Source organism: Hordeum vulgare, chromosome 3H, assembly GCF_904849725.1.
Source record: "Hordeum vulgare subsp. vulgare chromosome 3H, MorexV3_pseudomolecules_assembly, whole genome shotgun sequence".
Taxonomy (NCBI): domain Eukaryota; kingdom Viridiplantae; phylum Streptophyta; class Magnoliopsida; order Poales; family Poaceae; genus Hordeum; species Hordeum vulgare.
The window spans coordinates 613,903,137-614,047,315 of record NC_058520.1 but is presented as its reverse complement, the minus strand read 5'-3'; the positions used below and the strand labels follow the sequence as shown (position 1 = coordinate 614,047,315).

The 144,179-nt window shown below is 40.5% G+C and overlaps 6 protein-coding genes, 1 long non-coding RNA gene and 2 pseudogenes across 12 annotated transcripts; all 9 read right to left on the bottom strand.

The window, feature by feature from the left end:
• Nucleotides 1–70,487: 70,487 nt before the first annotated feature.
• On the bottom strand, nt 70,488–71,248 carry LOC123441151 (pathogenesis-related protein PRB1-3-like). Its single transcript, XM_045117655.1, has one exon. It carries the CDS (start codon nt 71,212–71,214, stop codon nt 70,714–70,716), a length of 501 nt encoding a protein of 166 aa, XP_044973590.1. The 5' UTR covers nt 71,215–71,248; the 3' UTR covers nt 70,488–70,713.
• Nucleotides 71,249–83,932: 12,684 nt separating this feature from the next.
• On the bottom strand, nt 83,933–84,522 carry LOC123441150 (pathogenesis-related protein PRB1-3-like). The gene has a single exon (XM_045117654.1). It carries the CDS (start codon nt 84,520–84,522, stop codon nt 84,022–84,024), a length of 501 nt encoding a protein of 166 aa, XP_044973589.1. The 3' UTR covers nt 83,933–84,021.
• An 8,995-nt stretch (nt 84,523–93,517) lies between these two features.
• LOC123441148 lies at nt 93,518–95,938 on the bottom strand. Of its 6 annotated transcripts, none has more exons than XR_006630418.1 (4): nt 95,736–95,938; nt 95,254–95,314; nt 94,692–94,810; nt 93,518–93,689 (listed from the first exon to the last, which is right to left on the bottom strand). It is a non-coding gene; the product is annotated as an uncharacterized LOC123441148 (long non-coding RNA). The 6 variants fall into 6 exon arrangements; XR_006630419.1 differs by having other exon boundaries at nt 95,768–95,938; XR_006630416.1 differs by having other exon boundaries at nt 94,692–95,314.
• A 10,007-nt stretch (nt 95,939–105,945) lies between these two features.
• LOC123441147 lies at nt 105,946–106,953 on the bottom strand (annotated as a pseudogene).
• Nucleotides 106,954–109,347: 2,394 nt separating this feature from the next.
• LOC123441146 (pathogenesis-related protein PRB1-3-like) lies at nt 109,348–110,175 on the bottom strand. The gene has a single exon (XM_045117653.1). It carries the CDS (start codon nt 110,103–110,105, stop codon nt 109,605–109,607), a length of 501 nt encoding a protein of 166 aa, XP_044973588.1. The 5' UTR covers nt 110,106–110,175; the 3' UTR covers nt 109,348–109,604.
• A 2,922-nt stretch (nt 110,176–113,097) lies between these two features.
• On the bottom strand, nt 113,098–113,925 carry LOC123441145 (pathogenesis-related protein PRB1-3-like). The gene has a single exon (XM_045117652.1). It carries the CDS (start codon nt 113,853–113,855, stop codon nt 113,355–113,357), a length of 501 nt encoding a protein of 166 aa, XP_044973587.1. The 5' UTR covers nt 113,856–113,925; the 3' UTR covers nt 113,098–113,354.
• An 8,714-nt stretch (nt 113,926–122,639) lies between these two features.
• On the bottom strand, nt 122,640–124,451 carry LOC123441144 (the record flags this gene model as incomplete). The annotated part of the gene is made up of 2 exons (XM_045117651.1): nt 123,432–124,451; nt 122,640–123,035 (listed from the first exon to the last, which is right to left on the bottom strand). Coding segments are annotated over exons 1-2 (1,416 nt in total), but the record flags the coding sequence as incomplete, so codon positions are not given.
• Nucleotides 124,452–127,465: 3,014 nt separating this feature from the next.
• On the bottom strand, nt 127,466–128,293 carry LOC123441143 (pathogenesis-related protein PRB1-3-like). The gene has a single exon (XM_045117650.1). The coding sequence runs from the start codon at nt 128,221–128,223 to the stop codon at nt 127,723–127,725; it is 501 nt and encodes a 166-aa protein (XP_044973585.1). The 5' UTR covers nt 128,224–128,293; the 3' UTR covers nt 127,466–127,722.
• Nucleotides 128,294–131,215: 2,922 nt separating this feature from the next.
• Nucleotides 131,216–132,040, bottom strand: LOC123441142 (annotated as a pseudogene).
• Nucleotides 132,041–144,179: the final 12,139 nt, after the last annotated feature.

Here is a 144,179-nt window from a genome sequence, read left to right as displayed (position 1 = left end):
AATGAAATCCCTTTGTAAGAGATGAGTTCTCGTTCGAAACCCTGCTACTTCGATAGAGATTGTCCGTTTTGTACACGAACTGCATCCAGTTTTTTTCGTAGCCCTCTCAACTTCTTAACACATGCTATGCGGGCGAAATGATGATAGCATGCCAACTTTCAACATTTTCAGAGTTCATTTGTAGTGCTTTTCAATTTCAGGGTCAACTAGCTAAAAAAAATAAGTGAATGCACGAAATATACCAATTGAAGTCACAAATTGTTGAAAATTTGTAATGTGCCTTTGAATGGTGCATTTTGAACACACAAAAAGTATGGAGTTCAAATAAGTTCAAAAAAATGAAATCCCTTTGTAAGAGATGAGTTCTCGTTCGAAACCCTGCTACTTCGAGAGAGATTGTCAGTTTTGTACACGAACTGCATCCAGTTTTTGTCGTAGCCCTCTCAACTTTCTAACACATGCTATGTGGGTGAAATTATGATAGCATGCCAACTTTCAACATTTTCAGAGTTCATTTCTAGTGCTTTTCAACTTCAGGGTCAACTAGCTCAAAAAAAAGTAAATGCACTAAGAATACAAAATGAAGTCAGAAATTGTTGAAATTTTGTGATGTGCCTTTGAATGGTGCATTTTGAACACACAAAAAGTATGGAGTTCAAATAAGTTCAAAAAAATGAAATCCCTTTGTAAGAGATGAGTTCTCGTTCGAAACCCTGCTACTTCGAGAGAGATTGTCAGTTCTGTACACGAACTGCATCCAGTTTTTTTCGTAGCCCTCTCAACTTCTTAACACATGCTATGCGGGTGAAATGATGATAGCATGCCAACTTTCAACATTTTCAGAGTTCATTTGTAGTGCTTTTCAATTTCAGGGTCAACTAGCTAAAAAAAATAAGTGAATGCACGAAATATACCAATTGAAGTCACAAATTGTTGAAAATTTGTAATGTGCCTTTGAATGGTGCATTTTGAACACACAAAAAGTATGGAGTTCAAATAAGTTCAAAAAAATGAAATCCCTTTGTAAGAGATGAGTTCTCGTTCGAAACCCTGCTACTTCGAGAGAGATTGTCAGTTTTGTACACGAACTGCATCCAGTTTTTGTCGTAGCCCTCTCAACTTTCTAACACATGCTATGTGGGTGAAATTATGATAGCATGCCAACTTTCAACATTTTCAGAGTTCATTTGTAGTGCTTTTCAATTTCAGGGTCAACTAGCTCAAAAAAATAAGTAAATGCATGAAATATACCAATTGAAGTCAGAAATTGTTGAAATTTTGTGATGTGCCTTTGAATGGTGCATTTTCAACACACAAAAAGTTTGGAGTTCAAATAAGTTCAAAAAAATGAAATCCCTTTGTAAGAGATGAGCTCTCCTTCGAAACCCTCCTACTTCGAGAGAGATTGTGAGTTTTGTACACGAACTGCATCCAGTTTTTGTCGTAGCCCTCTCAACTTTTTAACACATGCTATGTGGGTGAAATTCTGATAGCATGCCAACTTTCAACATTTTCAGAGTTCATTTGTAGTGCTTTTCAATTTCAGGGTCAACTAGCTCAAAAAAATAAGTAAATGCACGAAATATACCAATTGAAGTCAGAAATTGTTGAAATTTTCTGATGTGCCTTTCAATGGTGCATTTTGAACACACAAAAATTATGGAGTTCAAATAAGTTCAAAAAAATGAAATCCCTTTGTAAGAGATGAGTTCTCGTTCGAAACCCTGCTACTTCGATAGAGATTGTCCGTTTTGTACACGAACTGCATCCAGTTTTTTTCGTAGCCCTCTCAACTTCTTAACACATGCTATGCGGGTGAAATGATGATAGCATGCCAACTTTCAACATTTTCAGAGTTCATTTGTAGTGCTTTTCAATTTCAGGGTCAACTAGCTAAAAAAAATAAGTGAATGCACGAAATATACCAATTGAAGTCACAAATTGTTGAAAATTTGTAATGTGCCTTTGAATGGTGCATTTTGAACACACAAAAAGTATGGAGTTCAAATAAGTTCAAAAAAATGAAATCCCTTTGTAAGAGATGAGTTCTCGTTCGAAACCCTGCTACTTCGAGAGAGATTGTCAGTTTTGTACACGAACTGCATCCAGTTTTTGTCGTAGCCCTCTCAACTTTCTAACACATGCTATGTGGGTGAAATGATGATAGCATGCCAACTTTCAACATTTTCAGAGTTCATTTCTAGTGCTTTTCAACTTCAGGGTCAACTAGCTCAAAAAAAAAAGTAAATGCACTAAGAATACCAAATGAAGTCAGAAATTGTTGAAATTTTGTGATGTGCCTTTGAATGGTGCATTTTGAACACACAAAAAGTATGGAGTTCAAATAAGTTCAAAAAAATGAAATCCCTTTGTAAGAGATGAGTTCTCGTTCGAAACCCTGCTACTTCGAGAGAGATTGTCAGTTCTGTACACGAACTGCATCCAGTTTTTGTAGTAGCCCTCTCAACTTTTTAACACATGCTATGTGGGTGAAATGATGATAGCATGCCAACTTTCAACATTTTCAGAGTTCATTTGTAGTGCTTTTCAATTTCAGGGTCAACTAGCTCAAAAAAATAAGTAAATGCACGAAATATACCAATTGAAGTCAGAAATTGTTGAAAATTTGTGATGTGCCTTTGAATGGTGCATTTTGAACACACAAAAAGTATGGAGTTCAAATAAGTTAAGAAAAATGAAATCCCTTTGTAAGAGATGAATTCTCGTTCGAAACCCTGCTACTTCGAGAGAGATTGTCAGTTTTGTACACGAACTGCATCCAGTTTTTGTCGTAGCCCTCTCAACTTTTTAACACATGCTATGTGGGTGAAATGATGATAGCATGCCAGCTTACAACATTTTCAGAGTTCATTTGTAGTGCTTTTCAATTTCAGGGTCAACTAGCTCAAAAAAATAAGTAAATGCATGAAATATACCAATTGAAGTCAGAAATTGTTTAAATTTTGTGATGTGCCTTTGAATAGTGCATTTTCAACACACAAAAAGTATGGAGTTCAAATAAGTTCAAAAAAATGAAATCCCTTTGTAAGAGATGAGCTCTCCTTCGAAACCCTCCTACTTCGAGAGAGATTGTCAGTTTTGTACACGAACTGCATCCAGTTTTTGTCGTAGCCCTCTCAACTTTTTAACAAATGCTATGTGGGTGAAATGCTGATAGCATGCCAACTTTCAACATTTTCAGAGTTCATTTGTAGTGCTTTTCAATTTCGGGGTCCACTAGCTCAAAAAAATAAGTAAATGCACGAAATATACCAATTGAAGTCAGAAATTGTTGAAAATTGTGATGTGCCTTTGAATGGTGCATTTTGAACACACAAAAAGTATGGAGTTCAAATAAGTTCAAAAAAATGAAATCCCTTTGTAAGAGATGAATTCTCGTTCGAAACCCTGCTACTTCGAGAGAGATTGTCAGTTTTGTACACGAACTGCATCCAGTTTTTGTCGTAGCCCTCTCAACTTTTTAACACATGCTATGTGGGTGAAATGATGATAGCATGCCAACTTTCAACATTTTCAGAGTTCATTTGTAGTGCTTTTCAATTTCAGGGTCAACTAGCTCAAAAAAATAAGTAAATGCACGAAATATACCAATTGAAGTCAGAAATTGTTGAAATTTTGTGATGTGCCTCTGAATGGTGCATTTTTCACACACAAAAAGTATGGAGTTCAAATAGGTTCTAAAAAATGAAATCCCTTTGTAAGAGATGAGTTCTCGTTCGAAACCCTGCTACTTCGATAGAGATTGTCCGTTTTGTACACGAACTGCATCCAGTTTTTTTCGTAGCCCTCTCAACTTCTTAACACATGCTATGCGGGCGAAATGATGATAGCATGCCAACTTTCAACATTTTCAGAGTTCATTTGTAGTGCTTTTCAATTTCAGGGTCAACTAGCTAAAAAAAATAAGTGAATGCACGAAATATACCAATTGAAGTCACAAATTGTTGAAAATTTGTAATGTGCCTTTGAATGGTGCATTTTGAACACACAAAAAGTATGGAGTTCAAATAAGTTCAAAAAAATGAAATCCCTTTGTAAGAGATGAGTTCTCGTTCGAAACCCTGCTACTTCGAGAGAGATTGTCAGTTTTGTACACGAACTGCATCCAGTTTTTGTCGTAGCCCTCTCAACTTTCTAACACATGCTATGTGGGTGAAATTATGATAGCATGCCAACTTTCAACATTTTCAGAGTTCATTTCTAGTGCTTTTCAACTTCAGGGTCAACTAGCTCAAAAAAAAGTAAATGCACTAAGAATACAAAATGAAGTCAGAAATTGTTGAAATTTTGTGATGTGCCTTTGAATGGTGCATTTTGAACACACAAAAAGTATGGAGTTCAAATAAGTTCAAAAAAATGAAATCCCTTTGTAAGAGATGAGTTCTCGTTCGAAACCCTGCTACTTCGAGAGAGATTGTCAGTTCTGTACACGAACTGCATCCAGTTTTTGTAGTAGCCCTCTCAACTTTTTAACACATGCTATGTGGGTGAAATGATGATAGCATGCCAACTTTCAACATTTTCAGAGTTCATTTGTAGTGCTTTTCAATTTCAGGGTCAACTAGCTCAAAAAAATAAGTAAATGCACGAAATATACCAATTGAAGTTAGAAATTGTTGAAAATTTGTGATGTGCCTTTGAATGGTGCATTTTGAACACACAAAAAGTATGGAGTTCAAATAAGTTAAGAAAAATGAAATCCCTTTGTAAGAGATGAATTCTCGTTCGAAACCCTGCTACTTCGAGAGAGATTGTCAGTTTTGTACACGAACTGCATCCAGTTTTTGTCGTAGCCCTCTCAACTTTTTAACACATGCTATGTGGGTGAAATGATGATAGCATGCCAACTTACAACATTTTCAGAGTTCATTTGTAGTGCTTTTCAATTTCAGGGTCAACTAGCTCAAAAAAATAAGTAAATGCATGAAATATACCAATTGAAGTCAGAAATTGTTGAAAATTTGTGATGTGCCTTTCAATGGTGCATTTTGAACACACAAAAAGTATGGAGTTCAAATAAGTTCAAAAAAATGAAATCCCTTTGTAAGAGATGAGCTCTCCTTCGAAACCCTCCTACTTCGAGAGAGATTGTCTGTTTTGTACACGAACTGCATCCAGTTTTTTTCGTAGCCCTCTCAGCTTCTTAACACATGCTATGCGGTTGAAATGATGATAGCGTGCCAACTTACAACATTTTCAGAGTTCATTTGTAGTGCTTTTCAATTTCAGGGTCAACTAGCTCAAAAAAATAAGTAAATGCACGAAATATACCAATTGAAGTCACAAATTGTTGAAAATTTGTGATGTGCCTTTGAATGGTGCATTTTGAACATACAAAAAGTATGGAGTTCAAATAAGTTCAAAAAAATGAAATCCCTTTGTAAGAGATGAGCTCTCCTTCGAAACCCTCCTACTTCGAGAGAGATTGTCAGTTTTGTACACGAACTGCATCCAGTTTTTGTCGTAGCCCTCTCAACTTTTTAACACATGCTATGTGGGTGAAATGATGATAGCATGCCAACTTTCAACGTTTTCAGAGTTCATTTGTAGTGCTTTTCAATTTCAGGGTCAACAAGCTCAAAAAAATAAGTGAATGCACGAAATATACCAATTGAAGTCACAAATTGTTTAAAATTTGTGATGTGCCTTTGAATGGTGCATTTTGAACACACAAAAAGTATGGAGTTCAAATAAGTTAAGAAAAATGAAATCCCTTTGTAAGAGATGAGTTCTCGTTCGAAACCCTGCTACTTCGAGAGAGATTGTCAGTTTTGTACACGAACTGCATCCAGTTTTTGTCGTAGCCCTCTCAACTTTTTAACACATGCTATGTGGGTGAAATGATGATAGCATGCCAACTTACAACATTTTAAGAGTTCATTTGTAGTGCTTTTCAATTTCAGGGTCAACTAGCTCAAAAAAATAAGTAAATGCATGAAATATACCAATTGAAGTCAGAAATTGTTTAAATTTTGTGATGTGCCTTTGAATGGTGCATTTTCAACACACAAAAAGTATGGAGTTCAAATAAGTTCAAAAAAATGAAATCCCTTTGTAAGAGATGAGCTCTCCTTCGAAACCCTCCTACTTCGAGAGAGATTGTCAGTTTTGTACACGAACTGCATCCAGTTTTTGTCGTAGCCCTCTCAACTTTTTAACACATGCTATGTGGGTGAAATGCTGATAGCATGCCAACTTTCAACATTTTCAGAGTTCATTTGTAGTGCTTTTCAATTTCAGGGTCAACTAGCTAAAAAAAATAAGTGAATGCACGAAATATACCAATTGAAGTCACAAATTGTTGAAAATTTGTAATGTGCCTTTGAATGGTGCATTTTGAACACACAAAAAGTATGGAGTTCAAATAAGTTCAAAAAAATGAAATCCCTTTGTAAGAGATGAGTTCTCGTTCGAAACCCTGCTACTTCGAGAGAGATTGTCAGTTTTGTACACGAACTGCATCCAGTTTTTGTCGTAGCCCTCTCAACTTTCTAACACATGCTATGTGGGTGAAATGATGATAGCATGCCAACTTTCAACATTTTCAGAGTTCATTTCTAGTGCTTTTCAACTTCAGGGTCAACTAGCTCAAAAAAAAAGTAAATGCACGAAATATACCAATTGAAGTCAGAAATTGTTGAAATTTTGTGATGTGCCTCATAATGGTGCATTTTGCACACACAAAAAGTATGGAGTTCAAATAAGTTCTAAAAAATGAAATCCCTTTGTAAGAGATGAGTTCTCGTTCGAAACCCTCCAACTTCGATAGAGATTGTCCGTTTTGTACACGAACTGCATCCAGTTTTTTTCGTAGCCCTCTCAGCTTCTTAACACATGCTATGCGGTTGAAATAATGATAGCATGCCAACTTTCAACATTTTCAGAGTTCATTTGTAGTGCTTTTCAATTTCAGGGTCAACTAGCTAAAAAAAATAAGTGAATGCACGAAATATACCAATTGAAGTCACAAATTGTTGAAAATTTGTGATGTGCCTTTCAATGGTGCATTTTGAACACACAAAAAGTATGGAGTTCTAATAAGTTCAAAAAAATGAAATCCCTTTGTAAGAGATGAGTTCTCGTTCGAAACCCTGCTACTTCGATAGAGATTGTCTGTTTTGTACACGGACTGCATCCAGTTTTTTTCGTAGCCCTCTCAGCTTCTTAACACATGCTATGCGGTTGAAATGATGATAGCGTGCCAACTTTCAACATTTTCAGAGTTCATTTGTAGTGCTTTTCAATTTCAGGGTCAACTAGCTAAAAAAAATAAGTGAATGCACGAAATATACCAATTGAAGTCACAAATTGTTGAAAATTTGTGATGTGCCTTTGAATGGTGCATTTTGAACATACAAAAAGTATGGAGTTCAAATAAGTTCAAAAAAATGAAATCCCTTTGTAAGAGATGAGCTCTCCTTCGAAACCCTCCTACTTCGAGAGAGATTGTCAGTTTTGTACACGAACTGCATCCAGTTTTTGTCGTAGCCCTCTCAACTTTTTAACACATTCTATGTGGGTGAAATGATGATAGCATGCCAACTTTCAACATTTTCAGAGTTCATTTGTAGTGCTTTTCAATTTCAGGGTCAACAAGCTCAAAAAAATAAGTAAATGCACGAAATATACCAATTGAAGTCAGAAATTGTTGAAATTTTCTGATGTGCCTTTCAATGGTGCATTTTGAACACACAAAAATTATGGAGTTCAAATAAGTTCAAAAAAATGAAATCCCTTTGTAAGAGATGAGTTCTCGTTCGAAACCCTGCTACTTCGATAGAGATTGTCCGTTTTGTACACGAACTGCATCCAGTTTTTTTCGTAGCCCTCTCAACTTCTTAACACATGCTATGCGGGTGAAATGATGATAGCATGCCAACTTTCAACATTTTCAGAGTTCATTTGTAGTGCTTTTCAATTTCAGGGTCAACTAGCTAAAAAAAATAAGTGAATGCACGAAATATACCAATTGAAGTCACAAATTGTTGAAAATTTGTAATGTGCCTTTGAATGGTGCATTTTGAACACACAAAAAGTATGGAGTTCAAATAAGTTCAAAAAAATGAAATCCCTTTGTAAGAGATGAGTTCTCGTTCGAAACCCTGCTACTTCGAGAGAGATTGTCAGTTTTGTACACGAACTGCATCCAGTTTTTGTCGTAGCCCTCTCAACTTTCTAACACATGCTATGTGGGTGAAATGATGATAGCATGCCAACTTTCAACATTTTCAGAGTTCATTTCTAGTGCTTTTCAACTTCAGGGTCAACTAGCTCAAAAAAAAAAAGTAAATGCACTAAGAATACCAAATGAAGTCAGAAATTGTTGAAATTTTGTGATGTGCCTTTGAATGGTGCATTTTGAACACACAAAAAGTATGGAGTTCAAATAAGTTCAAAAAAATGAAATCCCTTTGTAAGAGATGAGTTCTCGTTCGAAACCCTGCTACTTCGAGAGAGATTGTTAGTTCTGTACACGAACTGCATCCAGTTTTTGTAGTAGCCCTCTCAACTTTTTAACACATGCTATGTGGGTGAAATGATGATAGCATGCCAACTTTCAACATTTTCAGAGTTCATTTGTAGTGCTTTTCAATTTCAGGGTCAACTAGCTCAAAAAAATAAGTAAATGCACGAAATATACCAATTGAAGTCAGAAATTGTTGAAAATTTGTGATGTGCCTTTGAATGGTGCATTTTGAACACACAAAAAGTATGGAGTTCAAATAAGTTAAGAAAAATGAAATCCCTTTGTAAGAGATGAATTCTCGTTCGAAACCCTGCTACTTCGAGAGAGATTGTCAGTTTTGTACACGAACTGCATCCAGTTTTTGTCGTAGCCCTCTCAACTTTTTAACACATGCTATGTGGGTGAAATGATGATAGCATGCCAGCTTACAACATTTTCAGAGTTCATTTGTAGTGCTTTTCAATTTCAGGGTCAACTAGCTCAAAAAAATAAGTAAATGCATGAAATATACCAATTGAAGTCAGAAATTGTTTAAATTTTGTGATGTGCCTTTGAATAGTGCATTTTCAACACACAAAAAGTATGGAGTTCAAATAAGTTCAAAAAAATGAAATCCCTTTGTAAGAGATGAGCTCTCCTTCGAAACCCTCCTACTTCGAGAGAGATTGTCAGTTTTGTACACGAACTGCATCCAGTTTTTGTCGTAGCCCTCTCAACTTTTTAACAAATGCTATGTGGGTGAAATGCTGATAGCATGCCAACTTTCAACATTTTCAGAGTTCATTTGTAGTGCTTTTCAATTTCGGGGTCCACTAGCTCAAAAAAATAAGTAAATGCACGAAATATACCAATTGAAGTCAGAAATTGTTGAAAATTGTGATGTGCCTTTGAATGGTGCATTTTGAACACACAAAAAGTATGGAGTTCAAATAAGTTCAAAAAAATGAAATCCCTTTGTAAGAGATGAATTCTCGTTCGAAACCCTGCTACTTCGAGAGAGATTGTCAGTTTTGTACACGAACTGCATCCAGTTTTTGTCGTAGCCCTCTCAACTTTTTAACACATGCTATGTGGGTGAAATGATGATAGCATGCCAACTTTCAACATTTTCAGAGTTCATTTGTAGTGCTTTTCAATTTCAGGGTCAACTAGCTCAAAAAAATAAGTAAATGCACGAAATATACCAATTGAAGTCAGAAATTGTTGAAATTTTGTGATGTGCCTCTGAATGGTGCATTTTTCACACACAAAAAGTATGGAGTTCAAATAGGTTCTAAAAAATGAAATCCCTTTGTAAGAGATGAGTTCTCGTTCGAAACCCTGCTACTTCGATAGAGATTGTCCGTTTTGTACACGAACTGCATCCAGTTTTTTTCGTAGCCCTCTCAACTTCTTAACACATGCTATGCGGGTGAAATGATGATAGCATGCCAACTTTCAACATTTTCAGAGTTCATTTGTAGTGCTTTTCAATTTCAGGGTCAACTAGCTAAAAAAAATAAGTGAATGCACGAAATATACCAATTGAAGTCACAAATTGTTGAAAATTTGTAATGTGCCTTTGAATGGTGCATTTTGAACACACAAAAAGTATGGAGTTCAAATAAGTTCAAAAAAATGAAATCCCTTTGTAAGAGATGAGTTCTCGTTCGAAACCCTGCTACTTCGAGAGAGATTGTCAGTTTTGTACACGAACTTCATCCAGTTTTTGTCGTAGCCCTCTCAACTTTCTAACACATGCTATGTGGGTGAAATTATGATAGCATGCCAACTTTCAACATTTTCAGAGTTCATTTGTAGTGCTTTTCAATTTCAGGGTCAACTAGCTCAAAAAAATAAGTAAATGCATGAAATATACCAATTGAAGTCAGAAATTGTTGAAATTTTGTGATGTGCCTTTGAATGGTGCATTTTCAACACACAAAAAGTTTGGAGTTCAAATAAGTTCAAAAAAATGAAATCCCTTTGTAAGAGATGAGCTCTCCTTCAAAACCCTCCTACTTCGAGAGAGATTGTGAGTTTTGTACACGAACTGCATCCAGTTTTTGTCGTAGCCCTCTCAACTTTTTAACACATGCTATGTGGGTGAAATTCTGATAGCATGCCAACTTTCAACATTTTCAGAGTTCATTTGTAGTGCTTTTCAATTTCAGGGTCAACTAGCTCAAAAAATAAGTAAATGCACGAAATATACCAATTGAAGTCAGAAATTGTTGAAATTTTGTGATGTGCCTTTGAATGGTGCATTTTGAACACACAAAAAGTATGGAGTTCAAATAAGTTAAGAAAAATGAAATCCCTTTGTAAGAGATGAATTCTCGTTCGAAACCCTGCTACTTCGAGAGAGATTGTCAGTTTTGTACACAAACTGCATCCAGTTTTTGTCGTAGCCCTCTCAACTTTTTAACACATGCTATGTGGGTGAAATGATGATAGCATGCCAACTTACAACATTTTCAGAGTTCATTTGTAGTGCTTTTCAATTTCAGGGTCAACTAGCTCAAAAAAATAAGTAAATGCATGAAATATACCAATTGAAGTCAGAAATTGTTTAAATTTTGTGATGTGCCTTTGAATGGTGCATTTTCAACACACAAAAAGTATGGAGTTCAAATAAGTTCAAAAAAATGAAATCCCTTTGTAAGAGATGAGCTCTCCTTCGAAACCCTCCTACTTCGAGAGAGATTGTCAGTTTTGTACACGAACTGCATCCAGTTTTTGTCGTAGCCCTCTCAACTTTTTAACACATGCTATGTGGGTGAAATGCTGATAGCATGCCAACTTTCAACATTTTCAGAGTTCATTTGTAGTGCTTTTCAATTTTAGGGTCCACTAGCTCAAAAAAATAAGTAAATGCACGAAATATACCAATTGAAGTCAGAAATTGTTGAAATTTTGTGATGTGCCTTTGAATGGTGCATTTTGAACACACAAAAAGTATGGAGTTCAAATAAGTTCAAAAAAATGAAATCCCTTTGTAAGAGATGAATTCTCGTTCGAAACCCTGCTACTTAGAGAGAGATTGTCAGTTTTGTACACGAACTGCATCCAGTTTTTGTCGTAGCCCTCTCAACTTTTTAACACATGCTACGTGGGTGAAATGATGATAGCATGCCAACTTTCAACATTTTCAGAGTTCATTTGTAGTGCTTTTCAATTTCAGGGTCAACTAGCTCAAAAAAATAAGTAAATGCACGAAATATACCAATTGAAGTCAGAAATTGTTGAAATTTTGTGATGTGCCTCTGAATGGTGCATTTTGCACACACAAAAAGTATGGAGTTCAAATAAGTTCTAAAAAATGAAATCCCTTTGTAAGAGATGAGTTCTCGTTCGAAACCCTGCTACTTCGTTAGAGATTGTCCGTTTTGTACACGAACTGCATCCAGTTTTTTTCGTAGCCCTCTCAACTTCTTAACACATGCTATGCGGGTGAAATGACGATAGCATGCCAACTTTCAACATTTTCAGAGTTCATTTGTAGTGCTTTTCAATTTCAGGGTCAACTAGCTAAAAAAAATAAGTGAATGCACGAAATATACCAATTGAAGTCACAAATTGTTGAAATTTTGTGATGTGCCTTTGAATGGTGCATTTTGAACACACAAAAAGTATGGAGTTCAAATAAGTTTAAAAAAATGAAATCCCTTTGTAAGAGATGAGTTCTCGTTCGAAACCCTGCTACTTCGAGAGAGATTGTCAGTTTTGTACACGAACTGCATCCAGTTTTTGTCGTAGCCCTCTCAACTTTCTAACACATGCTATGTGGGTGAAATGATGATAGCATGCCAACTTTCAACATTTTCAGAGTTCATTTGTAGTGCTTTTCAATTTCAGGGTCAACTAGCTCAAAAAAATAAGTAAATGCACGAAATATACCAATTGAAGTCAGAAATTGTTGAAAATTTGTGATGTGCCTTTGAATGGTGCATTTTGAACACACAAAAAGTATGGAGTTCAAATAAGTTAAGAAAAATGAAATCCCTTTGTAAGAGATGAATTCTCGTTCGAAACCCTTCTACTTCGAGAGAGATTGTCAGTTTTGTACACGAACTGCATCCAGTTTTTGTCGTAGCCCTCTCAACTTTTTAAAACATGCTATGAGGGTGAAATGATGATAGCATGCCAACTTACAACATTTTCAGAGTTCATTTGTAGTGCTTTTCAATTTCAGGGTCAACTAGCTCAAAAAAATAAGTAAATGCACGAAATATACCAATTGAAGTCAGAAATTGTTGAAAATTTGTGATGTGCCTTTGAATGGTGCATTTTGAACACACAAAAAGTATGGAGTTCAAATAAGTTAAGAAAAATGAAATCCCTTTGTAAGAGATGAATTCTCGTTCGAAACCCTGCTACTTCGAGAGAGATTGTCAGTTTTGTACACGAACTGCATCCAGTTTTTGTCGTAGCCCTCTCAACTTTTTAAAACATGCTATGTCGGTGAAATGATGATAGCATGCCAACTTATAACATTTTCAGAGTTCATTTGTAGTGCTTTTCAATTTCAGGGTCAACTAGCTCAAAAAAATAAGTAAATGCATGAAATATACCAATTGAAGTCAGAAATTGTTGAAATTTTGTGATGTGCCTTTGAATGGTGCATTTTCAACACACAAAAAGTATGGAGTTCAAATAAGTTCAAAAAAATGAAATCCCTTTGTAAGAGATGAGCTCTCCTTCGAAACCCTCCTACTTCGAGAGAGATTGTCAGTTTTGTACACGAACTGCATCCAGTTTTTGTCGTAGCCCTCTCAACTTTTTAACACATGCTATGTGGGTGAAATTCTGATAGCATGCCAACTTTCAACATTTTCAGAGTTCATTTGTAGTGCTTTTCAATTTCAGGGTCAACTAGCTCAAAAAAATAAGTAAAATCACGAAATATACCAATTGAAGTCAGAAATTGTTGAAATTTTGTGATGTGCCTTTGAATGGTGCATTTTGAACACACAAAAAGTATGGAGTTCAAATAAGTTAAGAAAAATGAAATCCCTTTGTAAGAGATGAATTCTCGTTCGAAACCCTGCTACTTCGAGAGAGATTGTCAGTTTTGTACACGAACTGCATCCAGTTTTTGTCGTAGCCCTCTCAACTTTTTAACACATGCTATGTGGGTGAAATGATGATAGCATGCCAACTTACAACATTTTCAGAGTTCATTTGTAGTGCTTTTCAATTTCAGGGTCAACTAGCTCAAAAAAATAAGTAAATGCATGAAATATACCAATTGAAGTCAGAAATTGTTTAAATTTTGTGATGTGCCTTTGAATGGTGCATTTTCAACACACAAAAAGTATGGAGTTCAAATAAGTTCAAAAAAATGAAATCCCTTTGTAAGAGATGAGCTCTCCTTCGAAACCCTCCTACTTCGAGAGAGATTGTCAGTTTTGTACACGAACTGCATCCAGTTTTTGTCGTAGCCCTCTCAACTTTTTAACACATGCTATGTGGGTGAAATGCTGATAGCATGCCAACTTACAACATTTTCAGAGTTCATTTGTAGTGCTTTTCAATTTCAGGGTCCACTAGCTCAAAAAAATAAGTAAATGCACGAAATATACCAATTGAAGTCAGAAATTGTTGAAATTTTGTGATGTGCCTTTGAATGGTGCATTTTGAACACACAAAAAGTATGGAGTTCAAATAAGTTCAAAAAAATGAAATCCCTTTGTAAGAGATGAATTCTCGTTCGAAACCCTCCTACTTCGAGAGAGATTGTCAGTTTTGTACACGAGCTGCATCCAGTTTTTGTCGTAGCCCTCTCTACTTTTTAACACATGCTACGTGGGTGAAATGATGATAGCATGCCAACTTTCAACATTTTCAGAGTTCATTTGTAGTGCTTTTCAATTTCAGGGTCAACTAGCTCAAAAAAATAAGTAAATGCACGAAATATACCAATTGAATTGAGAAATTGTTGAAATTTTGTGATGTGCCTATGAATGGTGCATTTTGCACACACAAAAAGTATGGAGTTCAAATAAGTTCTAAAAAATGAAATCCCTTTGTAAGAGATGAGTTCTCGTTCGAAACCCTGCTACTTCGAGAGAGATTGTCCGTTTTGTACACGAACTGCATCCAGTTTTTTTCGTAGCCCTCTCAACTTCTTAACACATGCTATGCGGGTGAAATGATGATAGCATGCCAACTTTCAACATTTTCAGAGTTCATTTCTAGTGCTTTTCAATTTCAGGGTCAACTAGCTAAAAAAAATAAGTGAATGCACGAAATATACCAATTGAAGTCACAAATTGTTGAAATTTTGTGATGTGCCTTTGAATGGTGCATTTTGAACACACAAAAAGTATGGAGTTCAAATAAGTTCAAAAAAATGAAATCCCTTTGTAAGAGATGAGTTCTCGTTCGAAACCCTGCTACTTCGAGAAAGATTGTCAGTTCTGTACACGAACTGCATCCAGTTTTTGTAGTAGCCCTCTCAACTTTTTAACACATGCTATGTCGGTGAAATGATGATAGCATGCCAACTTTCAACATTTTCAGAGTTCATTTGTAGTGCTTTTCAATTTGAGGGTCAACTAGCTCAAAAAAATAAGTAAATGCACGAAATATACCAATTGAAGTCAGAAATTGTTGAAAATTTGTGATGTGCCTTTGAATGGTGCATTTTGAACACACAAAAAGTATGGAGTTCAAATAAGTTAAGAAAAATGAAATCCCTTTGTAAGAGATGAATTCTCGTTCGAAACCCTGCTACTTCGAGAGAGATTGTCAGTTTTGTACACGAACTGCATCCAGTTTTTGTCGTAGCCCTCTCAACTTTTTAAAACATGCTATGTGGGTGAAATGATGATAGCATGCCAACTTACAACATTTTCAGAGTTCATTTGTAGTGCTTTTCAATTTCAGGGTCAACTAGCTCAAAAAAATAAGTAAATGCATGAAATATACCAATTGAAGTCAGAAATTGTTGAAATTTTGTGATGTGCCTTTGAATGGTGCATTTTCAACACACAAAAAGTATGGAGTTCAAATAAGTTCAAAAAAATGAAATCCCTTTGTAAGAGATGAGCTCTCCTTCGAAACCCTCCTACTTCGAGAGAGATTGTGAGTTTTGTACACGAACTGCATCCAGTTTTTGTCGTAGCCCTCTCAACTTTTTAACACATGCTATGTGGGTGAAATTCTGATAGCATGCCAACTTTCAACATTTTCAGAGTTCATTTGTAGTGGTTTTCAATTTCAGGGTCAACTAGCTCAAAAAAATAAGTAAATGCACGAAATATACCAATTGAAGTCAGAAATTGTTGAAATTTTGTGATGTGCCTTTGAATGGTGCATTTTGAACACACAAAAAGTATGGAGTTCAAATAAGTTAAGAAAAATGAAATCCCTTTGTAAGAGATGAATTCTCGTTCGAAACCCTGCTACTTCGAGAGAGATTGTCAGTTTTGTACACGAACTGCATCCAGTTTTTGTCGTAGCCCTCTCAACTTTTTAAAACATGCTATGTGGGTGAAATGATGATAGCATGCCAACTTACAACATTTTCAGAGTTCATTTGTAGTGCTTTTCAATTTCAGGGTCAACTAGCTCAAAAAAATAAGTAAATGCATGAAATATACCAATTGAAGTCAGAAATTGTTGAAATTTTGTGATGTGCCTTTGAATGGTGCATTTTCAACACACAAAAAGTATGGAGTTCAAATAAGTTCAAAAAAATGAAATCCCTTTGTAAGAGATGAGCTCTCCTTCGAAACCCTCCTACTTCGAGAGAGATTGTGAGTTTTGTACACGAACTGCATCCAGTTTTTGTCGTAGCCCTCTGAACTTTTTAACACATGCTATGTGGGTGAAATTCTGATAGCATGCCAACTTTCAACATTTTCAGAGTTCATTTGTAGTGCTTTTCAATTTCAGGGTCAACTAGCTCAAAAAAATAAGTAAATGCACGAAATATACCAATTGAAGTCAGAAATTGTTGAAATTTTGTGATGTGCCTTTGAATGGTGCATTTTGAACACACAAAAAGTATGGAGTTCAAATAAGTTAAGAAAAATGAAATCCCTTTGTAAGAGATGAATTCTCGTTCGAAACCCTGCTACTTCGAGAGAGATTGTCAGTTTTGTACACGAACTGCATCCAGTTTTTGTCGTAGCCCTCTCAACTTTTTAACACATGCTATGTGGGTGAAATGATGATAGCATGCCAACTTACAACATTTTCAGAGTTCATTTGTAGTGCTTTTCAATTTCAGGGTCAACTAGCTCAAAAAAATAAGTAAATGCATGAAATATACCAATTGAAGTCAGAAATTGTTTAAATTTTGTGATGTGCCTTTGAATGGTGCATTTTCAACACACAAAAAGTATGGAGTTCAAATAAGTTCAAAAAAATGAAATCCCTTTGTAAGAGATGAGCTCTCCTTCGAAACCCTCCTACTTCGAGAGAGATTGTCAGTTTTGTACACGAACTGCATCCAGTTTTTGTCGTAGCCCTCTCAACTTTTTAACACATGCTATGTGGGTGAAATGCTGATAGCATGCCAACTTACAACATTTTCAGAGTTCATTTGTAGTGCTTTTCAATTTCAGGGTCCACTAGCTCAAAAAAATAAGTAAATGCACGAAATATACCAATTGAAGTCAGAAATTGTTGAAATTTTGTGATGTGCCTTTGAATGGTGCATTTTGAACACACAAAAAGTATGGAGTTCAAATAAGTTCAAAAAAATGAAATCCCTTTGTAAGAGATGAATTCTCGTTCGAAACCCTCCTACTTCGAGAGAGATTGTCAGTTTTGTACACGAACTGCATCCAGTTTTTGTCGTAGCCCTCTCTACTTTTTAACACATGCTACGTGGGTGAAATGATGATAGCATGCCAACTTTCAACATTTTCAGAGTTCATTTGTAGTGCTTTTCAATTTCAGGGTCAACTAGCTCAAAAAAATAAGTAAATGCACGAAATATACCAATTGAATTGAGAAATTGTTGAAATTTTGTGATGTGCCTATGAATGGTGCATTTTGCACACACAAAAAGTATGGAGTTCAAATAAGTTCTAAAAAATGAAATCCCTTTGTAAGAGATGAGTTCTCGTTCGAAACCCTGCTACTTCGAGAGAGATTGTCCGTTTTGTACACGAACTGCATCCAGTTTTTTTCGTAGCCCTCTCAACTTCTTAACACATGCTATGCGGGTGAAATGATGATAGCATGCCAACTTTCAACATTTTCAGAGTTCATTTCTAGTGCTTTTCAATTTCAGGGTCAACTAGCTAAAAAAAATAAGTGAATGCACGAAATATACCAATTGAAGTCACAAATTGTTGAAATTTTGTGATGTGCCTTTGAATGGTGCATTTTGAACACACAAAAAGTATGGAGTTCAAATAAGTTCAAAAAAATGAAATCCCTTTGTAAGAGATGAGTTCTCGTTCGAAACCCTGCTACTTCGAGAGAAATTGTCAGTTCTGTACACGAACTGCATCCAGTTTTTGTAGTAGCCCTCTCAACTTTTTAACACATGCTATGTCGGTGAAATGATGATAGCATGCCAACTTTCAACATTTTCAGAGTTCATTTGTAGTGCTTTTCAATTTCAGGGTCAACTAGCTCAAAAAAATAAGTAAATGCACGAAATATACCAATTGAAGTCAGAAATTGTTGAAAATTTGTGATGTGCCTTTGAATGGTGCATTTTGAACACACAAAAAGTATGGAGTTCAAATAAGTTAAGAAAAATGAAATCCCTTTGTAAGAGATGAATTCTCGTTCGAAACCCTGCTACTTCGAGAGAGATTGTCAGTTTTGTACACGAACTGCATCCAGTTTTTGTCGTAGCCCTCTCAACTTTTTAAAACATGCTATGTGGGTGAAATGATGATAGCATGCCAACTTACAACATTTTCAGAGTTCATTTGTAGTGCTTTTCAATTTCAGGGTCAACTAGCTCAAAAAAATAAGTAAATGCATGAAATATACCAATTGAAGTCAGAAATTGTTGAAATTTTGTGATGTGCCTTTGAATGGTGCATTTTCAACACACAAAAAGTATGGAGTTCAAATAAGTTCAAAAAAATGAAATCCCTTTGTAAGAGATGAGCTCTCCTTCGAAACCCTCCTACTTCGAGAGAGATTGTCAGTTTTGTACACGAACTGCATCCAGTTTTTGTCGTAGCCCTCTCAACTTTTTAACACATGCTATGTGGGTGAAATTCTGATAGCATGCCAACTTTCAACATTTTCAGAGTTCATTTGTAGTGCTTTTCAATTTCAGGGTCAACTAGCTCAAAAAAATAAGTAAATGCACGAAATATACCAATTGAAGTCAGAAATTGTTGAAATTTTGTGATGTGCCTTTGAATGGTGCATTTTGAACACACAAAAAGTATGGAGTTCAAATAAGTTAAGAAAAATGAAATCCCTTTGTAAGAGATGAATTCTCGTTCGAAACCCTGCTACTTCGAGAGAGATTGTCAGTTTTGTACACGAACTGCATCCAGTTTTTGTCGTAGCCCTCTCAACTTTTTAACACATGCTATGTGGGTGAAATGATGATAGCATGCCAACTTTCAACATTTTCAGAGTTCATTTGTAGTGCTTTTCAATTTCAGGGTCAACTAGCTCAAAAAAATAAGTAAATGCACGAAATATACCAATTGAAGTCAGAAATTGTTGAAATTTTGTGATGTGCCTTTGAATGGTGCATTTTCAACACACAAAAAGTATGGAGTTCAAATAAGTTCAAAAAAATGAAATCCCTTTGTAAGAGATGAGCTCTCCTTCGAAACCCTCCTACTTCGAGAGAGATTGTCAGTTTTGTACACGAACTGCATCCAGTTTTTGTCGTAGCCCTCTCAACTTTTTAAAACATGCTATGAGGGTGAAATGATGATAGCATGCCAACTTACAACATTTTCAGAGTTCATTTGTAGCGCTTTTCAATTTCAGGGTCAACTAGCTCAAAAAAATAAGTAAATGCACGAAATATACCAATTGAAGTCAGAAATTGTTGAAAATTTGTGATGTGCCTTTGAATGGTGCATTTTGAACACACAAAAAGTATGGAGTTCAAATAAGTTCAAAAAAATGAAATCCCTTTGTAACAGATGAGCTCTCCTTCGAAACCCTCCTACTTCGAGAGAGATTGTCAGTTTTGTACACGAACTGCATCCAGTTTTTGTCGTAGCCCTCTCAACTTTTTAAAACATGCTATGTGGGTGAAATGCTGATAGCATGCCAACTTTCAACATTTTTAGAGTTCATTTGTAGTGCTTTTCAATTTCAGGGTCCACTAGCTCAAAAAAATAAGTAAATGCACGAAATATACCAATTGAAGTCAGAAATTGTTGAAATTTTGTGATGTGCCTTTGAATGGTGCATTTTGAACACACAAAAAGTATGGAGTTCAAATAAGTTCAAAAAAATGAAAACCCTTTGTAAGAGATGAATTCTCGTTCGAAACCCTCCTACTTCGAGAGAGATTGTCAGTTTTGTACACGAACTGCATCCAGTTTTTGTCGTAGCCCTCTCAACTTTTTAACACATGCTACGTGGGTGAAATGATGATAGCATGCCAACTTTCAACATTTTCAGAGTTCATTTGTAGTGCTTTTCAATTTCAGGGTCAACTAGCTCAAAAAAATAAGTGAATGCACGAAATATACCAATTGAAGTCAGAAATTGTTGAAATTTTGTGATGTGCCTCTGAATGGTGCATTTTGCACACACAAAAAGTATGGAGTTCAAATAAGTTCTAAAAAATGAAATCCCTTTGTAAGAGATGAGTTCTCGTTCGAAACCCTGCTACTTCGTTAGAGATTGTCCGTTTTGTACACGAACTGCATCCAGTTTTTGTCGTAGCCCTCTCAACTTCTTAACACATGCTATGCGGGTGAAATGATGATAGCATGCCAACTTACAACATTTTCAGAGTTCATTTGTAGTGCTTTTCAATTTCAGGGTCAACTAGCTAAAAAAAATAAGTGAATGCACGAAATATACCAATTGAAGTCACAAATTGTTGAAATTTTGTGATGTGCCTTTGAATGGTGCATTTTGAACACACAAAAAGTATGGAGTTCAAATAAGTTCAAAAAAATGAAATCCCTTTGTAAGAGATGAGTTCTCGTTCGAAACCCTGCTACTTCGAGAGAGATTGTCAGTTTTGTACACGAACTGCATCCAGTTTTTGTCGTAGCCCTCTCAACTTTCTAACACATGCTATGTGGGTGAAATGATGATAGCATGCCAACTTTCAACATTTTCAGAGTTCATTTGTAGTGCTTTTCAATTTCAGGGTCAACTAGCTCAAAAAAATAAGTAAATGCACGAAATATACCAATTGAACTCAGAAATTGTTGAAATTTTGTGATGTGCCTTTGAATGGTGCATTTTGAACACACAAAAAGTATGGAGTTCAAATAAGTTAAGAAAAATGAAATCCCTTTGTAAGAGATGAATTCTCGTTCGAAACCCTGCTACTTCGAGAGAGATTGTCAGTTTTGTACACGAACTGCATCCAGTTTTTGTCGTAGCCCTCTCAACTTTTTAACACATGCTATGTGGGTGAAATGATGATAGCATGCCAACTTACAACATTTTCAGAGTTCATTTGTAGTGCTTTTCAATTTCAGGGTCAACTAGCTCAAAAAAATAAGTAAATGCATGAAATATACCAATTGAAGTCAGAAATTGTTGAAATTTTGTGATGTGCCTTTGAATGGTGCATTTTCAACACAAAAAAAGTATGGAGTTCAAATAAGTTCAAAAAAATGAAATCCCTTTGTAAGAGATGAGCTCTCCTTCGAAACCCTCCTACTTCGAGAGAGATTGTCAGTTTTGTACACGAACTGCATCCAGTTTTTGTCGTAGCCCTCTCAACTTTTTAACACATGCTATGTGGGTGAAATGCTGATAGCATGCCAACTTTCAACATTTTCAGAGTTCATTTGTAGTGCTTTTCAATTTCAGGGTCCACTAGCTCAAAAAAATAAGTAAATGCACGAAATATACCAATTGAAGTCAGAAATTGTTGAAATTTTGTGATGTGCCTTTGAATGGTGCATTTTGAACACACAAAAAGTATGGAGTTCAAATAAGTTCAAAAAAATGAAAACCCTTTGTAAGAGATGAGTTCTCGTTCGAAACCCTGCTACTTCGATAGAGATTGTCCGTTTTGTACATGAACTGCATCCAGTTTTTTTCGTAGCCCTCTCAGCTTCTTAACACATGCTATGCGGTTGAAATGATGATAGCATGCCAACTTTCAACATTTTCAGAGTTCATTTGTAGTGCTTTTCAATTTCAGGGTCAACTAGCTAAAAAAAATAAGTGAATGCACGAAATATACCAATTGAAGTCACAAATTGTTGAAAATTTGTGATGTGCCTTTGAATGGTGCATTTTGAACACACAAAAAGTATGGAGTTCAAATAAGTTCTAAAAAATGAAATCCCTTTCTAAGAGATGAGTTCTCGTTCGAAACCCTGCTACTTCGATAGAGATTGTCCGTTTTGTACACGAACCGCATCCAGTTTTTTTCGTAGCCCTCTCAGCTTCTTAACACATGCTATGCGGTTGAAACGATGATAGCATGCCAACTTTCAACATTTTCAGAGTTCATTTGTAGTGCTTTTCAATTTCAGGGTCAACTAGCTAAAAAAAATAAGTGAATGCACGAAATATACCAATTGAAGTCACAAATTGTTGAAAATTTGTGATGTGCCTTTGAATGGTGCATTTTGAACACACAAAAAGTATGGAGTTCAAATAAGTTCAAAAAAATGAAATCCCTTTGTAAGAGATGAATTCTCGTTCGAAACCCTGCTACTTCGAGAGAGATTGTCAGTTTTGTACACGAACTGCATCCAGTTTTTTTATTAGCCCTCTCAGCTTCTTAACACATGCTATGCGGTTGAAATGATGATAGCATGCCAACTTTCAACATTTTCAGAGTTCATTTGTAGTGCTTTTCAATTTCAGGGTCAACTAGCTAAAAAAAATAAGTGAATGCACGAAATATACCAACTGAAGTCAGAAATTGTTGAAATTTTGTGATGTGCCTTTGAATGGTGCATTTTGAACACACAAAAAGTATGGAGTTCAAATAAGTATAAAAAAATGAAATCCCTTTGTAAGAGATGAGCTCTCCTTCGAAACCCTCCTACTTCGAGAGAGATTGTCAGTTTTGTACACGAACTGCATCCAGTTTTTGTCGTAGCCTTCTCAACTTTTTAACACATGCTATGTGGGTGAAATGATGATAGCATGCCAACTTACAACATTTTCAGAGTTCATTTGTAGTGCTTTTCAATTTCAGGGTCAACTAGCTCAAAAAAATAAGTAAATGCATGAAATATACCAATTGAAGTCAGAAATTGTTGAAATTTTGTGATGTGCCTTTGAATGGTGCATTTTCAACACACAAAAAGTATGGAGTTCAAATAAGTTCAAAAAAATGAAATCCCTTTGTAAGAGATGAGCTCTCCTTCGAAACCCTCCTACTTCGAGAGAGATTGTCAGTTTTGTACACGAACTGCATCCAGTTTTTGTCGTAGCCCTCTCAACTTTTTAACACATGCTATGTGGGTCAAATTCTGATAGCATGCCAACTTTCAACATTTTCAGAGTTCATTTGTAGTGCTTTTCAATTTCAGGGTTAACTAGCTCAAAAAAATAAGTAAATGCATGACATATACCAATTGAAGTCAGAAATTGTTGAAATTTTGTGATGTGCCTTTGAATGGTGCATTTTGAACACACAAAAAGTATGGAGTTCAAATAAGTTCAAAAAAATGAAATCCCTTTGTAAGAGATGAGTTCTCGTTCGAAACCCTCCTACTTCGAGAGAGATTGTCAGTTTTGTACACGAACTGCATCCAGTTTTTGTCGTAGCCCTCTCAACTTTTTAACACATGCTATGTGGGTGAAATTCTGATAGCATGCCAACTTTCAACATTTTCAGAGTTCATTTGTAGTGCTTTTCAATTTCAGGGTCAACTAGCTCAAAAAAATAAGTAAATGCACGAAATATACCAATTGAAGTCAGAAATTGTTGAAATTTTGTGATGTGCCTTTGAATGGTGCATTTTGAACACACAAAAAGTATGGAGTTCCAATAAGTTCTAAAATATGAAATCCCTTTGTAAGAGATGAGTTCTCGTTCGAAACCCTGCTACTTCGAGAGAGATTGTCCGTTTTGTACATGAACTGCATCCAGTTTTTGTCGTAGCCCTCTCAGCTTCTTAACACATGCTATGCGGTTGAAATGATGATAGCATGCCAACTTTCAACATTTTCAGAGTTCATTTGTAGTGCTTTTCAATTTCAGGGTCAACTAGCTCAAAAAAATAAGTAAATGCACGAAATATACCAATTGAAGTCAGACATTGTCGAAATTTTGTGATGTGCCTCTGAATGGTGCATTTTGCACACACAAAAACTATGGAGTTCAAATAAGTTCTAAAAAATGAAATCCCTTTGTAAGAGATGAGTTCTCGTTCGAAACCCTGCTACTTCGATAGAGATTGTCCGTTTTGTACACGAACTGCATCCAGTTTTTGTCGTAGCCCTCTCAGCTTCTTAACACATGCTATGCGGTTGAAACGATGATAGCATGTCAACTTTCAACATTTTCAGAGTTCATTTGTAGTGCTTTTCAATTTCAGGGTCAACTAGCTAAAAAAAATAAGTGAATGCACGAAATATACCAATTGAAGTCACAAATTGTTGAAAATTTGTGATGTGCCTTTGAATGGTGCATTTTGAACACACAAAAATTATGGAGTTCAAATAAGTTCAAAAAAATGAAATCCCTTTGTAAGAGATGAGTTCTCGTTCGAAACCCTGCTACTTCGATAGAGATTGTCCGTTTTGTACACGAACTGCATCCAGTTTTTTTCGTAGCCCTCTCAACTTCTTAACACATGCTATGCGGGTGAAATGATGATAGCATGCCAACTTTCAACATTTTCAGAGTTCATTTGTAGTGCTTTTCAATTTCAGGGTCAACTAGCTCAAAAAAATAAGTGAATGCACGAAATATACCAATTGAAGTCAGAAATTGTTGAAATTTTGTGATGTGCCTCTGAATGGTGCATTTTGCACACACAAAAAGTATGGAGTTCAAATAAGTTCTAAAAAATGAAATCCCTTTGTAAGAGATGAGTTCTCGTTCGAAACCCTGCTACTTCGTTAGAGATTGTCCGTTTTGTACACGAACTGCATCCAGTTTTTGTCGTAGCCCTCTCAACTTCTTAACACATGCTATGCGGGTGAAATGATGATAGCATGCCAACTTACAACATTTTCAGAGTTCATTTGTAGTGCTTTTCAATTTCAGGGTCAACTAGCTAAAAAAAATAAGTGAATGCACGAAATATACCAATTGAAGTCACAAATTGTTGAAATTTTGTGATGTGCCTTTGAATGGTGCATTTTGAACACACAAAAAGTATGGAGTTCAAATAAGTTCAAAAAAATGAAATCCCTTTGTAAGAGATGAGTTCTCGTTCGAAACCCTGCTACTTCGAGAGAGATTGTCAGTTTTGTACACGAACTGCATCCAGTTTTTGTCGTAGCCCTCTCAACTTTCTAACACATGCTATGTGGGTGAAATGATGATAGCATGCCAACTTTCAACATTTTCAGAGTTCATTTGTAGTGCTTTTCAATTTCAGGGTCAACTAGCTCAAAAAAATAAGTAAATGCACGAAATATACCAATTGAACTCAGAAATTGTTGAAATTTTGTGATGTGCCTTTGAATGGTGCATTTTGAACACACAAAAAGTATGGAGTTCAAATAAGTTAAGAAAAATGAAATCCCTTTGTAAGAGATGAATTCTCGTTCGAAACCCTGCTACTTCGAGAGAGATTGTCAGTTTTGTACACGAACTGCATCCAGTTTTTGTCGTAGCCCTCTCAACTTTTTAACACATGCTATGTGGGTGAAATGATGATAGCATGCCAACTTACAACATTTTCAGAGTTCATTTGTAGTGCTTTTCAATTTCAGGGTCAACTAGCTCAAAAAAATAAGTAAATGCATGAAATATACCAATTGAAGTCAGAAATTGTTGAAATTTTGTGATGTGCCTTTGAATGGTGCATTTTCAACACAAAAAAAGTATGGAGTTCAAATAAGTTCAAAAAAATGAAATCCCTTTGTAAGAGATGAGCTCTCCTTCGAAACCCTCCTACTTCGAGAGAGATTGTCAGTTTTGTACACGAACTGCATCCAGTTTTTGTCGTAGCCCTCTCAACTTTTTAACACATGCTATGTGGGTGAAATGCTGATAGCATGCCAACTTTCAACATTTTCAGAGTTCATTTGTAGTGCTTTTCAATTTCAGGGTCCACTAGCTCAAAAAAATAAGTAAATGCACGAAATATACCAATTGAAGTCAGAAATTGTTGAAATTTTGTGATGTGCCTTTGAATGGTGCATTTTGAACACACAAAAAGTATGGAGTTCAAATAAGTTCAAAAAAATGAAAACCCTTTGTAAGAGATGAGTTCTCGTTCGAAACCCTCCTACTTCGATAGAGATTGTCCGTTTTGTACATGAACTGCATCCAGTTTTTTTCGTAGCCCTCTCAGCTTCTTAACACATGCTATGCGGTTGAAATGATGATAGCATGCCAACTTTCAACATTTTCAGAGTTCATTTGTAGTGCTTTTAAATTTCAGGGTCAACTAGCTAAAAAAAATAAGTGAATGCACGAAATATACCAATTGAAGTCACAAATTGTTGAAAATTTGTGATGTGCCTTTGAATGGTGCATTTTGAACACACAAAAAGTATGGAGTTCAAATAAGTTCTAAAAAATGAAATCCCTTTCTAAGAGATGAGTTCTCGTTCGAAACCCTGCTACTTCGATAGAGATTGTCCGTTTTGTACACGAACCGCATCCAGTTTTTTTCGTAGCCCTCTCAGCTTCTTAACACATGCTATGCGGTTGAAACGATGATAGCATGCCAACTTTCAACATTTTCAGAGTTCATTTGTAGTGCTTTTCAATTTCAGGGTCAACTAGCTAAAAAAAATAAGTGAATGCACGAAATATACCAATTGAAGTCACAAATTGTTGAAAATTTGTGATGTGCCTTTGAATGGTGCATTTTGAACACACAAAAAGTATGGAGTTCAAATAAGTTCAAAAAAATGAAATCCCTTTGTAAGAGATGAATTCTCGTTCGAAACCCTGCTACTTCGAGAGAGATTGTCAGTTTTGTACACGAACTGCATCCAGTTTTTTTATTAGCCCTCTCAGCTTCTTAACACATGCTATGCGGTTGAAATGATGATAGCATGCCAACTTTCAACATTTTCAGAGTTCATTTGTAGTGCTTTTCAATTTCAGGGTCAACTAGCTAAAAAAAATAAGTGAATGCACGAAATATACCAACTGAAGTCAGAAATTGTTGAAATTTTGTGATGTGCCTTTGAATGGTGCATTTTGAACACACAAAAAGTATGGAGTTCAAATAAGTATAAAAAAATGAAATCCCTTTGTAAGAGATGAGCTCTCCTTCGAAACCCTCCTACTTCGAGAGAGATTGTCAGTTTTGTACACGAACTGCATCCAGTTTTTGTCGTAGCCTTCTCAACTTTTTAACACATGCTATGTGGGTGAAATGATGATAGCATGCCAACTTACAACATTTTCAGAGTTCATTTGTAGTGCTTTTCAATTTCAGGGTCAACTAGCTCAAAAAAATAAGTAAATGCATGAAATATACCAATTGAAGTCAGAAATTGTTGAAATTTTGTGATGTGCCTTTGAATGGTGCATTTTCAACACACAAAAAGTATGGAGTTCAAATAAGTTCAAAAAAATGAAATCCCTTTGTAAGAGATGAGCTCTCCTTCGAAACCCTCCTACTTCGAGAGAGATTGTCAGTTTTGTACACGAACTGCATCCAGTTTTTGTCGTAGCCCTCTCAACTTTTTAACACATGCTATGTGGGTCAAATTCTGATAGCATGCCAACTTTCAACATTTTCAGAGTTCATTTGTAGTGCTTTTCAATTTCAGGGTTAACTAGCTCAAAAAAATAAGTAAATGCATGACATATACCAATTGAAGTCAGAAATTGTTGAAATTTTGTGATGTGCCTTTGAATGGTGCATTTTGAACACACAAAAAGTATGGAGTTCAAATAAGTTCAAAAAAATGAAATCCCTTTGTAAGAGATGAGTTCTCGTTCGAAACCCTCCTACTTCGAGAGAGATTGTCAGTTTTGTACACGAACTGCATCCAGTTTTTGTCGTAGCCCTCTCAACTTTTTAACACATGCTATGTGGGTGAAATTCTGATAGCATGCCAACTTTCAACATTTTCAGAGTTCATTTGTAGTGCTTTTCAATTTCAGGGTCAACTAGCTCAAAAAAATAAGTAAATGCACGAAATATACCAATTGAAGTCAGAAATTGTTGAAATTTTGTGATGTGCCTTTGAATGGTGCATTTTGAACACACAAAAAGTATGGAGTTCCAATAAGTTCTAAAATATGAAATCCCTTTGTAAGAGATGAGTTCTCGTTCGAAACCCTGCTACTTCGAGAGAGATTGTCCGTTTTGTACATGAACTGCATCCAGTTTTTGTCGTAGCCCTCTCAGCTTCTTAACACATGCTATGCGGTTGAAATGATGATAGCATGCCAACTTTCAACATTTTCAGAGTTCATTTGTAGTGCTTTTCAATTTCAGGGTCAACTAGCTCAAAAAAATAAGTAAATGCACGAAATATACCAATTGAAGTCAGACATTGTCGAAATTTTGTGATGTGCCTCTGAATGGTGCATTTTGCACACACAAAAACTATGGAGTTCAAATAAGTTCTAAAAAATGAAATCCCTTTGTAAGAGATGAGTTCTCGTTCGAAACCCTGCTACTTCGATAGAGATTGTCCGTTTTGTACACGAACTGCATCCAGTTTTTGTCGTAGCCCTCTCAGCTTCTTAACACATGCTATGCGGTTGAAACGATGATAGCATGTCAACTTTCAACATTTTCAGAGTTCATTTGTAGTGCTTTTCAATTTCAGGGTCAACTAGCTAAAAAAAATAAGTGAATGCACGAAATATACCAATTGAAGTCACAAATTGTTGAAAATTTGTGATGTGCCTTTGAATGGTGCATTTTGAACACACAAAAATTATGGAGTTCAAATAAGTTCAAAAAAATGAAATCCCTTTGTAAGAGATGAGTTCTCGTTCGAAACCCTGCTACTTCGAGAGAGATTGTCAGTTTTGTACACGAACTGCATCCAGTTTTTTTCTTAGCCCTCTCAGCTTCTTAACACATGCTATGCGGTTGAAATGATGATAGCATGCCAACTTTCAACATTTTCAGAGTTCATTTGTAGTGCTTTTCAATTTGAGGGTCAACTAGCTAAAAAAAATAAGTGAATGCACGAAATATACCAATTGAAGTCACAAATTGTTGAAAATTTGTGATGTGCCTTTGAATGGTGCATTTTGAACACACAAAAAGTATGGAGTTCAAATAAGTATAAAAAAATGAAATCCCTTTGTAAGAGATGAGCTCTCCTTCGAAACCCTCCTACTTCGAGAGAGATTGTCAGTTTTGTACACGAACTGCATCCAGTTTTTGTCGTAGCCTTCTCAACTTTTTAACACATGCTATGTGGGTGAAATGATGATAGCATGCCAACTTTCAACATTTTCAGAGTTCATTTGTAGTGCTTTTCAATTTCAGGGTCAACTAGCTCAAAAAAATAAGTAAATGCATGAAATATACCAATTGAAGTCAGAAATTGTTGAAATTTTGTGATGTGACTTTGAATGGTGCATTTTCAACACACAAAAAGTATGGAGTTCAAATAAGTTCAAAAAAATGAAATCCCTTTGTAAGAGATGAGCTCTCCTTCGAAACCCTCCTACTTCGAGAGAGATTGTCAGTTTTGTACACGAACTGCATCCAGTTTTTGTCGTAGCCCTCTCAACTTTTTAACACATGCTATGTGGGTCAAATTCTGATAGCATGCCAACTTTCAACATTTTCAGAGTTCATTTGTAGTGCTTTTCAATTTCAGGGTCAACTAGCTCAAAAAAATAAGTAAATGCATGAAATATACCAATTGAAGTCAGAAATTGTTGAAATTTTGTGATGTGCCTTTGAATGGTGCATTTTCAACACACAAAAAGTATGGAGTTCAAATAAGTTCTAAAAAATGAAATCCCTTTCTAAGAGATGAGCTCTCCTTCGAAACCCTGCTACTTCGAGAGAGATTGTCAGTTTTGTACACGAACTGCATCCAGTTTTTGTCGTAGCCCTCTCAACTTTTTAACACATGCTATGTGGGTGAAATTCTGATAGCATGCCAACTTTCAACATTTTCAGAGTTCATTTGTAGTGCTTTTCAATTTCAGGGTCAACTAGCTCAAAAAAATAAGTAAATGCACGAAATATACCAATTGAAGTCAGAAATTGTTGAAATTTTGTGATGTGCCTTTGAATGGTGCATTTTGAACACACAAAAAGTATGGAGTTCCAATAAGTTCAAAAAAATGAAATCCCTTTGTAAGAGATGAGTTCTCGTTCGAAACCCTGCTACTTCGAGAGAGATTGTCAGTTTTGTACACGAACTGCATCCAGTTTTTGTCGTAGCCCTCTCAACTTTTTAACACATGCTATGTGGGTGAAATGATGATAGCATGCCAACTTTCAACATTTTCAGAGTTCATTTGTAGTGCTTTTCAATTTCAGGGTCAACTAGCTCAAAAAAATAAGTAAATGCACGAAATATACCAATTGAAGTCAGACATTGTCGAAATTTTGTGATGTGCCTCTGAATGGTGCATTTTGCACACACAAAAACTATGGAGTTCAAATAAGTTCTAAAAAATGAAATCCCTTTGTAAGAGATGAGTTCTCGTTCGAAACCCTGCTACTTCGAGAGAGATTGTCAGTTTTGTACACGAACTGCATCCAGTTTTTGTCGTAGCCCTCTCAACTTTTTAACACATGCTATGTGGGTGAAATGATGATAGCATGCCAACTTTCAACATTTTCAGAGTTCATTTGTAGTGCTTTTCAATTTGAGGGTCAACTAGCTAAAAAAAATAAGTGAATGCACGAAATATACCAATTGAAGTCACAAATTGTTGAAAATTTGTGATGTGCCTTTGAATGGTGCATTTTGAACACACAAAAAGTATGGAGTTCAAATAAGTTCAAAAAAATGAAATCCCTTTCTAAGAGATGAGTTCTCGTTCGAAACCCTGCTACTTCGAGAGAGATTGTCAGTTTTGTACACGAACTGCATCCAGTTTTTTTCGTAGCCCTCTCAGCTTCTTAACACATGCTATGCGGTTGAAACGATGATAGCATGCCAACTTTCAACATTTTCAGAGTTCATTTGTAGTGCTTTTCAATTTCAGGGTCAACTAGCTAAAAAAAATAAGTGAATGCACGAAATATACCAATTGAAGTCACAAATTGTTGAAAATTTGTGATGTGCCTTTGAATGGTGCATTTTGAACACACAAAAAGTATGGAGTTCAAATAAGTATAAAAAAATGAAATCCCTTTGTAAGAGATGAGCTCTCCTTCGAAACCCTCCTACTTCGAGAGAGATTGTCAGTTTTGTACACGAACTGCATCCAGTTTTTGTCGTAGCCTTCTCAACTTTTTAACACATGCTATGTGGGTCAAATTCTGATAGCATGCCAACTTTCAACATTTTCAGAGTTCATTTGTAGTGCTTTTCAATTTCAGGGTCAACTAGCTCAAAAAAATAAGTAAATGCATGAAATATACCAATTGAAGTCAGAAATTGTTGAAATTTTGTGATGTGCCTTTGAATGGTGCATTTTCAACACACAAAAAGTATGGAGTTCAAATAAGTTCAAAAAAATGAAATCCCTTTCTAAGAGATGAGCTCTCCTTCGAAACCCTCCTACTTCGAGAGAGATTGTCAGTTTTGTACACGAACTGCATCCAGTTTTTGTCGTAGCCCTCTCAACTTTTTAACACATGCTATGTGGGTCAAATTCTGATAGCATGCCAACTTTCAACATTTTCAGAGTTCATTTGTAGTGCTTTTCAATTTCAGGGTCAACTAGCTCAAAAAAATAAGTAAATGCACGAAATATACCAATTGAAGTCAGACATTGTCGAAATTTTGTGATGTGCCTCTGAATGGTGCATTTTGCACACACAAAAACCATGGAGTTCAAATAAGTTCAAAAAAATGAAATCCCTTTGTAAGAGATGAGTTCTCGTTCGAAACCCTGCTACTTCGATAGAGATTGTCCGTTTTGTACACGAGCTGCATCCAGTTTTTTTCGTAGCCCTCTCAGCTTCTTAACACATGCTATGGGGTTCAAATGATGATAGCATGCCAACTTTCAACATTTTCAGAGTTCATTTGTAGTGCTTTTCAAATTTCAGGGTCAACTAGCTAAAAAAAATAAGTGAATGCACGAAATATACCAATTGAAGTCACAAATTGTTGAAAATTTGTGATGTGCCTTTGAATGGTGCATTTTGAACACACAAAAAGTATGGAGTTCAAATAAGTTCAAAAAAATGAAATCCCTTTGTAAGAGATGAGTTCTCGTTCGAAACCCTGCTACTTCGATAGAGATTGTCCGTTTTGTACACGAACTGCATCCAGTTTTTTTCGTAGCCCTCTCAGCTTCTTAACACATGCTATGCGGTTGAAATGATGATAGCATGCCAACTTTCAACATTTTCAGAGTTCATTTGTAGTGCTTTTCAATTTCAGGGTTAACTAGCTAAAAAAAATAAGTGAATGCACGAAATATACCAATTGAAGTCACAAATTGTTGAAAATTTGTGATGTGCCTTTGAATGGTGCATTTTGAACACACAAAAAGTATGGAGTTCAAATAAGTTCTAAAAAATGAAATCCCTTTGTAAGAGATGAGTTCTCGTTCGAAACCCTGCTACTTCGATAGAGATTGTCCGTTTTGTACACGAACTGCATCCAGTTTTTTTCATAGCCCTCTCAGCTTCTTAACACATGCTATGCGGTTGAAATGATGATAGCATGCCAACTTTCAACATTTTCAGAGTTCATTTGTAGTGCTTTTCAATTTCAGGGTCAACTAGCTAAAAAAAATAAGTGAATGCACGAAATATACCAATTGAAGTCACAAATTGTTGAAAATTTGTGATGTGCCTTTGAATGGTGCATTTTGAACACACAAAAAGTATGGAGTTCAAATAAGTTCAAAAAAATGAAATCCCTTTCTAAGAGATGAGTTCTCGTTCGAAACCCTGCTACTTCGATAGAGATTGTCCGTTTTGTACACGAACTGCATCCAGTTTTTTTCGTAGCCCTCTCAGCTTCTTAACACATGCTATGCGGTTGAAACGATGATAGCATGCCAACTTTCAACATTTTCAGAGTTCATTTGTAGTGCTTTTCAATTTCAGGGTCAACTAGCTAAAAAAAATAAGTGAATGCACGAAATATACCAATTGAAGTCACAAATTGTTGAAAATTTGTGATGTGCCTTTGAATGGTGCATTTTGAACACACAAAAAGTATGGAGTTCAAATAAGTATAAAAAAATGAAATCCCTTTGTAAGAGATGAGCTCTCCTTCGAAACCCTCCTACTTCGAGAGAGATTGTCAGTTTTGTACACGAACTGCATCCAGTTTTTGTCGTAGCCTTCTCAACTTTTTAACACATGCTATGTGGGTGAAATAATGATAGCATGCCAACTTTCAACATTTTCAGAGTTCATTTGTAGTGCTTTTCAATTTCAGGGTCAACTAGCTCAAAAAAATAAGTAAATGCATGAAATATACCAATTGAAGTCAGAAATTGTTGAAATTTTGTGATGTGCCTTTGAATGGTGCATTTTCAACACACAAAAAGTATGGAGTTCAAATAAGTTCAAAAAAATGAAATCCCTTTGTAAGAGATGAGCTCTCCTTCGAAACCCTCCTACTTCGAGAGAGATTGTCAGTTTTGTACACGAACTGCATCCAGTTTTTGTCGTAGCCCTCTCAACTTTTTAACACATGCTATGTGGGTCAAATTCTGATAGCATGCCAACTTTCAACATTTTCAGAGTTCATTTGTAGTGCTTTTCAATTTCAGGGTCAACTAGCTCAAAAAAATAAGTAAATGCATGAAATATACCAATTGAAGTCAGAAATTGTTGAAATTTTGTGATGTGCCTTTGAATGGTGCATTTTCAACACACAAAAAGTATGGAGTTCAAATAAGTTCTAAAAAATGAAATCCCTTTCTAAGAGATGAGCTCTCCTTCGAAACCCTGCTACTTCGAGAGAGATTGTCAGTTTTGTACACGAACTGCATCCAGTTTTTGTCGTAGCCCTCTCAACTTTTTAACACATGCTATGTGGGTGAAATTCTGATAGCATGCCAACTTTCAACATTTTCAGAGTTCATTTGTAGTGCTTTTCAATTTCAGGGTCAACTAGCTCAAAAAAATAAGTAAATGCACGAAATATACCAATTGAAGTCAGAAATTGTTGAAATTTTGTGATGTGCCTTTGAATGGTGCATTTTGAACACACAAAAAGTATGGAGTTCCAATAAGTTCAAAAAAATGAAATCCCTTTGTAAGAGATGAGTTCTCGTTCGAAACCCTGCTACTTCGAGAGAGATTGTCAGTTTTGTACACGAACTGCATCCAGTTTTTGTCGTAGCCCTCTCAACTTTTTAACACATGCTATGTGGGTGAAATGATGATAGCATGCCAACTTTCAACATTTTCAGAGTTCATTTGTAGTGCTTTTCAATTTCAGGGTCAACTAGCTCAAAAAAATAAGTAAATGCACGAAATATACCAATTGAAGTCAGACATTGTCGAAATTTTGTGATGTGCCTCTGAATGGTGCATTTTGCACACACAAAAACTATGGAGTTCAAATAAGTTCTAAAAAATGAAATCCCTTTGTAAGAGATGAGTTCTCGTTCGAAACCCTGCTACTTCGAGAGAGATTGTCAGTTTTGTACACGAACTGCATCCAGTTTTTGTCGTAGCCCTCTCAACTTTTTAACACATGCTATGTGGGTGAAATGATGATAGCATGCCAACTTTCAACATTTTCAGAGTTCATTTGTAGTGCTTTTCAATTTGAGGGTCAACTAGCTAAAAAAAATAAGTGAATGCACGAAATATACCAATTGAAGTCACAAATTGTTGAAAATTTGTGATGTGCCTTTGAATGGTGCATTTTGAACACACAAAAAGTATGGAGTTCAAATAAGTTCAAAAAAATGAAATCCCTTTCTAAGAGATGAGTTCTCGTTCGAAACCCTGCTACTTCGAGAGAGATTGTCAGTTTTGTACACGAACTGCATCCAGTTTTTTTCGTAGCCCTCTCAGCTTCTTAACACATGCTATGCGGTTGAAACGATGATAGCATGCCAACTTTCAACATTTTCAGAGTTCATTTGTAGTGCTTTTCAATTTCAGGGTCAACTAGCTAAAAAAAATAAGTGAATGCACGAAATATACCAATTGAAGTCACAAATTGTTGAAAATTTGTGATGTGCCTTTGAATGGTGCATTTTGAACACACAAAAAGTATGGAGTTCAAATAAGTATAAAAAAATGAAATCCCTTTGTAAGAGATGAGCTCTCCTTCGAAACCCTCCTACTTCGAGAGAGATTGTCAGTTTTGTACACGAACTGCATCCAGTTTTTGTCGTAGCCTTCTCAACTTTTTAACACATGCTATGTGGGTCAAATTCTGATAGCATGCCAACTTTCAACATTTTCAGAGTTCATTTGTAGTGCTTTTCAATTTCAGGGTCAACTAGCTCAAAAAAATAAGTAAATGCATGAAATATACCAATTGAAGTCAGAAATTGTTGAAATTTTGTGATGTGCCTTTGAATGGTGCATTTTCAACACACAAAAAGTATGGAGTTCAAATAAGTTCAAAAAAATGAAATCCCTTTCTAAGAGATGAGCTCTCCTTCGAAACCCTCCTACTTCGAGAGAGATTGTCAGTTTTGTACACGAACTGCATCCAGTTTTTGTCGTAGCCCTCTCAACTTTTTAACACATGCTATGTGGGTCAAATTCTGATAGCATGCCAACTTTCAACATTTTCAGAGTTCATTTGTAGTGCTTTTCAATTTCAGGGTCAACTAGCTCAAAAAAATAAGTAAATGCACGAAATATACCAATTGAAGTCAGACATTGTCGAAATTTTGTGATGTGCCTCTGAATGGTGCATTTTGCACACACAAAAACCATGGAGTTCAAATAAGTTCAAAAAAATGAAATCCCTTTGTAAGAGATGAGTTCTCGTTCGAAACCCTGCTACTTCGATAGAGATTGTCCGTTTTGTACACGAGCTGCATCCAGTTTTTTTCGTAGCCCTCTCAGCTTCTTAACACATGCTATGCGGTTGAAATGATGATAGCATGCCAACTTTCAACATTTTCAGAGTTCATTTGTAGTGCTTTTCAAATTTCAGGGTCAACTAGCTAAAAAAAATAAGTGAATGCACGAAATATACCAATTGAAGTCACAAATTGTTGAAAATTTGTGATGTGCCTTTGAATGGTGCATTTTGAACACACAAAAAGTATGGAGTTCAAATAAGTTCAAAAAAATGAAATCCCTTTGTAAGAGATGAGTTCTCGTTCGAAACCCTGCTACTTCGATAGAGATTGTCCGTTTTGTACACGAACTGCATCCAGTTTTTTTCGTAGCCCTCTCAGCTTCTTAACACATGCTATGCGGTTGAAATGATGATAGCATGCCAACTTTCAACATTTTCAGAGTTCATTTGTAGTGCTTTTCAATTTCAGGGTTAACTAGCTAAAAAAAATAAGTGAATGCACGAAATATACCAATTGAAGTCACAAATTGTTGAAAATTTGTGATGTGCCTTTGAATGGTGCATTTTGAACACACAAAAAGTATGGAGTTCAAATAAGTTCTAAAAAATGAAATCCCTTTGTAAGAGATGAGTTCTCGTTCGAAACCCTGCTACTTCGATAGAGATTGTCCGTTTTGTACACGAACTGCATCCAGTTTTTTTCGTAGCCCTCTCAGCTTCTTAACACATGCTATGCGGTTGAAATGATGATAGCATGCCAACTTTCAACATTTTCAGAGTTCATTTGTAGTGCTTTTCAATTTCAGGGTCAACTAGCTAAAAAAAATAAGTGAATGCACGAAATATACCAATTGAAGTCACAAATTGTTGAAAATTTGTGATGTGCCTTTGAATGGTGCATTTTGAACACACAAAAAGTATGGAGTTCAAATAAGTTCAAAAAAATGAAATCCCTTTCTAAGAGATGAGTTCTCGTTCGAAACCCTGCTACTTCGATAGAGATTGTCCGTTTTGTACACGAACTGCATCCAGTTTTTTTCGTAGCCCTCTCAGCTTCTTAACACATGCTATGCGGTTGAAACGATGATAGCATGCCAACTTTCAACATTTTCAGAGTTCATTTGTAGTGCTTTTCAATTTCAGGGCCAACTAGCTAAAAAAAATAAGTGAATGCACGAAATATACCAATTGAAGTCACAAATTGTTGAAAATTTGTGATGTGCCTTTGAATGGTGCATTTTGAACACACAAAAAGTATGGAGTTCAAATAAGTATAAAAAAATGAAATCCCTTTGTAAGAGATGAGCTCTCCTTCGAAACCCTCCTACTTCGAGAGAGATTGTCAGTTTTGTACACGAACTGCATCCAGTTTTTGTCGTAGCCTTCTCAGCTTCTTAACACATGCTATGCGGTTGAAACGATGATAGCATGCCAACTTTCAACATTTTCAGAGTTCATTTGTAGTGCTTTTCAATTTCAGGGTCAACTAGCTCAAAAAAATAAGTAAATGCATGAAATATACCAATTGAAGTCAGAAATTGTTGAAATTTTGTGATGTGCCTTTGAATGGTGCATTTTCAACACACAAAAAGTATGGAGTTCAAATAAGTTCAAAAAAATGAAATCCCTTTGTAAGAGATGAGCTCTCCTTCGAAACCCTCCTACTTCGAGAGAGATTGTCAGTTTTGTACACGAACTGCATCCAGTTTTTGTCGTAGCCCTCTCAACTTTTTAACACATGCTATGTGGGTCAAATTCTGATAGCATGCCAACTTTCAACATTTTCAGAGTTCATTTGTAGTGCTTTTCAATTTCAGGGTCAACTAGCTCAAAAAAATAAGTAAATGCATGAAATATACCAATTGAAGTCAGAAATTGTTGAAATTTTGTGATGTGCATTTGAATGGTGCATTTTCAACACACAAAAATCATGGAGTTCAAATAAGTTCAAAAAAATGAAATCCCTTTGTAAGAGATGAGCTCTCCTTCGAAACCCTCCTACTTCGAGAGAGATTGTCAGTTTTGTACACGAACTGCATCCAGTTTTTGTCGTAGCCCTCTCAACTTTTTAACACATGCTATGTGGGTGAAATTCTGATAGCATGCCAACTTTCAACATTTTCAGAGTTCATTTGTAGTGCTTTTCAATTTCAGGGTCAACTAGCTCAAAAAAATAAGTAAATGCACGAAATATACCAATTGAAGTCAGAAATTGTTGAAATTTTGTGATGTGCCTTTGAATGGTGCATTTTGAACACACAAAAAGTATGGAGTTCCAATAAGTTCAAAAAAATGAAATCCCTTTGTAAGAGATGAGCTCTCCTTCGAAACCCTGCTACTTCGAGAGAGATTGTCAGTTTTGTACACGAACTGCATCCAGTTTTTGTCGTAGCCCTCTCAACTTTTTAACACATGCTATGTGGGTGAAATGATGATAGCATGCCAACTTTCAACATTTTCAGAGTTCATTTGTAGTGCTTTTCAATTTCAGGGTCAACAAGCTCAAAAAAATAAGTAAATGCACGAAATATACCAATTGAAGTCAGAAATTGTCGAAATTTTGTGATGTGCCTCTGAATGGTGCATTTTGCACACACAAAAACTATGGAGTTCAAATAAGTTCTAAAAAATGAAATCCCTTTGTAAGAGATGAGTTCTCGTTCGAAACCCTGCTACTTCGATAGAGATTGTCCGTTTTGTACACGAACTGCATCCAGTTTTTTTCGTAGCCCTCTCAGCTTCTTAACACATGCTATGCGGTTGAAATGATGATAGCATGACAACTTTCAACATTTTCAGAGTTCATTTGTAGTGCTTTTCAATTTCAGGGTCAACTAGCTAAAAAAAATAAGTGAATGCACGAAATATACCAATTGAAGTCACAAATTGTTGAAAATTTGTGATGTGCCTTTGAATGGTGCATTTTGAACACACAAAAAGTATGGAGTTCAAATAAGTTCAAAAAAATGAAATCCCTTTGTAAGAGATGAGTTCTCGTTCGAAACCCTGCTACTTCGATAGAGATTGTCCGTTTTGTACACGAACTGCATCCAGTTTTTTTCGTAGCCCTCTCAGCTTCTTAACACATGCTATGCGGTTGAAATGATGATAGCATGCCAACTTTCAACATTTTCAGAGTTCATTTGTAGTGCTTTTCAATTTCAGGGTCAACTAGCTAAAAAAAATAAGTGAATGCACGAAATATACCAATTGAAGTCACAAATTGTTGAAAATTTGTGATGTGCCTTTGAATGGTGCATTTTGAACACACAAAAAGTATGGAGTTCAAATATGTTCAAAAAAATGAAATCCCTTTGTAAGAGATGAGTTCTCGTTCGAAACCCTGCTACTTCGAGAGAGATTGTCAGTTTTGTACACGAACTGCATCCAGTTTTTTTCTTAGCCCTCTCAGCTTCTTAACACATGCTATGCGGTTGAAATGATGATAGCATGCCAACTTTCAACATTTTCAGAGTTCATTTGTAGTGCTTTTCAATTTGAGGGTCAACTAGCTAAAAAAAATAAGTGAATGCACGAAATATACCAATTGAAGTCACAAATTGTTGAAAATCTGTGATGTGCCTTTGAATGGTGCATTTTGAACATGCAAAAAGTATGGAGTTCAAATAAGTTCAAAAAAATGAAATCCCTTTGTAAGAGATGAGTTCTCGTTCGAAACCCTGCTACTTCGAGAGAGATTGTCAGTTTTGTACACGAACTGCATCCAGTTTTTTTCTTAGCCCTCTCAGCTTCTTAACACATGCTATGTGGTTGAAATGATGATAGCATGCCAACTTTCAACATTTTCAGAGTTCATTTGTAGTGCTTTTCAATTTGAGGGTCAACTAGCTAAAAAAAATAAGTGAATGCACGAAATATACCAATTGAAGTCACAAATTGTTGAAAATCTGTGATGTGCCTTTGAATGGTGCATTTTGAACACGCAAAAAGTATGGAGTTCAAATAAGTTCAAAAAAATGAAATCCCTTTGTAAGAGATGAGTTCTCGTTCGAAACCCTGCTACTTCGAGAGAGATTGTCAGTTTTGTACACGAACTGCATCCAGTTTTTTTCTTAGCCCTCTCAGCTTCTTAACACATGCTATGCGGTTGAAATGATGATAGCATGCCAACTTTCAACATTTTCAGAGTTCATTTGTAGTGCTTTTCAATTTGAGGGTCAACTAGCTAAAAAAAATAAGTGAATGCACGAAATATACCAATTGAAGTCACAAATTGTGGAAAATTTGTGATGTGCCTTTGAATGGTGCATTTTGAACACACAAAAAGTATGGAGTTCAAATAAGTATAAAAAAATGAAATCCCTTTGTAAGAGATGAGTTCTCGTTCGAAACCCTCCTACTTCGAGAGAGATTGTCAGTTTTGTACACGAACTGCATCCAGTTTTTGTCGTAGCCTTCTCAACTTTTTAACACATGCTATGTGGGTGAAATGATGATAGCATGCCAACTTTCAACATTTTCAGAGTTCATTTGTAGTGCTTTTCAATTTCAGGGTCAACTAGCTCAAAAAAATAAGTAAATGCATGAAATATACCAGTTGAAGTCAGAAATTGTTGAAATTTTGTGATGTGCCTTTGAATGGTGCATTTTCAACACACAAAAAGTATGGAGTTCAAATAAGTTCAAAAAAATGAAATCCCTTTGTAAGAGATGAGCTCTCCTTCGAAACCCTCCTACTTCGAGAGAGATTGTCAGTTTTGTACACGAACTGCATCCAGTTTTTGTCGTAGCCCTCTCAACTTTTTAACACATGCTATGTGGGTCAAATTCTGATAGCATGCCAACTTTCAACATTTTCAGAGTTCATTTGTAGTGCTTTTCAATTTCAGGGTCAACTAGCTCAAAAAAATAAGTAAATGCATGAAATATACCAATTGAAGTCAGAAATTGTTGAAATTTTGTGATGTGCATTTGAATGGTGCATTTTCAACACACAAAAATCATGGAGTTCAAATAAGTTCAAAAAAATGAAATCCCTTTGTAAGAGATGAGCTCTCCTTCGAAACCCTCCTACTTCGAGAGAGATTGTCAGTTTTGTACACGAACTGCATCCAGTTTTTGTCGTAGCCCTCTCAACTTTTTAACACATGCTATGTGGGTGAAATTCTGATAGCATGCCAACTTTCAACATTTTCAGAGTTCATTTGTAGTGCTTTTCAATTTCAGGGTCAACTAGCTCAAAAAAATAAGTAAATGCACGAAATATACCAATTGAAGTCAGAAATTGTTGAAATTTTGTGATGTGCCTTTGAATGGTGCATTTTGAACACACAAAAAGTATGGAGTTCCAATAAGTTCAAAAAAATGAAATCCCTTTGTAAGAGATGAGTTCTCGTTCGAAACCCTCCTACTTCGAGAGAGATTGTCAGTTTTGTACACGAACTGCATCCAGTTTTTGTCGTAGCCCTCTCAACTTTTTAACACATGCTATGTGGGTGAAATGATGATAGCATGCCAACTTTCAACATTTTCAGAGTTCATTTGTAGTGCTTTTCAATTTCAGGGTCAACTAGCTCAAAAAAATAAGTAAATGCACGAAATATACCAATTGAAGTCAGAAATTGTCAAAATTTTGTGATGTGCCTCTGAATGGTGCATTTTGCACACACAAAAACTATGGAGTTCAAATAAGTTCTAAAAAATGAAATCCCTTTGTAAGAGATGAGTTCTCGTTCGAAACCCTGCTACTTCGAGAGAGATTGTCAGTTTTGTACACGAACTGCATCCAGTTTTTTTCGTAGCCCTCTCAGCTTCTTAACACATGCTATGCGGTTGAAATGATGATAGCATGCCAACTTTCAACATTTTCAGAGTTCATTTGTAGTGCTTTTCAATTTCAGGGTCAACTAGCTAAAAAAAATAAGTGAATGCACGAAATATACCAATTGAAGTCACAAATTGTTGAAAATCTGTGATGTGCCTTTGAATGGTGCATTTTGAACACGCAAAAAGTATGGAGTTCAAATAAGTTCAAAAAAATGAAATCCCTTTGTAAGAGATGAGTTCTCGTTCGAAACCCTGCTACTTCGATAGAGATTGTCCGTTTTGTACACGAACTGCATCCAGTTTTTTTCGTAGCCCTCTCAGCTTCTTAACACATGCTATGCGGTTGAAATGATGATAGCATGCCAACTTTCAACATTTTCAGAGTTCATTTGTAGTGCTTTTCAATTTCAGGGTCAACTAGCTAAAAAAAATAAGTGAATGCACGAAATATACCAATTGAAGTCACAAATTGTTGAAAATTTGTGATGTGCCTTTGAATGGTGCATTTTGAACACACAAAAAGTATGGAGTTCAAATATGTTCAAAAAAATGAAATCCCTTTGTAAGAGATGAGTTCTCGTTCGAAACCCTGCTACTTCGAGAGAGATTGTCAGTTTTGTACACGAACTGCATCCAGTTTTTTTCTTAGCCCTCTCAGCTTCTTAACACATGCTATGCGGTTGAAATGATGATAGCATGCCAACTTTCAACATTTTCAGAGTTCATTTGTAGTGCTTTTCAATTTGAGGGTCAACTAGCTAAAAAAAATAAGTGAATGCACGAAATATACCAATTGAAGTCACAAATTGTTGAAAATCTGTGATGTGCCTTTGAATGGTGCATTTTGAACACGCAAAAAGTATGGAGTTCAAATAAGTTCAAAAAAATGAAATCCCTTTGTAAGAGATGAGTTCTCGTTCGAAACCCTGCTACTTCGAGAGAGATTGTCAGTTTTGTACACGAACTGCATCCAGTTTTTTTCTTAGCCCTCTCAGCTTCTTAACACATGCTATGCGGTTGAAATGATGATAGCATGCCAACTTTCAACATTTTCAGAGTTCATTTGTAGTGCTTTTCAATTTGAGGGTCAACTAGCTAAAAAAAATAAGTGAATGCACGAAATATACCAATTGAAGTCACAAATTGTTGAAAATTTGTGATGTGCCTTTGAATGGTGCATTTTGAACACACAAAAAGTATGGAGTTCAAATAAGTATAAAAAAATGAAATCCCTTTGTAAGAGATGAGCTCTCCTTCGAAACCCTCCTACTTCGAGAGAGATTGTCAGTTTTGTACACGAACTGCATCCAGTTTTTGTCGTAGCCTTCTCAACTTTTTAACACATGCTATGTGGGTGAAATGATGATAGCATGCCAACTTTCAACATTTTCAGAGTTCATTTGTAGTGCTTTTCAATTTCAGGGTCAACTAGCTCAAAAAAATAAGTAAATGCATGAAATATACCAATTGAAGTCAGAAATTGTTGAAATTTTGTGATGTGCCTTTGAATGGTGCATTTTCAACACACAAAAAGTATGGAGTTCAAATAAGTTCAAAAAAATGAAATCCCTTTGTAAGAGATGAGCTCTCCTTCGAAACCCTCCTACTTCGAGAGAGATTGTCAGTTTTGTACACGAACTGCATCCAGTTTTTGTCGTAGCCCTCTCAACTTTTTAACACATGCTATGTGGGTCAAATTCTGATAGCATGCCAACTTTCAACATTTTCAGAGTTCATTTGTAGTGCTTTTCAATTTCAGGGTCAACTAGCTCAAAAAAATAAGTAAATGCATGAAATATACCAATTGAAGTCAGAAATTGTTGAAATTTTGTGATGTGCATTTGAATGGTGCATTTTCAACACACAAAAAGTATGGAGTTCAAATAAGTTCAAAAAAATGAAATCCCTTTGTAAGAGATGAGCTCTCCTTCGAAACCCTTCTACTTCGAGAGAGATTGTCAGTTTTGTACACGAACTGCATCCAGTTTTTGTCGTAGCCCTCTCAGCTTTTTAACACATGCTATGTGGGTGAAATTCTGATAGCATGCCAACTTTCAACATTTTCAGAGTTCATTTGTAGTGCTTTTCAATTTCAGGGTCAACTAGCTCAAAAAAATAAGTAAATGCACGAAATATACCAATTGAAGTCAGAAATTGTTGAAATTTTGTGATGTGCCTTTGAATGGTGCATTTTGAACACGCAAAAAGTATGGAGTTCCAATAAGTTCAAAAAAATGAAATCCCTTTGTAAGAGATGAGTTCTCCTTCGAAACCCTCCTACTTCGAGAGAGATTGTCAGTTTTGTACACGAACTGCATCCAGTTTTTGTCGTAGCCTTCTCAACTTTTTAACACATGCTATGCGGGTGAAATGATGATAGCATGCCAACTTTCAACATTTTCAGAGTTCATTTGTAGTGCTTTTCAATTTCAGGGTCAACTAGCTCAAAAAAATAAGTAAATGCACGAAATATACCAATTGAAGTCACAAATTGTTGAAAATTCGTAATGTGCCTTTGAATGGTGCATTTTGAACACACAAAAACTATGGAGTTCAAATAAGTTCTAAAAAATGAAATCCCTTTGTAAGAGATGAGTTCTCGTTCGAAACCCTGCTACTTCGATAGAGATTGTCAGTTTTGTACACGAACTGCATCCAGTTTTTGTCGTAGCCCTCTCAACTTTCTAACACATGCTATGCGGTTGAAATGATGATAGCATGACAACTTTCAACATTTTCAGAGTTCATTTCTAGTGCTTTTCAATTTCAGGGTCAACTAGCTAAAAAAAATAAGTGAATGCACGAAATATACCAATTGAAGTCACAAATTGTTGAAAATTTGTGATGTGCCTTTTAATGGTGCATTTTGAACACACAAAAAGTATGGAGTTCAAATAAGTTCAAAAAAATGAAATCCCTTTCTAAGAGATGAGTTCTCGTTCGAAACCCTGCTACTTCGATAGAGATTGTCAGTTCTGTACACGAACTGCATCCAGTTTTTTTCGTAGCCCTCTCAGCTTCTTAACACATGCTATGCGGTTGAAATGATGATAGCATGCCAACTTTCAACATTTTCAGAGTTCATTTGTAGTGCTTTTCAATTTCAGGGTCAACTAGCTAAAAAAAATAAGTGAATGCACGAAATATACCAATTGAAGTCACAAATTGTTGAAAATTTGTGATGTGCCTTTGAATGGTGCATTTTGAACACACAAAAAGTATGGAGTTCAAATATGTTCAAAAAAATGAAATCCCTTTGTAAGAGATGAGTTCTCGTTCGAAACCCTGCTACTTCGAGAGAGATTGTCAGTTTTGTACACGAACTGCATCCAGTTTTTTTCTTAGCCCTCTCAGCTTCTTAACACATGCTATGCGGTTGAAATGATGATAGCATGCCAACTTTCAACATTTTCAGAGTTCATTTGTAGTGCTTTTCAATTTGAGGGTCAACTAGCTAAAAAAAATAAGTGAATGCACGAAATATACCAATTGAAGTCACAAATTGTTGAAAATCTGTGATGTGCCTTTGAATGGTGCATTTTGAACACGCAAAAAGTATGGAGTTCAAATAAGTTCAAAAAAATGAAATCCCTTTGTAAGAGATGAGCTCTCCTTCGAAACCCTCCTACTTCGAGAGAGATTGTCAGTTTTGTACACGAACTGCATCCAGTTTTTGTCGTAGCCTTCTCAACTTTTTAACACATGCTATGTGGGTGAAATGATGATAGCATGCCAACTTTCAACATTTTCAGAGTTCATTTGTAGTGCTTTTCAATTTCAGGGTCAACTAGCTCAAAAAAATAAGTAAATGCATGAAATATACCAATTGAAGTCAGAAATTGTTTAAATTTTGTGATGTGCCTTTGAATGGTGCATTTTCAACACACAAAAAGTATGGAGTTCAAATAAGTTCAAAAAAATGAAATCCCTTTGTAAGAGATGAGCTCTCCTTCGAAACCCTCCTACTTCGAGAGAGATTGTCAGTTTTGTACACGAACTGCATCCAGTTTTTGTCGTAGCCCTCTCAACTTTTTAACACATGCTATGTGGGTGAAATGCTGATAGCATGCCAACTTTCAACATTTTCAGAGTTCATTTGTAGTGCTTTTCAATTTCAGGGTCAACTAGCTCAAAAAAATAAGTAAATGCACGAAATATACCAATTGAAGTCAGAAATTGTTGAAATTTTGTGATGTGCCTTTGAATGGTGCATTTTGAACACGCAAAAAGTATGGAGTTCCAATAAGTTCAAAAAAATGAAATCCCTTTGTAAGAGATGAGTTCTCCTTCGAAACCCTCCTACTTCGAGAGAGATTGTCAGTTTTGTACACGAACTGCATCCAGTTTTTGTCGTAGCCTTCTCAACTTTTTAACACATGCTATGCGGGTGAAATGATGATAGCATGCCAACTTTCAACATTTTCAGAGTTCATTTGTAGTGCTTTTCAATTTCAGGGTCAACTAGCTCAAAAAAATAAGTAAATGCATGAAATATACCAATTGAAGTCAGAAATTGTTTAAATTTTGTGATGTGCCTTTGAATGGTGCATTTTCAACACACAAAAAGTATGGAGTTCAAATAAGTTCAAAAAAATGAAATCCCTTTGTAAGAGATGAGCTCTCCTTCGAAACCCTCCTACTTCGAGAGAGATTGTCAGTTTTGTACACGAACTGCATCCAGTTTTTGTCGTAGCCCTCTCAACTTTTTAACACATGCTATGTGGGTGAAATGCTGATAGCATGCCAACTTACAACATTTTCAGAGTTCATTTGTAGTGCTTTTCAATTTCAGGGTCCACTAGCTCAAAAAAATAAGTAAATGCACGAAATATACCAATTGAAGTCAGAAATTGTTGAAATTTTGTGATGTGCCTCTGAATGGTGCATTTTGCACACACAAAAACTATGGAGTTCAAATAAGTTCTAAAAAATGAAATCCCTTTGTAAGAGATGAGTTCTCGTTCGAAACCCTGCTACTTCGATAGAGATTGTCCGTTTTGTACACGAACTGCATCCAGTTTTTTTCGTAGCCCTCTCAGCTTCTTAACACATGCTATGCGGTTGAAATGATGATAGCATGCCAACTTTCAACATTTTCAGAGTTCATTTGTAGTGCTTTTCAATTTGAGGGTCAACTAGCTAAAAAAAATAAGTGAATGCACGAAATATACCAATTGAAGTCACAAATTGTTGAAAATCTGTGATGTGCCTTTGAATGGTGCATTTTGAACACGCAAAAAGTATGGAGTTCAAATAAGTTCAAAAAAATGAAATCCCTTTGTAAGAGATGAGCTCTCCTTCGAAACCCTCCTACTTCGAGAGAGATTGTCAGTTTTGTACACGAACTGCATCCAGTTTTTGTCGTAGCCTTCTCAACTTTTTAACACATGCTATGTGGGTGAAATGATGATAGCATGCCAACTTTCAACATTTTCAGAGTTCATTTGTAGTGCTTTTCAATTTCAGGGTCAACTAGCTCAAAAAAATAAGTAAATGCATGAAATATACCAATTGAAGTCAGAAATTGTTTAAATTTTGTGATGTGCCTTTGAATGGTGCATTTTCAACACACAAAAAGTATGGAGTTCAAATAAGTTCAAAAAAATGAAATCCCTTTGTAAGAGATGAGCTCTCCTTCGAAACCCTTCTACTTCGAGAGAGATTGTCAGTTTTGTACACGAACTGCATCCAGCTTTTGTCGTAGCCCTCTCAGCTTTTTAACACATGCTATGTGGGTGAAATTCTGATAGCATGCCAACTTTCAACATTTTCAGAGTTCATTTGTAGTGCTTTTCAATTTCAGGGTCAACTAGCTCAAAAAAATAAGTAAATGCACGAAATATACCAATTGAAGTCAGAAATTGTTGAAATTTTGTGATGTGCCTTTGAATGGTGCATTTTGAACACGCAAAAAGTATGGAGTTCCAATAAGTTCAAAAAAATGAAATCCCTTTGTAAGAGATGAGTTCTCCTTCGAAACCCTCCTACTTCGAGAGAGATTGTACACGAACTGCATCCAGTTTTTTTCTTAGCCCTCTCAGCTTCTTAACACATGCTATGCGGTTGAAATGATGATAGCATGCCAACTTTCAACATTTTCAGAGTTCATTTGTAGTGCTTTTCAATTTGAGGGTCAACTAGCTAAAAAAAATAAGTGAATGCACGAAATATACCAATTGAAGTCACAAATTGTTGAAAATCTGTGATGTGCCTTTGAATGGTGCATTTTGAACACGCAAAAAGTATGGAGTTCAAATAAGTTCAAAAAAATGAAATCCCTTTGTAAGAGATGAGTTCTCGTTCGAAACCCTGCTACTTCGAGAGAGATTGTCAGTTTTGTATACGAACTGCATCCAGTTTTTGTCGTAGCCCTCTCAACTTTCTAACACATGCTATGTGGGTGAAATGATGATAGCATGCCAACTTTCAACATTTTCAGAGTTCATTTCTAGTGCTTTTCAACTTCAGGGTCAACTAGCTCAAAAAAAAAGTAAATGCACTAAGAATACCAAATGAAGTCAGAAATTGTTGAAATTTTGTGATGTGCCTTTTAATGGTGCATTTTGAACACACAAAAAGTATGGAGTTCAAATAAGTTCAAAAAAATGAAATCCCTTTGTAAGAGATGAGCTCTCGTTCGAAACCCTGCTACTTCGAGAGAGATTGTCAGTTCTGTACACGAACTGCATCCAGTTTTTGTAGTAGCCCTCTCAACTTTTTAACACATGCTATGTGGGTGAAATGATGATACCATGCCTAATTTCAACATTTTCAGAGTTCATTTGTAGTGCTTTTCAATTTCAGGGTCAACTAGCTCAAAAAAATAAGTAAATGCACGAAATATACCAATTGAAGTCAGAAATTGTTGAAAATTTGTGATGTGCCTTTGAATGGTGCATTTTGAACACACAAAAAGTATGGAGTTCAAATAAGTTAAGAAAAATGAAATCCCTTTGTAAGAGATGAATTCTCGTTCGAAACCCTGCTACTTCGAGAGAGATTGTCAGTTTTGTACACGAACTGCATCCAGTTTTTGTCGTAGCCCTCTCAACTTTTTAACACATGCTATGTGGGTGAAATGATGATAGCATGCCAACTTACAACATTTTCAGAGTTCATTTGTAGTGCTTTTCAATTTCAGGGTCAACTAGCTCAAAAAAATAAGTAAATGCATGAAGTATACCAATTGAAGTCAGAAATTGTTGAAATTTTGTGATGTGCCTTTGAATGGTGCATTTTCAACACACAAAAATTATGGAGTTCAAATAAGTTCAAAAAAATGAAATCCCTTTGTAAGAGATGAGTTCTCGTTCGAAACCCTGCTACTTCGATAGAGATTGTCCGTTTTGTACACGAACTGCATCCAGTTTTTTTCGTAGCCCTCTCAGCTTCTTAACACATGCTATGCGGTTGAAATGATGATAGCATGCCAACTTTCAACATTTTCAGAGTTCATTTGTAGTGCTTTTCAATTTCAGGGTCAACTAGCTAAAAAAAATAAGTGAATGCACGAAATATACCAATTGAAGTCACAAATTGTTGAAAATTTGTGATGTGCCTTTGAATGGTGCATTTTGAACACACAAAAAGTATGGAGTTCAAATATGTTCAAAAAAATGAAATCCCTTTGTAAGAGATGAGTTCTCGTTCGAAACCCTGCTACTTCGAGAGAGATTGTCAGTTTTGTACACGAACTGCATCCAGTTTTTTTCTTAGCCCTCTCAGCTTCTTAACACATGCTATGCGGTTGAAATGATGATAGCATGCCAACTTTCAACATTTTCAGAGTTCATTTGTAGTGCTTTTCAATTTCAGGGTCAACTAGCTAAAAAAAATAAGTGAATGCACGAAATATACCAATTGAAGTCACAAATTGTTGAAAATCTGTGATGTGCCTTTGAATGGTGCATTTTGAACACGCAAAAAGTATGGAGTTCAAATAAGTTCAAAAAAATGAAATCCCTTTGTAAGAGATGAGCTCTCCTTCGAAACCCTCCTACTTCGAGAGAGATTGTCAGTTTTGTACACGAACTGCATCCAGTTTTTGTCGTAGCCTTCTCAACTTTTTAACACATGCTATGTGGGTGAAATGATGATAGCATGCCAACTTTCAACATTTTCAGAGTTCATTTGTAGTGCTTTTCAATTTCAGGGTCAACTAGCTCAAAAAAATAAGTAAATGCACGAAATATACCAATTGAAGTCAGAAATTGTTTAAATTTTGTGATGTGCCTTTGAATGGTGCATTTTCAACACACAAAAAGTATGGAGTTCAAATAAGTTCAAAAAAATGAAATCCCTTTGTAAGAGATGAGTTCTCGTTCGAAACCCTGCTACTTCGATAGAGATTGTCCGTTTTGTACACGAACTGCATCCAGTTTTTTTCTTAGCCCTCTCAGCTTCTTAACACATGCTATGCGGTTGAAATGATGATAGCATGCCAACTTTCAACATTTTCAGAGTTCATTTGTAGTGCTTTTCAATTTCAGGGTCAACTAGCTAAAAAAAATAAGTGAATGCACGAAATATACCAATTGCAGTCACAAATTGTTGAAAATCTGTGATGTGCCTTTGAATGGTGCATTTTGAACACGCAAAAAGTATGGAGTTCAAATAAGTTCAAAAAAATGAAATCCCTTTGTAAGAGATGAGCTCTCCTTCGAAACCCTCCTACTTCGAGAGAGATTGTCAGTTTTGTACACGAACTGCATCCAGTTTTTGTCGTAGCCTTCTCAACTTTTTAACACATGCTATGTGGGTGAAATGATGATAGCATGCCAACTTTCAACATTTTCAGAGTTCATTTGTAGTGCTTTTCAATTTCAGGGTCAACTAGCTCAAAAAAATAAGTAAATGCACGAAATATACCAATTGAAGTCAGAAATTGTTTAAATTTTGTGATGTGCCTTTGAATGGTGCATTTTCAACACACAAAAAGTATGGAGTTCAAATAAGTTCAAAAAAATGAAATCCCTTTGTAAGAGATGAGTTCTCGTTCGAAACCCTGCTACTTCGATAGAGATTGTCCGTTTTGTACACGAACTGCATCCAGTTTTTTTCTTAGCCCTCTCAGCTTCTTAACACATGCTATGCGGTTGAAATGATGATAGCATGCCAACTTTCAACATTTTCAGAGTTCATTTGTAGTGCTTTTCAATTTCAGGGTCAACTAGCTAAAAAAAATAAGTGAATGCACGAAATATACCAATTGAAGTCACAAATTGTTGAAAATTTGTGATGTGCCTTTGAATGGTGCATTTTGAACACACAAAAAGTATGGAGTTCAAATATGTTCAAAAAAATGAAATCCCTTTGTAAGAGATGAGTTCTCGTTCGAAACCCTGCTACTTCGAGAGAGATTGTCAGTTTTGTACACGAACTGCATCCAGTTTTTTTCTTAGCCCTCTCAGCTTCTTAACACATGCTATGCGGTTGAAATGATGATAGCATGCCAACTTTCAACATTTTCAGAGTTCATTTGTAGTGCTTTTCAATTTCAGGGTCAACTAGCTAAAAAAAATAAGTGAATGCACGAAATATACCAATTGAAGTCACAAATTGTTGAAAATCTGTGATGTGCCTTTGAATGGTGCATTTTGAACACGCAAAAAGTATGGAGTTCAAATAAGTTCAAAAAAATGAAATCCCTTTGTAAGAGATGAGCTCTCCTTCGAAACCCTCCTACTTCGAGAGAGATTGTCAGTTTTGTACACGAACTGCATCCAGTTTTTGTCGTAGCCTTCTCAACTTTTTAACACATGCTATGTGGGTGAAATGATGATAGCATGCCAACTTTCAACATTTTCAGAGTTCATTTGTAGTGCTTTTCAATTTCAGGGTCAACTAGCTCAAAAAAATAAGTAAATGCACGAAATATACCAATTGAAGTCAGAAATTGTTTAAATTTTGTGATGTGCCTTTGAATGGTGCATTTTCAACACACAAAAAGTATGGAGTTCAAATAAGTTCAAAAAAATGAAATCCCTTTGTAAGAGATGAGTTCTCGTTCGAAACCTTGCTACTTCGATAGAGATTGTCCGTTTTGTACACGAACTGCATCCAGTTTTTTTCTTAGCCCTCTCAGCTTCTTAACACATGCTATGCGGTTGAAATGATGATAGCATGCCAACTTTCAACATTTTCAGAGTTCATTTGTAGTGCTTTTCAATTTCAGGGTCAACTAGCTAAAAAAAATAAGTGAATGCACGAAATATACCAATTGAAGTCACAAATTGTTGAAAATCTGTGATGTGCCTTTGAATGGTGCATTTTGAACACGCAAAAAGTATGGAGTTCAAATAAGTTCAAAAAAATGAAATCCCTTTGTAAGAGATGAGCTCTCCTTCGAAACCCTCCTACTTCGAGAGAGATTGTCAGTTTTGTACACGAACTGCATCCAGTTTTTGTCGTAGCCTTCTCAACTTTTTAACACATGCTATGTGGGTGAAATGATGATAGCATGCCAACTTTCAACATTTTCAGAGTTCATTTGTAGTGCTTTTCAATTTCAGGGTCAACTAGCTCAAAAAAATAAGTAAATGCACGAAATATACCAATTGAAGTCAGAAATTGTTTAAATTTTGTGATGTGCCTTTGAATGGTGCATTTTCAACACACAAAAAGTATGGAGTTCAAATAAGTTCAAAAAAATGAAATCCCTTTGTAAGAGATGAGTTCTCGTTCGAAACCCTGCTACTTCGATAGAGATTGTCCGTTTTGTACACGAACTGCATCCAGTTTTTTTCTTAGCCCTCTCAGCTTCTTAACACATGCTATGCGGTTGAAATGATGATAGCATGCCAACTTTCAACATTTTCAGAGTTCATTTGTAGTGCTTTTCAATTTCAGGGTCAACTAGCTAAAAAAAATAAGTGAATGCACGAAATATACCAATTGAAGTCACAAATTGTTGAAAATCTGTGATGTGCCTTTGAATGGTGCATTTTGAACACGCAAAAAGTATGGAGTTCAAATAAGTTCAAAAAAATGAAATCCCTTTGTAAGAGATGAGCTCTCCTTCGAAACCCTCCTACTTCGAGAGAGATTGTCAGTTTTGTACACGAACTACATCCAGTTTTTGTCGTAGCCTTCTCACCTTTTTAACACATGCTATGTGGGTGAAATGATGATAGCATGCCAACTTTCAACATTTTCAGAGTTCATTTGTAGTGCTTTTCAATTTCAGGGTCAACTAGCTCAAAAAAATAAGTAAATGCACGAAATATACCAATTGAAGTCAGAAATTGTCGAAATTTTGTGATGTGCCTCTGAATGGTGCATTTTGCACACACAAAAACTATGGAGTTCAAAGAAGTTCTAAAAAATGAAATCCCTTTGTAAGAGATGAGTTCTCGTTCGAAACCCTGCTACTTCGATAGAGATTGTCCGTTTTGTACACGAACTGCATCCAGTTTTTTTCGTAGCCCTCTCAGCTTCTTAACACATGCTATGCGGTTGAAATGATGATAGCATGCCAACTTTCAACATTTTCAGAGTTCATTTGTAGTGCTTTTCAATTTCAGGGTCAACTAGCTAAAAAAAATAAGTGAATGCACGAAATATACCAATTGAAGTCACAAATTGTTGAAAATTTGTGATGTGCCTTTGAATGGTGCATTTTGAACACACAAAAAGTATGGAGTTCAAATAAGTTCAAAAAAATGAAATCCCTTTGTAAGAGATGAGTTCTCGTTCGAAACCCTGCTACTTCGAGAGAGATTGTCAGTTTTGTACACGAACTGCATCCAGTTTTTTTCTTAGCCCTCTCAGCTTCTTAACACATGCTATGCGGTTGAAATGATGATAGCATGCCAACTTTCAACATTTTCAGAGTTCATTTGTAGTGCTTTTCAATTTCAGGGTCAACTAGCTAAAAAAAATAAGTGAATGCACGAAATATACCAATTGAAGTCACAAATTGTTGAAAATCTGTGATGTGCCTTTGAATGGTGCATTTTGAACACGCAAAAAGTATGGAGTTCAAATAAGTTCAAAAAAATGAAATCCCTTTGTAAGAGATGAGCTCTCCTTCGAAACCCTCCTACTTCGAGAGAGATTGTCAGTTTTGTACACGAACTGCATCCAGTTTTTGTCGTAGCCTTCTCAACTTTTTAACACATGCTATGTGGGTGAAATGATCATAGCATGCCAACTTTCAACATTTTCAGAGTTCATTTGTAGTGCTTTTCAATTTCAGGGTCAACTAGCTCAAAAAAATAAGTAAATGCACGAAATATACCAATTGAAGTCAGAAATTGTTTAAATTTTGTGATGTGCCTTTGAATGGTGCATTTTCAACACACAAAAAGTATGGAGTTCAAATAAGTTCAAAAAAATGAAATCCCTTTGTAAGAGATGAGTTCTCGTTCGAAACCCTGCTACTTCGATAGAGATTGTCCGTTTTGTACACGAACTGCATCCAGTTTTTTCGTAGCCCTCTCAACTTCTTAACACATGCTATGCGGGTGAAATGATGATAGCATGCCAACTTTCAACATTTTCAGAGTTCATTTGTAGTGCTTTTCAATTTCAGGGTCAACTAGCTAACAATAATAATTGAATGCACGAAATATACCAATTGAAATCACAAATTGTTGAAAATTCGTAATGTGCCTTTGAATGGTGCATTTTGAACACACAAAAAGTATGGAGTTCAAATAAGTTCAAAAAAATGAAATCCCTTTGTAAGAGATGAGTTCTCGTTCGAAACCCTGCTACTTCGAGAGAGATTGTCAGTTTTGTATACGAACTGCATCCAGTTTTTGTCGTAGCCCTCTCAACTTTCTAACACATGCTATGTGGGTGAAATGATGATAGCATGCCAACTTTCAACATTTTCAGAGTTCATTTCTAGTGCTTTTCAACTTCAGGGTCAACTAGCTCAAAAAAAAAGTAAATGCACTAAGAATACCAAATGAAGTCAGAAATTGTTGAAATTTTGTGATGTGCCTTTTAATGGTGCATTTTGAACACACAAAAAGTATGGAGTTCAAATAAGTTCAAAAAAATGAAATCCCTTTGTAAGAGATGAGTTCTCGTTCGAAACCCTGCTACTTCGAGAGAGATTGTCAGTTCTGTACACGAACAACATCCAGTTTTTGTAGTAGCCCTCTCAACTTTTTAACACATGCTATGTGGGTGAAATGATGATAGCATGCCTAATTTCAACATTTTCAGAGTTCATTTGTAGTGCTTTTCAATTTCAGGGTCAACTAGCTCAAAAAAATAAGTAAATGCACGAAATATACCAATTGAAGTCAGAAATTGTTGAAAATTTGTGATGTGCCTTTGAATAGTGCATTTTGAACACACAAAAAGTATGGAGTTCAAATAAGTTAAGAAAAATGAAATCCCTTTGTAAGAGATGAATTCTCGTTCGAAACCCTGCTACTTCGAGAGAGATTGTCAGTTTTGTACACGAACTGCATCCAGTTTTTGTCGTAGCCCTCTCAACTTTTTAACACATGCTATGTGGGTGAAATGATGATAGCATGCCAACTTACAACATTTTCAGAGTTCATTTGTAGTGCTTTTCAATTTCAGGGTCAACTAGCTCAAAAAAATAAGTAAATGCATGAAGTATACCAATTGAAGTCAGAAATTGTTGAAATTTTGTGATGTGCCTTTGAATGGTGCATTTTCAACACACAAAAAGTATGGAGTTCAAATAAGTTCAAAAAAATGAAATCCCTTTGTAAGAGATGAGCTCTCCTTTGAAACCCTCCTACTTCGAGAGAGATTGTCAGTTTTGTACACGAACTGCATCCAGTTTTTGTCGTAGCCCTCTCAACTTTTTAACACATGCTATGTGGGTGAAATGCTGATAGCATGCCAACTTTCAACATTTTCAGAGTTCATTTGTAGTGCTTTTCAATTTCAGGGTCAACTAGCTCAAAAAAATAAGTAAATGCACAAAATATACCAATTGAAGTCAGAAATTGTTGAAATTTTGTGATGTGCCTTTGAATGGTGCATTTTGAACACACAAAAAGTATGGATTTCAAATAAGTTCAAAAAAATGAAATCCCTTTGTAAGAGATGAGTTCTCGTTCGAAACCCTGCTACTTCGAGAGAGATTGTCAGTTTTGTACACGAACTGCATCCAGTTTTTGTCGTAGCCCTCTCAACTTTTTAACACATGCTATGTGGGTGAAATGATGATAGCATGCTAACTTTTAACATTTTCAGAGTTCATTTGTAGTGCTTTTCAATTTCAGGGTCAACTAGCTCAAAAAAATAAGTAAATGCACAAAATATACCAATTGAAGTCAGAAATTGTTGAAATTTGTTATGTGCCTCTGAATGGTGCATTTTGCACACACAAAAAGTACGGAGTTCAAATAAGTTCTAAAAAATGAAATCCCTTTGTAAGAGATGAGTTCTCGTTCGAAACCCTGCTACTTCGATAGAGATTGTCCGTTTTCTACACGAACTGCATCCAGTTTTTTTCGTAGCCCTCTCAGCTTCTTAACACATGCTATGCGGTTGAAATAATGATAGCATGCCAACTTTCAACATTTTCAGAGTTCATTTGTAGTGCTTTTCAATTTCAGGGTCAACTAGCTAAAAAAAATAAGTGAATGCACGAAATATACCAATTGAAGTCACAAATTGTTGAAAATTTGTGATGTGCCTTTGAATGGTGCATTTTGAACACACAAAAAGTATGGAGTTCAAATAAGTTCAAAAAAATGAAATCCCTTTTTAAGAGATGAGTTCTCGTTCGAAACCCTGCTACTTCGAGAGAGATTGTCAGTTTTGTACACGAACTGCATCCAGTTTTTGTCGTAGCCCTCTCAACTTTTTAACACATGCTATGTGGGTGAAATGATGATAGCATGCCAACTTTCAACATTTTCAGAATTCATTTCTAGTGCTTTTTAATTTCAGGGTCAACTAGCTCAAAAAAAAAAGTAAATGCACTACGAATACCAAATGAAGTCAGAAATTGTTGAAATTTTGTGATGTGCCTTTGAATGGTGCATTTTGAACATGCAAAAAGTATGGAGTTCAAATAAGTTCAAAAAAAATGAAATCCCTTTGTAAGAGATGAGTTTTCGTTCGAAACCCTGCTACTTCGAGAGAGATTGTCAGTTTTGTACACGAACTGCATCCAGTTTTTGTAGTATCCCTCTCAACTTTTTAACACATGCTATGTAGGTGAAATGATGATAGCATGCCAACTTTCAACATTTTCAGAGTTCATTTGTAGTGCTTTTCAATTTCAGGGTCAACTAGCTCAAAAAAATAATTAAATGCACGAAACATACCAATTGAAGTCAGAAATTGTTGAAAATTTGTGATGTGCCATTGAATGGTGAATTTTGAACACACAAAAAGTATGGAGTTCAAATAAGTTAAGAAAAATGAAATCCCTTTGTAAGAGATGAATTCTGGTTCGAAACCCTGCTACTTCGAGAGAGATTGTCAGTTTTGTACATGAACTGCATCCAGTTTTTGTCGTAGCCCTCTCAACTTTTTAACACATGCTATGTGGGTGAAATGATGATAGCATGCCAACTTACAACATTTTCAGAGTTCATTTGTAGTGCTTTTCAATTTCAGGGTCAACTAGCTCAAAAAAATAAGTAAATGCATGAAATATACCAATTGAAGTCAGAAATTGTTGAAATTTTGTGACGTGCCTCTGAATGGTGCATTTTGAACACACACAAAGAATGGAGTTCAAATAAGTTCAAAAAATGAAATCCCTTTGTAAGAGATGAGCTCTCCTTCGAAATCCTCCTACTTCGAGAGAGATTGTCAGTTTTGTACACGAACTGCATCCAGTTTTTGTCGTAGCCCTCTCAATTTTTTAACACATGCTATGTGGGTGAAATGATGATAGCATGCCAACTTTCAACATTTTCAGAGTTCATTTGTAGTGCTTTTCAATTTCAGGGTCAACTAGCTCAAAAAAATAAGTCAATGCACGAAATATACCAATTGAAGTCAGAAATTGTTGAAATTTTGTGATGTGCCTTTGAATGGTGCATTTTGAACACACAAAAAGTATGGAGTTCAAATAAGTTCAAAAAAATGAAATCCCTTTGTAAGAGATGAATTCTCGTTCGAAACCCTACTACTTCGAGAGAGATTGTCAGTTTTGTACACGAACTGCATCCAGTTTTTGTCGTAGCCCTCTCAACTTTTTAACACATGCTATGTGGGTGAAATGATGATAGCATGCTAACTTTTAACATTTTCAGAGTTCATTTGTAGTGCTTTTCAATTTCAGGGTCAACTAGCTCAAAAAAATAAGTAAATGCACGAAATATACCAATTGAAGTCAGAAATTGTTGAAATTTGTTATGTGCCTCTGAATGGTGCATTTTGCACACACAAAAAGTACGGAGTTCAAATAAGTTCTAAAAAATGAAATCCCTTTGTAAGAGATGAGTTCTCGTTCGAAACCCTGCTACTTCGATAGAGATTGTCCGTTTTGTACACGAACTGCATCCAGTGTTTTTCGTAGCCCTCTCAGCTTCTTAACACATGCTATGCGGTTGAAATAATGATAGCATGCCTAATTTCAACATTTGCAGAGTTCATTTGTAGTGCTTTTCAATTTCAGGGTCAACTAGCTCAAAAAAATAAGTAAATGCACGAAATATACCAATTGAAGTCAGAAATTGTTGAAAATTTGTGATGTGCCTTTGAATGGTGCATTTTGAACACACAAAAAGTATGGAGTTCAAATAAGTTAAGAAAAATGAAATCCCTTTGTAAGAGATGAATTCTCGTTCGAAACCCTCCTACTTCGAGAGAGATTGTCAGTTTTGTACACGAACTGCATCCAGTTTTTGTCGTAGCCCTCTCAACTTTTTAACACATGCTATGTGGGTGAAATGATGATAGCATGCTAACTTTTAACATTTTCAGAGTTCATTTGTAGTGCTTTTCAATTTCAGGGTCAACTAGCTCAAAAAAATAAGTAAATGCACGAAATATACCAATTGAAGTCAGAAATTGTTGAAATTTGTTATGTGCCTCTGAATGGTGCATTTTGCACACACAAAAAGTACGGAGTTCAAATAAGTTCTAAAAAATGAAATCCCTTTGTAAGAGATGAGTTCTCGTTCGAAACCCTGCTACTTCGATAGAGATTGTCCGTTTTGTACACGAACTGCATCCAGTTTTTTTCGTAGCCCTCTCAGCTTCTTAACACATGCTATGCGGTTGAAATAATGATAGCATGCCAACTTTCAACATTTTCAGAGTTCATTTGTAGTGCTTTTCAATTTCAGGGTCAACTAGCTAAAAAAAATAAGTGAATGCACGAAATATACCAATTGAAGTCACAAATTGTTGAAAATTTGTGATGTGCCTTTGAATGGTGCATTTTGAACACACAAAAAGTATGGAGTTCAAATAAGTTCAAAAAAATGAAATCCCTTTTTAAGAGATGAGTTCTCGTTCGAAACCCTGCTACTTCGAGAGAGATTGTCAGTTTTGTACACGAACTGCATCCAGTTTTTGTCGTAGCCCTCTCAACTTTTTAACACATGCTATGTGGGTGAAATGATGATAGCATGCCAACTTTCAACATTTTCAGAGTTCATTTCTAGTGCTTTTTAATTTCAGGGTCAACTAGCTCAAAAAAAAAGTAAATGCACTACGAATACCAAATGAAGTCAGAAATTGTTGAAATTTTGTGATGTGCCTTTGAATGGTGCATTTTGAACATGCAAAAAGTATGGAGTTCAAATAAGTTCAAAAAAAATGAAATCCCTTTGTAAGAGATGAGTTTTCGTTCGAAACCCTGCTACTTCGAGAGAGATTGTCAGTTTTGTACACGAACTGCATCCAGTTTTTGTAGTATCCCTCTCAACTTTTTAACACATGCTATGTAGGTGAAATGATGATAGCATGCCAACTTTCAACATTTTCAGAGTTCATTTGTAGTGCTTTTCAATTTCAGGGTCAACTAGCTCAAAAAAATAAGTAAATGCACGAAACATACCAATTGAAGTCAGAAATTGTTGAAAATTTGTGATGTGCCATTGAATGGTGCATTTTGAACACACAAAAAGTATGGAGTTCAAATAAGTTAAGAAAAATGAAATCCCTTTGTAAGAGATGAATTCTGGTTCGAAACCCTGCTACTTCGAGAGAGATTGTCAGTTTTGTACATGAACTGCATCCAGTTTTTGTCGTAGCCCTCTCAACTTTTTAACACATGCTATGTGGGTGAAATGATGATAGCATGCCAACTTACAACATTTTCAGAGTTCATTTGTAGTGCTTTTCAATTTCAGGGTCAACTAGCTCAAAAAAATAAGTAAATGCATGAAATATACCAATTGAAGTCAGAAATTGTTGAAATTTTGTGACGTGCCTCTGAATGGTGCACTTTGAACACACACAAAGAATGGAGTTCAAATAAGTTCAAAAAATGAAATCCCTTTGTAAGAGATGAGCTCTCCTTCGAAATCCTCCTACTTCGAGAGAGATTGTCAGTTTTGTACACGAACTGCATCCAGTTTTTGTCGTAGCCCTCTCAATTTTTTAACACATGCTATGTGGGTGAAATGATGATAGCATGCCAACTTTCAACATTTTCAGAGTTCATTTGTAGTGCTTTTCAATTTCAGGGTCAACTAGCTCAAAAAAATAAGTCAATGCACGAAATATACCAATTGAAGTCAGAAATTGTTGAAATTTTGTGATGTGCCTTTGAATGGTGCATTTTGAACACACAAAAAGTATGGAGTTCAAATAAGTTCAAAAAAATGAAATCCCTTTGTAAGAGATGAATTCTCGTTCGAAACCCTACTACTTCGAGAGAGATTGTCAGTTTTGTACACGAACTGCATCCAGTTTTTGTCGTAGCCCTCTCAACTTTTTAACACATGCTATCTGGGTGAAATGATGATAGCATGCCAACTTTCAACATTTTCAGAGTTCATTTGTAGTGCTCGTTCGAAACGCTGCTAATTTGAAACACTTTTCATTATCATTGTTTTGTCAAATTCTCAAATATGCAAAAAGATTTTTAATAAACATAGTTTTTAATTGAAAATAACAAAATAGATAATAGTTTGGATAGTCAAAATTATTAATTATGAAAATAAAAAATAGTTTTGCATTATTTATTCAATTCGAAACACTTTTCATTATCATAGTTTTGTCAAATTCTCAAATATGCAAAAAGAATTTTTAATAAACATAGTTTTTTATTGAAAATAACAAAATAAGTTAATAGTTTAGATAGTCAAAATTATTAATTATGAAAATAAAAAATAGTTTTGCATTATTTATTCAATTTGAAACACTTTTCATTATCATAGTTTTGTCAAATTCTCAAATATGCAAAAAGAATTTTTAATAAACATAGTTTTTAATTGAAAATAACAAAATAAGTTAATAGTTTAGATAGTCAAAATTATTAATTATGAAAATAGAAAAAAAATTGAAACTATATGAGAAATCGTGGACAAAATTCGACCTGAATTCACTTTGAATTCAGATTGAATTTTATCCACAATTTCGAATATAGTTTCAATTTTCAGTAAGTTTAGGCCCGTAAGCCGGCTTTAGAGAGGAGCTCGATGGAGAAGCTGCGACGGGGCTTATAAACAAGTGTTAGTCCCCCTCGCTGGGCGAGGTGGGACTAAATTTATCGTGCAGCAGAGGAGGGGCTTTAGTCCCGGGTGGAGCCACGCCACGGGACTAAAGACCCCCTTTAGTCCCGGGTGGAGCCACGCCCGAGGACTAAAGACCCCCTGCTTCCCGCTTCTTGGTCTGCACGAAAAGAGGCCTTTAGTCCCGGGGCGTGGCTCCACCCGGGACTAAAGGGGGTCTTTAGTCCCGGCTCGAGCCACGCACCGGGACTATAGATCCACCTATTTAAGCGGGACTTCGAAAATTTCCAACCCAATTCGTCCATTTCTCTTCTTCTTCCTCTCGTTCTCCTGCCCGGCGCGGCACAGCGACGAACTAACCGACGCCGTCAGGCTGCCCGCCGTCCTGCTCGCCGCCGCGTGCCGTTCTCCTCGCCGCCGCGCCGTCCTCCTCGCCGCGCGCCGTCGACACCTCCGGCCGGTAAGCCCCCCGCCCCCTCCTCCCCAACACTCTGGCCAGTATAGAAGAAAAGAAGAAAAAGGAGAAGAGAAGAAGAAAAAGGAGAAGAAAGGAAGAAAAAGGAGAAGAAAAGAAGAAAAAGGAGAAGAAAAGAAGAAAAAGAAAAAGATTTTTTTGTCATTTAATTCTTATTGTTATTAGGTTTGTGCTATATTATTAGGGTTAGTAATATTTAGAATTAGGTTAGGCTTACAAGAAGAAGAAATATGAACAAAAATAAGAAAATAAGATTAGGAAAAATGAAAATAAGAAGAGGAGGAGAAGAAAAGAAGAAAAAGTGTATATGGTATAGTGTATATGCTTAAGTGTATAGTGTATATAGTGTATAGTGTATAAGAAGAGGAGGAATTTTGCTATAGTGTATATAGTGTATAGTGTATAAGAAAAGAAGAAAAGAAGAGGAGGAGAAGAGAAGAAAAGAAGAGGAGGAGAAGAAAAATGAAAATAAGAAGAGGAGGAATTTTGCTATTGTATAGTGTATATGCTTAAGTGTTAATAGTGTTTCTTAGTTTATTTTTAGCAAGAAAATTAATAGAACTAGTTTATTTTTTTAGTTCATTTTACGATGCCTATCCCGCATCCTCGTCGTCGACTCGGCGGAGGACACCCGCATCCTCGTTGTCCGGGACTGGGCTCCGCCCGGCTGGTATTGGGAGGTGCTACCTTCCGGGGGCGTAGGTTGGTGAGGATCCAGCCCATCGTTGACCCAATCATTGTTTGGTGGCGGTTGCGTGGGCCAGTGAGGGTGCCGAGGCTTCCGGACACCGCGGAGGTGGTACGACATCGTGTCAGCGAGGAGGATGAGCACGTCCGTCGCTACATGGTTGCGTTGGAGGGCAGGTTCGAGCATACCTGGCAGGTTCTTCGGGGATCTCACTGGAGCTATGATCCTGTCATGGTTCCTTCTCTTTGGGTGTCCACCGCCCGCGCCGATACCCGTCGGGCGCTACGGTTCTAGATGTATTAGTGATGCTATATGTATGATAGTATTCGAGGAGTATTAGTGATAATATTCGACGATGTACGGACAAAAGTGATGTTGTATTAGCTTATAATTGAATGCATGCTAATTTGAATACTACTTTATTTTACGATTTGGTGTTTCTTATTGAATGCTCCTACTTTGAATACTATGCAGAAATCTAGGATCCGTTTTTTGCAGAACTATGGATCCACATATCAGGAACCTCGAAGAGGAAGAACTTCTCGAAGATATAATCAAAGACGGCCCCGACGTTGAACCAGCTGAATCTCCGTCGTCATATCTAAACCAGGACGTTGGAATTGAGGTCGAGCAACACGAAGGTGAAGCCGATGGGGCAGGAGATAGGTCCAATGACGGAGAAGGTGATAGCTCCACTGATGGAGAATCCGGTGAAGAGGAGAAGTCCGGCGAGGTATACATATGAAGTTCGACAATCACTTGTAATATGTGAAAATATTGGAGATAGCTCTATATTGTATACATATACATTCATTTGACGAATGTTTCTCCCTCTTAGGCCTCCACATCGAGCAAAACTACGAAACGAAGCCCGACTAGAAAGTTGGATGCACGGACGCATTACACATTTGAGGTGATATTTCCTACGGGCGAACCCAAGCTTCCTAAGAATGCTGCTGACACATTCAAGAAGCAATGCGGAGTTCTCGTTAGGGATCACGTCCCGATCAGCGTTCGGGAGTGGAACAAGCGCAAAGGGGGAGCCGATAGTGACTATGTCGCCGGAAGGTACAAAGATAATCTTTGGGATGATCTCATGTCACATTTCAACCTGCCAGAATGTGAGAATGAAGACGCCGCAGAAAAACTGAGGGCCAAAGTCAAGCAGTGGACTCTAAAGAAGATGGCCGAACTTTTCCGTAGCTGGAAGAAGAAGCTATGGAAAAACTATCTGAAGACAAAGAAAGTGCCAGTATTCGAGGGGTATCTAGCCAAGCAGGCGAATCACTGGAAGGCATTTCAAGAGTACAAGGAGTCAGAAGATGCCCAAGCATTATCAGAGAAGAACAAGATAAATGCCAACAAGAAGAAATATCACCACAAGCTGGGGCCAGGGGGCTATGAGACTGCCATCCCAAAGTGGGATGAGAAAGAGCAAGATCTGCTAGATAAAGGCATCGTACCTGAACCACTCCGTGATGAGTGGGAATTGAGAGCAAGAAATTGGTTCCTTGCGCATGGTGGGTCGTACGACGAACAAACAGGGGACCTCATCTGCAATGACGGTCTTAGGATACCCAGGGAGAATTGGAAAAGGATAGTGAAAGAAATTAAGGAGGGACAAAGAAAGTTCACTGCAGATAGAGATAAAGATTTGCTCACACTGGTCCTCGGCAATGACGAACATGGAGGACGAACGCGAGGCTTCGGTCCATCTTACCCGTGGTGGCTTGGGTTTGCCAGAGACCAAGACACTTACAGAAGCCGAGAGAGAGCAAAGAAGCGGCAGCAGGATGAGGAGAATGACAAGTTCAACCAGTTGCTTGCCAGGATTAACGAGCAACAGAACCAGACTGATGAGCTTAGAGGAGTACCGCGCCAGGAAGATCCTGCACTTGATATTACCGGCGCCCCATCTAAGCGGAAAAGCAGCGTGGCTGAATCTGAGGCCCCGCCCGACGATGAACGAAGAATGATAGAGGGCGGTCCCGGCTACCCCGTGGATGGAATCAAGGAGTCAACATCATGTGAACTCCATCAGAAATTCAAGAACATATCCATGAAGGTGGCCGTCAGACAAGCTTTACCTTCTGGCCCTGATGCACGCTGGCATGGCCGTGAGATTCCAGCTGGCTTTGCTAAAGTCGGGGTGGATGAAATCATGACGGGGTTTGATGATATGGAGCTCGACATAGCTGGACCGAAGATGAGAGGACACTCGGAAAAGTACTGGGTGGAGTCATCCTATGGGACAAGAACTACATCAAGCTTCCAGGCTCGGCCCCAAGGACAACACCGCCTCCGAGTCGTCGCAGGTCACCTACACCTCCATTACCTCGAAGCCCTCCACATGACCTCGGCCATTACAACACGAGTCCAACTCGATCACCGCCGCCGGACTTGGGTCGTCCGTCTCCGCCGCCGCCCGCACATGATACTAAGCGGAAGCGTGCCAGCAAGAACGCTCCGTCGATGATTTCTAAGCGAGAGCCCCCCAAAGCGCAAACTGTCGCCCCTCCCAAAGGTACCTCATGCTAATCTTCCTATCAGACCTTATGATCGTACCCCCGAGGAAAACGCCAGGATAACAACGGAACAACATGAGGTGCAGATGAAAAAGAAGGAACCCGAGCCCCGCCCGGAATACACCGAGAAGCATATAGCATGGGCAAAAGACTTCATAACCCTTCCATCACAGTATGACTTACACCATAAGCCTGATGACTATACACGCACATTGCAGAAGGAAGTGAAAAAGAGCAGCTCACGTGCAAGTGCAAGTGGGAGCAAATCAAGTTCAACTACAAGCAAGAAAAAATCAGACGTTCCTCAGCTTGGACAACAGGCCAAACAGTCTATCCCACCCTCAAGGTGTTATACGAGAATGTTCCCCCTCTGGTGCAGGGGCAAGCTTTTGAAAGAGCAAAGGAGTTGGCTGATGAATGTGGTATCGCGGTTGAAGATTTGTTGGCTTGCCAAGACGACAGGATAACCAAGGCTGTGATAGCCCCTAAGCCACAATTTGTCATGGGAGAGCCTTTGGTCAGCAAAGATGATCTCCCAACAAATATGCGTTACTTGCATAAGTGGTACTTAAGTGAATCAAAGAATGTGAGAACGATGATCGTGCTAAGTGTCCCACGGGAGTACTACGGCCGCTCCGAAGAAATCCATATCGACTTTGATGAACTCTTCCAGATGTACAATGGCGACGCCCTCGACAAATCGCTTATGAGTTGCTACTGTCTGTAAGTTTTTCAATTCGTTGTCTACATATAACTTGTTTAGTTATTTCAATTCATTGTCTATATATAACTTGTACTCTATTATGAGAATGAAGATTCTGGAGTGTAAAAGTAAGAGCGTCCTAAATATTGGGTTTATTGACCTAGATAAAATACATATAGCGACGCTAACTGACAAACCCAAGGAGACGGAGGAAAACCTTCTAAGGTTTCTAAGAGATCAAAATTTCTGTGACCACATACTGTTTCCATACAACTTCAGGTGAGGGTCTTTACTCAGTTGTGTCCATTCACTTATAAGTGTAATTGATAAGTTACTGACACACACACACAGATATATATATATATATATATACATGTGCAGCTTCCATTGGATTCTGTTGGACATTCAAATTGATAAGGGAAGAGTTGATGCCTTCGACCCATTATCGAGACCCTTGGAACAGTTCCAAAGCCTGCAGGACATGCTCCAAGGGTAATTTTAATCATTCTTGCGCTCTATCGGTCTCTTTCGATGATTTTCTGATATATCAATTAATGAAAAACTTAGCAAATCATTATCCTTGTCGGGCAGGGTTTGGAAGCAGTTCAAGTGTGTGACTCCTGGTAACTTTCCTGAGAAGCTAACCTTTAGAGCGGCTCAGGTAAGTAGTAGTATGATATACTTCTATTAATTTTCAATACATTTATGATGCTAGATTATTATTTTGATTATATATATTCTATTCTCGTAAAGTGCGACCAGCAGCCACGGGGAACGCATCTATGCGGATACTATGTTTGCGAGACCATTCACACGTTTACCTCTGAGTTCAAGGATCACAGATTCGACGTAAGCAATGATCATTCACACCTCTATTTTTACCCGTCATTCTTTGTTATCATGATTGATATTCATATTCATCTCCTCTTCTTATATAGCACACGGCCATGAGGACGAAGGTCCTACCACAGCAACGCGCGATTGCTGTTGCAGAGGAGCTTGCGGGATTTCTGAGGACGAAAGCTATAGAAGACAAAGGACGATTTAGTGTAGCTAAGGACCATTACTGATGTTCGTCCATGTAATCGAATAGACGGGCTCTAGTCTCGATAATTCAGATCTCCATACAATTGTATATATATGATCGCTTGTAAGATAAGTTAATCCTATATATATATATGCATAATTATTTCTATTTAAATTATATGAAAACTAATTCCCGAACACCAAACGAGGCATCACGTTAATCTCCCGAACACCTAAACCCTAAAACCCTAAAACCCAAAAATAATTTCATTTAAAAAAAACCAAAAAATAAGCAAAATCTGAAACTGTTTAGTCCCAGTCCGTGTAACGAACCGGGACTAAAGGGCCTGCCCCTGGGGCGCTACGAGGCGCCCACGTGGAGCACCTTTAGTCCCGGCTTGTAAGAGGGCCGGGACGAAAAGGTTAGGCCTTTAATCCCGCCCCTTTAGTCCCGGTTGGTGAACCGGGACTAAAGCCCCTTACGGGCCGGGGCTAAAGGCCCCGTCCCCACTAGTGACGGTTGTAGCAAAAAAAAATCGGTTGTAGCAAAAAATATGAAGAACTGAGGTTGCAAACAAACGTATATGCAGCTTTTTTAGTGGACAAATGTAGCACATTTGGGCACCGGTTGTGGCAAATTTAAACGATCACCATAGGGAAAAATGTTGCATGGCCATACGAGCGGATCACGCGCGAGACGTGTGGACAGCGAGCGACCGACGCGTTGCTTCCGCTGATGCGTCGAAGGGAAACGTTTCCCTTAATAATAGGCGGAGACTGTACCCAACATGTTTTGTCACCGTGGATGCCGCGCCAGGCCATGCAGTAGAAAAACATGGTTCATGGATGCATAAATGAGCAACGCAGTGCATGATACACGATACGCCAAACAACAACTTTGTGAGCAGATGTGGATTAGCTTCTCAAGAGGCAGCCAGTGTCGCAACATATCATGTCCTCTGTATGAAAAAACAGTACTTATACTTACTAAATTGAATATACCTGGCATGTATGCATCGAACTGAATTAACTCCCGATTTCGCTCAAGTGGAAGAGACAAGGGAGAAATAGAGAGGTGTCTCCAAAGATGAGGGGGTGATACATCGTAGCTTTAGTGATAATAGATGACCCGTTGCGCCAATTAGCGCAAATGAAAGAGTTACACCAGAAGAAATGCATGATAATCTATTCCCAAAATCATTGACCCGTTGAGCCATTATTATTCTCCTTTCAGTAGGGAAACAAGAATATCCACTTGCACGTAATTGGAAAATTCCAATACATGTGCATGTGTGAAAAATTCAAGCCACTCACGAGGCGGAGACCTCAGTTGTTCGGACAAATAAATAAACGGAGACGTCATCCGTTTGAAAAAAAGTAACTAATCTGTTGTGACACCGTGGATTATTAACATCTCCAGCAGCTTATTTGTTCTGACGCACGGCAGGTGTGTGGAAAAAAGAATATCGACTTGCCCGGTTGAAAACTTAAAGCCAATCAGTAAGCGTAGACTTCATCAGATCGTCAAAAATAAGCTAAGACCACACCCGGTCATAATAAAATAAGTGCAGACCTCATTAATTTATAAAAAGTAACCAACATGCTACGTCACCCTGAATGCTGCGTCAAGCCCTGCTGTAGAAAAGGCATCGATTCATGGAAGCATAAATAAGCAAAGGAGTGCCTATTACACATGGTATGCCACATAACGATATTCCGAGCAGATGTAGATTAGCTTCTCAAGAGGCAGCCTGTATAGCAGCAACTCGTGCCCTATTTGAAGCAGCAATACGTACTAGATTGAATATACAAATCATGTCTGCATCCAATTGAATTAATTAACGATTTTTTTCAAGTCGTAGGGACATTGGAGAAAGAGAAAGCTGGGGTCGCCAAACATGAGACGTCGATCCTAGGTTTAGTGATACTAGATGACCAGTTTCGTCAATTGGCCCAAATGGCGGAGTTACTCCAAAAGAAATGTATGGTAATCACAATATCCCAAGATTATCGACTTCAAAAATAAGAAATTGTGATCATCACAATATACATTTTGGATGGTGAATTATCGATATATTTATTTCATGTAAGAAGTAAAGCCAATCAGTAAGCGGAGACCTCATTAGGTTGTATAAAATAAGCGGAGACCTCACCGGATCGCAAAAATAAGCGAAGACATCATCCCTTTGAAAAAGCAAGCAACATGTTGTGTCACTGTGCATGCCGTGTGAGGCCCCTGCTGTAGGAAAAGCATCGATTCATGGATTCATACAAAAGAAAAGAAGTGCCTATTACACACAGCACACCACACAACGACCTTCCGAGCATATGTGGATTATCTTCTCAAGATGGAGGCTGTGTCGCAGCAGATCATTCCCTTTGTCTGAAGCGCAGCAGTTCATACTTGAGTGACGATACCCATCATTTATACATCTAATTGAATTAATTCACGATTTCGCTCTAGTGGAAGAGAGATGGGGGAAAGAGAGTTGGGGTCGCCAAACGTGAGGGCAAGATCCTAGCTTTAATGATACGAAATGACCCGTTGCGCCAATTGGCGCAAATGATGGAGTTAGGTCAGAGAAATGTATGGTAATCTATTCCTAAGATCATTGACTTCAAAAATAAATAAGCGACATCGTCGTAATATATGCTCTAGGTGGTGAGGTATTAACATAACTATTCCAAGTAAAACATTGAAGCCATTCACTAAACGGACAACTCACCAGGTCGTATAAAATAAGCGAAGACCTCCACGGATGGTTAACAATAGGCGGAGACCTCATCGGAATGAAAAAAAGTACCCAACTTGTTTTTTCACCATGGATGCCGCGCCAGGCCATGCAGTAGAAAAAACATGGGTTTATGGATGCATAAATGAGCAAACCAGTGCACGATATACACGATACGCCAAACAACGACCTTCCGAGCAGATGTGGATTAGCTTCTCAAGAGGCAGCCAGTGTCGCAACATATCATGTCCTCTGTTTGAAAAAACAATACTTAGTAAAACGAATATACCCATAACGTATGCATCGAACTGAATTAACTCACGATTTCGCTCAAGTGTTAGATACAAGGGAGAAATAGAGTGGGGGTTTCCAAAGATGAGGGGGCGATAGCTCGTAGCTTTAGTGATACTAGATGACCAGTTCCGCCAATTAGCGGAAATGACGGAGTTACGCTAGAAGAAATGCACGGTAATCTATTCCCAAGATCATTGACTTCAAAAATAAAAAAGCCTGATCATGTAATATACGTTTTAGGTTGTGGATTATGGGCTTATTTAATTCAGGTAAAAATTGTAGACAATCAGTAAGAACGTTCCGGTTATTCTTGTGTAGGAAGGAGAAGGTGATATGGGTCATGGAGGACCAGGACATCTCGTGCGGCCATGGTCATTCTGGTGTTTGAGTTGTTGTCCTATTCAGGGTTGAAATTATTTTCTTGTTCCAAGCAGAACTTGTAATAGTGTAACCGTCTTATTTTGGGTCATTTGATTTTTAACTTGCAGCTTGATTAAGTAGAACTTTTCATGAGAGTTGTGCTCTATTAATATAGTAGTATATTATTATTTGCTATGTTATCCATATTATTGCCCATAAATCAGCGCATTTCATGTGAAAAAATTCGGGCATCGTTGCTAAACAACCTTCGATAAGCATCACTACATGGCCACTAAAATATTTTCTCAGTTTCGTTGAAGTTTGTTATTTCATTTTGAAAACACATTGCTGAAATCAGATTATTTAAAATATAAGAGACATGTAAGTTTTGTTCTCTAGAACACAAACATGTTGCTTGAACTTAAGGTCTACGTGATATTGTGCTTGTTCTTTTCTCGTTCCAACTATACTAGAGACCCATCCAGAGCAAAGCCCGGATACAACCAGAATAAGAAGCTCAAATACAACAAATCAAAGACGAATCACAAGTTACAAGACAAATACCAAAACAATCAAAGCCCGGAACGATACAGGAGTGAAGGCAGGAGGGTTTCTGGACACACACACATATCGGTGACATCAATCGACCGATAATTAGTTCCCAGCCCTAGAAGTATCCCTTAATTATTTATTTATGCAGCACGGTGCTATGTGCATGCATGCATACATAGCCGCATGCATACTTGGTACGTAGCCTAGTATGGAATCTGCCCAACCATGTGCGGCGGGCTGTAGCTGCAGATGACAAACACACCGGCATTGCCGTCACAGACGACAGCGCCGCAACCGATGGTCTTCGTGTCCCTCCACACCAAATTCATGTATTCATCGCACGACTCACCCGTAGGTGCGGAGCAAGTGTTGGTGGCGTGGTCGTAGTACTGCTTTCCGGACGCCCAATAAATCACTACGTCTATCGCATTCCATTCGGTACCAGGGGCCCGAAAGATGTTCTCTCCGTATGGACCGCCATCCGGAGAGAGTATTGGCTGGCAGTCGGTGCGGCGCTTCTCCGCGAATGACTGCGCGTACGCCGCCACTACGGGGTCCCACGTCACCGGCCCCACACCGACGGCGGCGCGCACTTCATTGTGGGCATTTACCATGTAGTCAGCATCGTCATTCTGGGCGGTGACGATCATGGCGGACGTGAGGGCTAAGAGCAGTGCTGCAGCTAGCTTTGGAGAGTACTCCATCAGTAATGCTGCCTTACGGAATGAAGGAAAGAAGTTCGTGTGTGTAATGATGGATGAGATTTGCTGTCACCGTGAATTGTGTATTTATACTAGTGCACAAGCTAGCTCGATGGGTTGCTTTAGCTAATCTTAGAGCCATTATTATTCTCCTTTCAGTAGGGAAACAAGAACATCCACTTGTACGTACGGGGAAAATTCCAATACATGTGCTTGTGCGAAAAATTCAAGCCACTCAGGAAGCCGAGACCTCAGTTGTTCGAAAAAATAAATAAACGGAGACTTCAGCAGCTGATTTGTTCTGGCGCGCGGTTGAAAACTTAAAGCCAATCAGTAAGCGTAGACTTCACCATGTCGTCAAAAATAAGCCAAGACCTCACCCGGTCATAAAAAAAATAAGTAGAGTCCTCATTAATTTATAAAATGTAACCAACATGCTATGTCACCCTGAATGCTGCGTCAAGCCCTGCTGTAGAAAAGGCATCGATTCATGGAAGCATAAATAAGCAAAGCAGTGCGTATTACACATGGTATGTCACATAATGATATTCCGAGCAGATGAGGATTAGCTTCTCAAGAAGCAACCTGTGTAGCAGCAAATCGTGCCCTATTTGAAGCAGCAATACGTACTAGGTTGAATATACCAACCATGTATGGATCCAATTGAATTAATTAACGATTTTTTCAAGTGGAAGGGACATTGGACAAAGGGAGAGCTGGATCCCCAAACATGAGAGGTCGATCCTAGCTTTAGTGATACTAGATGACCTGTTGCGTCAATTGGTGCAAATGACGGAGTTACTCAAAAAGAAATGAATGGTAATCTATTCCCAAGATTATCGACTTCAAAAATAAGAAATTGTGATAATCAGAATATACATTTTAGGTGGTGAATTATCGATATATTTATTCCTTGTAAGAACTAAAGCCAATCAGTAAGCGGAGACCTCATTAGGTTGTATAAAATAAGCAGAGACCTCACCGGATCGCAAAAATCAGCAAAGACATCATCCCTTTGAAAAAGCAAGCAACATGTTGTGTCACTGTGCATGCTGCGTGATGCCCTGCTGTAGGAAAAGCATCGATTCATGGATGCACACAAAAACAAAGAAGTGCCTATTACACACAGCACACCACAGAACGACCTTCTGAGCATATGTGGATTATCTTCTCAAGAGGCAGCCTGTGTCGCAGCAGATCATGCCATCTATTTCAAGCAGCAGTGCATACTTGAATGACTATACCCATCATTTATACATCCAATGGAATTAATTCACATTTCACTCAGGTGGAAGAGACATGGGCGAAAGAGAGTTGGGGTCGCCAAACGTGAGGGCAAGATCCTAGCTTTAATGATACGAAATGACCCGTTGCGCCAATTGGCGCAAATGGTAGAGTTACCTCAGAGAAATTTATGGTAATCTATTCCTAAGATCATTGACTTCAAAAATAAATAAGCGAGATCTTCGTAATATATGCTCTAGGTGGTGAGGTATTAACACTACACCACAACACTAATGCAACGGCATGTAAACTGCCCTGAGAAACCACTTTAAACGGCACACTATCTGCCGGGGAAGTATTTCTCCCGGCAGGCAGAACCGCCACGAGAACGGCTGCCGGGGATCACTTCTCCCGGCAGATAAAATATTCCCGGCAGTCCCACTGTCCTAGTACATTTATTTGCCGGCAGTTTCCATTCTCCCGGCAGATTAGGCAAGACACGTGGACTACTAATTACTGGCAGTCTAACTGCCGGCAGAAGAGTGTTGATCCGGTAGTTATTTTGCCAGCATGTACATTTCACTACCTAATTGTTCTGGGCATCCCCTATGTAATATCCATTTAGTATGTTCAGTCAGCAGCACAACCATAATATCAGGCCTATGCCAGCCAGCAGCACAACCATAATATCAGGCCTCATCCAGAAATAATATACATATATGTTTTGCCAGCATGTACATAACAATTCAATCAAAATAATATCAGGCCTCATCCAGAACCTTAAAATGTCATTGGATAAACATAACAACCATAATATACATATAAGGAGGTTGTGCCACAAAAGGTACAGCACATATATGTTTTAAAATGTGTCACAAAACCAATAAAATGAAATAGTGCGACAGATGGAGAAATACATGTTTCTGGTTGTGCCACACAACCAAAATGAGCATATGGCTTATCGACCAGCAAAATGAGCGGAGCAAGTGTGTCTAAGTTTCACAAACTAAACAAGCATATTACATAAAACTATTGTAGATCTTCCAAATCTTCAGGAGCTTGAAAATCTTCCAAATCTTCATCAACTTGTGCACCTTTGGGAAACCTGCAACAGATAGGATACTCAATAGCAGTGGCTGAGCTTGAAAGGAAAAGTTGGGCGGGCCAAATAAAAGAAGAGCACAAAATATTTCAAATTCTGAAGCATATATATGCTTGACTCATTTGAAGCGATTCTGTCATCAGACTCGAAAACAAATCAATTCTTCTCTCAGTGTCATGGTGCGATTTTTTCATCTGATTAGAAAATTAATTAAGCATATGCATGACTAGCGAGTAGCTGTGGCGCTGCTTGCAAGCTGCTACATGCTCGAGAGAAAGACCTTGGAGGCTTTCAGGCTTTGGATATAATAATATATGAGATGGCTGGTTGTCAGTGGACTGTAGATTTTTTTTTTGAGGGAAGTCAGTGGACTGTAGATGGGCTGACAACCGAAACATACTAGCAAATCAGTAGAAATCTATAGAAATCCTGGGCAACCAAGAGAAACATGTATATTACCTCCTTAGCCTGCTTGTGGTCGCATTCCTGCTTTTTCCATGGACTTGTCCACTTCCAACTGCATACACAGAAGCAAAGCTTCTTCAGCAATCAACCATCATAGTCATTGGTAGGTTTAATCATAAGAAAATAAGAACAAAATCTCACATCCTTGTATGGCTATGCGATACATCGCCCTTGAGCTTGTTCCATGGTGGTCATGTTCCCAACACCACGAGGTAGTATAGCATCCCTTTTTATTATATAGTTCACGGCAACCTCACAATATTCAGAGCCAAGCTCCTGACCACCTACCTCTTTTCTCTGATAAATTGACAGAATGGTTGCTTTTGCCACTGGGATACTATGATCTCGATAAACATTATACAGGATCACATCCATTCCTTTCTGAGTAAGCATGAAAAAGAACTCAGATAAGCTAAAGTGTCTTTGTCATCCTAAATAAAAAGAGCAACAAAATATAAACAAAGTACAATCTGACCTGCTGATTTTTGTGTGTGATTGCAACTTCCTTGCTTGTTTCCATCTTGTGGCGATGAAGTGCCACATCCTTACTTTGTTGTGTGAGCCATGTTGCATTCTTCTTTTGCAAAATGGTTGCTTCCTTCTCTTGCAGCACCTCATGTTGAGCGGTACTAGAAAGTACAAAGTTTTTCTGAGCGGATGGCGTTAACTTATTTTGCAAGAGTGCTTATTGAGCCTTCTTATGCAAAATGGTTGCTTCTTTATCTTGCCGCACCTCATGGTTGCGGGTGGCAGATTGTGCACTCTCTTCATGCTCATACTCCCCGTCATGTTCATACCCCCCTTCATGTCCATACCCACCTCCATATCCACCTTCATATTCATCTTTATGTTGATATCCACCTCCATATCCATCTTTATGTCGATATCCACCTCCATATCCACTTTCATATCCATCTTCATGTCGATATCCACTTCCATGGGCACCTTCATATCGATAGCCACCACCATGGCCACCTCCATATCCATATGCAGAGTGAGACAAGTCATACTCTTGATTGAACTGAATATTTTGCTGCACTTTTGATTGTAACGGTGTCCTCATTTGTTGAAGTTCATCCTTCAGAGTTGTAACTACTGTTTGGAAATTATTCTCCATTTGATCTACACGCTCGAAAAGAATTGCATTTGATTGCCAAGCTTCTTTTGCTTCTTCCTCAGCCATTTGAAGCTTCGTGGATTTCAGCTTTCTAGTACCCGACATGCCCAAACCTGCAGCACTTGGTCCTAGACCTATACACCTCACATACCCATTCCTCTCCTTTCCTGCGACATGCGAGAAGAGGTCACCTTGCTTGATGCTTTTTTCTAAAAGTTCTGGACGCTCATTTGACTTCTCTTCTATCTTTTTCTACAAGACAGAACATATGATCCATGAACACATCACCAACATAGTGTCTACTAAAGACTATAACTCCAATGTTCTAGAGAAAAATATAACAAGTACAAAGCCTAAAGATTGTTGCAACTCAAAATACTTACAAACATAGTTGCTGCAGCCACACTTGAAGGGGCACCAGTCTTCTTGCACGTGTGTGTTTCTATAGACAGTTCATGTCTCTGAGGGGGATATCCATTCTTCTTATGCTACATTGATTTTCTTAAATTAGTTCATAACAATCAAGAAATGGTAAAATAGAGTTATATAAGATAATTATATACCATTTCATGACAAACACGGGCATGACTTTTGCTGCCTGATGTATGCAATAATTCCATCTCCATTCGATTTTTTCTTCCTTGCTCGCTATGTTGCTACAAATATTGATTCAATGAATTGTAAATTAGGCAAAACTAGAGGAAAGTGCACATGTATTTTCTTGCAACGTACGTTCCCTGCTTCAGGTTTCCAAAAAGCAACAAGCTCTTTCCAATCAGTTGGGCTAACTCTGTTATCTGGGACAACTTGAAGTTCCTCATCGGTCATCTTCTCATCAAAATACAAAGTCTTCAACTCAGATTTGAAATCCCTCCATTTCTTCGCAGCGCTTCCCATTACCCAATCCTTCAGTTTGTCATCCACAACATAGTACATCTGATTTCAAGCAAGTGTAAATGGAGAGTGTAAGGATGATGTATTAGATAAATGGGAAAGTTATACTACAAGTCATCTAGAGATAAAGGGGCAAGTTATACCAGAAACCATAGAGTATACCTTTAAGGTTTTCCACAAATTATTTTTTTGCTCAACATCAACCTTTCTCCAATCATTATGCCCAAGAGATATTTTACTTTTCACAAGTGTTGAGATGAAGTTTGAAAACTCCGAGGCATTGTCCCCAATTGGTTGTCCATCACCATTGTACTCCACACGAATTGGTGGGACTGTTCCCAATCTATCATACACATTGTGCATTCTAGTGCGTTTTCCCCTTCTTCCCCTTTGTTTCTTGATCCAACTCATGGTCTAAACATGCAAAATAGTTAGTAGGTTGTCATCATTTAACTAGCAGTCTGTATACATAGATTTTTGAGCTACATACCTTCGTGCCCTTCGTGCTCTTCAATGTTATCACTTGGCATGTTATCAACATCTCTAGTCGTTTGGGACCTAAGAACTCGAGTTACTTCAACAATAGGCTTTTCTACGGTGCTCTACACATAACAAAACAAGATATGTAAAACTGAAGTAATAGATGCAATAACCAAATATATAGAAGCATGTTCTATCACCTTCTTTCTTTTAGTTTGCCGCTGACTGGCTTTGCCTCCAGAAATTTCTTTAGCATCTCCAAATCTGGAAGACCCAAATCGTGCAAAATCCTCACTGTTTCTTGCTTTAAGATTCGCTAGCCTCTCTTCCTCTCATGCTTCAGCATTGTCTTCGTCTCTTCCTTTTTCCATCTTTTTTCCTGAAAAGAAAATTTATACCACATTAGAATTGACACATTGGATATCAAGTATATAAGCATGTAACTGAAAAATGAAAGGAAAAGGCACACGCTTTGGTTGCTGAACTGCAGGAACAAGTGTTCCATCTATATATGTCCTACAACGATGTATATTTCTAACATCAACACTAAGATCTACATTGGCATCCAGATCAGCAATTGACACGGTAGGTGCATCATGGTGGTCAAAATCTTCATCTCCAACTCCACACATATCATACAGGTCTCGTGGATGAGGAAAGCTTCTAACAGAATACCAATCTTTATCAAGCTTATCTTGCACATAGTACACTTGGGTTGCTTGAGATGCCAAAATGAAAGGTTCATCAGACTTGAGTAAATGCTTGAAGTTCACTTGTGTGACACCAAGATCATTGACTTGAACCCACTTGTCTTTTGCACTGTTGTCAACCCAATCACATTTGAAAAGCACAATACTTCCTTTGTTGTTATAATTTAACTCAAGGATTTCAGTTATCACACCATAATATATTTTATTCCTGACCATAAGATTTTCATTATCTTCACTTGTGGAAGACAAAATCTGAGATACCAGAGCAACCCCGCTGCTTTGGGAAGGTCTACCCTGATCATACGAATTTGTGTGTAAATTGTACCCATCTATGGTATAGCTATTACACTTCTTTGCAGCTAAGAAGGGGCCGTTAGCTAAAGTTTGAATCTCTTCAGAAATATCTTCACCATTCGCAATTAGTTGTGCCACATGGAGCTTAAACCACTCATGGAATTTCTCATGGCGAATGCGACTAATCTCTAACTTATTCCCGTGGCCAATCGAAGTTAAATAGGCATCATACTTGCTGCAGGAGTTAAGTATGCAAATTCAGCAATATGACAAATATCGTTCATAGGCTCAAATGAAAGAAATTCTTAGAAATAAAATACCTCAAATATGAATCTATGTTATCATAATTAAACAAAACATATCGATGTGCTTGCAGCCATGACTTGTGATCTAAGGTCACTATATGCTTTCCAGCCAAAAATCGACCCTTGTTGGTAAAAAATGGCATAGTAGATACATTGGTCTCAGGGGCGTCATTTCTGCATTTTCTGTTAAATCTAGTCTCACATCCATGTAAATAACGGGAGCAGAATGTAAGGCTCTCATCAAACACATAGCCCTCTGCAATTGACCCCTCGGGGTGGCTCTTGGTACCTACAAACCCCTTTAGCTTCATATTATACCTATATAGTACATACGTAAGATATATCAGATTATTTTGGGGGAAGCAAGAAACCATACGATACCAAGAAAATAGGTTTATAGGGATGACCTTTCTACTAGGTACATGCTGCTGTACTTTATTGGCCCCCCTAGCCTCACTTGGGTTGGAAGATGAACCATCAAGTGAACCATAAGATCAAAAAATGATGGCAGAAATATGGCCTCAAGAATGCTCAAGGTCTCAGCTATTTCTCCCTCTAGCTTCTCCATGTCACTTATGCTAATGACAGGAGAATATATTTGGTTGAAGAATCTGCTGACACGAACCAAGGCAATACCGACTTCCTTTGGCAATTGGTTCCGAACAGCTAGTGGAAGCAATTGTTGCAAAAGAATGTGATTGTCATGGCTCTTCAGCCCAACGATCTTTTTCTGCTTCACAAGGACATTCCGACGTATATCAGATGAGCAACCATCAGGGAACCTAGCTTCCTTCAAAATTTCACAAAACAGTTTCTTCTTTTCATTGTCCATTGTGTAGGGTGCAGTAGGCAAATCAAATTGTTCGCCTACTAGGACAGGTTGGAGAGCTTTTCTTATTCCGAGATGCTCTAGATCTCTACGAGAGCTATAATTATCTTTTGATTTTTTATCCATGCATAGAAGTGTGTTAATTATATTTTCACATACATTCTTTTCAATGTGCATTGCATCAAGATTATGAGGCTGCAGCAAGTCTTTCCAGTATCTCAACCTAAACCATATGGATTTTGTTTTCTGAACCATTGGTGGTTCGCCAACCTTGCGCTTCTTCGTGGTTGTTTTCCCGGAAGGGTCCTTTCCAAAAACAGTCTTCATATTTTCAGTGAGGGCCAAAAATTCCTCTCCAGTAAGTGGTACAGGTGTTGTCCCTAATTCCACACCATCAAAGGATTCTTCATCAAATCTGTATTCATGGTTAGGATCAAGAAACCTTCGATGTCCCATATAGCAAAATTTCTTGCCTTCCTTCAACCGAAGAGAGCAAGTATGTGAGCCACACAATGGACAACCAAATTCACCAGAGGTTACAATCCCTGATAGAGTGCATAAGCCTGGGAGGTCTGATGTAGTTGACAATACAGCAGCATGCAGGTTGAAGGGTTTACCGGTCGAGGCATCATAGGTTCTAACACCCTCCTCAAAAAGCGAGTTCAAATCATCAATAAGTGGTTCAAGAAATACATCTATATCTCTCCCAGGTGACCTTGGACCAGGAATTAGCAAAGAGAGGATGAAATTATGCTGCTTCATGCACAACCAAGGAGGAAGATTCAATGGAATTACTAAAACAGGCCAGACACTATAGGATAACTTCATTGTCCTAAATGGATTAAAACCACCGGATGCTACAAGCATCCTCATGTTGCGACTATCTTTAGCAAAATCTGGATATTTGCCATCAAAGTCCTTCAAATCAGGAGCATCCGCTGTATGCCTTATTAGTCCATCTCTTGTACGTTCTTCAACATGCCATCTGTAGTCCGCTGCACTCTTTGCGGACACAAAAAGGCGTTGTAGCCTCTTCTTTATTGGAAAATAACGAAGAACCTTCCTTGGGACCTTGTGTACATGTTTCCCATCAAGACTATTCTTTTCAGATTTCCACCGAGAAGTTTTGCATGTAGGACAAATATCCTTATTTGCATGTTCCTTCCAGAACAAAATGCAATCATTCTCACATGCATGAATTTTTATATAACCAAGCTCAAGGCATTTTATCATCTTCTTAGCTTCATAAAAGTTTTTGGGTAGCTTTGCTGTTGGAAAGGACTCTTTTAGGAACTCTAGCAGTATGTCAAAACTTTTATCACTCCAACCTCCAAGAGATTTTGTATGGAGTAACCTAACAACAAAACGTAGCTTTGAGAAGGTTGTGGACCCTGGATAAAGCTCCTCCCTATCATCAACTATGAATTGTCGGAAAGCATCTTCATCCTTCTTCTTTTTCTTCTCTAGAAGAGGGTCGACGCCCTCAGGCTCTGCATCCTGGTGACTTGGATCCTCCCCACTAGTACCACCACTAAAATCCCCATTTTGATGTGTTATAACTTGAATCATTTCAAGCATCTCATCATAGTCATCTAAGTCAATCTCCTCTTGAAAATCATCAGGTTGAACCTCATCATGGTCACTCTCAGATGCAAGAGATGATGATGCCTCCCCATGATATATCCATCGTTTGTACCCATTAATAAACTCATCGCATAACAAGTGCTCATAGACAACATTAGCTTCAAACCAACAACAATTCAAGAAAATTCTACAAGGACATAGTATAGTGTTCCCTCTTGCTGAATGCGTAAAAGCAAAATCTATGAATTTCTCTACCCCGTCTATATATGCTTATGTATTTCTAGCTTTATCCATCCAACTCTTGTCCATTCTTGACCAGTTTCACTAAAATTGCCTAATATGCGAGAAAGTATACTTCTATTAAGGAAAAAATATAGTAACAAATTGCAGATCAACAATATCTAGTACAAGCAACAAGAAATACAATACGAGAAGAAATGTCATCACACAACAAAATATAATTAACTGAAACATGTCATTTCAGAAAATACAAATACCAAAATAGCAATAAGAATGCCATCATCTATATCATAAAAGCATAGCACATGTTCTGTACACATCTCGTATTTGGCAAAACTCAAACAAACATGGTACTACCTTGGGGCATTAACTAAACAAACAAAGAACTTAAATAACTAGCTTTCTTTCATCTCAAATTAAAGTGAACTCCAAAGCTCAACTATACAACTTAGTCTTGTGTCAAAAAATCTAATGAAGGTATGCACTTGTTAATCAGCAATGGTCCCTGTTCTTTGATCTGAAGGGCTACTAACAGTAGCAGTGTTCATTTTTAGACAAGCAAATAACCTTCAAACGTGTTTGACTCATGGTTTTTTTGTTGTTATTATATCAAAGCAATTAAAACTTAATGCTTTGTTCTAACTGACGGAATAGTTTAGTGCTGCTACTTTTCAACATTATTTTGAGCACAAGCTTCAAAGGGCAGGAGGTGTTCTAGCCATCGGCAAGGAAGAACAAACGAATTCATTGGGATCAAACTAGCAATGTAGTCTTCGGGGCTTTGATCTCAAGATCCATAGCTGCACATTTAGAACAAAAGAAGGCAAAAAATTGTTATGAAACCTCACGAGCTGTCAAATGAAGTATAGTAGACTCGATGTTCAGTAGGCAAAGCTGCTCGCCGGAGAGGAGGGCCAACCCGCGGAGACTGCTGCGTCAGGGGCTTGTGGACGAGGTGCCTGCTCGCTGGAGAGGAGGGCCAACGCGCGGTCTGCTGCTTCAGGGGCTTGTGGAGGAAGGAGAAGTAGGTGCTACAAAAATAGTTACTGTAAATAAAACCGTCTCGCGCTGTGAATAGTGAATAGACTTGCTTATGTTCAGTTCACTGATAACGATAGTGAAGCGAGCGGAATGACAAGGATGCCCAGCGTTCACATGGACGGATGGCTACAAACTCCACAGGAATCCATTCCAGCACAACGCCTACGCTCTGTACCACCGAAAGGTAAAGGGCCAGAAACCGAAATTGAAATTTGGAGCACTCACGGCGGCGCCTGCTCAGTGAAGCCTGCTCGGGGAGGAAACAGAGCTCGATCTGGAGTGCGGCAACGACGACAGTGGCTGACAGCGGCTTGGTGGCGGGCGGAAACAGAGCTCGGGGAGGAAAGAGCTCGGTCTGGTGGAGGGCGGTGAATGGTTGGTGGCGGCGGCGGCAGTGGATGGTCGGTTGGGGGCGGCGGCAGTGGTTGGTTGGGAGCGGCGGCGCCGGCGATGGATGTATGGTTGGGGGCGGCGGCGGCAGTGGATGGTTGGTTGGGAGCGGCGGCGCCGGCGATGGATGGATGGTTGGGGCGGCGGTGGCTTGCGGTGGTGAGGGGTGGAGGAGCTGCGGTGGTGAGGGGTTACGCCGGCAGCGGGGGTGGGGGGGCCAAACTGGAGCAGGAGCTGCGGTGGTGAGGGGTTATGCCGGCGGTGAGCTAGGTTTTGGGGGCGGCGGCGGTCGATTCGGTGGAGGCGCAGGGTGGGGATCGATTTGGTCGCGGGAGGGCCGGCGCGTCTATTTTCACAATGGGCCAAATTTTTCGTCAAGTCGCGTGCTTTTTTCCTAGCTGGCGCGCTCTACCGTACTGTTTCACGCCAAAGACGGTCTCCGGCATGGGCCGGCAGACAGTGGGCCGTGATTTAGTTCCTCCGGCAGATTATTTGCCGTAAAGATGTCGGCAGTGCACGTGCCGTTGCTGCTGTAGTTCTCCCGATAGTAAGGCCGCCCTAAGATTTTTATAGCGGCAGTAACAGATGTCCCGGCAGATATATTGCCCTTAGGCAGATTTTTTCCCGGCAGTTAGCTGCCCCCAATCAAGTGTTGTGGTGTAGTGTAACATAACTATTCCAAGTAAAACATTGAAGCCATTCACTAAACAGACACCTCACCAGGTCGTATAAAATAAGCGAAGACCTCACCGGATGGTTAACAATAGGCGGAGACCTCATCGGAATGAAAAAAAGTACCCAACATGTTTTTTCACCATGGATGCCGCGCCAGGCCATGCAGTAGAAAAAACATCGGTTTATGGATGCATAAATGAGCAAACCAGTGCATGATATACACGATACGCCAAACAACTACCTTCCGAGCAGATGTGGATTAGCTTCTCAAGAGGCAGCCAGTGTCGCAACATATCATGTCCGCTGTTTGAAAAAACAATACTTACTAAAACGAATATACCCATCACGTATGCATCGAACTGAATTAACTCACGATTTCGCTCAAGTGGAAGATACAAGGGAGAAATAGAGTGGGGGTTTCCAAAGATGAGGGGGCGATACCTCGTAGCTTTAGTGATACTAGATGACCAGTTCCGCCAATTAGCGCAAATGACGGAGTTACGCTAGAAGAAATGCACGGTAGTCTATTCCCAAGATCATTGACTTCAAAAATAAAAAAGCCTGATCAGGTAATATACGTTTTAGGTTGTGGATTATGGGCTTATTTAATTCAGGTAAAAATTGTAGACAATCAGTAAGAACGTTCCGGTTATTCTTGTGTAGGAAGGAGAAGGTGATATGGGTCATGGAGGACCAGGACATCTCGTGCGGCCATGGTCATTCTGGTGTTTGAGTTGTTGTCCTATTCAGGGTTGAAATTATTTTCTTGTTCCAAGCAGAACTTGTAATAGTGTAACCATCTTATTTTGGGACATTTGATTTTTAACTTGCACCTTGATTAAGTAGAACTTTTCATGAGAGTTGTGCTCTATTAATATAGTAGTATATTATTTTTTGCTATGTTATCCATATTATTGCTCATAAATCAGCGCATTTCATGTGAAAAAAATCGGGCATCGTTGCTAAACAACCTTCGATAAGCATCGCTACAAGGCCACTAAAATATTTTATCAGTTTCGTTGAAGTTTGTTATTTCATTTTGAAAACACATTGCTGAAATCAGATTATTTAAAATATAAGAGACATGTAAGTTTTGTTCTGTAGAACACAAACATGTTGCTTGAACTTAAGGTCTACGTGATATTGTGCTTGTTCTTTTCTCGTTCCAACTATACTAGAGACCCATCCAGAGCAAAGCCCGGATACAACCAGAATAAGAAGCTCAAATACAACAAATTAAAGACGAATCACAAGTTACAAGACAAATACCAAAACAATCAAAGCCCGGAACGATACAGGAGTGAAGGCAGGAGGGTTTCTGGACACACACACATATCGGTGACATCAATCGACCTATAATTAGTTTCCAGCCCTAGAAGTATCCCTTAATTATTTATTTATGCAGCACGGTGCTATGTGCATGCATGCATACATAGCCGCATGCATACTTGGTACGTAGCCTAGTATGGAATCTGCCCAACCATGTGCGGCGGACTGTAGCCGCAGATGACAAACACACCGGCGTTGCCGTCACAGACGACAGCGCCGCAACCGATGGTCTTCGTGTCCCTCCACACCAAATTCAGGTATTCGCCGCACGACTCACCCATAGGTGCGGAGCAAGTGTTGGTGGCGTGGTCGTAGTACTGCTTTCCGGACGCCCAATAAATTACTGCATCTATCGCATTCCATTCGGTACCAGGGGCCCGAAAGATGTTCTCTCCGTATGGACCGCCCTCCGGAGAGAGTATTGGCTGGCAGTCGGCGCGGCGCTTCTCCGCGAATGATTGCGCGTATGCCGCCACTATGGGGTCCCACGTCACCGGCCCCACACCGACGGTGACGCGCACTTCGTTGTGGGCATTCACCATGTAGTCAGCGTCGTCATTCTGGGCAGTGATGTTCATGGCGGACGTGAGGGCTAAGAGCAGTGCTGCAGCTAGCTTTGGAGAGTACTCCATCACTAATGCTGCCTTAGAGAATGAAGGAAAGAAGTGCGTGTGTGTAATGATGGATGAGATTTGCTGTCACCGTGAGTTGTGTATTTATACTAGTGCACAAGCTAGCTCGATGGGTTGCTTTAGCTAATCTTAGAGCCATTATTATCCTCCTTTCAGTAGGGAAAGAATATCCACTTGTACGTACGGGGAAAATTCCAATACATGTGCCACCCGGTCATAAAAAAAATAAGTAGAGCCCTCATTAATTTATAAAAAGTGACCAACATGCTATGTCACCCTGAATGCTGCGTCAAGCCCTGCTGTAGAAAAAGCATCGATTCATGGAAGCATAAATAAGCAAAGCAGTGCCTATTACACATGGTATGCCACATAATGATATTCCGAGCAGATGTGGATTAGCTTCTCAAGAGGCAGCCTGTATAGCAGCAAATCGTGTCCTATTTGAAGCAGCAATACGTATTTGATTGAATATACCAATCATGTCTGCATCCAATTGAATTAAGTAACGATTTCTTTCAAGTCGTAGGGACATTGGAGAAAGAGAGAGCTGGGGTCGCCAAACATGAGAGGTCGATCCTAGGTTTAGTGATACTAGATGACCAGTTTGGTCAATTGGCCCAAATGGCGGAGTTACTCCAAAAGAAATGTATGGTAATCTATTCCCAAGATTATCGACTTCAAAAATAAGAAATTGTGATCATCACAATATACATTTTGGGTGGTGAATTATCGATATATTTATTTCATGTAAGAAGCGGAGACCTCATAAGGTTGTATAAAATAGGCGGAGACCTCACCGGATCGCAAAATTAAGCGAAGACATCATCCCTTTGAAAAAGCAAGCAACATGTTGTGTCACTGTGCATGCCGCGTGAGGCCCATGCTGTAGGAAAAGCATCGATTCATGGATGCATACAAAAACAAACAAGTGCCTATTACACACAGCACACCACACAACGACCTTCCGAGCATATGTGGATTATCTTCTCAAGGGGCAGCCTGTGTCGCAGCAGATCATGCCCTCTATTTGAAGCAGCAGTGCATACTTGAATGACTATACCCATCATTTATACATCCAATGGAATTAATTCACATTTCACTCAGGTGGAAGAGACATGGGCGAAAGAGAGTTGGGGTCGCCAAACGTGAGGGCAAGATCCTAGCTTTAATGATACGAAATGACCCGTTGCGCCAATTGGCGCAAATGGTAGAGTTACGTCAGAGAAATTTATGGTAATCTATTCCTAAGATCACTGACTTCAAAAATAAATAAGCGAGATCTTCGTAATATATGCTCTAGGTGGTGAGGTATTAACACTACACCACAACACTAATGCAACGGCATGTAAACTGCCCTGAGAAACCACTTTAAACGGCACACTATCTGTCGGGGAAGTATTTCTCCCGGCAGGCAGAACCGCCACGAGAACGGCTGCCGGGGATCACTTCTCCCGGCAGATAAAATATTCCCGGCAGTCCCACTGCCCTAGTACATTTATTTGCCAGCAGTTTCTATTCTCCCGGCAAATTAGGCAAGACACGTGGACTACCAGTTACTGGCAGTCTAACTGCCGGCAGAAGAGTGTTGACCCGGCAGTTATTTTTCCAGCATGTACATTTCACTACCTAATTTTTCTGGGATGCCCTATGTAATATCCATCGAGTATGTTCAGTCAGCAGCACAACCATAATATCAGGCCTATGCCAGCCAGCAGCACAACCATAATATCAGCCAGGAGCACAACCATAATATCACGCCTCATCCAGAAATAATATACATATATGTTTTGCCAGCATGTACATAACACTTCAATCAAAATAATATCAGGCCTCATCCAGAACCTTAAAACGTCATTGGATAAACATAACAACCATAATATACATATAAGGAGGTTGTGCCACAAAAGGTACATCACACATATGTTTTAAAATGTGTCACACAACCAACAAAATGAAATAGTGCGACAAATGGAGAAATACATGTTTCTGGGTGTGCCACACAACCAAAATGAGCATATGGCTTATCGACCAGCAAAATGAGCGGAGCAAGTGTGTCTAGGTTTCACAAACTAAACAATTATATTACATAAAACTATTGTAGGTCTTCCAAATCTTCAGGAGCTTGAAAATCTTCCAAATCTTCATCAACTTGTGCACCTTTGGGAAACCTGCAACAGATAGGATACTCAATAGCAGTGGCGGAGCTTGAAAGGAAAAGTTGGGCGGGCCAAATAAAAGAAGAGCACAAAATATTTCAAATTCTGAAGCATATATATGCTTGACTCATTTGAAGCGATCCTATCATCGGACTCGAAAACAAATCAATTCTTCTCTGAGTGTCATGGTGCGATTTTTTCATCTGATTAGAAAATTAATTAAGCATATGCATGACTAGCGAGTAGCTGTGGCGCTGCTTGCAAGCTGCTACATGCTCGAGAGCAAGACCTTGGAGGCTTTCAGGCTTTGGATATAATAATATATGAGATGGCTGGTTGTCAGTGGACTGTAGATTTTTTTTTAGGGAAGTCAGTGGACTGTAGATGGGCTGACAACCGAAACATACTAGCAAATCTGTAGAAATCTCCTTAGCCTGCTTGTGGTCGCATTCCTGCTTATTCCATGGACTTGTCCACTTCCAACTGCATACATAGAAGCAAAGATTTTTTAGCAATCAACCATCATAGTCATTGGTAGGTTTAATCATAAAAAAATAAGAACAAAATCTCACATGCTTGTATGGCCATGCGATACAGCGCCCTTGAGCTTGCCCCATGGTGGTCATGTTCCCAACACCACGAGGTAGTATAGCATCCCTTTTTATTATATAGTTCACGGCAACCTCACAATATTCAGAGCCAAGCTCCTGACCACCTACCTCTTTTCTCCGATCAATTGACAGAATGGTTGCTTTTGCCACTGGGATACTATGATCTCGATAAACATTATACAGGATCACATCCATTCCTTTCTGAGTAAGCATGAAAAAGAACTCAGATAAGCGAAAGTGTCTTTGTCATCCTAAATAAAAAGAGCAACAAAATATAAACAAAGTACAATCTGACCTGCTGATTTTTGTGTGTGATTGCAACTTCCTTGCTTGTTTCCATCTTGTGGCGATGAAGTGCCACATCCTTACATTGTTGTGTGAGCCATGTTGCCTTCTTCTTTTGCAAAATGGTTGCTTCCTTCTCTTGCAGCACCTCATGTTGAGCGGTACTAGAAAGTACAAAGTTTTTCTGAGTGGATGGTGTTAACTTATTTTGCAAGAGTGCTTATTGAGCCTTCTTATGCAAAATGGTTGCTTCTTTATCTTGCCGCACCTCATGGTTGCGGGTGGCAGATTGTGCACTCTCTTCATGCTCATACTCCCCTTCATGTTCATACCCCCCTTCATGTCCATACCCACCTCCATATCCACCTTCATATCCATCTTTATGTTGATATCCACCTCCATATCCATCTTTATGTCGATATCCACCTCCATATCCACTTTCATATCCATCTTCATGTCGATATCCACTTCCATGGGCACCTTCATATCGATAGCCACCACCATGGCCACCTCCATATCCATATCCAGAGTGAGACAAGTCATACTCTTGATTGAACTGAATATTTTGCTGCACTTTTGATTGTAACGGTCTCCTCATTTGTTGAAGTTCATCCTTCAGAGTTGTAACTACTGTTTGGAAATTATTCTCCATTTGATCTACACGCTCGACAAGAATTGCATTTGATTGCCAAGCTTCTTTTGCTTCTTCCTCAGCCATTTGAAGCTTCGTGGATTTCAGCTTTCTAGTACCCGGCATGCCCAAACCTGCAGCACTTGGTCCTAGACCTATACACCTCACATACCCATTCCTCTCCTTTCCTGCGACATGCGAGAAGAGGTCACCTTGCTTGATGCTTTTTTCTAAAAGTTCTGGACGCTCATTTGACTTCTCTTCTATCTTTTTCTACAAGACAGAACATATGATCCATGAACACATCACCAACATAGTGTCTACTAAAGACTATAACTCCAATGTTCTAGAGAAAAAAAATAACAAGTACAAAGCCTAAAGATTGTTGCAACTCAAAATACTTACAAACATAGTTGCTGCAGCCACACTTGAAGGGGCACCAGTCTTCTTGCACGTGTGTGTTTCTATAAACAATTCATGTCTCTGAGGGGATATCCATTCTTCTTATGCTACATTCATTTTCTTATAATTAGTTCATAACAATCAAGAAATGGTAAAATAGAGTTATATAAGATAATTATATACCATTTCATGACAAACACGAGCATGACTTTTGCTGCCTGATGTATGCAATAATTCCATCTCCATTCGATTTTTTCTTCCTTGCTCGCTATGTTGATTCAATGAATTGTAAATTAGGCAAAACTACAGGAAAGTGCACATGTATTTTCTTGCAACGTACGTTCCCTGCTTCAGGTTTCCAAAAAGCAACAAGCTCTTTCCAATAAGTTGGGCTAACTCTGTTATCTGGGACAACTTGAAGTTCCTCATCGGTCATCTTCTCATCAAAATACAAAGTCTTCAACTCAGATTTGAAATCCTTCCATTTCTTCGCAGCGCTTCCCATTACCCAATCCTTCAGTTTGTCATCCACAACATAGTACATCTGATTTCAAGCAAGTGTAAATGGAGAGTGTAAGGATGATGTATTAGATAAAGGGGAAAGTTATACTACAAGTCATCTAGAGATAAAGGGGCAAGTTATACCAGAAACCATAGAGTATACCTTTAAGGTTTTCCACAAATGATTTTTTTGCTCAACATCAACCTTTCTCCAATCATTATGCCCAAGAGATATTTTACTTTTCACAAGTGTTGAGATGAAGTTTGAAAACTCCGAGGCATTGTCCCCAATTGGTTGTCCATCACCATTGTACTCCACACAAATTGGTGGGACTGTCCCCAATCTATCATACACATTGTGCATTCTAGTGCGTTTTCCCCTTCTTCCCCTTTGTTTCTTGATCCAACTCATGGTCTAAACATGCAAAATAGTTAGTAGGTTGTCATCATTTAACTAGCAGTCTGTATACATAGATTTTTGAGCTACATACCTTCGTGCCCTTCGTGCTCTTCAATGTTATCACTTGGCATGTTATCAACATCTCTAGTCGTTTGGGACCTAAGAACTCGAGTTACTTCAACAATAGGCTTTTCTACGGTGCTCTACACATAACAAAACAAGATATGTAAAACTGAAGTAATAGATGCAATAACCAAATAGAAGCATGTTCTATCACCTTCTTTCTTTTAGTTTGCCGCTGACTGGCTTTGCCTCCAGAAATTTCTTTAGCATCTGCAAATCTGAAAGACCCAAATCGTGCAAAATCCTCACTGTTTCTTGCTTTAAGATTCGCTAGCCTCTCTTCCTCTCGTGCTTCAGCATTGTCTTCGTCTCTTCCTTTTTCCATCTTTTTTCCTGAAAAGAAAATTTATACCACATTAGAATTGACACATTGGATATCAAGTATATAAGCATGTAACTGAAAAATGAAAGGAAAAGGCACACGCTTTGGTTGCTGAACTGCAGGAACAAGTGTTCCATCTATATATGTCCTACAACGATGTATATTTCTAACATCAACACTAAGATCTACATTCGCATCCAGATCAGCAATTGACACAGTAGGTGCCTCATGGTGGTCAAAATCTTCATCTCCAACTCCACACATATCATACAGGTCTCGTGGATGAGGAAAGCTTCTAACAGAATACCAATCTTTATCAAGCTTATCTTGCACATAGTACACTTGGGTTGCTTGAGATGCCAAAATGAAAGGTTCATCAGACTTGAGTAAATGCTTGAAGTTCACTTGTGTGACACCAAGATCATTGACTTGAACCCACTTGTCTTTTGCACTGTTGTCAACCCAATCACATTTGAAAAGCACAATACTTCCTTTGTTGTTATAATTTAACTCAAGGATTTCAGTTATCACACCATAATATATTTTATTCCCGACCATAAGATTTTCATTATCTTCACTTGTGGAAGACAAAATCTGCGATACCAGAGCAACCCCGCTGCTTTGGGAAGGTCTACCCTGATCATACGAATTTGTGTGTAAATTGTACCCATCTATGGTATAGCTATTACACTTCTTTGCAGCTAAGAAGGGGCCGTTAGCTAAAGTTTGAATCTCTTCAGAAATATCTTCACCATTCGCAATTAGTTGTGCCACATGGAGCTTAAAACACTCATGGAATTTCTCATGGCGAATGCGACTAATCTCTAACTTATTCCCGTGGCCAACCGAAGTTAAATAGGCATCATACTTGCTGCAGGAGTTAAGTATGCAAATTCAGCAATATGACAAATATCGTTCATAGGCTCAAATGAAAGAAATTCTTAGAAATAAAATACCTCAAATATGAATCTATGTTATCATAATTAAACAAAACATATCGATGTTCTTGCAGCCATGACTTGTGATCTAAGGTCACTATATGCTTTCCAGCCAAAAATCGACCCTTGTTGGTAAAAAATGGCATAGTAGATACATTGGTCTCAGGGGCGTCATTTCTGCATTTTCTGTTAAATCTAGTCTCACATCCATGTAAATAACGGGAGCAGAATGTAAGGCTGTCATCAAACACATAGCCCTCTGCAATTGACCCCTTGGGGTGGCTCTTGGTACGTACAAACCCCTTTAGCTTCATATTATACCTATATAGTACATACGTAAGATATATCAGATTATTTTGGGGGAAGCAAGAAACCATACGATACCAAGAAAATAGGTTTATAGGGATGACCTTTCTACTGGGTACATGCTGCTGTACTTTATTGGCCCCCCCTAGCCTCACTTGGGTTGGAAGATGAACCATCAAGTGAACCATAAGATCAAAAAATGATGGCAGAAATATGGCCTCAAGAATGCTCAAGGTCTCAGCTATTTCTCCCTCTAGCTTCTCCATGTCACTTATGCTAATGACAGGAGAATATATTTGGTTGAAGAATCTGCTGACACGAACCAAGGCAATACCGACTTCCTTTGGCAATTGGTTCCGAACAGCTAGTGGAAGCAATTGTTGCAAAATAATGTGATTGTCATGGCTCTTCAGCCCAACGATCTTTTTCTGCTTCACAAGCACATTCCGGCGTATATCAGATGAGCAACCATCAGGGAACCTAGCTTCCTTCAAAATTTCACAAAACAGTTTCTTCTTTTCATTGTCCATTGTGTAGGGTGCATCAGGCAAATCAAATTGTTCACCTACTAGGACAGGTTGGAGAGCTTTTCTTATTCCGAGATGCTCTAGATCTCTACGAGAGCTATAATTATCTTTTGATTTTTTATCCATGCATAGAAGTGTGTTAATTATATTTTCACATACATTCTTTTCAATGTGCATTGCATCAAGATTATGAGCCTGCAGCAAGTCTTTCTGGTATCTCAACCTAAACCATATGGATTTTGTTTTCCAAACCATTGGTGGTTCGCCAACCTTGCGCTTCTTCGTGGTTGTTTTCCCGGAAGGGTCCTTTCCAAAAACAGTCTTCATATTTTCAGTGAGGGCCAAAACTTCCTCTCCGGTAAGTGGTACACGTGCTGTCCCTAATTCCACACCATCAAAGGATTCTTCATCAAATCTGTATTCATGGTTAGGATCAAGAAACCTTCGATGTCCCATATAGAAAAATTTCTTGCCTTCCTTCAACCGAAGAGAGCAAGTATGTGAGCCACACAATGGACAACCAAATTCACCAGAGGTTACAATCCCTGATAGAGTGCATAAGCCTGGGAGGTCTGATGTAGTTGACAATACAGCAGCATGCAGGTTGAAGGGTTTACCGGTCGAGGCATCATAGGTTCTAACAGGCTGATTTGTTCTGGCGCGCTCAGGTTTAAAAAAATTCAAGCCACTCAGGAAGCGGAGACCTTAGTTGTTCGAAATAAATAAATAAACGAGACTTCATCAGTTTGAAAAAAGTAACTAACCTGTCGTGACACCGTGGATTATTATCTTTTCCGGCAGCTGATTTGTTCTGGCGCGCGGTAGGTGTGATAAAACAATATCGACTTTCCCGGTTGAAAACTTAAAGCCAATCACTAAGCGTAGACTTCACCATGTCGTCAAAAATATGGATATGGAGGTGGATATCAACATAAAGACGGATATGAAGGTGGATATGGAGGTGGATATCGACATAAATATGGATATGGAGGTGGATATCAACATAAAGATGGATATGAAGGTGGATATGGAAGTGGGTATGGACATGAAGGGGGGTATGAACATGAACGGGAGTATGAGCATGAAGAGAGTGCAAAATCTGCCACCCGCAACCATGAGGTGCGGCAAGAGAAAGAAGCAACCATTTTGCATAAGAAGGCTCAAGAAGCACTCTTGCAAAAGAAGTTAACACCATCCACTCAGAAAAACATTATACTTTCTAGTACCGCTCAACATGAGGTGTTGCAAGAGAAGGAAGCAACCATTTTGCAAAAGAAGAAGGCAACAGGGCTCACACAACAAAGTAAGGATGTGGCACTTCATCCACTACAAGAAATATGGTCAATTATGACTCCCAATATTGGTCACTAATTCATCATTGTTGTCATTTATTGACTTTTTTTTGACCAAATTTACAACGTCAACAGTTGGCCGTCAAGAATGAACAACCATGACCTTTCTAAAATTTTGGTCGCAAGTCTCTATCGACCAAAATTTTGGTTTGGTCATTACCCATTTGTGTGAGCCACGTAGGATCTGACGTGGCAATGCTAGTGACCAAATGAAATCATCATAAATTTCAGATCCCTGTCGACCAATCTAGCTACATGGGCCTAGCCCAATACCTATTTTACTATTGAAAATGTCTCATTTATTTGGGTTGAAGCATTTTTTTAATAGAAGCACGCATATCGCAGGATAGGCCCATTAAAAATAAGTACAATAGAATAAAAGATTACAAATAAAATGTATATTTCATTTCAGTAGCATATCACATCAAATACAATACATCATCCACCGACTACACGCATTAAGGTTCAACGCCTAACAAGGGCGCATCAAAATAATTTTACATGTACACAACAGAATACTTCTGCAAAAACACCTGCAAGGTTCTAGTATACAAGGTTCAACGCATTAAGGTTCATCCTCTTCCTCTGCACAATATGCTCTTGCCATTGCCGCCTGCAAGAAAAAAATGATGGTATCTGAAAAAGAAGTATGCAGTATGTCCAAATTAGGAGTATACCAAAACAGTATGAGTTTTGCAGCCTAATTAGCATTTTTTTTCTCATATACATATTTCTTTACTATAATAACTAAATGTATGTTGGAACACCAACTATTTCTTGTATTAGATATATCACAAAATCTATTTCATGGTATTAAAATTGTGTAATGCTTCAGCCCCAGCTAACCAATATATCTAGTAGTCTCCGTACCGAAGTTAGAATATATTTGATACGGAGTCGTCAAATGCACTCTCTGCTGCACAATCCTTTTATTCAAGTAATCTCTTTGGTAGAATAACTTAATGTATGTTGGAACACCAACTATTTCTTCTATTAGATATAGCACCAAATCTATTTCATAGATTTTACTGTTTTCTGAAATAATGTGATATCCACGGCATGGAAAGAAAGCCTGTCTTATTGGATAGAATTCAAGATGCATTTTCCCTTTTATGTCAAGTGGACGTAAGAATTTCTAGTCCGTGTGTATCATGTATAACTCTAATTAAGTATACCTGAACATTCCAAAGGCGAAGTTTTATATTATATTGGCAAACTTTATATTCTTTTTTTTTGTTTGCAGGGAGCAAACTTTTATATTCAATGGCGGTAGATAAATATTGCTAAAATCCTATAAGATAATGCACCGAGTTAATCAATCCACGAAGGTTATTCAGAGAAACATAGGTAGTAATATCATCGATACAGGGGACATATCCTTTAGTTACATGGTGATATTATATGCATAGGTGCAACATGCAATTGATAGAGATATTAATCCATCTAGAAATCTAGGAAGATATACTTAAGCACTCATCAAAAAATGATTCTAATATTCAATCCTACTTAAAAAAGAGTTATGCGTACACGTATTGATTAAGTAGAAGTAAATACTAACAAATTCGTGCAGAAATTTACTTCGGCCAACGCAAATCCGACTCAACTGGATACATACAACTAAATCAAACCTTTGTCTCTTAAGTAATCATTGATCCCAATGCAGCGATCACACCTCCACTTCAATTGTCCTGCACCGGCATTTTTCTCACCCACCTTACTTGACATTAATTGTACCTGCAAGGCGACAACTACATTAGCTTTCTCCTTGAGCCGTTCACAATGGTGTTCCACTGATTATTCAAGAGGCAGGATCACATATACACAGTGACCTGAGTGATTTAGCATTGATTGACATCTGTTACTTGTGCACATGTGTGTGAATAAAATAGCACCTAAATTAAGCCAGATAAATATGAAAGAATTTGTAGTAGCTCCTTACCTTGCTGGCACAAATAATCGATTGACAGTGAATATTATAAAAATAGGTATACCTGAACTAAAACTGTAGCTAAAACAACTTCATGCACCATATAACTACACTAAGACAATTAAATGCTGAAACTTCCACATTAAGACAATTACTTTGCTTTAAATTAGGATCTAAAAAATGTATATATGTTAAGTTAACGTGGGAGATTGTTTGTGTAAAAGAGTCCAATTTATACCATGTAACTTACATGATAGATGAGCTGAGTATAAATATATACCATAGTAAAATTATCCTGAAGATTAGGCTATCTATAATGCAAAAAAAATAGATTAAATTAATATCAGTTACGAACGATACTGAAAGCCATGTCATGATATTTAAAGAATAAATTAACCTTGAGCAGCGCACTCCCTAAAACATGAGCATCAGATAGCAAGATTAAATCATCGCACAGGATGTCAGTAATTTTGCAGCATCAACTCGAGTTATTACCAAAACCAGCCCAATGAAGCAGGTTGCCTCTTTATAGACAGTGTAGAATTATATTACAGAATTTTCTTACCTACAATCATGGTATTCTGCTTCTATGGAAAAAATCTGTTCAACTTAGCTATCTCACACACAGGGGTGAGGGATTTGTATCTAATATTGACGTTAGCAATTTCTACGAAGTGGTAAGTGCTATGTCCGTTATGCCAGGTCTATTAGATAAAAAACCAACTCTCTGACCTGGTAGTATGAGCAACTGTAACTTCACCAACCTAAGAAGATGGCAGCAGACCGGCTATGGCACCCAGTAGATGGAGCTTGGGTGGCCGGCGAGCATGAAAAACGGAGCAACTCCGTGCGACCGAATTATGGAGCTTGGGTGTCCCTCCATGCCGTGAGATCTCTTTTTTATTGACCGGAAGAGATAGGCATCTAATTGACAGCAAGCGCACTGGTGGAAAAAGGGCCTTTGGTCACGGTTCGCAACTGCCATTAGTCGCGGTTGCGCAACCGCGATCAAATAGGCGCGACTAAAGGCCCCCCCTGTAGTCGCGGTTGCTTAAGAACCGCATCTAAAGGCCCGTCCACGTGGGCGCCAGGCGGCCGTCGGGGCGGAGGACCTTTAGTCGCGGTTCTTATGGACAACCGCGACTAAAGGCCGCCGCAGGTTTAGGGTTTTAGCCCCCCCCCCCCAAACCTGTTTTCTGTTTAATTTGTATTGTTTTATTTCTTTTGTGCTTTATTTTAATTTTTAAGGAGTTTCACATATTCTACGGTACTACATACATGCATATGAATGTACAATTTCAAACAAATTTGAAATTAGAACCAAAAAGAATTCAAGAGGAATATACAATATATATTCAATATCATCGGATGACCATATACAATTTTGAACAAGTTTCCATACATAATTTAATGCATATAAAGTTCTACGTCCTCGTAATGGTGTTCTCCTTTAGGATGGAGGACTTCCCTCCTGAACCATCCAGCTAGTTCCTCTTGAAGTGGTCGGAAGCGAGCTTCTGGACTAAGCATCACCCGGAGGTTATTCCTCTGAGCATTGGTATCACTCGGAACCCGCTCAGAGGTGTATCTTCGGATCATCTCACAGACATAGTATCCACATAGATTGGTCCCCGCTGGCTGAATATCCCCACCATTCTTAGCCTTTGACCTTTTGAATTCTAGCTCTTTTTTGAATTCACCGACCTTTGTATCTACGAACCGTCTCCAAACCCTACGAGGCAAAGAAAATTAAATGAACAAGAGAGTTATTAGTTACTTGATATTAGGAAATGAACAAAATAGGCCGATCGATATAGAGCGCAAATGAATGAAAATAATTACTTCTGCAGCATTCTTCTCATGCCGCCCCAAAGCTTTGGATCCATATTCAGAGAGTCGTGGACGAGACATTCTGAGGTGTCAACTTTAATTACTAGCAGAATCCAGTGGAACCTGCGGACACGATACATGCACAGTACGTCATGCATAACTCATCGATTAGCCGGCCACATACCATGCATGGAGTAAACAAAAGAGAATGTGCTCAAGACAGAAACACTCACCCAAAATGGTAAGAAAATAGAATATCACTTTTGAGTTCCTGCTTTGTAAGAAACTGCCACAGGTCTGCCTCCATGTCGGCGGGGTGATGCTCCAACACATATCCATTAACGATGTGTGGGTCAATGAACCCAACATCATGGATGTTCCTTACTCTGCATTCCTTAATCTTCATTCTGCATGTATAATAGCGGACACAACAATATAGTTACGACATATATATAGTGCAGGCAATATGAACGAGATGGGGTAGAAATAAATCACTTACAGAACGTAGCAACTGATGATAGATTTGTCGAGCTCGCGCAGATTGAAAAGATGGAACAATTCACTCAGATGAATTTGTACATAGTAATGTTTGAAGTGATGCTCATATCTAACTTCCGCATAAATATATTCTTTGGCGTTTTTATTTTTTATGTAACCCTTGTACCATTTCAGCAGACCTTTCATTTGTGGAGGTAGATCCTCTTCCTGCGCAGGCTCGACGAGAGGCCCATTCTTCACATATGTAATTACTACCTCCTTCACTGGCGCCTCATCAAGGCCTAACAGTTCACGAAGAGTAATACCTAAGTTGGCCGCTTGTTCTCTGGCACTCGTTACAGTCAATCCATGTGCTGCCGCAGCTGCTATGATATCGGGGTCATCCGGACCGGCGGCTTTCACTATAAGCGGGGCAATCGATTGTTTACTTTGTTCCCCGAGCTGGGCAACTCGTTTCCCGCTTTTTTTACTTTCTAATTCCGTTTTCTCGGCCTCCTCCAAGGCTTTGTTCTCCTGGTTCTCCGCCCGCTCTTTCTTCTCCTTCAACATGAATGCCTGCCTACGAAGTTCACGTGCATAGTCGTCAGGCAGATTCTTCGCGGCTTGGGACGGTGTGCTCAAAAATGACTTAGCCCACTTCTTTTGCTCATCAGAAAATACTGGCTTGGGCTCGGGCTCTCTTTTCTTCTTGCAGTCCGCCTTCCATTTCTCATGATCAGCAGCCGCCCTCGCAGCAGTTTCCTCGGCACTACGTTCCCAAGGCCTTGTGGGGAGAGGCTTCAGTGATGGCTCCGGTACCTTTGTGGTCTTAGGTACATAAGGGTCCGGGTTAATAATCCAGGACTGCTTCTGCTTCTTTGCCGGAGGTGGATTGGGGGGCGGCGTCTGATCACCCGCCGGACGAGGACTGAGGGGCGGCGTCTGATCACCCGCCGGACGTTGTGGACTGGGGGGCGTCGGCTGACGTGACGGAGGTGTAGGTGAACCGCCACCACCACCACCACCACCACCACCGCCACCGCCACCACCACCACCGTAGGGGGGTGGACTGGTTGTCCTTGGCGCCTCGCCTGGAAACTTGATAAACTTCTTTTGCCATAGAATGAAATGGCGCTTGACATCTCCAAGTCTTTTCTCCCCTTCAGGTGTAGCAATGTCAATCTCCAGGTCCTCAAACCCTTGGACTATGTCCTCCACCGTGACACGAGCATAGCCATCTTAAATGGGGTTGTTGTGGTGGAGTGCTCCAGGTAAACATGGTAAAGCACTGCCGATGGCTACCTTCATGGACATGTTCCCGATAGGATAATACAGATGACATTGTTTCATCTCCTTTATATCGTCCACGGGGTAGCGAGGAGGCTCCGGTGCAGTAATTTCGACCACCAGAGGCTCCGGTGCAGTAATTTCGATCGTCGGTGCATCTGCACCAGCCGGTGGGCCCTCCGTGGAAGCCACGCTGCTTCTCCGCTGCTGGCTTCCGAGATCCGCTGGATGATCTTCATGCTGCACCCGAGCTGCATCTCTTTCGGCTACTAGTACACTCATGGTTTTCTTCATCACATCCATTTCCGATGCCAACCGCGCCACAACATCTGCTTCCCGATCCATCTTTCTCTTACGGCTTCTGTAACCGTACGGGTCATCGTTCTGGGGGAACCCTATTTTCCACGGAATGTACCCCATGCCTCGTACACGTCCTCCGTGTTCAGGATTCCCGAGGGCTTTTGTCAGCGCGTCGTTCTCTCTGTTGAACTTGATCTTCCCCTCTTGAGCATCCCTCATTGCGTCAATAAGGGCTTGGGTGGGTTTAATTAATTTGCCCCGGTAAACACACTCCCCTTTCTCCGGGTTCAGCGTTCCCCCATGCCCCTACCACCAGCTTTTGGCCCTTGGGTCCCATCCCTCCGTACCTGGACGGATTCCTCGCGCCCTCAGCTCGTTCTCCATCTTCTCCAACCTAGGCACCCAAATGCGATACCCTCCTGGCCCCATAATATGATTGTACTCCTTCTTAGCCGCATTTTCCTTATTTTTTTCGATATTTGAATGAACTGCTCGGATTTCTTTTGCTTCACAAATTCTGGCCAATCATGTTTCAGTTTCTCATATTGTCCTTTGAAATCCGGAGTCTTGTTCTGCTTGACAAAGTCATGGGCTAGATTTTGCTTGAATTTCCGGAATGCGTCGGCCATCTTATGAAGAGCGAACTGTTTGACTAGCCTCCTCCTCTCCTTGTTTTCCTCAATCTTGTTACCCTCCTCATCGAATTTGTTGTATTCCGGAGGTAGAACGAAATGTTCCATAAGCTTCTTGAAGCAATCTTTTTTTGTTCTCTTATCGACAAAAGTGAAACCAGCAATTCGTGCCTTCTTTGGCTTATTCCACTCCTGGACGGTGATCGAGACGTTGTCTCTAACAACGGCTCCGCATTGGCTGACAAACTTGGTGGCGCTCTTGCGGGGCTCCAGCGGCCTGCCGGTTGCACTGTCGACAACCTCGATGGTGCATGTTTCTCCTTGTTTCATCGTCTTGGTTGCGCCACGCTTTGACGACGTACTCGATTGTTTCGACGATCCGGCCGAGGGCTAAAATAAGAAAGAGAGTCGCGCGCGTTAGTACACACATATTTATTCAAATCGGTTAGTTTGTATCACCAGAGGCTCAATGTATATATATACCTCGGCGCCGGAGGTGGTTGCTACTTCCATTTGAAGATCGTCGTTTATCGACGTTTGTTCGGCATCATCTTGCTGACGGCGCCCTTCATCTTCACCGTCAAGGTTCAGATAAGAAGAGATATCATCTTCTTGATCTTGTCCGGTCGGCACATATAGAATATCGCCGTTTATGATGCCGAACATATGTGCTTCACCGTCCGGATCATAGTTGTCCATAATCGGGTCAGCTCTATCGTCCGCCATTATGTCAGTCCTGAAAACATGTAGTAAAAACAAATTAATTAAGTGAAGAAGGGGGGCGGTGGCGGTGGCGGTGGCGAAAGGGCGGTGGCAAAAGGAGGGGGCGAGGAACGGGTGGGAGAGGGTGTCGCGGTAGAGCGCGAGACGGGGCGGCAGACGACTACTTGGCCTCCCTTGTCCTATTTTTCTGGCTCCGCCACTGACCCTATCTCTAGGAATGTCTGCTTCCACTAACACACGAGCATCAATGTTAAGTTTAGAACTTAAATTCTGATGGGTTAGGATATCACTGTATTCCTAACAAAGCTCCAAACTTGCAAGGTAAACATCTTATATTTGTGAACAGAGGGATTATTTCACTTGTTGCAAATATGGTATAAACTTAACCGAACACGAGAGCTCGTACACACGTTATATATAACAAAAAGATCTCAAGTATCCGGCCTTCATCGTCGTGAGACATATAACCATCACTATATATAAAAAAGACCCGGATTTCTATAGTACTTCCTCCGTTTCTAAATACAAGTCATTTTAAAGGTTTCATTAAAAAACTACATATGTATGTGCATAGACATACTTTAGAACGTAGATTCACTCATTTTGCTTCGTATATACTCATCTAATGAAATCTATAAAAGAAAACTTATATTTAGGAACGGAGGGAGTAATACTAAGTGAATCAAGTATCCAACTTTTAAAGGAAAACTATTATTGACGGTGCAAGATTCATAGTGCAATTCTTCAATCCTTCTCGTGTTGCACTTGCACATAGGTTAACCGGGGCATAATTCTAACTTATATTGACAACGGATGATGGGCTCCCGGGGCATGCATGTGAATCGGACAAGAGACGGCCGGCGGCGTTGAGGGCGGGCGAGGGAGGCCGGTGATAGCGGCCGGCGGCGCCGTACGTGGGCGAGACGGGGCGGCATCGAGGGCGAGGGGCGACGGCGGGCGACGGCAGGCGGCGTCGAGGGCGAGGGCGACGGCGGGCGGCGAGGGCGGCGTCGAGGGCGAGGGCGACGGCGGGCGGCGAGGGCGACGGCGGGCGGCGTCGAGGGCGAGGGCGACGGCGGCAGGCCTTCGGCGCGGCAGAGATCGGAGAAGACGAGATGGAGTCGACGGTTCGGGCGTTGTATTTATAGCCCCCCACCTTTAGTCGCGGTTGGGGAGGCGACCCGCGACTAAAGGGTACCCTTTAGTCGCGGTTCGCCTCCCCAACCGCGACTAAAGGGTTTTTGGCGGGTTTTTCGTTCCCGCGCGCAACGACCTTTAGTCGCGGTTGGCCAGGCCAACCGCGACTAAAGGTATTTTTTAGAATACTTTTCTTTTTCAATATCTTAAAAATACAAATAATATATCAAAAAATTCAGAAAAATAAAACTAATTCAATTCAATATGTTAAAAACACAAAAATTATATCAAAAAATTCAGAAAAATAAAACTAATTCAATTCAAAATGTTAAAAATACAAATAATATATCAAAAAATTAAGAAAAATAAAACTAATTCAATTCAAAACGTTAAAAATACAAATAATATATCAAAAAATTCAGAAAAATAAAACTAATTCAATTCAAAATCTTAAAAATACAAATAATATATCAAAAAATTAAGAAAAATAAAACTAATAATAATATATCAAATAATATATCAATTCACATGATCCATTCAACAAAGTTTGGTACAATAAATTATTACACATCATTTCTTCCCTTGTGTCCCTGCTTGCTTACGATTGTGCCGTATCCATGGAGCATCCTCATCATTTAACTTAATGCTTGGGTCGGTGTTCACTTTGAAGGGCGGAATTTCAGCAAACATATTATAATCTTCTGACATGTCTGTCTTGTCCTCCACTCCCACGATGTTTCTTTTCCCTGAAAGAACAATGTGGCGCTTTGGATCATCGCATGATGTACTGGTCGTTTTCTTATCTTTCCATTTCCTCGGTTTGCTACTCATGTCCTTCACATAGAAAACCTGAGCGACATCTTTCGCTAGGACGAATGGTTCGTCAAGGTAACCAAGATTGTTGAAATCCACCATTGTCATTCCGTATTGCTGGTCCACCTTTACCCCACCTCCTGTTAGCTTGAACCATTTGCACCGGAACAAAGGGACCTTAAAGGAGGGTCCATAGTCAAGTTCCCATATCTCCTCTATGTAACCATAATATGTGACCTTTTGCCCATTCTCGGTTGCTGCATCAAAGCGGACACCACTGTTTTGGTTGGTGCTCTTTTTATCTTGGGCGATCGTGTAAAATGTATTCCCATTTATGTCGTACCCTTGGAAAGTCGTTATAGTCGAAGATGGTGTCTTGGCCAACATGTACAGCTGATCTACAACATCATTGTCATTCATTAAATGTTTTCTCAACCAACTGCCGAAAGTCTCCATGTGGGCCTTCCTAATCCAGGATTCAGGCTTCCCCGGGTTGTCCGAGCGTAAAATATTCTTATGTTTCTCAAAGTACGGAGCCATCAAGCTGGAATTGTTCAGTACAGTGTGGTGTGCTTCAGTCAGAGAATGGCCGTCCATACATATCGTTGATTTCCTTCCGATCGTGCCTTTTCCACTTAGTCTCCCCTCGTGCCGCGATCGAGGAAGACCAATCGGCTTAAGGTCAGGAACAAAGTCAACACAAAACTCAATTACCTCCTCATTTCCATAGCCCTTGGCGATGCTTCCTTCTGGCCTAGCACGGTTACGAACATATTTCTTTAATACTCCCATGAACCTCTCAAAGGGGAACATATTGTGTAGAAATACAGGACCGAGAATGAAAATCTCTTCGACTAGGTGAACCAAGAGGTGCGTCATAATATTGAAGAAGGATGGCGGGAACACCAACTCGAAACTGACAAGACATTGGATCACATCGTTCTGTAACTGTGGTAGAACTTCTGGATTGATTACCTTCTGAGAGATTGCATTGAGGAATGCACATAGCTTCACAATGGCTACTCGAACATTTTCCGGCAGGAGCCCCTCAAAGCAATCGGAAGCAATTGCGTCATAATCACGTGGCAGTCGTGAGACTTCAGGTTTTGGAACTTTTTCTCCGCCATGTTTATTATTCCCTTTATATTGGACGAGAATCCAGATGGGACCTTCATACTGCTCAGGCATTCAAAAAAGATGACCTTCTCTTCTTTGGTCAGAGCGTAGCTGGCACGACCTTGAAACCATTCCGGATGCCGGTCATCAGGGTCTTTCAAACGTTGCTGGTCCTGCCGTGCTTCCTTTGTATCATTTGTCTTCCCATACACGCCCAAGAAGCTTAGGAGGTTCACGCAAATATTCTTCGTAACGTGCATCACGTCGATTGCAGAGCGGACTTCTAGGACTTTCCAATATTCTAGCTCCCAGAATATAGATTTCTTCTTCCACATGGCTGCGTGCCCGTCAGCTCCCTTCGGAACTGATTGTCCGCCAGGACCCTTTCCAAAGATGACTTTCAAATCCTTGACCATATCAAATACCTCAGCACCAGTGCGTTCCACAGGCTTCGGCCGGTGATCTGCCTTGCCGTTGTAATGCTTGCCTTTCTTTCTTACTGGATGAATTTTCGAAAGAAATCGACGATGCCCAAGGTACACGTTCTTCTTACAATTTGGCAAATGTACACTTTCAGTCTCATGTAAGCAGTGCGTGCATGCATTGTATTCCTTATTTGACAGTCCCGAAAGGTTACTAAGAGCAGGACAATCGTTGATGGTTACGAAAAGCAACGCTCGTAGGTCAAATTCCTCTTCTTTGTGCTCATCCCACACACGGACACCAGGTCTGCCCCACAGCTGTAAAAGTTCATCAACTAATGGCCTTAGGTACACATCGATGTCGTTGCCGGGTTGCTTCGGACCTTGGATGAGCACTGGCATCATAATGAACTTCCGCTTCATGCACAACCAAGGAGGAAGGTTGTAGATGCATAGAGTCACGGGCCAGGTGCTATGGCTGGAGCTCTGCTCGCCAAAAGGATTCATGCCATCTGTACTTAGACCAAATCTTATGTTCCTTGCGTCAGCTGCAAAATCTTTGAACTCTCTGTCGATCTTTCTCCATTGCGTTCCATCTGCGGTGTGTCTCAACTCCCCGTCCGACTTACGGTCCTCTTTGTGCCATCGCAACAACTTGGCATGCTCTTTGTTCCTGAACAGACGTTTCAACCGTGGTATTATAGGAGCATACCACATCACCTTGGCGGGAACCCTCTTCCTGGGTTTCTCGCCCTCAACATCGTCACCAGGGTCATCGCCTCTGATCTTATAACGCAATGCAGTGCATACCGGGCATTCATTCAAATTCTCGTATTCACCGCGGTAGAGGATGCAGTCGTTGATGCATGCATGTATCTTCAGAACCTCTAAACCTAGAGGGCAGACAACCTTCTTTGCTTCGTACGTACTGGCGGGCAACTCGTTATTCTTTGGAAACATATTCTTCAACATTTTCAGCAAGTTTTCAAATGCCGAGTCAGCTACACCTGCCTGTGCCTTCCATTTCAGCAAATCCAGTGTGCAGCCCAGCTTTTTCAGACCATCATCGCATTCGGGGTACAACGACTTTCTGTGATCCTCTAACATGCGATCCAAATTCTCCCTCTCCTTTTCAGTTTCGTAGCGTCTCCGTGCATCAGCAATGGTCCGACCAAGATCATCAACGGTCTCATCACGTGCCTCTTCTTCACCTTCACCTTCCCCTTCACCTTCCCCTTCACCTTCAGCATCCTCCATGAAAGTATCACCGAAATGAGCAAGATAGCTTTCATCGATGAAATCATCCCCTTCTTCATCTTCTTCCATTATAACCCCTCTTTCTCCATGCTTGGTCCAACAATTATAGCTTGGCATGAAACCGTGCCGAAGCAGGTGCAGGTGAACTTCTCTTGAGGAAGAGTAACCCTTCTGATTCTTACAGTCAACACATTGACAGATAACAAAACCCTTCTGCTTGTTCGCATTAGCCACTACGAGGAAATCTTTCAAACCCGTAGTGAACTCGCGGGAGAGTCGGTTACCGTACATCCATTGCCGATTCATCTGCATTATTATAATATAAAATATATAATTAACCATCATGCATTTGTTAAACTAACTAGCTATAAACAATAGAAATTAAACAATGAACAACACACATGCATATTTTATCAATGACACACATGCATGAAAGGTTCAAGTTGCTAACCGCGATCGAGGAGGAAAAAATAAATGAGGAAAGTGTGGCTCCAACACTTCATATCATGTTTGTTTCACGCTCTTGGGGCATTTCATCAAACACCTTGTGTGCATAAGAGGAACCAAAAGCAAACCTACACCCCCTTGTGAAGCTTGTGAAGAGAAGTGGCACCCAATGGCTAAGTGAGTGTGCTGAACTGGTATATATAGGGGATGAGATTTAGTCGCGGTTGGCCTGGCCAACCGCGACTAAAGCCCCTCACGTGCACCAGCTGGCCACCGAGCGCCCTGGGCCCAGGACTTTGGTCGCGGTTCGTCTTCCGAACCGCGACTAAAGAATTCATTAGTCGCGGTTCCTACAGTTTCGCGACTTATGGGGCTGGACGGAAGCCTCTTTTTCTACCAGTGAAGCACTGACATTGTTTTTAGCCCTGTGAAATTTAAATCGAAACCTGAGTATTAAGCTTGTACTAGTTCTACTGAGAAGATCTGCTTCTCATGAAGATCTTAACAAACAGCCAACCAACTTGCTGGTATATATAGAAAATTCGGTCAAAATGCAAGAAAGCCACCATTCGTGAATGATTAAATCAGCTATGCACTATTTTGTATGCAAGCCATACGTGCTAATTTCAGAAGACAACCAGAAACAAAACATCGGAACTACACAATATCCCTGTACTAAGTATTTTTTTTGCAAGGTTGTCGCACTCGTACTAATTTCAGAGGTTCAGATATAGAAAACAGAACGACAAAAGTAAGAAAGGAAAATACTGCTTGTTGGAAGACACCTCCAAGCCGTACATGACTTGGTCTCTCGCCTGGCCAGTGTGGGTCGTCTGTTACCCACGTCCCTCGCTAGCATATGGAGATTTCCTTTCATCTTGTAATCACAGCCCCTTTTTCTCATGAACACCAGCAACAATCTTTTCTCCGGTGACGCCCAGGTCAGCACCGAGCCCCCAGCAATCAATATTTTCTCCGGCGACGCCCAGGTCAGCACCGAGCCCCCAGCAATCAATCTTTTCTCCGGCAACGCCCAGGTCAGCACCGAGCCCCCAGCAATCGCCTGCACCATCCTACGTGAATGATTAAATCAGCTATGTACTATTTTGTATGCAAACCACACCATCCAGGTAGGTGAACTTGAATCAATTAAATAAGGAACATAAGTCAGGGAAACAGAGACTTACATTGCCAGGGGCGGACCCAGGAAAAAAATTAAGAGGGGGCAAATAATTATGGCCATATTTACCAAGCAACAAGGCAAAGGCATCCACCTGAACTAAAACACGGGCATAATCACATATTTTTTCACATGATATCAGATTCTGCGCTTTTGCGACTGTTATCAGATTCTGCGCTGCAATGTCAAACATGTTTGGCTCATTAGGGAGGAGACAAGGAGGTTGTTACATCAGTTTCTCAGTGGAAATCAGGGCTCTTCCTTGTTACTACTGCTATATATGAGCTATGTATCCTGCTTTGGATCGAAGACAAGTAAGATCAAATGTAGAGATATATTTCCTTCGGCCTTACGATATCCTAGCTGTAAAGAAGAAAAAGAAGCACGAGTCGGCGTACTGCAGAGTCCTGAAGTGGAGAACAATGCCAACGCATGTCGTCTTATTCCAAACTGCGTTGTGTGAAATGAATATTCTGCCCATCAGTTTTTGTTGTCTAAGTAACTACTTCCTTTGGCATTTCTAGCTTTGCTCAGTCATTACTGAGCAATATACAATTATATGTTCCTCGCTATTCAGCAGGCGTATGCTACAGACTTTGTTCATGTTAGCGTGATCATATTGTGAACTATGTTGCTGTAAATTAAAGACTGCACTTGACGAATTCACGATGAAATGCAGGAGTTGAGCTGTCTTCAGTCCCTGCATATCAGCATTGATGTAAACTGTAAACTGATGGTATTACGGATAAGTAAATCAGTTGCTATTTCAAGCAGTTTATCAGAGAACACCTTGATTGTTTACCTCCTGGATCACATTGCTATGTAGTCGACCCTGCTTGAGATTGTCGGCGCTGCTATGGATCTGTTTCCAGCGAGCATGCTGGGGTTTGATGATCCCCGTCTCTGGTGAGTGACTCGCTGCCGGTGCCCACCACCTGAAAACCACATCTGACCAAGGAGTAGAAAAAAGAGCAGGGAATAGGGCGCCGTCGTGAGGAGCCTTCACACGCGGTCGCCAAGTGAGGCACCACTCCCTGTCGCATGGTTAGTCATATACCCCGCGTGCGGATGCCTGGGAGCCGCACGCCGTGCCTTGGTGAGCAGCTGCGAGCGCACTCCATGGTTTAGGGAGCAGCTGTCGATGCGTGTTGTTGTAGATCACCAAGGTCTCCGGCAGCCATAGAGTGCCGCCACTCCAGATCTGTCGCCACCCCGATTGTGTGCGGGCCAGGACGGATGCCTCACCGGCGTCGAGGTGGAATGAGGAGGCGCCGAAGTGGGGACGGTGGTGGCTGGAATGTGTGGATCGGGATCGGACGGGGTGATTGGGATGACCGGGAGAGATGAAGGCGTCTGCACTGACTTGCTAGGGTTTCGGGATAGAGGCGCCCGGGTGTGGGCTGGTGGACTTATGGGCTGGCTCTAAAATTTTGGTCTCTCCGCGTAAGTTACTCCCAATTTTTCTTCTCCGCGCCCATTGCTTTAGCTAGTTTTGGACTTCATTTTTTTTTTGCCTGTGGGTGGCTGTCAGTGGGCCCTATTTTGGTTTCCTGTGAGAGCAGTTCGTTGTGATTGAAATTATGGAACCTTCACATATTTAAACTAATCTATGAGGCCTTCCGATAATGTCATTATTAATCCATCATGGATTAACAGTTTTTTTTAATGAGACCATGGCATATGTCCCAAACCAACCCCCACATGCGTGAAACACACGTCAAAGAAGCAAATTGAGAATGGTGGGTGCAGAGGGGGCATATTTGAGACGACCGTGGCGAGTGAAGGTAGCGGCAGTTGGAGTATGTCGATTGAGTGGCGTCCGGTGTTTGACCGCGAGTTTTTTATCGCTCTTCTCGTAACCTCGAAAGCTCATTGTGCGCCCAAGATTTGTGTTGTCCAAGGGAAGAAGAAGGGGAAAAGACCGAAATTGACCCTCATCTCTCGAGCGGGGAGGCGCTACCTCCAAGGCTTTATCGTGGGTGAGCCCTACAAGGTAGCACGTCCCGCATGTCGGTTGGCCACAGTTTCATATCTTGGTCCTTCCAAAAACAATTGGACCCCACATATACTCTGTTCGCCCCACGGATAGGTTGATTTGACAAGTATGTGCGACACATAGACAACATTACTACACGCATGCATGACATATGTGAAATTGTAAAGTTGTCTATCCAATCACCCTTATTCAAGCCTATGACCTTATTAATTTGGTCGAGATGGACCCAAAATAATGCAATGGATAGTGTTATATGCTTTATGACCTATTGACATAGATGATACTTTGACCTTTTTGACAGAAATGGTCACAAGGGTGTACAGTTTGGACCCCCTTGGATACCGCATGACTATTTGGTATTTTTTGGTCACAGATCTATGACCAATTTACCACAATCATTATATTTTTGTCATAAACGGGCATATTTCTTGTAGTGTGTGGATTATGGGCTTATTTAATTCAGGTAGATTTTGTAGACAATCAGTAAGAACGTTCCGATTATTCTTCTGTAGGGAGAAGGTGATATGGGTCATGGAGGACTAGGACATCTCGTGCGGCCATGGTCATTCTGGTGTTTGAGTTGTTGTCCTATTCAGGGTTGAAATTATTTTCTTGGTCCAAGCAGAACTTGTAATACATGTTGCTTGAACTTAAGGTCTACGTGATATTGTGCTTGTTCTTTTCTCGTTCCAACTATACTAGAGACCCATCAAGAGCAAAGCCCGGATACAACCAGAATAAGAAGCTCAAATACAAGAAATCAAAGACGAATCACAAGTTACAAGACAAATACGAAAACAATCAAAGCCCGGAACGATACAGGAGTGAAGGGAGGAGGGTTTCTGGACACACACACATATCGGTGACATCAATCGACCGATAATTAGTTCCCAGCCCTAGAAGTATCCCTTAATTATTTATTTATGCAGCACGGTGCTATGTGCATGCATGCATACATAGCCGCATGCATACTTGATACGTAGCCTAGTATGGAATCTGCCCAACCATGTGCGGCGGACCGTAGCCGCAGATGACAAACACACCGGCATTGCCGTCACAGACGACAGCGCCGCAACCGATGGTCTTCGTGTCCCTCCACACCAAATTCAGGTATTCACCGCACGACTCACCCGTAGGTGCGGAGCAAGTGTTGGTGGCGTGGTCGTAGTACTGCTTCCCGGACGCCCAATAAATCACTGCGTCTATCGCATTCCATTCGGTACCAGGGGCCCGAAAGATGTTCTCTCCGTATGGACCGCCCTCCGGAGAGAGTATTGGCTGGCAGTCGGCGCGGCGCTTCTCCGCGAATGACTGCGCGTACGCCGCCACTATGGGGTCCCACGTCACCGGCCCCACACCGACGGCGGCGCGCACTTCGTTGTGGGCATTCACCATGTAGTCAGCGTCGTCATTCTGGGCGGTGACGATCATGGCGGACGTGAGGGCTAAGAGCAGTGCTGCAGCTAGCTTTGGAGAGTACTCCATCACTAATGCTGCCTTAGGGAATGAAGGAAAGAAGTGCGTGTGTGTAATGATGGATGAGATTTGCTGTCACCGTGAGTTGTGTATTTATACTAGTGCACAAGCTAGCTCGATGGGTTGCTTTAGCTAATCTTAGAGCCATTATTATTCTCCTTTCAGTAGGGAAACAAGAATATCCACTTATACGTACGGGGAAAATTCCAATACATGTGCTTGTGCGAAAAATTCAAGCCACTCAGGAAGCGGAGACCTCAGTTGTTCGAAATAAATAAATAAACGGAGACTTCATCAGTTTGAAAAAAGTAACTAACCTGTCGTGACACCGTGGATTATTATCTTTTCCGGCAGCTGATTTGTTCTGGCGCGCGGTAGGTGTGATAAAACAATATCGACTTTCCCGGTTGAAAACTTAAAGCTAATCAGTAAGCGTAGACTTCACCATGTCGTCAAAAATAAGCCAAGACCTCACCCGGTCATAAAAAAAATAAGTAGAGCCCTCATTAATTTATAAAAAGTAACCAACATGCTATGTCACCCTGAATGCTGCGTCAAGCCCTGCTGTAGAAAAAGCATCGATTCATGGAAGCATAAATAAGCAAAGCAGTGCCTATTACACATGGTATGCCACATAACGATATTCCGAGCAGATGTAGCTTCTCAAGAGGCAGCCTGTATAGCAGCAAATCGTGCCCTATTTGAAGCAGCAATACGTACTAGATTGAATATACCAATCATGTCTGCATCCAATTGAATTAATTAACGATTTCTTTCAAGTCGTAGGGACATTGGAGAAAGAGAGAGCTGGGGTCGCCAAACATGAGAGGTCGATCCTAGGTTTAGTGATACTAGATGACCAGTTTCGTCAATTGGCCCAAATGGCGGAGTTACTCAAAAAGAAATGAATGGTAATCTATTCCCAAGATTATCGACTTCAAAAATAAGAAATTGTGATAATCACAATATACATTTTAGGTGGTGAATTATCGATATATTTATTCCATGTAAGAACTAAAGCCAATCAGTAAGCGGAGACCTCATTAGGTTGTATGAAATAAGCACAGACCTCACCGGATCGCAAAAATCAGCAAAGACATCATCCCTTTGAAAAAGCAAGCAACATGTTGTGTCACTGTGCATGCCACGCAAAGTTACCAGAATCGCGATTCTGAATCGGATCGGAGCTCCGTTGCTAGGATCGTGAATCATAGAATCTTAACTATTAGGATCGTAGAAACTTAGATTCTATGAGCAAAATCGTAGAATCGGAGGGGCTAGTTTGGATCGTAAGATCGTAAGATTCTAAGACTTGAGTCACGATTCTGACAACCTTGATGCCGCGTGAGGCCCCTGCTATAGGAAAAGCATCGATTCATGGATTCATACAAAAGAAAATAAGTGCCTATTACACACAGCACACCACACAACGACCTTCCGAGCATATGTGGATTATCTTCTCAAGATGGAGGCTGTGTCGCGGCAGATCATTCCCTTTGTTTGAAGCAGCAGTGCATACTTGAATGACGATACCCATCATTTATACATCCAATTGAATTAATTCACGATTTCGCTCTAGTGGAAGAGACATGGGGGAAAGAGAGTTGGGGTCGCCAAACGTGAGGGCGAGATCCTAGCTTTAATGATACGAAATGACCCGTTGCGCCAATTGGCGCTAATGGTGGAGTTAGGTCAAAGAAATGTATGGTAATCTATTCCTAAAATCATTGACTTCAAAAATAAATAAGCGACGTCGTCGTAATATATGCTCTAGGTGGTGAGGTATTAACATAACTATTCCAAGTAAAACATTGAAGCCATTCACTAAACGGACACCTCACCCGGTCGTATAAAATAAGCGAAGACCTCACCGGATGGTTAACAATAAGCGGAGACCTCATCGGAATGAAAAAAAGTACCCAACTTGTTTTTTCACCATGGATGCCGCGCCAGGCCATGCAGTAGAAAAAACATCGGTTTATGGATGCATAAATGAGCAAACCAGTGCATGGTATACACGATACGCCAAACAACGACCTTCCGAGCAGATGTGGATTAGCTTCTCAAGAGGCAGCCAGTGTCGCAACATATCATGTCCTCTGTTTGAAAAAACAATACTTACTAAAACGAATATACCCATCACGTATGCATCGAACTGAATTAACTCTGGATTTCGCTCAAGTGGAAGATACAAGGGAGAAATAGAGTGGGGGTTTCCAAAGATGAGGGGGCGATACCTCGTAGCTTTAGTGATACTAGATGACCAGTTCCGCCAATTATTGCAAATGATGGAGTTACGCTAGAAGAAATGCACGGTAATCTATTCCCAAGATCATTGACTTCAAAAATAAAAAAGCCTGATCATGTAATATACGTTTTAGGTTGTGGATTATGCGCTTATTTAATTCAGGTAAAAATTGTAGACAATCAGTAAGAACGTTCCGGTTATTCTTGTGTAGGAAGGAGAAGGTGATATGGGTCATGGAGGACTAGGACATCTCGTGCATCCATGGTCATTATGGTGTTTGAGTTGTTGTCCTATTCAGGGTTGAAATTATTTTCTTGTTCCAAGCAGAACTTGTAATAGTGTAACCGTCTTATTTTGGGACATTTGATTTTTAACTTGCACCTTGATTAAGTAGAACTTTTTATGAGAGTTGTGCTCTATTAATATAGTAGTATATTATTATTTGCTATGTTATCCATATTATTGCCCATAAATATCAGCGCATTTCATGTGAAAAAATTCGGGCATCGTTGCTAAACAACCTTCGATAAGCATCACTACAAGGCCACTAAAATATTTTCTCAGTTTCGTTGAAGTTTGTTATTTCATTTTGAAAACACATTGCTGAAATCAGATTATTTAAAATATAAGATACATGTAGGTTTTGTTCTCTAGAACACAAACATGTTGCTTGAACTTAAGGTCTACGTGATATTGTGCTTGTTCTTTTCTCGTTCCAACTATACTAGAGACCCATCCAGAGCAAAGCCCGGATACAACCAGAATAAGAAGCTCAAATACAAGAAATCAAAGACGAATCACAAGTTACAAGACAAATACGAAAACAATCAAAGCCCGGAACGATACAGGAGTGAAGGGAGGAGGGTTTCTGGACACACACACATATCGGTGACATCAATCGACCGATAATTAGTTCCCAGCCCTAGAAGTATCCCTTAATTATTTATTTATGCAGCACGGTGCTATGTGCATGCATGCATACATAGCCGCATGCATACTTGATACGTAGCCTAGTATGGAATCTGCCCAACCATGTGCGGCGGACCGTAGCCGCAGATGACAAACACACCGGCATTGCCGTCACAGACGACAGCGCCGCAACCGATGGTCTTCGTGTCCCTCCACACCAAATTCAGGTATTCACCGCACGACTCACCCGTAGGTGCGGAGCAAGTGTTGGTGGCGTGGTCGTAGTACTGCTTCCCGGACGCCCAATAAATCACTGCGTCTATCGCATTCCATTCGGTACCAGGGGCCCGAAAGATGTTCTCTCCGTATGGACCGCCCTCCGGAGAGAGTATTGGCTGGCAGTCGGCGCGGCGCTTCTCCGCGAATGACTGCGCGTACGCCGCCACTATGGGGTCCCACGTCACCGGCCCCACACCGACGGCGGCGCGCACTTCGTTGTGGGCATTCACCATGTAGTCAGCGTCGTCATTCTGGGCGGTGACGATCATGGCGGACGTGAGGGCTAAGAGCAGTGCTGCAGCTAGCTTTGGAGAGTACTCCATCACTAATGCTGCCTTAGGGAATGAAGGAAAGAAGTGCGTGTGTGTAATGATGGATGAGATTTGCTGTCACCGTGAGTTGTGTATTTATACTAGTGCACAAGCTAGCTCGATGGGTTGCTTTAGCTAATCTTAGAGCCATTATTATTCTCCTTTCAGTAGGGAAACAAGAATATCCACTTATACGTACGGGGAAAATTCCAATACATGTGCTTGTGCGAAAAATTCAAGCCACTCAGGAAGCGGAGACCTCAGTTGTTCGAAATAAATAAATAAACGGAGACTTCATCAGTTTGAAAAAAGTAACTAACCTGTCGTGACACCGTGGATTATTATCTTTTCCGGCAGCTGATTTGTTCTGGCGCGCGGTAGGTGTGATAAAACAATATCGACTTTCCCGGTTGAAAACTTAAAGCTAATCAGTAAGCGTAGACTTCACCATGTCGTCAAAAATAAGCCAAGACCTCACCCGGTCATAAAAAAAATAAGTAGAGCCCTCATTAATTTATAAAAAGTAACCAACATGCTATGTCACCCTGAATGCTCACTGGTGGAAAAAAGGCCTTTGGTCGCGGTTCGCAACTGCCATTAGTCGCGGTTGCGCAACCGCGACCAACTAAGCGCGACTAAAGCCCCCCACCTTTAGTCGCGGTTTCTGAAGAACCGCGACTAAAGGCCCGTCCACGTGGGCGCCAGGCGGCCGTCGGGGCGGAGGACCTTTAGTCGCGGTTCTTCTGGCCAACCGCGACTAAAGGCCCGCGCCCCCCCCCCCCCCTAAACCTGTTTTCTGTTTAATTTGTATTGTTTTATTTCTTTTGTGCTTTATTTTAATTTTGAAGGAATTTCATATATTCTACGGTACTACATACATGCATATGAATGTACAATTTCAAACAAATTTGACATTAGAACGAAAAAGAATTCAAGAGGAATATACAATATATATTCAATATCATCGGATGACCATATACAATTTTGAACAAGTTTCCATACATAATTTAATGCATATAAAGTTCTACGTCCTCGTAATGGTGTTCTCCTTTAGGATGGAGGACTTCCCTGCTGAACCATCCAGCTAGTTCCTCTTGAAGTGGTCGGAAGCGAGCTTCTGGACTAAGCATCATCCGGAGGTTATTCCTCTTAGCATTGGTATCACTCGGAACCCGCTCAGAGGTGTATCTCCGGATCATCTCACAGACATAGTATCCACATAGATTGGTCCCCGCTGGCTGAATATCCCCAGCATTCTTCGGCTTTGACCTTTTGAATTCTAGCTCTTTTTTGAATTCACCGACCTTTGTATCTACGAACCGTCTCCAAACCCTACGAGGCAAAGAAAATTAAATGAACAAGAGAGTTATTAGTTACTTGATATTAGGAAATGAACGAAATAGGCCGATCGATATAGAGCGCAAATGAATGAAAATAATTACTTCTGCAGCATTCTTCTCATGCCGCCCCAAAGCTTTGGATCCATATTCAGAGAGTCGTGGACGAGACATTCTGAGGTGTTAACTTTAATTACTAGCAGAATCCAGTGGAACCTGCGGACACGATACATGCACAGTACGTCATGCATAACTCATCGATTAGCCGGCCACATACCATGCATGGAGTAAACAAAAGAGAATGTGCTCAAGACAGAAACACTCACCCAAAATGGTAAGGAAATAGAATATCACTTTTGAGTTCCTGCTTTGTAAGAAACTGCCACAGGTCTGCCTCCATGTCGGCGGGGTGATGCTCCAACACATGTCCATTAACGATGTGTGGGTCAATGAACCCAACATCATGGATGTTCCTTACTCTGCATTCCTTAATCTTCATTCTGCATGTATAATAGCGGACACAACAATATAGTTAGGACATATATATAGTGCAGGCAATATGAACGAGATGGGGTAGAAATAAATCACTTACAGAACGTAGCAACTGATGATAGATTTGTCGAGATCGCGCAGATTGAAAAGCTGGAACAATTCACTCAGTTCAATTTGTACATAGTAATGTTTGAAGTGATGCTCATGTCTAACTTCCGCATAAATATAATCTTTGGCGCTTTTATTTTTTATGTAACCCTTGTACCATTTCAGCAGACCTTTCATTTGTGGAGGTAGATCCTTTTCCTGCGCAGGCTCGATGAGAGGCCCATTCTTGACATATGTAATTACTACCTCCTTCACTGGCGCCTCATCAAGGCCTAACAGTTCACGAAGAGTAATACCTAAGTTGGCCGCTTGTTCTCTGGCACTCGTTGCAGTCAATCCCTGTGCTGCCGCAGCTTGTATGATCTCGGGGGCATCCGGACCGGCGGCTTCCACTATAAGCGGGGCAATCGATTGTTTACTTTGTTCCCCGAGCTGGGCAACTTGTTTCCCGCTTTTTTTACTTTCGGCCTTCTCCCGCTCTTTGTTCTCCTTGAACATGAGTGCCTGCCTGCGAAGTTCACGTGCATAGTCGTCAGGCAGATTCTTCGCGGCTCGGGACGGTGTGCTCAAAAATGACTTAGCCCACTTCTTTTGCTCATCAGAAAATACTGGCTTGGGCTCGGGCTCTCTTTTCTTCTTGCAGTCCGCCTTCCATTTCTCCAAATCAGCAGCCGCGGCCGTGTCGACTTCCTCGGCACTACGTTCCCAAGGCCTTGTGGGGAGAGGCTTCAGTGATGGCTCCGGTACCTTTGTGGTCTTAGGTACATAAGGGTCCGGGTTAATAATCCAGGACTGCTTCTGCTTCTGCTTCTTTGCCGGAGGTGGATTGGGGGGCGGCGTCTGATCACCCGCCGGACGAGGACTGGGGGGTGGCGTCTGATCACCCGCCGGACGTTGTGGACTGGGGGGCGTCGGCTGACGTGACGGAGGTGTAGGTGAACCGCCACCACCACCACCACCACCACCACCGCCACCGCCACCACCACCACCGTAGGGGGGTGGACTTGTTGTCCTTGGCGCCTCGCCTGGAAACTTGATAAACTTCTTTTGCCATAGAATGAAATGGCGCTTGACATCTCCAAGTCTTTTCTCCCCTTCAGGTGTAGCAATGTCAATCTCCAGGTCCTCAAACCCTTGGACTATGTCGTCCACCGTGACACGAGCATAGCCATCTTGAATGGGGTTGTTGTGGTGGAGTGCTCCAGGTAAACATGGTAAAGCACTGCCGATGGCTACCTTCATGGACATGTTCCCGATAGGATAATACAGATGACATTCTTTCATCTCCTTTATATCGTCCACGGGGTAGCGAGGAGGCTCCGGTGCAGTAATTTCGACCACCAGAGGCTCCGGTGCATTAATTTCGATCGTCGGTTCATCTGCACCAGCCGGTGGGGCCTCCGTGGAAGCCACGCTGCTTCTCCGCTGCTGGCTTCCGAGATCCGCTGGATGATCTTCATGCTGCACCCGAGCTGCATCTCTTTCGGCTACTAGTACACTCATGGTTTTCTTCATCACATCCATTTCCGATGCCAACCGCGCCACAACATCTGCTTCCCGATCCATCTTTCTCTTACGGCTTCTATAACCGTACGGGTCATCGTTCTGGGGGAACCCTATTTTCCACGGAATGTGCCCCATGCCTCGTACACGTCCTCCGTGTTCAGGATTCCCGAGGGCTTTTGTCAGCGCGTCGTTCTCTCTGTTGAACTTGATCTTCCCCTCTTGAGCATCCCTCATTGCGTCAATAAGGGCTTGGGTGGGTTTAATTAATTTGCCCCGGTAAACACACTCCCCTGTCTCCGGGTTCAGCGTTCCCCCATGCCCGTACCACCAGCTTTTGGCCCTTGGGTCCCATCCCTCCGTACCTGGACGGATTCCTCGCGCCCTCAGCTCGTTCTCCATCTTCTCCAACCTAGGCAACAAAATGCGATACCCTCCTGGCCCCATAATATGATTGTACTCCTTCTTAGCCGCATTTTCCTTATTTTTTTCGATATTTGAATGAACTGCTCCGATTTCTTTTGCTTCACAAATTCTGGCCAATCATGTTTCAGTTTCTCATATTGTCCTTTGAAATCCGGAGTCTTGTTCTGCTTGACAAAGTCATGGGCTAGATTTTGCTTGAATTTCCGGAATGCGTCGGCCATCTTATGAAGAGCGAACTGTTTGACTAGCCTCCTCCTCTCCTTGTTTTCCTCAATCTTGTTACCCTCCTCATCGAATTTGTTGTATTCCGGAGGTAGAACGAAATGTTCCATAAGCTTCTTGAAGCAATCTTTTTTTGTTCTCTTATCGACAAAAGTGAAACCTGCAGCAATTCGTGCCTTCTTTGGCTCATTCCACTCCTGGACGGTGATCGAGACGTTGTCTCTAACAACGGCTCCGCATTGGCTGACAAACTTGATGGCGTTCTTGCGGGGCTCCAGCGGTCTGCCGGTTGCACTGTCGACAACCTCGATGGTGCATGTTTCTCCTTGTTTCATCGTCTTGGTTGCGCCACGCTTTGACGACGTACTCGATTGTTTCGACGATCCGGCCGAGGGCTAAAATAAGAAAGAGAGTCGCGCGCGTTAGTACACACATATTTATTCAAATCAGTTAGTTTGTATCACCAGAGGCTCAATGTATATATATACCTCGGCGCCGGAGGTGGTTGCTACTTCCATTTGAAGATCGTCGTTTATCGACGTTTGTTCGGCATCATCTTGCTGACGGCGCCCTTCATCTTCACCGTCAAGGTTCAGATAAGAAGAGATATCATCTTCTTCTTCTCCGGTCGGCACATATAGAATATCGCCGTTTATGATGCCGAACATATGTGCTTCACCGTCCGGATCATAGTTGTCCATAATCGGGTCAGCTCTATCGTCCGCCATTATGTCAGTCCTGAAAACATGTAGTAAAAACAAATTAATTAAGTGAAGAAGGGGGGCGGTGGCGGTGGCGGTGGCGAAAGGGCGGTGGCAAAAGGAGGGGGCGAGGAAGGGGTGGGAGAGGGTGTCGCGGTAGAGCGCGAGACGGGGCGGCAGACGACGACGTCACGGAGAGTTTTAACTAGAGTTTTTGACCGTGAACCTGCTGCTTCAGCTTTGCACTGGCCGACCGCCGATTCGCTGGTTCATTTGCTAGTTTTTTTCAATTTAGATTGATTAATTATTTAAATTGATGATTTTTTAACTCGATGATCTTTTTTATATTCCAAGACGTTCTTTTTCTTCCAAGACGTTCTTCCAAGACGTTCTTTTTCTTCCAAGACGTTCTTCCAAGACGTTCTTTTTCTTCCAAGACGTTCTTCCAAGACGTTCTTCCAAGACGTTCTTCCAAGACGTTCTTTTTCTTCCAAGACGTTCTTCCAAGACGTTCTTCCAAGACGTTCTTTTTCTTCCAAGACGTTCTTCCAAGACGTTCTTCCAAAACGTTCTTCCAAGACGTTCTTTTTCTTCCAAGACGTTCTTCCAAGACGTTCTTCCAAGACGTTCGTTCTTCCAAAACGTTCTTCCAAGACGTTCTTTTTCCAAGATCGACGTTCGTTCTTCCAAGACGTTCTTCCAAGGAAGCGAGGAAGGCGGGCGCGGCGCGGGAAAGATGAAAGGAACCAACCGCGACGGCGAGGGCGGCGACGGCGGCGACGACGGCGAGGGCGACGACGACGGCGAGGGCGACGGCGGGCGGCGTCGACGAGGGCGAGGGCGACGGCGGCGGCAGGCCTTCGGCGCGCGCGCGACGGTTGGAATCGGAGAAGACGAGAGAGATGGAGAAGACGGCGGCAGGGGAGGCGACCCGCACTGTATTTATAGCCCCCCCCTTTAGTCGCGGTTGGGGACGAGACCCGCGACTAAAGGTACCCTTTAGTCGCGGGTCGCCTCCCCAACCGCGACTAAAGGGTTTTTGGCGGGTTTTTTGCCTTCCCGCGCCCCCCCCCCTTTAGTCGCGGTTGGGGAGGCGACCCGCGACTAAAGGGTAACCTTTAGTCGCGGTTGGCCAGACCAACCGCGACTAAAGGCCCCCCCAAATCTTCTTTTATTTTCAGAACCTTTTATCTTTTTCTTTTCAGAAAAATCATCATTGCTTTTATAGAAACTTCAAACATTTTATTTTCTGTTTTCTAAGCATATTTTCGTAGGAAAAATATGCATAGAGACAATACATTGAATCTGCCTAAAACGGGACAGAAAAAAGAGAATCCATTTAAAGGGAACATTGGCCACAGCCTCTCTCCCCCCCGGCCTGGGCCGGCCTTCGGCCTCGACCCATCTTTCTCACGCCTGCCTGGTGCGGTGGCTGTGATGCCCCGCTGAGAGGCCTCTCGCCCGAGCCGTGAGCGCGCCGCCCCTTTCTTCTCCTATCCGCCCGCTGAGAGGTCGTTTTTGCGTTCCCCGCGCGCAACGACCTTTAGTCGCGGTTGGTCTGGCCTTTAGTCCCGGTTGCACCAACCAGCCGGGACTAAAGGTTAGATGACCAGCTCTGGATTCCTCTTCTTCCCGCCATTTCTTCCCTGTCTTCCCGCCTCTTTCTTCCCGCCACTTTCTTCCCGCCTCCTGTCTTCCCGCCTCCTGTCTTCCCGCTCCCATTTTTCCCGCCATTTCTCACTACATATATGTAGCCCGGCTTGGCCAGCATTATCACATCTCTACAATCTCTCATCACTCTCTCATGGCTTCCACCGCACCCACTCTAACCTACCAGCAGGTGGAGGAGCTTTGCGCCTCGAACTACCCTTGTCCACCGGGCTACCGCGTCCCCACCGGCTGGAGCCTAAGCGCCGGCGGCGTGCCGGTCCCTCCCGTCCCTCAGGGTACTGCGCGCCGGGCGGCCATCACGAACCACTACTACCTCGACCTCACGCCGGAGCAGCGGATGAATCCCCGCTGACATCCCGATAACCAGCATACTTGGGACGCCTTCTTCATCAATCGGCGTGAGAGGGCGCTCGCCAGGTATGAGGAGGACGGTCTGCCTCCTGGGAACTTCCACGAGGCCGGCCGTCGGCTATGGTGGTACGGCCGGACTCTGCAGAGCGTCATGGACTACATCACGGCCGGCGATATCCCCCGCCTGCGCTACCCTCAGTTCGAGCCACGAGCGCCGCCCGACGACAGCGACGACAGCAGCGACGACGACGGCGGCAACTTAGAAGGCGACGACTACCAGTACAACGACGAAAGCGGCTATGAAGACTACGAGTATGCATATTATACGCCTAGGCAGGAGTATGACTAAATCACTCCAAATTTCATGTATCATCAGTGGTATCTCGAATCATTCGAAAATGGACACCAAACACATCACGGGTAATATAATTCACATGATCCATTCAACAAAGTTTGGTACAATAAATTATTACACATCATTTCTTCCCTTGTGTCCCTGCTTGCTTACGATTGTGCCGTATCCATGGAGCATCCTCATCATTTAACTTAATGCTTGGGTCGGTGTTCACTTTGAAGGGCGGAATTTCAGCAAACATATTATAATCTTCTGACATGTCTGTCTTGTCCTCCACTCCCACGATGTTTCTTTTCCCTGAAAGAACAATGTGGCGCTTTGGATCATCGCATGATGTACTGATCGTTTTCTTATCTTTCCGTTTCCTCGGTTTGCTACTCATGTCCTTCACATAGAAAACCTGAGCGACATCTTTCGCTAGGACGAATGGTTCGTCAAGGTAACCAAGATTGTTGAAATCCACCATTGTCATTCCGTATTGCTGGTCCACCTTTACCCCACCTCCTGTTAGCTTGAACCATTTGCACCGGAACAAAGGGACCTTAAAGGAGGGTCCATAGTCAAGTTCCCATATCTCCTCTATGTAACCATAATATGTGACCTCTTGCCCATTCTCGGTTGCTGCATCAAAGCGGACACCACTGTTTTGGTTGGTGCTCTTTTTATCTTGGGCGATCGTGTAAAATGTATTCCCATTTATCTCGTACCCTTGGAAAGTCGTTATAGTCGAAGATGGTGTCTTGGCCAACATGTACAGCTGATCTACAACATCATTGTCATTCATTAAATGTTTTCTCAACCAACTGCCGAAAGTCTCCATGTGGGCCTTCCTAATCCAGGATTCAGGCTTCCCCGGGTTGTCAGAGCATAAAATATTCTTGTGTTTGTCAAAGTACGGAGCCACCAAGCTGGAATTGGTCAGTACAGTGTGGTGTGCTTCAGTCAGAGAATGGCCGTCCATACATATCGTTGATTTCCTTCCGATCGTGCCTTTTCCACTTAGTCTCCCCTCGTGCCGCGATCGAGGAAGACCAATCGGCTTAAGGTCAGGAACAAAGTCAACACAAAACTCAATTACCTCCTCATTTCCATAGCCCTTGGCGATGCTTCCTTCTGGCCTAGCACGGTTACGAACATATTTCTTTAATACTCCCATGAACCTCTCGAAGGGGAACATATTGTGTAGAAATACAGGACCGAGAACGAAAATCTCTTCGACTAGGTGAACCAGGAGGTGCGTCATAATATTGAAGAAGGATGGCGGGAACACCAGCTCGAAACTGACAAGACATTGGATCACATCGTTCTGTAACCGTGGTAGAACTTCTGGATTGATTACCTTCTGAGAGATTGCATTGAGGAATGCACATAGCTTCACAATGGCTACTCGAACATTTTCCGGCAGGAGCCCCCTCAAAGCAATCGGAAGCAATTGCGTCATAATCACGTGGCAGTCGTGAGACTTCAGGTTTTGGAACTTTTTCTCCGCCATGTTTATTATTCCCTTTATATTGGACGAGAATCCAGACGGGACCTTCATACTGCTCAGGCATTCAAAAAAGATGACCTTCTCTTCTTTGGTCAGAGCGTAGCTGGCACGACCTTGAAACCATTCCGGATGCCGGTCATCAGGGTCTTTCAAACGTTGCTGGTCCTGCCGTGCTTCCTTTGTATCATTTGTCTTCCCATACACGCCCAAGAAGCTTAGGAGGTTCATGCAAATATTCTTCGTAACGTGCATCACGTCGATTGCAGAGCGGACATCTAGGACTTTCCAATATTCTAGCTCCCAGAATATAGATTTCTTCTTCCACATGGCTGCGTGCCCGTCAGCTCCCTTCGGAACTGATTGTCCGCCAGGACCCTTTCCAAAGATGACTTTCAAATCCTTGACCATATCAAATACCTCAGCACCAGTGCGTTCCACAGGCTTCGGCCGGTGATCTGCCTTGCCGTTGTAATGCTTGCCTTTCTTTCTTACTGGATGAATTTTCGAAAGAAATCGACGATGCCCAAGGTACACGTTCTTCTTACAATTTGGCAAATGTACACTTTCAGTCTCATGTAAGCAGTGCGTGCATGCATTGTATCCCTTATTTGACAGTCCCGAAAGGTTACTAAGAGCAGGCCAATCGTTGATGGTTACGAAAAGCAACGCTCGTAGGTCAAATTCCTCTTGTTTGTGCTCATCCCACACACGGACACCACCCCACAGCTGTAAAAGTTCATCAACTAATGGCCTTAGGTACACATCGATGTCGTTGCCGGGTTGCTTCGGACCTTGGATGAGCACTGGCATCATAATGAACTTCCGCTTCATGCACAACCAAGGAGGAAGGTTGTAGATGCATAGAGTCACGGGCCAGGTGCTATGGCTGGAGCTCTGCTCGCCAAAAGGATTCATGCCATCCGTACTTAGAGCAAATCTTATGTTCCTTGCGTCAGCTGCAAAATCTTTGAACCATCTGTCGATCTTTCTCCATTGCGTTCCATCTGCGGTGTGTCTCAACTCCCCGTCCGACTTACGGTCCTCTTTGTGCCATCGCAACAACTTGGCATGCTCTTTGTTCCTGAACAGACGTTTCAACCGTGGTATTATAGGAGCATACCACATCACCTTGGCGGGAACCCTCTTCCTGGGTTTCTGGCCCTCAACATCGTCACCAGGGTCATCGCCTCTGATCTTATAACGCAATGCAGTGCATACCGGGCATTCATTCAAATTCTCGTATTCACCGCGGTAGAGGATGCAGTCGTTGATGCATGCATGTATCTTCAGAACCTCTAAACCTAGAGGGCAGACAACCTTCTTTGCTTCGTACGTACTGGTGGGCAACTCGTTATCCTTTGGAAACATATTCTTCAACATTTTCAGCAAGTTTTCAAATGCCGAGTCAGCTACACCTGCCTCTGCCTTCCATTTCAGCAAATCCAGTGTGCAGCCCAGCTTTTTCAGACCATCATCGCATCCGGGGTACAGCGCCTTTCTGTGATCCTCTAACATGCGATCCAAATTCTCCCTCTCCTTTTCAGTTTCGCAGCGTCTCCGTGCATCAGCAATGGTCCGACCAAGATCATCAACGGGATCATCACGTGCCTCTTCTTCACCTTCCCCTTCACCTTCAGCATCCTCCATGAAAGTATCACCGAAATGAGCAAGATAGCTTTCATCGATGAAATCATCCCCTTCTTCATCTTCTTCCATTATAACCCCTCTTTCTCCATGCTTGGTCCAACAATTATAGCTTGGCATGAAACCGTGCCGAAGCAGATGCATGTGAACATCTCTTGAGGAAGAGTAACCCTTCTGATTCTTACAGTTAACACATGGACAGATAACAAAACCCCCCCGCTTGTTCGCATTAGCCACTACGAGGAAATCTTTCAAACCCGTAGTGAACTCGCCGGAGAGTCGGTTAACGTACATCCAGTGCCGATTCATCTGCATTATTATAATATAAAATATATAATTAACCATCATGCATTTGTTGAACTAACTAGCTACAAACAATATAAATTAAACAATGAACTACACACATGCATATTTTATCAATGACACATCAAAGGTTCATCAAGTTGCTAACCGCGATCGAGGAGTGTGGCTCCAACACTTCATGTCATGTTTGTTTCATGCTCTTGGGGCATTTCATCAAACACCTTATGTGCATAAGAGGAACCAAAAGCAAACCTAAACCCTAAGTGTGAAGAGAATGGCTCTAAATGGCTAAGTGTTGGCTGCTGGATGGGTATATATAGGGGAGGGGCTTTAGTTGCGGTTGGCCTGGCAAACCGTGACTAAAGGTGCCCGAAGGCCTTTAGTCGCGGTTGTCCTGGCCAACCGCGACTAAAGCCCCTCACGTGCACCAGCTGACCACCGAGCGCCCTGGGCCCAGGCCTTTGGTCGCGGTTCACCTCCAGAACCGCGACTAAAGGTCCCATTAGTCGCGGTTCCTACAGCTTCGCGACTTATGGGGCTGGACGGAAGCCTGTTTTTCCACCAGTGGCTGCGTCAAGCCCTGCTGTAGAAAAAGCATCGATTCATGGAAGCATAAATAAGCAAAGCAGTGCCTATTACACATGGTATGCCACATAACGATATTCCGAGCAGATGTAGCTTCTCAAGAGGCAGCCTGTATAGCAGCAAATCGTGCCCTATTTGAAGCAGCAATACGTACTAGATTGAATATACCAATCATGTCTGCATCCAATTGAATTAATTAACGATTTCTTTCAAGTCGTAGAGACATTGGAGAAAGAGAGAGCTGGGGTCGCCAAACATGAGAGGTCGATCCTAGGTTTAGTGATACTAGATGACCAGTTTCGTCAATTGGCCCAAATGGCGGAGTTACTGAAAAAGAAATGAATGGTAATCTATTCCCAAGATTATCGACTTCAAAAATAAGAAATTGTGATAATCACAATATACATTTTAGGTGGTGAATTATCGATATATTTATTCCATGTAAGAACTAAAGCCAATCAGTAAGCGGAGACCTCATTAGGTTGTATGAAATAAGCACAGACCTCACCGGATCGCAAAAATCAGCAAAGACATCATCCCTTTGAAAAAGCAAGCAACAAGTTGTGTCACTGTGCATGCCACGCAAAGTTATCAGAATCGCGATTCTGAATCGGATCGGAGCTCCGTTGCTAGGATCGTGAATCATAGAATCTTAACTATTAGGATCGTAGAAACTTAGATTCTATGAGCAAAATCGTAGAATCGGAGGGGCTAGTTTGGATCGTAAGATCGTAAGATTCTAAGACTTGAGTCACGATTCTGACAACCTTGATGCCGCGTGAGGCCCCTGCTATAGGAAAAGCATCGATTCATGGATTCATACAAAAGAAAATAAGTGCCTATTACACACAGCACACCACACAACGACCTTCCGAGCATATGTGGATTATCTTCTCAAGATGGAGGCTATGTCGCGGCAGATCATTCCCTTTGTTTGAAGCAGCAGTGCATACTTGAATGACGATACCCATCATTTATACATCCAATTGAATTAATTCACGATTTCGCTCTAGTGGAAGAGACATGGGGGAAAGAGAGTTGGGGTCCCCAAACGTGAGGGCGAGATCCTAGCTTTAATGATACGAAATGACCCGTTGCGCCAATTGGCGCTAATGGTGGAGTTAGGTCAAAGAAATGTATGGTAATCTATTCCTAAAATCATTGACTTCAAAAATAAATAAGCGACGTTGTCGTAATATATGCTCTAGGTGGTGAGGTATTAACATAACTATTCCAAGTAAAACATTGAAGCCATTCACTAAACGGACACCTCACCAGGTCGTATAAAATAAGCGAAGACCTCACCGGATGGTTAACAATAAGCGGAGACCTCATCGGAATGAAAAAAAGTACCCACCTTGTTGTTTCACCATGGATGCCGCGCCAGGCCATGCAGTAGAAAAAACATCGGTTTATGGATGCATAAATGAGCAAACCAATGCATGGTATACACGATACGCCAAACAACGACCTTCCGAGCAGATGTGGATTAGCTTCTCAAGAGGCAGCCAGTGTCGCAACATATCATGTCCTCTGTTTGAAAAAACAATACTTACTAAAACGAATATACCCATCACGTATGCATCGAACTGAATTAACTCTGGATTTCGCTCAAGTGGAAGATACAAGGGAGAAATAGAGTGGGGGTTTCCAAAGATGAGGGGGCGATACCTCGTAGCTTTAGTGATACTAGATGACCAGTTCCGCCAATTATTGCAAATGATGGAGTTACGCTAGAAGAAATGCACGGTAATCTATTCCCAAGATCATTGACTTCAAAAATAAAAAAGCCTGATCATGTAATATACGTTTTAGGTTGTGGATTATGCGCTTATTTAATTCAGGTAAAAAATGTAGACAATCAGTAAGAACGTTCCGGTTATTCTTGTGTAGGAAGGAGAAGGTGATATGGGTCATGGAGGACTAGGACATCTCGTGCATCCATGGTCATTATGGTGTTTGAGTTGTTGTCCTATTCAGGGTTGAAATTATTTTCTTGTTCCAAGCAGAACTTGTAATAGTGTAACCGTCTTATTTTGAGACATTTGATTTTTAACTTGCACCTTGATTAAGTAGAACTTTTTATTAGAGTTGTGCTCTATTAATATAGTAGTATATTATTATTTGCTATGTTATCCATATTATTGCCCATAAATATCAGCGCATTTCATGTGAAAAAATTCGGGCATCGTTGCTAAACAACCTTCGATAAGCATCACTACAAGGCCACTAAAATATTTTCTCAGTTTCGTTGAAGTTTGTTATTTCATTTTGAAAACACATTGCTGAAATCAGATTATTTAAAATATAAGATACATGTAGGTTTTGTTCTCTAGAACACAAACATGTTGCTTGAACTTAAGGTCTACGTGATATTGTGCTTGTTCTTTTCTCGTTCCAACTATACTAGAGACCCATCCAGAGCAAAGCCCGGATACAACCAGAATAAGAAGCTCAAATACAAGAAATCAAAGACGAATCACAAGTTACAAGACAAATACGAAAACAATCAAAGCCCGGAACGATACAGGAGTGAAGGGAGGAGGGTTTCTGGACACACACACATATCGGTGACATCAATCGACCGATAATTAGTTCCCAGCCCTAGAAGTATCCCTTAATTATTTATTTATGCAGCACGGTGCTATGTGCATGCATGCATACATAGCCGCATGCATACTTGATACGTAGCCTAGTATGGAATCTGCCCAACCATGTGCGGCGGACTGTAGCCGCAGATGACAAACACACCGGCATTGCCGTCACAGACGACAGCGCCGCAACCGATGGTCTTCGTGTCCCTCCACACCAAATTCAGGTATTCACCGCACGACTCACCCGTAGGTGCGGAGCAAGTGTTGGTGGCGTGGTCGTAGTACTGCTTCCCGGACGCCCAATAAATCACTGCGTCTATCGCATTCCATTCGGTACCAGGGGCCCGAAAGATGTTCTCTCCGTATGGACCGCCCTCCGGAGAGAGTATTGGCTGGCAGTCGGCGCGGCGCTTCTCCGCGAATGACTGCGCGTACGCCGCCACTATGGGGTCCCACGTCACCGGCCCCACACCGACGGCGGCGCGCACTTCGTTGTGGGCATTCACCATGTAGTCAGCGTCGTCATTCTGGGCGGTGACGATCATGGCGGACGTGAGGGCTAAGAGCAGTGCTGCAGCTAGCTTTGGAGAGTACTCCATCACTAATGCTGCCTTAGGGAATGAAGGAAAGAAGTGCGTGTGTGTAATGATGGATGAGATTTGCTGTCACCGTGAGTTGTGTATTTATACTAGTGCACAAGCTAGCTCGATGGGTTGCTTTAGCTAATCTTAGAGCCATTATTATTCTCCTTTCAGTAGGGAAACAAGAATATCCACTTATACGTACGGGGAAAATTCCAATACATGTGCTTGTGCGAAAAATTCAAGCCACTCAGGAAGCGGAGACCTCAGTTGTTCGAAATAAATAAATAAACGGAGACTTCATCAGTTTGAAAAAAGTAACTAACCTGTCGTGACACCGTGGATTATTATCTTTTCCGGCAGCTGATTTGTTCTGGCGCGCGGTAGGTGTGATAAAACAATATCGACTTTCCCGGTTGAAAACTTAAAGCTAATCAGTAAGCGTAGACTTCACCATGTCGTCAAAAATAAGCCAAGACCTCACCCGGTCATAAAAAAAATAAGTAGAGCCCTCATTAATTTATAAAAAGTAACCAACATGCTATGTCACCCTGAATGCTGCGTCAAGCCCTGCTGTAGAAAAAGCATCGATTCATGGAAGCATAAATAAGCAAAGCAGTGCCTATTACACATGGTATGCCACATAACGATATTCCGAGCAGATGTAGCTTCTCAAGAGGCAGCCTGTATAGCAGCAAATCGTGCCCTATTTGAAGCAGCAATACGTACTAGATTGAATATACCAATCATGTCTGCATCCAATTGAATTAATTAACGATTTCTTTCAAGTCGTAGGGACATTGGAGAAAGAGAGAGCTGGGGTCGCCAAACATGAGAGGTCGATCCTAGGTTTAGTGATACTAGATGACCAGTTTCGTCAATTGGCCCAAATGGCGGAGTTACTCAAAAAGAAATGAATGGTAATCTATTCCCAAGATTATCGACTTCAAAAATAAGAAATTGTGATAATCACAATATACATTTTAGGTGGTGAATTATCGATATATTTATTCCATGTAAGAACTAAAGCCAATCAGTAAGCGGAGACCTCATTAGGTTGTATGAAATAAGCACAGACCTCACCGGATCGCAAAAATCAGCAAAGACATCATCCCTTTGAAAAAGCAAGCAACGTGTTGTGTCACTGTGCATGCCACGCAAAGTTACCAGAATCGCGATTCTGAATTGGATCGGAGCTCCGTTGCTAGGATCGTGAATCATAGAATCTTAACTATTAGGATCGTAGAAACTTAGATTCTATGAGCAAAATCGTAGAATCGGAGGGGCTAGTTTGGATCGTAAGATCGTAAGATTCTAAGACTTGAGTCACGATTCTGACAACCTTGATGCCGCGTGAGGCCCCTGCTATAGGAAAAGCATCGATTCATGGATTCTTACAAAAGAAAATAAGTGCCTATTACACACAGCACACCACACAACGACCTTCCGAGCATATGTGGATTATCTTCTCAAGATGGAGGCTGTGTCGCGGCAGATCATTCCCTTTGTTTGAAGCAGCAGTGCATACTTGAATGACGATACCCATCATTTATACATCCAATTGAATTAATTCACGATTTCGCTCTAGTGGAAGAGACATGGGGGAAAGAGAGTTGCGGTCGCCAAACGTGAGGGCGAGATCCTAGCTTTAATGATACGAAATGACCCGTTGCGCCAATTGGCGCTAATGGTGGAGTTAGGTCAAAGAAATGTATGGTAATCTATTCCTAAAATCATTGACTTCAAAAATAAATAAGCGACGTCGTCGTAATATATGCTCTAGGTGGTGAGGTATTAACATAACTATTCCAAGTAAAACATTGAAGCCATTCACTAAACGGACACCTCACCAGGTCGTATAAAATAAGCGAAGACCTCACCGGATGGTTAACAATAAGCGGAGACCTCATCGGAATGAAAAAAAGTACCCACCTTGTTGTTTCACCATGGATGCCGCGCCAGGCCATGCAGTAGAAAAAACATCGGTTTATGGATGCATAAATGAGCAAACCAATGCATGGTATACACGATACGCCAAACAACGACCTTCCGAGCAGATGTGGATTAGCTTCTCAAGAGGCAGCCAGTGTCGCAACATATCATGTCCTCTGTTTGAAAAAACAATACTTACTAAAACGAATATACCCATCACGTATGCATCGAACTGAATTAACTCTGGATTTCGCTCAAGTGGAAGATACAAGGGAGAAATAGAGTGGGGGTTTCCAAAGATGAGGGGGCGATACCTCGTAGCTTTAGTGATACTAGATGACCAGTTCCGCCAATTATTGCAAATGATGGAGTTACGCTAGAAGAAATGCACGGTAATCTATTCCCAAGATCATTGACTTCAAAAATAAAAAAGCCTGATCATGTAATATACGTTTTAGGTTGTGGATTATGCGCTTATTTAATTCAGGTAAAAATTGTAGACAATCAGTAAGAACGTTCCGGTTATTCTTGTGTAGGAAGGAGAAGGTGATATGGGTCATGGAGGACTAGGACATCTCGTGCATCCATGGTCATTATGGTGTTTGAGTTGTTGTCCTATTCAGGGTTGAAATTATTTTCTTGTTCCAAGCAGAACTTGTAATAGTGTAACCGTCTTATTTTGGGACATTTGATTTTTAACTTGCACCTTGATTAAGTAGAACTTTTTATGAGAGTTGTGCTCTATTAATATAGTAGTATATTATTATTTGCTATGTTATCCATATTATTGCCCATAAATATCAGCGCATTTCATGTGAAAAAATTCGGGCATCGTTGCTAAACAACCTTCGATAAGCATCACTACAAGGCCACTAAAATATTTTCTCAGTTTCGTTGAAGTTTGTTATTTCATTTTGAAAACACATTGCTGAAATCAGATTATTTAAAATATAAGATACATGTAGGTTTTGTTCTCTAGAACACAAACATGTTGCTTGAACTTAAGGTCTACGTGATATTGTGCTTGTTCTTTTCTCGTTCCAACTATACTAGAGACCCATCAAGAGCAAAGCCCGGATACAACCAGAATAAGAAGCTCAAATACAAGAAATCAAAGACGAATCACAAGTTACAAGACAAATACGAAAACAATCAAAGCCCGGAACGATACAGGAGTGAAGGGAGGAGGGTTTCTGGACACACACATATCGGTGACATCAATCGACCGATAATTAGTTCCCAGCCCTAGAAGTATCCCTTAATTATTTATTTATGCAGCACGGTGCTATGTGCATGCATGCATACATAGCCGCATGCATACTTGATACGTAGCCTAGTATGGAATCTGCCCAACCATGTGCGGTGGACTATAGCCGCAGATGACAAACACACCGGCATTGCCGTCACAGACGACAGCGCCGCAACCGATGGTCTTCGTGTCCCTCCACACCAAATTCAGGTATTCACCGCACGACTCACCCGTAGGTGCGGAGCAAGTGTTGGTGGCATGGTCGTAGTACTGCTTCCCGGACGCCCAATAAATCACTGCGTCTATCGCATTCCATTCGGTACCAGGGGCCGAAAGATGTTCTCTCGGTATGGACCGCCCTCCGGAGAGAGTATTGGCTGGCAGTCGGCGCGGCGCTTCTCCGCGAATGACTGCGCGTACGCCGCCACTATGGGGTCCCACGTCACCGGCCCCACACCGACGGCGGCGCGCACTTCGTTGTGGGCATTCACCATGTAGTCAGCGTCGTCATTCTGGGCGGTGACGATCATGGCGGACGTGAGGGCTAAGAGCAGTGCTGCAGCTAGCTTTGGAGAGTACTCCATCACTAATGCTGCCTTAGGGAATGAAGGAAAGAAGTGCGTGTGTGTAATGATGGATGAGATTTGCTGTCACCGTGAGTTGTGTATTTATACTAGTGCACAAGCTAGCTCGATGGGTTGCTTTAGCTAATCTTAGAGCCATTATTATTCTCCTTTCAGTAGGGAAACAAGAATATCCACTTATACGTACGGGGAAAATTCCAATACATGTGCTTGTGCGAAAAATTCAAGCCACTCAGGAAGCGGAGACCTCAGTTGTTCGAAATAAATAAATAAACGGAGACTTCATCAGTTTGAAAAAAGTAACTAACCTGTCGTGACACCGTGGATTATTATCTTTTCCGGCAGCTGATTTGTTCTGGCGCGCGGTAGGTGTGATAAAACAATATCGACTTTCCCGGTTGAAAACTTAAAGCTAATCAGTAAGCGTAGACTTCACCATGTCGTCAAAAATAAGCCAAGACCTCACCCGGTCATAAAAAAAATAAGTAGAGCCCTCATTAATTTATAAAAAGTAACCAACATGCTATGTCACCCTGAATGCTGCGTCAAGCCCTGCTGTAGAAAAAGCATCGATTCATGGAAGCATAAATAAGCAAAGCAGTGCCTATTACACATGGTATGCCACATAACGATATTCCGAGCAGATGTAGCTTCTCAAGAGGCAGCCTGTATAGCAGCAAATCGTGCCCTATTTGAAGCAGCAATACGTACTAGATTGAATATACCAATCATGTCTGCATCCAATTGAATTAATTAACGATTTCTTTCAAGTCGTAGGGACATTGGAGAAAGAGAGAGCTGGGGTCGCCAAACATGAGAGGTCGATCCTAGGTTTAGTGATACTAGATGACCAGTTTCGTCAATTGGCCCAAATGGCGGAGTTACTCAAAAAGAAATGAATGGTAATCTATTCCCAAGATTATCGACTTCAAAAATAAGAAATTGTGATAATCAGAATATACATTTTAAGTGGTGAATTATCGATATATTTATTCCATGTAAGAACTAAAGCCAATCAGTAAGCGGAGACCTCATTAGGTTGTATAAAATAAGCAGAGACCTCACCGGATCGCAAAAATTAGCAAAGACATCATCGCTTTGAAAAAGCAAGCAACATGTTGTGTCACTGTGCATTCTGCGTGATGCCCTGCTGTAGGAAAAGCATCGATTCATGGATGCATACAAAAACAAACAAGTGCCTATTACACACAGCACACCACACAACGACCTTCTGAGCATATGTGGATTATCTTCTCAAGAGGCAGCCTGTGTCGCAGCAGATCATGCCCTCTATTTGAAGCAGCAGTGCATACTTGAATGACTATACCCATCATTTATACATCCAATGGAATTAATTCACATTTCACTCAGGTGGAAGAGACATGGGCGAAAGAGAGTTGGGGTCGCCAAACGTGAGGGCAAGATCCTAGCTTTAATGATACGAAATGACCCGTTGCGCCATTTGGCGCAAATGGTAGAGTTACGTCAGAGAAATTTATGGTAATCTATTCCTAAGATCATTGACTTCAAAAATAAATAAGCGAGATCTTCGTATTATATGCTCTAGGTGGTGAGGTATTAACACTACACCACAACACTAATGCAACGGCATGTAAACTGCCCTGAGAAACCACTTTAAGGGGCACACTATCTGTCGGGGAAGTATTTCTCCCGGCAGGCAGAACCGCCACGAGAACGGCTGCCGGGGATCACTTCTCCCGGCAGATAAAGTATTCCCGGCAGTCCCACTGCCCTAGTACATTTATTTGCCGGCAGTTTCTATTCTCTCGGCAGATTAGGCAAGACACGTGGACTACCAGTTACTGACAGTCTAACTGCCGGCAGAAGAGTGTTGACCCGGTAGTTATTTTGCCAGCATGTACATTTCACTACCTAATTGTTCTGGGCATCCCCAATGTAATATCCATTTAGTATGTTCAGTCAGCAGCACAACCATAATATCAGGCCTATGCCAGCCAGCAGCACAACCATAATATCAGGCCTCATCCAGAAATAATATACATATATGTTTTGCCAGCATGTACATAACACTTCAATCAAAATAATATCAGGCCTCATCAGAACCTTAAAACGTCATTGGATAAACATAACAACCATAATATACATATAAGGAGGTTGTGCCACAAAAGGTACATCACATATATGTTTTAAAATGTGTCACACAACCAACAAAATGAAATAGTGCGACAAATGGAGAAATACATGTTTCTGGGTGTGCCACACAACCAAAATGAGCATATGGCTTATCGACCAGCAAAATGAGCGGAGCAAGTGTGTCTAGGTTTCACAAACTAAACAAGCATATTACATAAAACTATTGTAGTTCTTCCAAATCTTCAGGAGCTTGAAAATCTTCCAAATCTTCATCAACTTGTGCACCTTTGGGAAACCTGCAACAGATAGGATACTCAATAGCAGTGGCGGAGCTTGAAAGGAAAAGTTGGGCGGGCCAAATAAAAGAAGAGCACAAAATATTTCAAATGCTGAAGCATATATATGCTGGACTCATTTGAAGCGATTCTGTCATCAGACTCGAAAACAAATCAATTCTTCTCTGAGTGTCATGGTGCGATTTTTTCATCTAATTAGAAAATTAATTAAGCATATGCATGACTAGCGAGTAGGTGTGGCGCTGCTTTCAAGCTGCTACATGCTCGAGAGCAAGACCTTGGAGGCTTTCAGGCTTTGGATATAATAATATATGAGATGGCTGGTTGTCAGTGGACTATAGATTATTTTTTGGAGGGAAGTCAGTGGACTGTAGATGGGCTGACAACCGAAACATACTAGCAAATCTGTAGAAATCTATAGAAATCCTGGGCAACCAAGAGAAACATGTATATTACCTCCTTAGCCTGCTTGTGGTCGCATTCCTGCTTTTTCCATGGACTTGTCCACTTCCAACTGCATACATGGAAGCAAAGCTTTTTCAGCAATCAACCATCATAGTCATTGGTAGGTTTAATCATAAGAAAATAAGAACAAAATCTCACATGCTTGTATGGCCATGCGATACATCGCCCTTGAGCTTGCCCCATGGTGGTCATGTTCCCAACACCACGAGGTAGTATAGCATCCCTTTTTATTACATAGTTCACGGCAACCTCACAATATTCAGAGCCAAGCTCCTGACCACCTACCTCTTTTCTCCGATCAATTGACAGAATGGTTGCTTTTGCCACTGGGATACTATGATCTCGATAAACATTATACAGGATCACATCCTTTCCTTTCCGAGTAAGCATGAAAAAGAACTCAGATAAGCGAAAGTGTCTTTGTCATCCTAAATAAAAAAGAGCAACAAAATATAATCAAAGTACAATATGACCTGCTGATTTTTGTGTGTGATTGCAACTTCCTTGCTTGTTTCCATCTTGTGGCGATGAAGTACCACATCCTTAGTTTGTTGTGTGAGCCATGTTGCCTTCTTCTTTTGCAAAGTGGTTGCTTCCTTCTCTTGCAGCACCTCATGTTGAGCGGTACTAGAAAGTACAAAGTTTTTCTCAGTGGATGGTCTTAACTTATTTTGCAAGAGTGCTTATTGAGCCTTCTTATGCAAAATGGTTGCTTCTTTCTCTTGCCGCACCTCATGGTTGCGGGTGGCAGATTCTGCACTCTCTTCATGCTCATACTCCCCTTCATGTTCATACCCCCCTTCATATCCATACCCACCTCCATATCCACCTTCATATCCATCTTTATGTTGATATCCACCTCCATATCCATCTTTATGTCGATATCCACCTCCATATCCACTTTCATATCCATCTTCATGTCGATATCCACTTCCATGGGCACCTTCATATCGATAGCCACCACCATGGCCACCTCCATATCCATATCCAGAGTGAGACAAGTCATACTCTTGATTGAACTGAATATTTTGCTGCACTTTTGATTGTAACGGTCTCCTCATTTGTTGAAGTTCATCCTTCAGAGTTGTAACTACTGTTTGGAAATTATTCTCCATTTGATGTTGGACTATAAATATGCTCTACGGGTATTTCCGAAGGTGTTCGTTGAGTTAGTATGGATCGAGGCTGGGATTTGTCACTCCGTGTGACGGAGAGGTATCTAGGGGCCCACTCGGTAATACAACATCACACACAAGCCTTGCAAGCAATGTAACTTAGTGTAAGTTGCAGGATCTGGTATTACGGAACGAGTAAAGAGACTTGCCAGTAAACGAGATTGAAATAGGTATGCGGATACTGATGATCGAATCTCGAGCAAGTAACATACCGAAGGACAAAGGGAATGACATACGGGATTATATGAATCCTTGGCACTGAGGTTCAAACGATAAGATCTTCGTAGAATATGTAGGATCCAATATGGGCATCCAGGTCCCGCTGTTGGATATTGACCGAGGAGTCACTCGGGTCATGTCTACATAGTTCTCGAACCCGCAGGGTCTGCACACTTAAGGTTCGACGTTGTTTTATGCGTATTTGAGTTATATGGTTGGTTACCGAATGTTGTTCGGAGTCCCGAATGAGATCACGGACATCATGAGGGTTTCCGAAATGGTCCGGAAACGAAGATTGATAATAGGATGACCTCATTTGATTACCGGAAGGTGTTCGGAGTTACCGGGAATGACGAATGGGTTCCGGATGTTCACCGGGGGGGGGGGGGAGCCCATCCCGGGGAAGCCCATATGCCTTGGGGGTGGCGCACCAGCCCTTGGTGGGCTGGTGGGACAGCCCAAGAAGGCCCTATGCGCCATAGATAGAAAATCAAAGAGAAAAGGAAAAAAGGAGGTGTGAAGGAAGAGAAGGACTCCACCTTCCAATCCTTGTTGGACTAGGATTGGAGGAGGACTCCTCCTCCCCTTGGTGCGCAACCCTTGGGGCTCCTTGAGCCTCGAGGCAAGCCTCCCCTCCCTCCTCCTATATATATGGAGCTATTATGGCTGATTTGAGACAACTTTTTCAAGGCAGCCCGACCACATACCTCCACGGTTTTACCTCTAGATCGCGTTTCTGCGGAGCTCGGACGGAGCCCTGCTGAGATTAGATCACCACCAACCTCCGGAGCGCTGTCACGCTGCCGAAGAACTCATCTACCTCTCCGTCTCTCTTGCTGGATCAAGAAGGCCGAGATCATCGTCGAGCTGTACGTGTGCTGAACGCGGAGGTGCCGTCCGTTCGGCACTAGATCGTGGGACGGATCGCGGGAAGGTTCGTGGGACGGTTCGCGGGGCAGATCGAGGGACGTGAGGACGTTCCACTACATCAACCGCGTTCACTAACGCTTCTGCTGTGCGATCTACAAGGGTACGTAGATCGGAAATCCCCTCTCGTAGATGGACATCACCATGATAGGTCTTCGTGCGCGTAGGAAAATTTTTGTTTCCCATGCGACGTTCCCCAAACAGTGGCATCATGAGCTAGGTTCATGCGTAGATGTAATCTCGATTAGAACACAAAAGTTTTTGTGGGCGGTAATGTGCGTCTTGCTGCCCTCCTTAGTCTTTTCTTGATTCCGCAGTATTGTTGGACCGAAGCGGCTCGGACCGACATTACTCGTACGCTTACGAGAGACTGGTTTCATCGCTACGAGTAACTCCGTTGCTCAAAGATGACTGGCGGGTGTCGGTTTCTCCAACTTTAGTTGAATCGGAATTGACCGAGGAGGTCCTTGGATGAGGTTAAATAGCAATTCATTTATCTCCGTTGTGGTGTTTGCGTAAGTAAGATGCGATCCTACTAGATACCCATGGTCACCACGTAAAACATGCAACAACAATTAGAGGACGTCTAACTTGTTTTTGCAGGGTAAGCTTGTGATGTGATATGGCCAAAGGTATAATGTGATATATTGGATGTGTGAGATGATCATGTTGTAATAGATAATATCGACTTGCACGTCGATGGTACGGCAACCGGCAGGATCCATAGGGTTGTCTTTAAACTAACGTTTGTGCTTGCAGATGCGTTTACTATATTGCTAGGATGTAGCTTTAGTAGTAATAGCATGAGTAGCACGACAACCCCGATGGCGACACGTTGATGGAGATCATGGTGTGGCTCCGGTGACAAAGAAGATCATGCCGGTGCTTTGGTGATGGAGATCAAGAAGCACGTGATGATGGCCATATCATGTCACTTATGAATTGCATGTGATGTTAATCCTTTTATGCACCTTATTTGGCTTAGAACGACGGTAGCATTATGAGCTGATCTCTCACTAAAATTTCATGACAAAATTGTGTTCTCCCCGACTGTGCACCGTTGCTACAGTTCGTCGTTTCGAGACACCACGTGATGATCGGGTGTGATAGACTCAACGTTCACATACAACGGGTGCAAAACAGTTGCACACGCGGAACACTCGGGTTAAGCTTGACGAGCCTAGCATGTGCAGACATGGCCTCGGAACACATGAGACCGAAAGATCGATCATGAATCATATAGTTGATATGATTAGCATAGGGATGCTTACCACTGAAACTATACTCAACTCACGTGATGATCGGAGTTGAGCTAGTGTAAGTGGGTCATGAACCACTCAAATGACTAGAGAGATGTATTTTTTGAGTGGGAGTTTAGCAAGTAATTTGATTAAGTTAAACTCTAATTATCTTGAACATAGTCTAAATCCACTTTGAATATATTTGTGTTGTAGATCATGGCTCACGCGACAGTCACCCTGAATTTTAATATGTTCCTAGAGAAAGCTAAGTTGAAAGATGATGGAAGCAACTTTGTAGACTGGGCTCGTAATCTTAAGTTGATCCTACAAGCTGGGAAGAAGGATTATGTCCTTAATGCTGCGCTAGGAGATGAACCACCCGCTACGGCTGACCAAGATGTTAAGAACGCTTGGTTAACACGTAAGGAGGACTACTCAGTAGTTCAATGTGCAGTCTTGTATGGCTTAGAGCCAGGACTTCAACATCGCTTTGAGCGTCATGGAGCATATGATATGTTCCAGGAGTTGAAGTTTATCTTTCAGAAGAACGCCCGGATCGAGAGGTATGAGACCTCCGATAAATTCTATACTTGCAAGATGGAGGAGAATTCGTCTGTCAGTGAACATGTGCTCAAAATGTCTAGGTACTCAAACCGTCTAGCTGAGCTGGGGATTGAACTCCCGCAAGAGGCTATCACTGACAGAATTCTTCAATCACTGCCGCCAAGCTATAAGGGCTTTGTGTTGAACTACAACATGCAAGGGATGAACAAGTCACCCGGCGAGTTGTTTGCGATGCTGAAAGTCGCAGAGTCTGAACTCCGTAAAGAGCATCAGGAGTTGATGGTGAATAAGACCACTAGTTTCAAGAGAAACGGCAAAGGGAAGAAGGGTAATTTAAAGAAGAGCGGCAAGCCTATTGCCAATCCGACGAAGAAACCCAAAGCTGGACCTAAGCCTGAAACAGAGTGCTACTATTGCAAGGGTATGGGTCACTGGAAGCGCAACTGCCCCAAGTATCTGGCTGATAAGAAGGCGGCCAAAGAAAAATCAGGTATATTTGATATACATGTTATTGATGTGTACTTAACCAGCTCTTGTAGTAGTGCCTGGGTATTCGATACCAGTTCTGTTGCTCATATTTGCAACTCGAAACAGCAACTGCGGAATAAGCGAAGGCTGGCAAAAGATGAAGTGACGATGCGCGTGGGAAATGGTTCCAAGGTTGATGCAATCGCCGTCGGCACAGTTTCACTTCAGTTACCATCAGGATTAGTTATGAACTTGAATAATTGTTATTTAGTGCCAACGTTGAGCATGAACATTATATCTGGATCTTGTTTATTGCGAGACAGTTACTCGTTTAAGTCAGAGAATAATTGTTGTTCTATTTCTATGAGTAATATCTTTTATGGTCATGCACCCAATGTGAGAGGATTGTTCATATTGAATCTTGATAGTGATAACACACATATACATAACACTGAGACCAAAAGAGTAAGAGTTAACAATGATAGCGCCATGTTTTATGGCACTGTCACTTAGGTCATATTGGTGTAAAGCGCATGAAGCAACTCCATACCGATGGACTTTTGGAGTGACTTGACTTTGATTCACTTGACACGTGCGAACCATGCCTCATGGGCAACATGACTAAAACTCCGTTCTCCGGAACAATGGAGCGTGCAAGTGACTTGTTGGAAATCATACATACCGATGTGTGTGGTCCGATGAGCGTGGAGGCACGCGGCGGATATCGTTATGTTTTCACCTTCACTGACGATTTGAGTAGATATGGTTATGTCTACTTAATGAAGCACAAGTCTGAAACATTTGAAAAGTTCAAGCAATTTCAGAGTGAAGTTGAAAATCATCGTAACAAGAAGATCAAGTTCCTACGGTCTGATCGTGGGGGTGAATATCTGAGTTTCGAGTTTGGTGCTCACTTAAGACAATGTGGAATTGTTTCACAGTTGACACCGCTTGGAACACCACAGCGTAATGGTGTGTCCGAACGTTGTAATCGTACTTTATTAGAGATGGTGCGATCTATGATGTCTCTTACCGATTTGCCGTTATCGTTTTGGGGTTATGCATTAGACACAGCTGCATTCACTTTAAATAGGGCACCATCAAAATCCGTTGAGACGACACCATACGAACTGTGGTATGGCAAAAGGCCAAAGTTGTCATTTCTTAAAGTTTCGGGATGTGATGCTTATGTCAAAAAGCTTCAGCCTGAAAAGTTGGAACCCAAAGCGGAAAAGTGCATCTTCATAGGTTACCCAAAAGAGACAGTTGGGTACACCTTCTATCTCAAATCCGAGGGCAAAGTGTTTGTTGCTAAAAACGGAGATTTTCTCGAGAAGGAGTTTCTCTCGAGAGAATTGAGTGGGAGGAAGATAGAACTTGATGAGGTTGTCGAACCTCTCATCCCTCTGGATGGTGGCGCGGGGCAAGGGGAAACCCCTGTCGTTGCGACACCGGTTGAGGAGGAAGTTAATGATGATGATCATGAAACTCCGGTTCAAATTCCTATCGAACCACACAGGTCGACGAGACCACGTGCTGCTCCAGAGTGGTACGGTAATCCCATTTTGTCAATCATGTTGTTAGACAACAATGAACCTGCAAATTATGAAGAAGCAATGGTGGGCCCAGATTCCAACAAATGGCTGGAGGCCATGAAGTCCGAGATAGGATCCATGTATGAAAATAAAGTGTGGACTTTGGAAGTACTACCTGAGGGCCGCAAGACTATTCAGAACAAATGGATCTTTAAGAAGAAGACGGATGCTGACGGTAATGTGACCGTTTATAAAGCTCGACTTGTGGCAAACGGTTTTTCACAAGTTCAAGGAGTTGACTACGATGAGACATTCTCACCCGTAGCGATGCTTAAGTTCATCAGAATCATGTTAGCAATACCTGCTTTTTCGATTATGAAATCTGGCAGATGGATGTCAAAACGGTGTTCCTTAACGATTTCCTTAAGGAAGAGTTGTATATGATGCAACCCGAAGGTTTTGTCGATCCTAAAAATGCTAACAAGGTATGCAAGTTCCAGCGATCCATTTATGGACTGGTGCAAGCATCTCGGAGTTGGAATAAACACTTTGATGAGGTGATCAAAGCATTTGGGTGTATACAAGTGGTTGGAGAATCTTGTATTTACAAGAAAGTGAGTGGGAGCTCTGTGGCGTTTCTAATATTATATGTGGATGACATATTGCTGATTGGAAACAACGTAGAGTTTTTGGAGAGCATAAAGGATTACTTGAATAAAAGTTTCTCTATGAAGGACCTGGGAGAAGCTGCTTACATTCTAGGCATTAAGATCTATAGGGATAGATCGAAACGCCTGATAGGACTTTCACAAAGCACATACCTTGATAAAGTTTTGAAAAGGTTCAAAATGGAACAGTCCAAGAAGGGGTTCTTGCCAGTTTTACAAGGTACGAGATTGAGTAAGACCCAGTGCCCAGCAACTGATAAAGATAGAGAGGATATGAGCACCGTCCCCTATGCTTCAGCCATAGGATCTATCATGTATGCAATGTTGTGCACTAGACCGGACGTTAGCCTGGCCATAAGTATGGCAGGCAGGTTCCAGAGTAATCCAGGAGTGGATCACTGGACGGCGGTCAAGAATATCCTGAAGTACCTGAAAAGGACTAAGGAGATGTTTCTCGTGTATGGAGGTGACGAAGAGCTCGCCGTAAAGGGTTACGTCGATGCAAGCTTTGACACAGATCCGGATGACTCTAAGTCGCAGACCGGATACGTATTTATTCTTAATGGGGGTGCGGTAAGCTGGTGCAGTTCCAAGCAAAGCGTCGTAGCTGATTCTACATGTGAAGCGGAGTACATGGCTGCCTCGGAGGCGGCTAAGGAAGGTGTCTGGATGAAGCAGTTCATGACGGATCTTGGAGTGGTGCCAAGCGCACTGAATCCAATAACCTTGTTCTGTGACAACACGGGTGCCATTGCCTTAGCAAAGGAACCACGGTTTCACAAGAAGACCAGACACATCAAACGACGCTTCAACCTCATCCTCGACTACGTTGAATGGCAGGACATAAATATACGCAAAGTGCACACGGATCTGAATGTAGCGGACCCGCTGACTAAACCTCTTCCATGGCCAAAACATGATCAACACGAGAACTGTATGGGTGTTAGATTTATTACAATGTAATTCGCATGGTGATGTGAGGGCTAGATTATTGACTCTAGTGCAAGTGGGAGACTGTTGGAATTATGCCCTAGAGGCAATAATAAATATAGTTATTATTATAATTCCTGTATCAAGATAATCGTTTATTATCCATGCTATAATTGTATTGAATGAAGACTCATTTACATGTGTGGATACATAGACAAAACACCGTCCCTAGCAAGCCTCTAGTTGGCTAGCCAGTTGATCAAAGATAGTCAGTGTCTTCTGATTATGAACAAGGCGTTGTTGCTTGATAACTGGATCACGTCATTAGGAGAATCACGTGATGGACTAGACCCAAACTAATAGACGTAGCATGTTGATCGTGTCATTTTGTTGCTACTGTTTTCTGCGTGTCAAGTATTTATTCCTATGACCATGAGATCATATAACTCACTGACACCGGAGGAATGCTTTGTGTGTATCAAACGTCGCAACGTAACTGGGTGACTATAAAGATGCTCTACAGGTATCTCCGAAGGTGTTAGTTGAGTTAGTACGGATCAAGACTGGGATTTGTCACTCCGTGTGAACGGAGAGGTATCTCGGGGCCCACTCGGTAATACAACATCACACACAAGCCTTGCAAGCAATGTAACTTAGTGTAAGTTGCGGGATCTTGTATTACGGAACGAGTAAAGAGACTTGCCGGTAAACGAGGTTGAAATAGGTATACGGATACTGACGATCGAATCTCGGGCAAGTAACATACCGAAGGACAAAGGGAATGACATACGGGATTATATGAATCCTTGGCACTGAGGTTCAAACGATAAGATCTTCGTAGAATATGTAGGATCCAATATGGGCATCGAGGTCCCGCTGTTGGATATTGACCGAGGAGTCACTCGGGTCATGTCTACATAGTTCTCGAACCCGCAGGGTCTGCACACTTAAGGTTCGACGTTGTTTTATGCGTATTTGAGTTATATGGTTGGTTACCGAATGTTGTTCGGAGTCCCGAATGAGATCACGGACGTCATGAGGGTTTCCGAAATGGTCCGGAAACGAAGATTGATAATAGGATGACCTCATTTGATTACCGGAAGGTGTTCGGAGTTACCGGGAATGACGAATGGGTTCCGGATGTTCACCGGGGGGGGGGGGGGGGGGGGAAGCCCATCCCGAGGAAGCCCATATGCCTTGGGGGTGGCGCACCAGCCCTTGGTGGGCTGGTGGGACAGCCCAAGAAGGCCCTATGCGACATAGATAGAAAATCAAAGAGAAAAGGAAAAAAGGAGGTGGGAAGGAAGAGAAGGACTCCACCTTCCAATCCTTGTTGGACTAGGATTGGAGGAGGACTCCTCCTCCCCTTGGTGCGCAACCCTTGGGGCTCCTTGAGCCTCGAGGCAAGCCTCCCCTCCCTCCTCCTATATATATGGAGCTATTATGGCTGATTTGAGACAACTTTTTCAAGGCAGCCCGACCACATACCTCCACGGTTTTACCTCTAGATCGCGTTTCTGCGGAGCTCGGGCGGAGCCCTGCTGAGATTAGATCACCACCAACCTCCGGAGCGCTGTCACGCTGCCGGAGAACTCATCTACCTCTC

What these genes read in the sequence shown, in the direction of transcription:
- LOC123441151 (XM_045117655.1), bottom strand. Translation starts at nt 71,214, where the DNA reads ATGGAGTACTCTCCAAAGCTAGCTGCAGCACTGCTCTTAGCCCTCACG.
- LOC123441150 (XM_045117654.1), bottom strand. Translation starts at nt 84,522, where the DNA reads ATGGAGTACTCTCCAAAGCTAGCTGCAGCACTGCTCTTAGCCCTCACG.
- LOC123441146 (XM_045117653.1), bottom strand. Translation starts at nt 110,105, where the DNA reads ATGGAGTACTCTCCAAAGCTAGCTGCAGCACTGCTCTTAGCCCTCACG.
- LOC123441145 (XM_045117652.1), bottom strand. Translation starts at nt 113,855, where the DNA reads ATGGAGTACTCTCCAAAGCTAGCTGCAGCACTGCTCTTAGCCCTCACG.
- LOC123441143 (XM_045117650.1), bottom strand. Translation starts at nt 128,223, where the DNA reads ATGGAGTACTCTCCAAAGCTAGCTGCAGCACTGCTCTTAGCCCTCACG.